The following is a 144179-nucleotide window of genomic DNA, read 5'->3' on the forward strand; positions in this document are numbered from 1 at the left end:
ATAATTCTTTTGGCCATAGTTGGTATGGACTCTGTATTATCTGCCAAACATTGCACATTTGACTGCCAAGTCTTCATCCATTTCTTTCCCACTACTTTTTACGCCCTCCCTCACGTCTTCGCTCAGGATTGGCTGCGTCCTCCATGGTTCAGCTCAGTTATCTTGCCCTTCATGGCACCTCCTCTGATCCCTGAGGCTGGAGGTCCTCTCTCTCTTTACTGAGCTCCGCTGAATTGAGTTTCTGTCACTTGTCACACATTGGTTCTATTGGCTGATTCTTGATGAAATGACCTGGCTTTGAGAAGAAGGGACGTTTGGACCATGGCTAGTTACAGTCAAAAGCAGAAATTCGGGCAAGCACGGAGCAGGCGGGCCAAGAGACAGCCACGTCCCAGCTCAGCCATTCTGTAGGACTTGACATTAAGGAATTAATCTTGCTTCTAAAAATTGCAATAAGTAAATTGCTGAAGAGGATGTGGATGGTTGGCTTTTTAAATATCTCAAGTTGCCTGTAAATAAACCTAAAGCAAATGTTAACCATTCGTCTGAAATGTCATGTGAAGAATTTGGCTTCTTTGTCTCCAGGGAGACCTTTCTTTATTAGATAACCAATCAAGACTGACAGACAGTTATTGATCACCTACTAAAATGCAAGGAACTGAGATAGATGTGCAGTTGATGGTTTTTTAAAAATAAGAAAGTAGTCTTGAGCAAGAGCAAAAGTAGCAGTTCACAGTACAAAAGTTGCAGATACTCTATGCCATAGCTTTGGGAAGGCGATGGGGGAATTATCTGCTTACAGCAGGCTCAGGCTGCAGGGTTTTCCAGAAGGTAAAGAAGGACTTTGCGGCACAGCACCAGTAGCACTGTGGTGGGAAATGGTTCCCTTACATTCTCCAGGGAGAACAACTCATGATAGGGAAGTTACAGTTACAAAGCAAAACCAAGCAAAGCCAGGAGATGCCACTTGATTTGATGCACATTTTAAATCTTCCAGTAAATGCCAGCTCCACGCAGACTTACACAGGAAGTGACCTTGTGCAGGAGTGGAGGGTCAAGATGGCTCATGGCTGGAAGGAAAAGGGAGTGATTTTTCCATTTGGAGTCCTGGTGTTTTTTTGTTCTTCACCCTAAACACCTCCTCCAGTGGACATTACGGATGCTCACCATTCAAAGTGTGCAACTCAGACCTACTGAAAACAGAACCTGCATTTAACAGGATTTCAGACAATTCATTTGCACGTTAAAGTGTGCAAGAAGCACTGTTATAATACACACCTAAGGGCCACATCTGGGCAAAAAATAGCCAGAACAGAAAGAAACAGGTGTTCGCCTCTTAGAGAGCAAGCCTAGAAGGAGGCAAACATCAATACAGATAAATCGTGATTGTAAGTGCGCTTAAAGGACTAGAAATTATTAGAGTTCTAGAATTTCATAGTTTTCAGTCTGCTTTTTACAAGAAGACACTTACTGGGCACAGAATGAGAAAGAAGGTAGGCATGGGCTGTTGAAGTAAATCCTGGCTCTTATGTGTACTGTGTGTTGTCTATTTTATGGGAATTTGAGCCCGAGGCAGGAAATTTTAAGGCAGGCACCAGGAAACTGCACTCAACTCTGTAAGTCTGGAGCATTCTCATCAAGGATGTTTTAGAAGAGGGTGAATTTGGTTCAGACATCTCCTTATGCACGTAAGGAGATCCAGCATGTTAATAAATGCAAAGATAATTTTTAAACAACTTTTAGCTCCAAACTGATACTTAGAAAAGCTCATTCATTTTAGAAATTTTCTACCTGCCCCCACCCCCAACTTTCTCATGTTCTTTTGACCCCAGTTAAGTGGGGTCAGGCTGGGACTGAGGTCTGGCAGGATGACAGGTCCTGGTGCTCCTGATAGCTCTGGAACCCCTGCTGCTCCCTTCCCCCAGAGAGAGGCCCTCCTGGGAGAGGCCCCACTGTCAGGCACTAAGGGTGCGGTTATATTGCTGGTATCCTGCCACATACCCCTTTCCCCATGAAGGGTCCCTGTTGGGCGAAGTACACATACAGGGAGCGACAGATCACCAGCCTGGTGAGTGGAGATTACTCACTGATATAGGTCTGTCTGCTGAAAGCTTAATGTATGAAGACAGCATTGGCCGGGAGACCAAAGAGAGACATTTCATTCTTTTCTGCCTTGAGTCAGAAGGGCTGGTCTGAGGAGCAGACCCATCCATCTGACCAGTCATCAGCAGATGGCCAGCCTGCTCCACCCGCCTTGTCACAGAGGGGTGGAGCTTCGGAATACTGCCCAGTCTCCCTAGGGTGACATTTGAGTTCAGCTTTGCACAATGTCAGATATTTCAGCAGATGCGAAAGGGGAAAGGAGGTCACAGGGAGGAAAGTGAGGGGATGTTGAGGAACGACTCATGTTGGTCGGGAGGCAAGTTACCAGGAGGGCACTGGTACGGCCAAGGCTCAGTGGGGTCATGGTGTGGAAGATGGGAATGCCTGTGCCAGGATGGTCATGAGTTTAAATGGGCTCATACATGTAAAGCACTTAGAATGGTGCCCGGCATGGTGTGTGTGTGTATGATCAATATACGTTAGCTTTTGTTGTTGTGGTTATTACTGATGGTTACCTTTGACAGACAATTTTAATTGGATGGTGGGAGAGGTGTCAGATTTTATAATTTTCTTATGGGCTTCTGCATCTCAGCCAGCAGTTCCTTAACATAATCTCCAAGTTGGCTGTTGGAAGAGAGTTTAGAAACATGCCTGCTGCTCTGTTTGCAGAAGTGAGGCAGCCTCAACCAGGTCTAGTTTCACTGGGGCCTTTTCGTGCTGGAATGGATTGTCTACACTGGCACTCCAGCATGGGTCACCTGTGGGACCCAGTGCACCGGAGATTGCACATTCACTAGGGGAGGGGAAGTGAGCCAGGAGACAGGGAGGGTGGAAGAAGGAGAGGAGAGGGGAACTGGCTTATTGCACACCTCCCAAAGCACTCTCTACATGACAGACATCCCTGAAACACAACAGTCAGAGGAAACCCCCACAAATTAAAAGGCCACAAGCAGCAGCCAGTGTCTGGAATCCTGGGCATCATCTCTGTGTGCTATGCTGGAGTCTGGCCACCAGGTGTCACTCTTAGTCCACGTTCATTTGGTACCAGGTTTTGGAAGAAGGTCCAGCATTTTGGTCTCCATCCTCTTCCCACTGGGTCCCTCCCTGTGCTGGTGTGCCTCCCCTGGAAGGCTTTGCTGACCACATAGGCAGTACACTGAGAGTGAAATCACCCCAGCAGTAGACTTCTGATCTGCACACAGGAAAGCAGCCTGTCTTGTCACGGAGGCAGAGTCCAGCATCAGTAACTAACTTGATAGCAGCAGTGGTAGCTTGAAACCGAGCTCTTAAAGCATGGAAATATTTCATTATTTTTATCATTCATCATTGTTATTTCCTTCTTTCTTTATTCTTTTTTATTTTGTTAATTAATGTTCTTATTTTTATTTAATTCTTTCATTCTATAAAATTGAACATTTAGATGAAATGGAAATTAAACCCAGAAAGGATTGGGAAAAAAACTTGAACACACAAAATCTTTAAAGAAATAGAATCGTGTTTAAAAAGAGCTATTATTTTTATTTACCCTCTTCAGAACTTGGTGTGCTTTTCAATCTGAAGATTCATGTCCTCAATTCTGGAATATTCTCAGTCATTTTCCTTGTGAATACTGACGCTCCTTCTGGAAATTCTAATAGATTATGTTGGGCAGCTCATTCTATTTTCTGTCTTCCTTGGTTAATACTTTCATAGTTTCCAACTTGTTTCTCCATGCTACATTCTGGGTAATTTCTGCAGATCTGTGTTCAGGTTCACTAATTTTCTCCTCTGCTGAATCTTTTGTTTAACCTACCCAGTGAGTCCTTCACTGAAGTGCCCTTGTTTTTTGTTTTTAGGAGTTGTATTTGGTTATTTATCGAATTTGTCTGTTCCTTTTTCTATAATGCCCTATTCTTTCATTATGGTTCCTAATTTTTAAAATCCTTTAAATTACTTATATTTGCTTATTCTAGTTCTCTTTCATTTCCTGTTCTTTTATTTCCTACTCTTGCAATGATAATTCACTGGCTGGTCGCATCTGCTGGTTTTCCCTCTCGGTAGTTAATTTCCTTGTATGATTTGTATCTCTTTAACTACGAACTACTCGGAACTACTCTTCAACACTAAAAAAAAAAGGGCTTCTCATGAACCCTACGGTGTGAAAGTATCCTCATAGAGTAGTTTTTGTGATCGTTTCTGTTGTCTTCCTAGAGAATTAACATCCAGGGACCAGCGTTTGTCACTCACTCCCGTGACTGGGATTCTTGCAGAGTGCGGGGTAAATTCAGACCCCGTATCTTCTCAAGGCGCAGCCTGGGTGTCTGATTTTCCATACAATGCCTCAGACAGACGCACAGCTTCTTCAGGGTGTCCTTGGAAGGTGGAAGGAAGTTTTCTAATTCCTTGTTGACGGAAGAGCAACGCTTCCAGACTTCAAGCTTTATGCAGGGAGCAAGTTTCCAGCTCCCTGCTTCACACCGGCCCAAGGCCACCTCTAGTAAGAGCGGTGAGCACTAGAAGGCCAGCCCAGCTCCGAGGACCAATGTTCCGGCTGAGAACCCCAGGGTTCCCATGGCATCTGCTCCACTTACACACAGGGCTCTGACTTCTGTGCTTACTTCTGAAACCTAGGAATTTCCCTTCTTTCTTTAAAGCTAAATATGTTTTAAAAATATTTATCTTTGTCACATTTTATCCTACTTTGACCTTGAGGGATTCAGTTTATCTTCTGGTTTTCTTATCAGAGGTTTTCAAATAGTCATCTGAGCTGTGGGGGAGACGGATAAGTGACAGGGCTACTGATATCTTCCTCATTCTAAACTCCGTCTTCTCTCCGGCTTTAGACGGGGAAGCCCTTCTTGAATCCTGTTCTACAACACCCTAGCTGTGTGACCCTGGCAAGTACTTCATCTTTTCATGCCTCAGTTTCTCCACCTGTAAAAAGGGAACCATAATAGTACTGCCTCACGGGACTGTTGTAAGGATTAAATGAGATAATATACACAAAGCGCTCAAGTCAGTGCCTGGTTCAAAACAAGCACTCAGTAAGTGATCTTTGTTGTTAATTATTGAGCTCCAAGTTACATTTCTTTTAAAAAATGTTTCTGAACTAAAAAAAAAAAAGTCTTTTTAGATCTAGATGGGGCTTTAAAAACTATTTGATACATTCTAGACTGGAGACTTTCTAAAAGAACTTCTAGTTTGAAAATTCTTTACTTCTACGTCAACTCCACAGTAAGAACGTTCGTTTTAGCCAAGCTTGGCTTATGCCTAGCAGGGTGGGCATAAAGATCTCTATTGTGTATGATCATTTTGTTCCAGTCCCGACATTCCTTCAACCCCACTTCCCATCCCTTAGCAATTCTATTCTTTTCTTAATGATTCACAATGAACTTCTTGCAACAGTTGTGCACACTTCCTTCTGACTGGAGTCAGCCTTGCTTCATGGCTTCTCAATGTCGTGTCACCTGTCCTAGATTTTTTGCTGAAATCACCCGACTATAAAGAAATTTTTTTAATGGTCCCTTTCTAATCTTTACATTTATGGTCACCTCTTCCACATTTCCCATGAAAGTGGGGACCACGTAGTCTCAAGGAAAGGATAGAGCTAAGGGAAAGACTTCACTAGGTTTCATGAGAGAAGGTGCTATTGGGAGGCCATTTTCATTACCACTTCATTACCACTGAGTACCTGAGTAGGTACTCAGCAATTGTTCAGCCCAGTTCTGCCCTGATGAGCTGGTGACAGCTCTTCTTACTTGGGAGCATGACTACATTATGACCCAATGAGATGATGAGTCAGGATTCAGCCAAGAGCAACGAGGGGTGAGGGTCTCCCACCACATCCCAGTGTGAAGTGCAGAAAGTGGCAGGTCTGAGGCCTTACACTGACTCCCTCCCACTCCCTCACCTTGGGCCTCAATTCAGGTGCAAGTACTCTACCATTTTCAGTGGGTCCAGGGAAGTGGTAGGAAATCAGAGCGGGCCTGCTTCTCTGCAGGTTACTCACATTGCTCACATTGATATAACATCTGCCTACCAGCTGACTGTATGTTCCTAGTCTCTTCTGAAGGCCCAAGATCAATAGGGCCTTTTTAATTGTGAATAAGGTTGTTCCAATCTTATCCATGAATTTGTAGCTATGGTCACAATTGAGTTGATGACTTGGATAACCGTTGATTGGTACAACTGGTATAAAAAATTCAGGGTGACATAGAGCATGTTGTTTTATGGCCAATGGACGTAGGAAGAATAGTGAGCCAGGCCCATCCAACCTCTTAACTCTACTGAGGTTTGAGGATATAATGTGGTTGAGAGGAGGACAGGGGTCCCTCATCAAGAGAAGGCTGTGACTATTTTACCTCAGCAAGGGAGGATGGTGACCATTTCAGCTTACCATGGAGTTTCTCAGCTCACCGCTCAGTCTCAGCAGCGAGTTTGACATTCTAATACTTGAGAGAGGGTGGTAAGAGCCAGTCCTCGGATGTTATAAATATCATGTCAAAGGCAGGGAAGCAGGGAAAGTCTGGGCCCTTTCTTCCTAGTCCTTTTAAGGGCCAAAGCCTGACACTTTCTTCAGAAGCCAATAGCTGCCTCATTGCCAAAATGAATCAGGGCCTCATTAGTCAAAAGCAATGCTATGTTTCCATCACTGTGAGTTAATTTATATATGTGGTGTGAGATAAGGATCCAACTTCATTCTTTTGCAGGAGGCCATACAATTGTCCCAGCACTATTTGTTGACAGACTATTTCCTCCATTGACTTGGCACCTTTGTGGAAAATTGATTTCCCATAGGTATATGGGTTTATTTCTGGACTCTCAATTCAATTACAATGATCTATCCTCATGGCAGTACCACACTGTCATTATTACCATTCCTTTATAGTAACTTTTGAAATTGAGAAGTGTGAGTTCCCCAACTTTGTCCTTTGTTTTCAAGACTGTTTTGGCTATTCTGGGTCCCTAAATTTCCATATGAATTTTAGTATCAGCTTGCCAATCTCTAAAAACGAAGCTGCTGGGATTTTGATAGAGATTGCACTGACTCTGCAGATTAACTTGGGGAGTATTGCCATCTTAACAGTGTTACGTCTTCCAAATCCACAAACATAAGATGTTTTTCCATTTTTTTACATCTTTAATTTCTTTCAGCAATGCACCTTTTGTAGTTTTCAGAGTATAAGTTTTGCACTTCTTTTGTTAAACATATTTCCAAGTATTTTATTATTTTTGATGCTATAGTAAATTGAATTGTTTTCTTATTTTCATTTTTGGATTGTTCATTGCTAGTACAAAGAAAATAATTGATTTTTGTATTTTCTTATATCCTGAAACCTTGCTAAAATGTTTATTAGTTCTAATATTTTCTTAAAATTGGATTACTTTTGATTTTCTATATATGAGATTATGTCATCTGAGACCAGAGATAGTTGTACTTCTTCCTTTCTAACCTGAATGCCTTTTTATTTCATTTTTTGCTCCGGTTGCCTTTAAATCTTCTGATCTTGCGACCTCACTCATCACCTGGAGGTGAAAAAGCAGTCTAGTGCCAGCTCTGTATCCTCAGGTGCTCTCTCCCTCTGCTGTCCCCTCTCAGCCTGGGCTGTAGCCGTTGGCCTTGAAGGCGACTGGACTAACAGGCGCAGGTGAGAGCAGGAAGGAGGCGGCGGCAGAGAGGACACGGGCGCCCCGGTCCTCTTACCCCTCGGACCCGAATCCCGGGCAGAAGCGGGGCTGGCAGCGCCTGCTCGCGCGCACCCCCGTCTATTCCAGCCCGGCGGCCCGGGCGCCCAGAGGGGGTGTGGACCACAGGGAGGCAGGGCGGGGGCAGCGCGCGGGGCGCCGGGCTCCGCTGGGCAGCGCGGCCCCGCCCGGCCTCCGCCAGCAGCGACCCGCCCCGGGACCCACCTCTCGGCCAGCGTCGGGAGCCAGAGGCCCCTGCCCGGGCCCCTGAGGCCGGTTCATGAATCCTGCTCCTCGTCTGGGGTCTCGGATTCCAAGGCGAGCAAAGCGAAACAGGAGAGCTCGCCATCCATGATGCGGGCTCGCGGGCGGCAGCGCGGGGGGCGCGGCCGCTCGCTGCTGCCACCTGCTGGACGCGCCGGCGCGTGTCCGGGCCCCGCCCCGCCCAGGCTTCTCCCTGGATACTGGGGTGTGAGGGGGGCGCTGGAGGGGACTCTTGTGTCCTGGGGCCGACAAGCGGGTGCTTGAGGGCCTATTTCCCCTCCCTCAGTACTGGAGTCTAAGGGCTAGACAGCGACAGGGAAATCAAATAATGTTGGAGGGGCTGTGAAGAAAGGATTGGCTTTGCTGGAAGACGGTGTTCACTTCGAACTCTGCTCCTAACAAGCTCCATGTCGTCTAGTCTTGAGCAGGTTGCTGCTGTCTCTGCCCCGTCTTCCTCATGTGTAGGAGGTGGCGGCTGGACAAGTGGATGAGACACTGGGGGCTCCTCGAGCCTGCTATCTTATGCCCCCGCAATTTCTACCACTTTACCCTATCGCCCTTCCACTCCCACCGCCAATTAATTTGTTGCTTATTTATTTCTCTCTTCCACGAGAAGTTAGCTCCGTGAAAGACTAGATGGGTGTCTGTCCACTTTACTACTGTACTCCTTTCCCCTCCAACCGGAATTAGTGCCTGCCCCATAGCTGGTGCTTAATCAACAGCTGTTGAAAGAACCCCCCAGGTCACCTTCAGTATTTCTTCTACTTTCCATACTCCAGGGCTCCATAAATGTAGGTTGCATTATTCTTTGCCAAAAGCAATAATTAGGGGATCGCCATGGTGCCCTGGTCAGGACCCCAGCTCTGGACTCAGCCTGCTGGCTTCTGAGTCCTGGCTCCTATCACTTGACAGCTGTGTGACCTTTGGAAATTTACTCAGCCTCCCAGAGTCTCAAATTCTTCATCAGCAGATGGAGATAATGATGTACCTACCTCACTGGGTGGTTGTATGTATTAAATGAGTAAATCCATTAACATACTTAGTGTAGTGCATCCATCTGAGGCCCTCAGTGTATGTTAACTATCATTATCGTTGTTACTTACACCTCTCCAAGTGACAAGCCCATCATTTCTCCTTCTCCACGTGCAAGCCTGCTGGACCTTTCCACAGTTCGTTCCTTTCTGTTAGCATTTCCCAGCCTGAAATGTATGGTGAGCTCTGTTGCCATGGGAATTTCAGGGTGTGGTCCTTCCTCTGGGCCAATTACAATGATGCTAAATGAGGCTGGACTGAAGCCCTGTTTTCATGCTCTTGCAAAGAAGTACTCTGGCAGGGACCAGGCAAAGGAGAACAGGCTTCTGGTTGCTTCCCTTATCAGTCTCCGGCCCCTCTCTTGCAAATACAATAAAAATTTAACCCTGTCTCTTTATTTCACAGGCCTGTGAGGATCTGAATGAAAGTGCTTTCAAAGCAGCATCAATTCGTACACAAGGGTGATATGGTCTTGAATCCTTTCCCTTTATTCCAGACTGAGATTAATTTCCGTCTCTATGACCAAACATTTTCCTCTTTGTGTGAACTCAGTTTAATGAAACACACACAGTGCTTCCCAGCGCCTCACCATTAACAAAATGCTTCCAGGGATCTTTCTAGTTTTCTCCGCACAGTCACTCTGTAAAGCCCACAAGGCAGGGGTTTCATTCCCATTTGATAGCTGAAAAGCCCTGCCCTTGGACAAGCTGCCCACCGCCTCAGCCTCACATGAGGCAGGGGCAACATCAGGCTTGAATGGGGGGCCCCTCACTTCTCTGTGTCTAGAGTCCTTTCACCTTCCCCAGCTGGATGATGACAAATTAGGCTCTTAGGAGAGACCATTGAACCTTGGACCATTTAAAAGCCCCAAATAGCTTCTATTGGGAAAACAATTGTCTTTTCCCTGCATAGTGATGAAGACACGAAGAAAGGGGTCAATAGAAATCAGCTGCTACACCCACGAGGATGTCCACAACATTGACGGCCACCAGGTAGGAGCAAGAGGAGGCCTGGGGTGGGATTCTCTGTGCGCCCGGGCTGGGCAAGTCGTCAGAAGACGAGGATCCTGGCTCATTCCTCTCAAGGGAATGGGATTGAGACCTGGGAGCAGAGGACCCCTTTGTTTAGAAGTTTGTTTTGGACTTTGTTTAGACTCCAGGAAGGGAGATTTACAACTCTCGCCTGGAAACGGGAAAATATTCCTAGATGTTGGAAAACCATGTGGCGAAACCATTGGGATGCTCTTGTTCTGCCTTTATCAGCGGGAAAGAGGAAACCTTTCTGGGCCAGCTTCCCCGTGGCCGTCGCCTCACCCTCCACAGGCTGCTGCCGGGCGCCCTCGCTGAGGCTCTCTTCTCCACAGGAGCTCCCATCTTCCCTGCTTGAAAGGTCCAGCCACAAGTCGAGTGGAACAGGTCATGTCAGAGTGTCATTCTCACAGTGTGGGGTAATTCCAGTGCAGAGAGTGAAGCAGTGAGCAAATTAATATATGTAATCTTATTACATATATTAGGTGATCTTATTTAGGTGAACTTATTTAGGAATATATATATAATGTGTGCATATATGTATATATAATCCTTCTTACAGAAATGAGATCACATACACGTGTGTCTGGAATGCAGACCCGAAGTTCTGGAAGGATACTCCAAATTGCCATTGGTTGCTTTCAGAGAGGGGACTGAGCTTTGGGTAGGCGCGAGGTGGTTTGAAAGGGGACTCGCATTTTTATTCAATATATAGTTTGAATTTTTCATGCAGATATTAATACTGCAGTGACACCATTTTAAACAGAATGCCTGGCTTTCCTGCAGGACAGTATGCCCCTCACCACGCTCTGCAAGGGCTCCTTCTGGCCCTGCACCATTATAAACGCCATCTCTGAAATTCTCCTCCGCACCCTCTACCTGGCGGCTCTCCTACTCCCTGAGTCCTCCTGAATCTGCTGGACTTTCTTCTTATGAGCTCGTGTCACAGTCTGTCCCTGCTCTCAGATGCCCTTCCACCCCCTTGGCCTCCTCATCCAGCCTGACTCTGCGGTCACCTGTTTCAGTGACTCTCTCACCAGCCCCCTGGATCCTGTCACCACAGTGTCCCCCTGCCACACCTGCTCTGCCAGCTCTGAACTGTCTGCTGTCCTTGTTCCGTTTTGAGGCTACTAGAAGAAAGCCGTAAACTCCCGTGACTGGGTCCCTGCAAACTCCTAGCAGCCAGCCTAGCCCGCCCCTCAGTGTGCCCAGCAATCCTCCTACTCCCTTCTAATTGGCTGCTTATGCTGCTGTCTGCCCTGGACCACTGTTTCCGCTTCTCTCTTTTATATTGTGAACTCTGAGGCCTTCACCCGTGAACTGCTCCAGATGCCCACCTCCCTCCTCCTTCCTCTCGACCCCTTCACGCATCACATTCTCCTGCTGGCCCATCTCGGAAGAACCCTGTCTCCAAGATGGGCTCTTCATTCACACCGTCAAGTCCATCCCAGTTTCCTCCCTCTGGACTCGTCTACATTAGTGTCCTTGTCTCTTGAATCTTTAGTCTGTTCCTCTCTAGTTCATATTGGTGTGGCACAGACTCTATCTTCAGCTTAGCTCAATTTAAGTTTCTTTTCCCTCAATGACTGAGGAAACAGAAGGCATGCGTGGTGAGTGTTGTGAAGTCTGCTTGGATTCCTACCCATCACGACTGGCCCACTCCTGCCCCAGTGGCTGGAAGCGTTCAAGGTTGACAGCTTTCAGTGGAGTCCCTCTCTGGGGCTTGCCTAGAACTGAAGAGCACCATTCCCAAGTCGTGGCCCCTTCTGAGGCAGCCTGCCCTCAATGACTGGTTTTTACAGGGATGTAACCAGTCAAATGATTGGTTGTTACCCTTGTCCCAGTTAGGGACAATTCTGAAGGGCCATGCCCACTCCCTGTAGGAACCAGCTGAGGGCTTATTGGGTCTGCATTGGAGCCCACTCCTCCCTCTGCTCAGTCCTCCTTCCCTCATCCCCCACCTATGAGAATCCTGTGAGCATGTGCCCGTAAGCTTCCTGCCTGCAGATCTTTGTCTCAGAGTCTGCTTCTTGGAAACTGACCTGCTACAGCACGGTTTTCAGATTTGGGGAGAAATCTTGAACATGGAGGGGAAAGATCGATAATCAGATTGATTTTATCTGCTTGGAACACAGAGCCCAGACTGAGAAGATAAATCTCCTTGGATGCAAACTCTTGGATTATGTAGCTTAAAGAAAAATTCAGTTGTACAAATACAAAATGTGAGCCATTTTGGCAGGCATTTGTTTGAAAAAGAGCTAAGGTGTTCCTTAAGATTTTAGTTCATTCATTCATTCATTTGTTCATATGGGAGTGCCTATTCTGTGCCAGGCACTGTGCTGCACAGTGGGGGTGGGGCAGCAGAAACATGAGGAGGGAGACAATAAGAAAACACCCAGACTTATAATTATAATCTGTGAAGTAAATAAACAGGGGGCAGAAATAGGGAATAAAAGGTACCTCTCAGAAGAGGTGACATTGAAAGTAAGACTGACAAGAGAGCTGCAGCACTTTCAGTGGGGACAGAGGCTTGGGCAGTCGGAGGGAAGGCACTCAGGCATCTGCAGGGTCACTGCTCCCCTCCCATGCTAACTGGAGGCCTCCAGACATGGAAGGAATGGGGGAGATGCCAATGGCCTCGCGGCTGAGTGTGGTCCAAGCAGCAGCGCGCAGGCACCACCAACAAGCTCCCATGAGAGCTTCTCATCCCTTCCTAGACCGGGGATTAGGACCGGCATTTTACCGGTTCCCAGGTGTATTTGTTTCCCGGGGCTGCTCTAACAAATTACAGACTTAACAGCCTAAAACAGACAAAATTTATCATCTTATAGTTCTGGATGTCGGAAATCTGCAGTGGGTCTTACCAGGCTAAAATCAAGGTGTTGGTGGGGCTGTGTTCCCTTTGGAAGTTCCAGGGGAGAATCCATTCCTTGCTTTGTCCAGTTTTAGAGGCTTCCCACATTCCTTGGCTCATGGTGCCTTCTTCCATCTAAAACCAGCATCATAGTAATATCTTCAAGTCTCTTCCTCTGATTCTGACCTCTGCTTCTACCTCTGTTGTCACATCTTCTTCTGACTCTGACCCTCCCACCTCCCACTTAAAAGGACCCTGATGATTACATCTGGATAATCCAAACACTCTCCCCTTCTCAAATTCCTCAACTTGGTCATATCAACACAGTCTCTTTAGTTATGTAAGGTAACATATTCACAGGTTCTGGGGATTAGGACATCCTTGGAGGTCCATTATTCTGCCTACCACACCAGATAATTCATATCCATATTAAAGTTTGAGAAGCCCTGGGCCACTGTATTTAAATGGTTTTTCTTTCCTACTTTCCCTGGCTGATCACGTATTATTGGGACTTTGTAAGTTAAGGGCATGGATGATAAACTTGTTTTGCTCGTTGGCTTGACCCCTATACATATGTGGTTCTGTGCAGGTTAAAATCATTCTGATCTTTATTATTAGATAAATGTTGCTTGAGGGAGGGTTTGGGGATTGGGGCTCTGTGTGTGTGTCTGGTTCACATCCTCCTGGATGCCTTAAGTGGTGAAAGCTACTGTATGTGCTGGTGCCGGCTGGAATGTTCGGGAAGATCCATCTCTGCCTATTACTACCAATAAGACCTTGGAGAAATCATCTGACTTCTCTCAGACAACACTTCATCACTTACAAAATGGCGGGTCCAACCCTATGTCATGGAAGTGGTGTGAGGATGTAGTGAGACGGAGGATTTCATGAACGAGGACCCCTGTACAATTACAAGTCGTTCTTTGGTTATGTGTGGATGCGGAACCTTGAAGAATGAAAGAGACCCTCGGATTCTTTGCACTGAGAGCAGGAATGTCCCTACATGTGCTGCCCCCTTGTGGCTAAGGCTTTTAATTAACTTTGGTGTGGGTCAGAAGATTAAGAAAGGAGAGCTGGGCATTTAGACCCCTGAAATCTACACCTGGGCCTGTCCCTCATCCCTGCGAAAGAACCCTGTGGGGCATTACTTGCAAAAATCTGGATGCACATTAGAATTACCTGGAATGGGTCTAAAAGAAGACCTCCAAGGACCCTGCCTCCAAAGAGAGAGACTTCTGAATTTTGATAAATCCCTCTAATTGAATAGAATGTGAGTTATCTCCTGACTTAGGAGGCTGATGTAAGCTTAGGATCCATTAATAGAAGTAGATCAAGTGGAACAAAGGAGGGGACAGTGCCTTGGAGCTGTGTACAGAATATGCAGCTGAATTGGACAATGGGATGGAGATATGGATACCCCACTTCCAGAGGAACTTGGACAAAGTCTTCACAGGAGCAAGACTCAAATGGTGTGGGGACGCTACATTACATAAGGAAAAGGGGAAAGCTGAAGGGGAATGGCTGACTTGCCCAAGGTCACCCAGTGAAATTTGCCAATGAAAACACCTAGAAAAGAAAAGAGAGAGACACACATACACACTTCCTTTTGCTTTTAACAGGTTTATCAGATCACAAAGCCAAATACCATAATGATGAAAATAGTTGAGTAAGAGATTTCATTTTTCTTTCTTAAGTAAACAGCTTACAAAACTCATGTCTGGGGCCGGCCCAGTGGCTTAGCGGTTAAGTGTGTGCGCTCCGATGCTGGCGGCCCGGGTTCAGATCCTGGGTGCGCACCGACGCACCACTTCTCCGGCCATGCTGAGGCCACGTCCCACATACAGCAACTAGAAGGATGCGCAGCTATGACATACAACTATCTACTGGGGCTTTGGGGGGAAAATAAATAAAATCTTTAAAAACAAAAACAAAAACAAAAAAACTCATGTCTGTTGAAAATGTTGGAGTTGAGGAATAAGGACAAAGATGCAGCTAGGGCAGCCGAGGCTGGGTGCCTTTGCCTGCCGTAACCAAAGGGAATCTTTCTGATTATCTCTGAGGATGGCGGATCTGCTTTTACTCGGATGCATTTCCCTGTAGGCTCTCTGGTTGGAACTGAGACTGTGTCTCCGTCACGGCTGATGGGCACATTCTGCTCCCCTAGGGTGCCCTTCCTCCTCAGAGTCCTGCAAGCTCCAGGTGCATGGAAAACACTCCTAAGACAAGTAGAACAGTGATTGCACACGCACACCTGCAAAATTTGCACAAGTAAAAAACAAACACCTATAAACACCTTTTTAAATCCTCACAACCATTTTGTGGGGTAGAACTTTTTTGTTATTGCTATTTAATTATTGTTATAATTATTGTTATTTACAAAGGAGGAAATATGCCAAAAAGCAGACAGCTTGAAAATGGCAGAGCCAGGATTTGAACTCAGGTCATCTGAGCACATGCCTAAATGCCTAAGGCCTAAATGGACCACCGAGAGGTGAAAACACATCAGAGGGTGGTAAGATTTCTGTTACCCTAGTGGCCAGGAGCTTGTCTTACCAGTTCTTCTGCCCAGAGAAGACAAGCCCAAGGACTGGGAGGTGCCAGGGTGGGGAAGGGTGTGTCCCTCCGTGTCGTCCATGTAAGTAACTGCAGTCTGCTCTCTGTTAGACTGTCTGAGCACCTTCAAGAAGAGAAGAAACTTCCTCTGCTGTTACCCGGGGCTCCCAGCAACAGTGGGGGCCCTCTAAACAGGTTGCTGGTCAGATGGAGGCACTTGATCAGTGGAGGACAGTATAAAGGCCCTGTCTGGAAGGCCACGTTCACAGAAGACAGTGCAGTTATTTTCATGGCATCAGCCCCAGGAGGTGATCCTGGTATTAAAAAGTTGCCAACTCTAGGAGCTGTGACCATCTACAGGCAGTGCTCTCTGAGGGCCATCAAGAAACTGTGGGGAGTTGTGGGACCTTCTATTACGGGAATATGTCTTCTTCCTTCTAAGGTGCTATGGACATCGTGTCTGGCACTCTCCAATTGGTATCGTCCTTCTGTGACGCTCGGTAGGAGAGACCACTCCTCAAGTCAGGTCCAGAGTGTGACAGCTCGACAAAGACCCCGGGCGCCCTCACATGAGCACCCTGACACACTGTGCTTACGTGGGCATTTCTCCTCCTCCTCCTCCTCTTCCACCGTCTCCTTTTTGCTTATATATTTTTGTATTTATTATGACATCACTATGAAACTTTCCAGCTGGAAATCTTCCAATAACACAGAAGTACGTGAAATAAAAAGACATCATGTCCCTTTTCCCCTTGCCCCCTCCCCCACTCCCTCCCCTCCCCGGCTACAGGAGGGCAGGGATGTTGTCTGCGCTGCTCTCTGCTGCTGCCCTCACCCAGCACAGCGCTGGGGGCAGGAGAGGGCACGCGATGCACATCTGTGGAGAGAATCAACGAATCGCCATCGTCAGGCTGATGTGATCCTGTTTCTGTACATTCAAAGTCACGTATAGAGTTTACTTTTGTACATACTGTGTGTACTGCATGCAAGTTTTGTTAGTTTTTGCTTCATAATATGGCTTGGAGATCTTTCCTTGACTGTATGTCTAGGCCTGCTTCGTTCTTTTTCACTGCTGACTGAATACACCATCACTACTGGACCACCTCCGTATTCACGGGTGTCTAAGTTCCTTCCATTTCTCACTATGTCCAGCCACGCTGCTGCACGGGCCTGGCGGAGCCCAGGTGAGAGTGTCTCCAGGAAAGACACCTGAGGGGACTCGCTGGATGGAGGGCTCCTCCTTCCTCTCCCATTCACTGCGTCGGATGAATTTCCTGCAAACCTGAATTTCCCTGAGAGACAAGCTGGGCTGAGGAGAAATTCCTTTCCCTGGGAGTGGTGGGAAGTGTCAGTCCTGGGCTTGTGTCCTGTGCTTGGCAAACACACACACACACAGACACACACACACAGACACACACACACAGACATACAGACACACACACACAGACATACAGACACACACACACACACACACACACACACCCCATCCTCTCCCAGCGTGCTCACTAGGGAACTTAATTGTAAAACATGACCCAATTAGTGGTAGGATGTTGTGTGGAAGCACTGAACTGAGAGTCTGCGGTTTGAGTTTAGTGCAGGATTTGTCACGAACATCCCAAGAAAATGTAGAGCAAGTGGCACAGCCTCCACGGTCTTCAGTTTCCTCACCCTAAGATGGGTTGGAGGAGAGCAACACGTAGAGGAGTGGACACACTACCGTTTAAGCAGCTTTCGCTGCTGACCTTCCAGGGCGAGGCTTCGGTTCTCTGCCCTTGGCCCCAGGTTGGCTGTGGGAGCCAAGAAACGAGGAGCTGACGTTTTGGAAAGAGCAGTCGGCTTTCCCAGGTGAGGACGGAGCCAGCAGCTTGGTGACCTCTGCCCCCGTCAGCGGGTCAGCAGCCCCGCCTCCCCCTCTGCCTCCTAGCACCTTTGCTAATGGCTTTTCCTCCATCTGGGATTCTCTCCTCACCTATTTCCGCCTGTCAAAATTCCGTCCTTCAAGGCCTCCAGTCGCATGCTACCTCCTCCATGAAGCTTTCTTTGCTTTTCCCATTGGGGTGTGCTAACTTCCTCCTCATCTCTCCAATATATCTCTATAGTGATGATTCCCAAGTTCATGTTTCCAGTAGAGGCCTTCCCCCTGAACTCCAGACTTGTGCATCCTTCTGCCTATTCAACGTCTTCAGATGGAGGGTGAATAGTCTTCTCATAATCAACATGTCCACCCTGTCCACTAGCCAAGCTTGCTCCCCTGCAGGCCCCCATCTCAGGTCACGGCTACCCCACTCCTTCCAGGTGCTCAGGCCCAAACACGGCGAGCCATCCTTCCTTCCTCCTTCTCTCACACCCTACATCTCATCCATCAGGCGATTCTGCCTCTACCTCCAAAATAAGCCAGACTCTCGCCACATCTCACCACCTCCACTGCTGCCACCCTGGCCCCAGCCCCACTCTCCTCTGGCTTGGATTACCACAATAGCCTCCTACGGCTATGATTCTTTCAAATCCTAAGTCATATCATATCATTCTTCTGCTCAAAACCCTGCAACAGCTGCCATTTTACTCAAAGTGAAAGTCAACTTCCTTAAAACATTCTGGCAAGCTCTGCATCCCAGGCCCCTGTTAGCTCTCTGACGTCGTCTCCTACTACTCTCCCCGGCAGGGTAATCTTCAGCTGTCCTTCGAAATCCACTCTCCACTCTTCTCTGCCCTGTTCTGTGCCCCCAGGAGGCTGGCCCTTCAGGCTTCCTCAACATTGCTCTCTGAGCCTTTGGCTTCCAGTTGTATTCAGTCGATGGGAGGATGGGAGGTGAAAGGATGGAGTGTTTATTCCTCTGGCCCCTTGCACCCCTGGCCTTGGCTAGGCCCTGGCTGTGTTCCTCTGTTAATGACACAGCTCCTGTCATCAGCCCCGCAGACAGCTCTTGCTAGGTTCCAATAATCACTCTCTCCTCTTGTCCCTTCATGCTTAGGGGTGTTCATGCTCGTTAGTATTCCTAGCCCTGGGGTGCCTCGCCCTCTCTGCTGGTTTTCTTTAACCCTGCCCACACCTTTGTGAATAGCTCCTTCTTTAAACTCACTTTACTCCTTTGAGGGCACCCTCTACTTCCCGTCCCTTTCTCACTCTGCTCAAGTTACTCTCTCCTCTGCTCTTCCTCTAGCATGCTGGGCATGCTGCTGCCTCAGGGCCTTTGCACTGGTGCTTCCCTTTTCCTGGCAGGCTCTTTTCCTGGATGCCCATGATCCCCTCTCATGTCCTTTCAGTCACTTAGTTGTCACCTTTTCAGTGACAACTTCTCTCCCTGCCTTTTGAAAACTGCAGCCCCTCTTCTCTAGGAGTCTCATTCTTTTTTTCCCATAATATTTTCCACTATTTAGCATATTACATAATTTACTGATTTATTCTTCCCTCACTAGAATGTAAGCTACACGAGGGAGAGATTTTTGTCTGTTTTGTTTACTGCTGTATCCTCACAACTTAGGTCAATCCCTAGATGTAGTAGACGTCTATAAATATTTGTTCACTGAATAATGTGCTTGAATGAGTGACATGTTGTTCTCATCTCTGATGGGGTCTGCATTAGTTTCCTGTGTCTGACCTTAAAAAGCATCACAAACTAGGTGGCTTAAAACAACAAAAATTTATTGTCTTCTAATTCTGGAGACTAGAAGTCCAAAGTCAAGGTGGCTGCCTGGCTATGCTCCCTCCAAAACCTACAGGAAGGATCCTTCCTTGCCTCTTCCCAGCTTCTGATGGCTTGCTGGCAATCCTTGGCTTCCCTTGGTTAGCAGCTGCATCTCTCCAGTCTCTCCCTTCATTGTCACGTGGGCTTCGCCTTGTGTGTCTATCTCTTCACACGGTGTTTTTTATAAGGACACCAGTCATATTGGATTAGGGGCCTACCCTACTCCAGTATGAACTCATCTTAAATAACGATGCCTACAACAACCCTATTTCCAAGTAAAGTCGCATTCTGAGGTACTGGGGGTTAAGTCTTCAATATATTATTTTTGGGGGCACAGTTCCACCCATAACATCATAAGTGGTTTTCAATTTTTCCCTTGAATTATAGTACCCATGAGCATATCTTATTATCCCAACTAGATTGTAAATCTTCCAAGAAAACAAATTCAACTTTACATCTGAAGGGGCAAACTGGCTTCTCTTGGGCTGGGTTTGGCCTGCAGGCGTGTGGCTCTGCCCTGAAGTACTGGCCCACACAGTGCTTAGGAAGATTATCTCGATTAGTTTGTGAACATTTAAAGGTTTGGAAACTTGAAAATCTGGATGTCTGGTTTCCATGACAAGTCAGAATGTCTGGTCACATACCAGAGGAACGTTGCACCATGTTCCTCATGGCCTGGAGCCTAGCGGGGACTTCTGCTTAGACTGGGCAGTGCCCTCCTCACACCAAAGATTTATATACATCCTATTAGTTCTGTTTCTCGGGAAAACCTTGGCTAATATACTCTTCATTCAATTATATGTCTAATACCTAAGCCATTCCCACCACCTCCATTGCTACCACTTTGGTTCAAGCCATCATCATCTCTCTCCTGGATGTTACATTTGCCACACACCTGGAATCCCAGCTGCAGCCTATTTTCCAAGGAGTAGCCAGGAGTGAACCACAAGTCAATCATGTGACTCCTCTATTTACTGTCTTCCATTGGCTCCCATCTCACTCAGAGTAAAAGTTGAAGTCCTAAGATGGCCTGCAAGGTCCTACACAATCTGGGCTCCTGCTGCTTTCTCTGAACTTGTCTCTATACCCTGCCCTGCCTCACTAGACTCCAACCACATATGCTTTCCCTTAACATGCCACACATGTTCCAGCCTCAGGGCCTTTGCACCTGCTGCTCTCTCTGTCTAGAAAGCTCTTCGTTCTGGCTAATTCATCTGAGCTAGAAGTTGAATAGCACTGGTTTTTTCCATCTCAAGAGAAGCAATGACTTTATCCAGAATGGACCATTCATTTCAGATTTGCCAAAATGTGTGTCTCAACCAGCTGCCTCGTCAGGGTATCATCTCTGACAGATGGCCTTCCATTAGTTGGCCTTTATCATTTACAATTTCTGATCTCTGTTGCTACACCTGTATAAGAATAATGTGCAGGCAAGTCAAGGGGACACAATACATCTGAGCATTTGTCCTCATGTGCAACTTAGACCATGGTTTCTCTTCACTGTCTGATTCTCACGTACCTCCCAACGTTCTGAGTGGCTGCTTTCTAAAGAAACCCTTGCCTTTTTTTCTTAGGCCCAAGAAAACATCCTAATTCATACTTAAAACACTGTGCTTTGGTGAGGGAAAAGACATGGGACACATTATGGGACATGGATACTTTAAACAGATGTGCACAGAGAAAACATCTTCCATAGTGGCACTGTGATCAGAGACACCCTGTGCCCCCTCAGTCCCTGCCCTGCCCCAGCCCTCCTCTCCTGGGTCTTCCATAAGATGTCAGCTGGTCCAGAGGGGTCAGTATCAGATCACCTGATCCTTCCTCACTGTAGTCGCGGAAAGAGCTCATACAACGGAAGAGTGAAGCTCCTGGGCTGTGGAATCAACTAGACCTGGCTAACGCCCTGAATCTGACATTCACAAGTGGTGGGGCCTTGGACATCACTCTTCATTAGTTTCCTCACTTCCAAAATGGAGATGATATTGCCCACGTATGGCGCTGTTATGGGGCTTCAATGAAATAATGTATAATGAATGCCCGGCCCGTAGTAAACATTCAGTAACTGGGAGTCAAGAGGAGTCAGCATTGAATCTGAAGCCAGACTTCAGAGACAAGGGCGAGACCCTGTCACCTGGGGCTGAGCTGGTGTGTGCAGTGGACACTCCTGACCACTCCAGTGAGACTGACCCCTAGGCTGTTCTTCCTAGAATAGAAACTTGACCAGGCCACCTCCCTCCTCAAAATGCTTATGACACTGCCCTCCAGTCCATCCTCCAAGCGGCCTGCAGGGCAGGTGGTCAGGACCCTGCCCTCTCTCGGCCCACACCTCCTCACTCTGTGGACACTCACCACTGAGCTTTGGCATCAGGAAACGTTAAGGAATTAGTGATCCTTGAGCTTGGTTGTCAGATCAGATGTGTCTCTATCTAACCTTGTTGGCATTCAGCCATATTTTCTCCATCTCTTTTGGGAGATTTTCTGAAATTCAGCCACACCGTGTCAATTGCATTCCCCTGCTCTGCTCCTTATCCAAAATGGAGGAGGAGTTGGTCTGGTGTGACCAGTTTTTGTGCATACTTGTAGCCTTAACATGCTTGGTCCTCTGTCCTTTCATCTGTAATATGCTGCACTCCATCAGATAACTTCCTGGATTCCTTCTGACCAAGACTATGGGAGCCAGTGGCTGGGGGCTTGCACGTTCACCAGCGAGGGGTGGGCTCGTTGATGCTCCTGGGGTTGAAGTGAGATGCTGCGCCCACAGCTCCAGCTTCACCCGGTTAGCCGAGGGAGGTGTCTGCAGAGAGGCCGGGCGGGGATCCCTTCCCAGTGGCAGTGTGCGCCAGTCAGTCAGGAGGGAGTGAGAACAGCAGCCTTGATTCCTGGGATGCTCGCTGCCCTCCTCCCCCGCCCTGACCGCCCCCACAGGAACCAAACTGTGTATCTGAATCCTAGAATGTGAGGAATGTACCACAGCCTGATAGGCATGAAGCAATCTGCAGAGAGGCAGGGAGGAGCTCTGCTCCCCAGTCAGAGGCCTGACAGTGCACAGGCTATGGGTCCTGAGGGCTGGGCTGCCCCTCCCACCCTCCCTGGGCCTCCTGCTGCAGCCAGGATATCAAAGGCTGCATTGTGCATTGAGCAGGGGCCTTGGTCCCTTGTGTGTCCGGGAGGAGCTGGGAGGAGGGACACAGTTGGAAGGCTGTACCCTCCCAGCGCTCTTCTGGCTGATATTCCCAGGGGTCTCGGCCTGAGGAGGATGGTGCACACATGGGTGGCTGCTTCTGCATCCCCGGGGAGCTTAGTCTGCCCTGGAGCCCAGGTGAGTTTTCTGGGGGACTCTAGCCTGTGGCTTGGCTGAGTTGGCTGTTTCAGTGAAGGCTCAAGGATCTGCTGGGGTGGGGAAGCTGCTCTTCCAAAGATGGGGAGATGGTTGTGAGTGCTGGCTCTCCCCTCCCTCCCTCATTCAGTATTTGTCACTCTGGCTTTGTGAAAAGGGAGTGAAGCCTGGGAAGCATCTACTTTTCCTGAAGAGAGAGGCTTTGAGCTGGCTCTGCGAGGAAGGAGTGCTGCTCTTGGCTGCCACTCCCAGGGTGTGACTAAGCCCTTCCTTCCTTCCTTGCTTCCCAGGATTCCCTAGGTCAGGAAGAGAGCTCAGGCAGTGAGTTCCTCTGGGACCACAGGCGGTCATAAACTTGGCCTCAGTCACTCAACCCTATTTTCATCAGGGTTGCTGTTACTGGAGAAAAACAGGCAGTTTCCTGCCTCCTACCTGTTACAGTGTGATTTTTTTTGGTATGTCCAGTTAAGGCCATGGAGAGTTGTTGCTCTGAGAAATTGTCAAGTCATCTGAGACTTGATGTAGGTGACTAACCATCTTGATTTGCCTGGGACCGAGGGCTTACCCAGGATGCAGTCAGTGCTAAAACTGGGGCAGTCCCATGCAAATCGGGATCGCTGGTCACCCTAATGCAAGCTCCTTGCTTCTTTTCAGAGCAGGGCCAAGGTGGGGCCCTGTGGTCTCGAGGATGGCATTTGTCAGGACGAGTGCTGGCTTTGGGGGAAGGAGATGGATTGGGAGAGGACTTGCTTGGGAGATGGAGAGTGTTAAGCCAAGGGATCATTCCTAACCCTTGTGAGGATTCCACATCTTCCTGGAGCATCACCACAGTTCCTTGGAAGGGAGCCCAGGAGATTCTCAGCCAAGGGCTGTCTACTCTCTGACAGATGACTTTTCCCTATAGTCTTGTGACCTGGGCTCACAATGTGAAAGGCACTAGAGATCCTTAAAACAAACCTGAAGCAGCCATGTTCTGCTTCCTCTGTTTGAAGTCCCAGCCTAGGGACCTTGGCACCTCCAGGAGGAGGAGGCTCCCAGACTAAGACCACCCCCGACCTAAAACTATACGCAAATAAAGTCCCACACAATGCCCTTGGCACAAAAGGCACAGCCTTCTGCTATGAAACATTTTGCTTCTCCAGATTTCTGGGATTTACAAACTTTTCAGATTCTCCTCCTAAATCCTGCTGTCATTGTGCCCCATGGGTGCAGACCTAGCACGAGGGTGGGGGAGCCTGAAGGATCACTGCTCTGCAAGCTGAGGACCAGATTCCAGATCTGACTCAGTCTCCCTCCACTGGGGCAGGCATCATTGTGGTTGATCACCTGGCCTTGAGGCCTGTCTGGATTTGATCTTGGTTCTTTGACTTGCCTTGAGCAATTTATTTAACCACTCTGGGTTTTAGTTTCCTCATCTGTAGATTTTATGATATAATTATGCCTTCCTCATAGGGTTGTGGCAGGGATTAAGTCTACGTGTGAAACACATAAAACAATCTGGCATGCAGTAAAGTAAGCACAATAAATGTTAGCCATATTAATTACATTTCTATGGCCATAGCATATCACACTCTCTCTCCAGGCCTCTATTTGCTCATCTATAAAGTGAACAGGTTGTAAACTCAGCCTGCGGAGGTGTCTTATGGAGCTCTGCCCCCACTCCCTGACCCCCAACTTCAGCTGGAGCAGCTCTGCTTCTGTTCGACATTCTGTCCTTCAGCTCAAGATTCCATGTAAAGGAGTTCTGCAGCTCAAAACAACCAACTAATATTGAAGTATCCTCAAAGTTCTTATGACACTATCATTCAATTATTTTATTCTTTCATCTGTTTTTTGCCATTGATAATTAGTTGGCATCCCGGATTCACTTTTTCACCAAGAGTCAGCTTGCTATTCTGTTGAGGCTTTTTGTGCTATCCCCCCTTACCGTTCTCCATACTTGTAGGGCCTTCCCCTAGGGAGGTTGATATGGGTGCTGTAGGTCTGAGGCCAGTTGATATAAACATTCCCTTCTAGGTTCCTCCATTTGTCCTAGAGAAATGGAATGAAGTATGAGACACATCCTGGAACAACTTAAAAGATGTGTGACTTTTGGCAAGTGTCTTATATTCTTTGAACCTCAGTTTTCCTGTCTGTAAACTGGATCTAATGGTAGTATCTATCATATGGAGCTTTTGTGACTGTTAAATCAGATATTTCATCTCATGGATTGAGCCCAGGGTCCAGCTTCTGAGAACTCCTCCGTAATTGTGGGCTGTTTTATTGTTAGCTAATAGGAACCACTCCCACATCCCTTCTTCCTAATTCTGACTCCAGTGGAGTAGGAGTCTGTGCTCATGTTTCTTTGGCTGCTTCTGCCATTGTGTCTCTTTAAGTGGGAGTAAACTGCGAGGACCGACAGTCCTCGGGTAAGGGAGGCAGGAAAAGAGAAGGCTCTTGATAGCACGGAGCCCCGGACAGCTGCCCAGCTGGTTTGCTGCGGTGTGACACAATGCTGAATGTTGGCTCTGATGACCCCCGGCATGCTGCGTTCTCTCACGTCTGCCTGCAGCATCCGTTCCCCTGTGATGTTGCTCGTCTGCTCACATAAATCTCCCGGTTGCACATGGTGAGAGGGTGGGTGTCCGGCCAACTGATATCATCTCTGACTTTCTGGACCCTTGGAGATTCTTGCCATTGTTTAATAACAAACTGTAGCTGCTCATTTAGGGGCACAGAGCATGTCATATCAAAGTTCGTTGGTCTAAAAGCTTCTAGCACCTCCCCCATATCTTCAACGCTTGCTTGAAGAGTTAGGCAGACTTACACTCTTAAACAGAGGATGTTGGAGAGAAACATTTGCCTCCATTGATCTCTGGTGCCTGTAACTTTACTTTCAACCTTTTTGGTAGATGCGAATCATCAGGATAATAATAGGAGATGGAACATGTATGCCGACAAGAGTAAATGATGCTTCACATTCGAACTTTAAAAAACTTGTCAGGCATTTTGAACTTACTGATAATAGAGAATATGAGAGCAATAAACCCACCATCTAGCTTTAGCAAATTTCTACTTTTTGCCATATGAGATTCAGAACTTCTTTATTCCTTTCTCTTACTTTTTGAAAAAATAAAACATAAGATACAATTAGGATCCCCTGGTAGTTCTTCCCAATCTCATCCCCTCTCTCCCTCCCCCAAATTAATCATTTTCATGAATTCAGTGGTTTTGTGCTTTTATTACATATTCATGTACTCATAATCACTGCAAAGAATTTATTTTGAAGATTTTTAAACTTAGACAAAATGATATCACTATGCAACTTGGTTTCTTTTTGCTCAACATTATGATCTGAGATATATCACGCAGATGGACGTAGCTGCAGTTCTAATTTGATGTTTGTTCCAGCCAGGACAGTGTGGGTTTACATCATAAAAACTGCTGGTGGTATGCTGTCGGGTTGAAGGAGGAAAAAGTACGTGGGTGGAGAAAAAAATCACGCAGGGAAAGGTTTACTGTTTAGTTTTCTTCCTAAAGTCGGAGGTGGTGGTGGGTGGGTAGGAGCAAGGAGAGACTGAGAGAGGAGAAATGGGCATGAAGTCTCATTTCCAGCAAGTTCTGTGAGTGATATGCTTCCTGGATTAGAGACTGAGGTCAGGTTAATGTAGTGGAAACAGCAAGGTCTGTACCCAGTGATCTGGATGGCCTTTGACTCTATCACTAACTTGCTGTGTGACCCTGGTAAAATCACCACTCGTCTCTGGGCCTTAGTTTCTCAATACCAAAATTAGGAGTGGAACTAAATGATCTCTTAAATCTCTTCTAACATTCATTTTCTATGATTATTGCCTCTTCCTCATTGTTATCCCTCACATTCAATATGTGGAGATGCCTTCTCTCTTCTGACTTTAAAATACGTCATTCAGTCTATTCTCTCACTTCTCGTTGATAAGATCACAGTCTGCATTCTCACACTTAGACCCCTAGAATGCCACAGCAGCTTTTCAGCTGGCCTGCCTGCCTCTCTTCCTCCTCTCTCCCTGTCCTTCCTGTGCCACCTCGGGTAGAATTTCCACTTTCATTATGCCACTCCCATGCTCAAGAATGTTTCATGACTCCCTATTGCTTGCTGCATCCGTTCTAAGTTCTTCTGCTTGCCTTATAATGCTCTCCCTGTCCTGAGTCTACTGTATTAATTTTAGCCCTATGATCACCTACCTCTCTGGTACATTCAGGCTGGCCTCTGCTGTCTCGTGTGCATGCAAAACTCATCCCTCCATCCTGCTGATCTCTTTCTGGTAATCATGCTTTTCCCCACCCATACAAATCTACCAAGAAAATAAAAGGCGAGCTGCCAACTAGGGATAATATTTGCAAACCACATATCTGATACTTGTATCCAGAACGTAAAGAAAAGAAACCTCTTATGACTCAGTAATGAGAAGGTAAATAACTCAATTAAAATGGGACAAAACGTTTGTACAGACACTTTCACTCAGAAAATATAAGGATGGCAAATAAGCACGTGAGAAAAAAGGCTCAACATCATTAGTTATTAGGGAAACGCAAATTGAAACAATGAGATAAAACTGTATACCTACTAGAATGGCTACTTAAAAAGACTGATATTGTCAAGTGTTGGTGAGAATGTAGAGCAACTGGAACTCTCTCACATTGCTGATGGCAATGCAAAATGGCACAGCCACTTTGGAATGTGTTTGGCAGTTTGGCAGTTTTTAAATAAATCTCATTGTTTTTTGAATTGAGTGTTAGTAACTTTTTCTGACCAATAATAATAGTAAAAATGAAACTAGCTGACACAAAAAGTAATTTATTGATTCATAAATGAAAAGTCTGGGAGCTGTTTGTTTGAAGTATGGCTGGATCAAGATATTCAAATGATTTTATCAGGAAGTTGTCTTTCCTAAGCTCTGTTTGAACTGGGTTGGCCTCAACCTCAGGCAGGCTTTCTTCCTGTGGTGGGCCCCACAGCTCCAGGCTGTCATATTCACAGTTTCAAGTGCTGTGGAAAGAAATCTTCTCTTCCCTAAGAGTGCTGATGAGGGTCCTAGGACCAGTTCTCATTGGCTTAACTTGGGTCACATGGCCATGGCACAGCATAGCCTGATTGGCCTATGCTTGAGTCATGTGCCCACTTTTGGAGGTAAGGGTAGAGTCAGCCCTATCTGAACCGCATAGACTGGGTTCATGTGGGTCACATGGCTAATGAAGAAGCCAGGGATTGAGTCCAGGACTGTCTGACTGCAGAGTCTTTGTTCCAAGCCACTTTTCTACCTGCCTCCAGTGTTAGAAAACAAATGCATGACCATTACAGAACATTTAGAAAGTAGAAAAAAGTCTAGAAAACGTGATTAAAAATGACTCAGCAGGGGCCGGCCCCATGGCTTGGTGGTTAAGTGCGCGTGCTCCACTGCTGGCAGCCTGGGTTCGGATCCCGGGCGTGCACTGGCGCACTGCTTGTCCAGCTATGCTGAGGCCGCGTCCCACATACAGCAACTAGAAGGATGTGCAGCTATGACATACAACTATCTACTGGGGCTTTGGGGGAAAAAATAAATAAATAAAATTATAAAAAAAAAAATGACTCAGCAATAGCCACCATGGATCATTTCGTTGATGTCCTTTCTGTCACTAAAAAAATTGTATATTTTTCCTAAAGTATTTAATTCTACATGATAGTTTTTTATTGCCTTGAATCATCTCTGGTTCTTTTTCAAGGCCCAGCTCAAGTCTTCGAATTCCTTCATGTTGAAATATAATTCCTTGTGTAAAAGAACTCTGTATACTGTAAATCCCTGTGCAACTATTAACTCTTCTTCCTATCAAAGAGCTCACTCTAATTTCTAGGTTCCTTGTTGCTTCTCAAGGAGCCACCCTCTGGCTCGTGGGTCCCAAGGCCTCTGGTGCATTGGCTCTTTCTACTCCAGAGATTCTCACACTCTAGACGGCATCAGAAATCCCCAAAGTGCTAATTAAAAATGCACATCTCCAGACTCTACCCTTAGATATTCTGAGGTAAGGTAGGTAGAGAAGGGTTCTAGGAATATTTTTAATTCATCTTTTATTAAAATTTACCATTCATACAGAATTGTGTATGAAATTATATGTGTACAGCTTGGTGAATTTATACAAGGTGAAGATATCCATTCATGCTGCTTCCTGTGGCTGTAATTCGTTTATTCTCATTGCTGTGTTGTATTTAATTGTACACACTATCCTTTACTTATCTATTCTAGTGTAGAGGAATATTTGAGTTGTTGCCAGGTTTTGGCTGCTCTGAATATTTTAGTAGATTTGTTTTGGTGAACGTATGCATGTATTCTTTTGAGTATATACCTAGGAGTAGAATTGTTGAATCTATGTTCAGCTTGAATTGATACTGTCAAAGAGTTTTCCAAAGTGAAAATTTTCACAATTTATTCTCACACTTGCAGTGTAAGACTTCCAGTTGCTGTGTATCCTAACACACGCTTGGCTTTATCTGTCTGCATTTTACCCAGTCTGTGGAGTGGTATTCCAGTGTGGTTTTAGTTTTCATTTCCCTGGTGAGCTTGAGAAAGTTTTCATAAATTTATTTGGCCATTTGGATATCGTCTTTGGTGAAATGCCTATTTAAGCCATTTGCTCATTTTTATGGCAGGTTGACTACCTATTTCTTAAAGGTTTTTAGCATTCTTTATATATTCTGGATTCAAGCTCTTCAATGAATATATATATTGTCTATAATTTTTCTATTCTGTCACTTACCTTTCACTTTCTTAATTGCATCTTTTGATTAACAGAAGTTCCTAATTTTAATGTATTCCAATTTACCCACTTTTTTGTGGGGGAGGGTAATGCTCTTTCCATCCTGTTTACGAAATCACTGGCTCCAAGTCATGCAGATATTCTTCTATATTTTTCTACAAGTATTTTTGTACAGGCATCTTTTACAAAACAAGTACCTAAGTAATTCTGATGCAGACTGTCCACAAATCACGTTCTGTGAAACTGCGATTTTCTGCTCTAAACCTCACACATCCTATGAGGGCTGTGTGCCCCGCCCTCTCCCCTCACCTCATGGGCCCTCATTGCCTTCAGGCCATTGTCTCTTCTCATGCAGTCTTACAGCAGGGACACACTCCCAAAGTTTGCCAGGGCCTGGTGTAAGTGAGTGACCTGACAGTGTGGGGACTGCGGTGGCCAGAGAACAAATGCCCTGTAAAGGCGTGGCAACCACTCAGCCCCAGCGGACTACTGCCACATGAGAACGAGGGCCTCAGGCTACAGATCTTCCAGTTTTCAAAGCAAAGCTGAGCATCTGAGTTATGTAAAATATCCCGCTTTCTAAATGATGTCAAGGAATTCAGACTTTAAAAATGCACTGTGTGGGCGAAAGAAAGAGAGAGAGAGAGAAAGAATGAAAGAAAGAAAGAAAGAAAGAGGGGGGTGGGGAAGGAGGGAGGAAGGAAGGAAGAAAGAAAGAGAGAGAGGAAGGAAGGAAGAAGAAAGAAAAGAGATGTTTGTAGGTTTGCTATGGCCTGTGGCCTCTGGTCTACCAGTTTCCAAACTTCGTCCTAGAGTAGAGAAGCAGGCACCACTCCAAGTGTGATCCTGGGACCAGGAGAAGCATCACCTGGGATCATATTAGAAACGCAGAACCTCAAGCTTTCAACCACTGAGGCGGAATCTGCATTTTATCAATATCCCAGGTGATTCATACCCACATTAAAGGTTTAGAAGCACCAATCTAGACATGTGGTTTTCAACACTGGCTCAAATTAGAATCATTCGGGGAACTTAATAAAAATAGCTACGGCTGGGCTGCACTACAAACCACATAAATCAGCTTTGCTGGAGATGAGGCCTAGGCGCCGGTATTTTTACAAAGCAACTCGGGCGATTCAAAGAGACAGCCAGGGTTGAGAAGCACTAACTGGGATCAATGCCTCATTTATGAGTGGGAAAAGTGAAATCTCAAAAAACGGACAGATGAAACGTCTTGCCCAAGACCACTTAACTAACGTGAGGGAGAATCTGATTTGTGCTCAACCTCCCATCTCATGATTCCCAAGCCAGTGCCTTTTGGCTACAGTTACTTTTGGTTCCTGGAGGCAGAACCACAAAATGATCTTGTTCAACGATAGCTCATCACTGCCAGCTTTCCAGCTAAGCTGCTTAGATTTCAGCACTGACCCCTAACAAGATTCACTGGATGAAGAGCTGTGAGCTGATGGGGCCCTCCTTCTGCCTATTCAAGCCAAAATCTATTTCATTCTCCCTGTACATCACCCAAAAAAGTGTTAACTGCTTCTGCTTTGAAGCACTGGAAGGTCCTCCCCTTGGGTCTCAAAATCTGGCTGCATAGGCACAGAGGGGGACTCCTGGCAGCAGCACGAGGATTTGGGTTCAGCACTAACCAGCAGTGACTGGAGGGAGCATGGCTGCTCTGTCCCCTGTTCCTCTCGGGCTGCATCAACAGAAGCACAGGTCCGGAATGCAAACGCGATAGGCCTGGTTGACTTGGACCCACCATCATTTTGCAATTGAAGAAACTGGGGGAATTAAATGGTTGACTCAGAAGTAGTGGTTGAGCCACAATTCCTAACCCCTCTTTCTAGGACCAAGTAACGCTTTTAATATTCTGACTCCATGGTATGATCCTTGAGCAGTTTCATGCTCAAAAGAACAGAGTAACCAAAAGTAATGTGTTCGGGACTTGAGTTCTCTAGTTGTATTTTGGGGATACCGTGAAGGAGGCCCACATTCCATAGCAAGACTTGTGAAATTCCTTCCTATTCTCTTACATCTTCTGCCTCATGCTTTATAGCTGCACTCTTTTCTCTAACTCTCTGCCATCAAAATAGCCTCCTCCCTCACTCTAGCCTGTGCCATCATCTTCTTTCTTCTCCTTTTCTCGCCAATTCTACAGCTGCAAAGACAGGAACATTTTGAAGAGTCGGGGAGGAGAGAAGTCCCATACAGGACTCTATTTAGTGGCACACAGAAGGACAGTCTGGGGACAATCATACATGTCAGGGCCATTAAAACCACACCCCAGTCAGCTCCCCAATGATGCCACTCTCCCTTGCTCTGGTCAAGCACTTCCATTATCCAGCCATTGGCGTTACACCTTGCTATAGTCAGATCTATAATGACTTTGTAGGCTCAACATATACTGAGCACCTTCAGTGTACTAAGCCATGAGACTCAGTCTGACCTGTGGCCGGGAATCTGTTTTTATTTTCGTGTGTGTGAGGAGATCAGCCCGGTGCTAACATCTGCCAATTCTCCTCTTTTTTTGCCGAGGAAGACTGGCCCTGGGCTAACATCTGTGCCCATCTTTCTCCACTTTATATGGGATGCCGCCACAGCATGGCTTGCCAAGCCGTGCGTCGGTGCGCACCCGGGATCCGAACCGGCGAACCCTGGGCTGCCACAGTGGAGCGCGCACACTTAATTGCTTGCGCCACCTGGCCGTCCCCCCTTTTTTTTTTTTTTTTATTAAAATGGGGACACCCAGGCTGCTGAAGGATTGAGATAGCATGTATGAAATTTCTTTGATAACAATTGAGTACTAAATAATTATAAGGCAATGGTGATAACAACTAGAATTCTTCCATGCCACCAGCCCTGGAGAAAAATCGTTGCTTGACAAAAACTTGAAGTCCTTGCTTATAGCTTGCTTACCCTCTTACAAATGATCTTTCCTCTGATCGTCTCCAGGTAAAGAAACTCCTTCTAAGGATCCAACCACATCGAGTGAGTTTATATCTTCATCTGAAGACAAGGAAAAATGTTTCCTGCCACAGAACATGACTCCAGGTATCTAGACCTGCAAAACAAGTCCTATTTAAAACATATATATTTTCCATGTAGAATATTGCAATAACCTCCTTATCTCTCCCATCTACATGATCCCTCCTTCTTATCCTTCTGGGCACCACCAAATGTATCTTCGTAGGCATGACCTTGACTATGATATTCACTTGCTCACAAATCTTCCAATGCTCTCCATTGCCTACAAGATTAAGTTAAACCTTCTCAGGCTGACACTCAAAGCTTTTCACAATCTGGCACATATTAGGAGCTCCATACATATTTTCTGTATTAAAGAAAGTATATTATTGGTTAGATTTTAAGATGCTGAAGGGCAGGGGTGAATTTTTTTGAATAATTATGTATTCTAAATATATATAAAAGGATTATTTGTACATAGTTGGTGCTCAGAAAATGTTTGGTAAATAAACGATGAATAGTTGAGTAAATATGTAGAGGTCATGTCTGTATTCCACATAGTACCTAACATGGTACCTTATACATAGTAGGTTCTCAATAAATATTTGTTAAATAAATGGACAAGTGAATAAAGGGTTGAATATGTGTGGTGAGATTGACTGAATAGAAGGGCATCTGTATGAATCATTCAGAAGCAGAAAAAGATTTTGAAATTAGTGTGAGAAAAATCTTATTCTCAGTACACGTCTCTCACAAGGTTCCCCTTCAGAGACCTCATGAAGCTGGCAAAGAGAGAGTTGTCATTAGAGAGAGCTACACTGGGCTGAACCTTGTACCAGAAACTCTGAGGATGACCCTGTAGATGACTCAGTGTCTGCTGTACAGTAACAGGGACCATTTCTGAGGGAAAACTATGTGCCAAGCATGTGCTAAATGATCCCCACATAGTCTTCTCATCCTCATGTGCTCACCTCTAGGAGGTGGCACCAAACTCACCATTTTGAAGGTGGCAAACAGAGGCTCAGAGAGAGAGGTGGCCTCCCCACTGACACACAGTTAATACTGATGAGAAAGGGACTCAATCCCTGGTCCTTGTTTGTAACCACGATGTTCTATTGCCCTCCAAAAATATACTTCTCTCTGACATACAGAATATAGATTTGTGAAAAAGATTAACATTATGAACGTTTTAAAGGACATAATTCATGTAAATAGATATTGTATAAATGTCATACCAGATGCTTTCATTTCCTCATTTCAAATTCGGTCAAACTTCTTGGTTGACAATGAGGAAAACCTTGTCCTTTGTTCTTGCTATTGTGTCAATCTGCTTATCTGTCTGTCAGCTTGGGCCACTCCTGCAAAAAGCTGAATCACCATCTGTTGTTCCATGAACGCAGTGGAGTCAGCATTTAACTAATCAACGCATGAAGGCCAATGAACAAAAGTTCCTGTAGGTGAAACTTAACTGACTGAGGCTGAACTTGTCCATCATTCAGCATTTTCAGCCATGTTGCTGTTTCCAGGAAGGTCACAGAGTGACAAGGGGAGACTTGGCTCCAGCAGTCAACCTCTCCTTTCTGTGGAAGAGTCAAAGACAGAATCAATCAGACACATTATCATGATTAAACGACCGGTTTTCAGAAGGATTAAAAAAATGACAAAATGCATTTCACACTAAAACTAGAGCGAACTTGAAATTTATTCCCCGTCTTGTGCAGCTGGTGATGTGGAGGGCGCTGTAGGGTCCGGCAGTAGGCCCAGAGGACTGCTCTGAGTATCAGCTCTTACTAGTTGGATCTCAAAAGCAGTTTACTTATCTGAATCCTGGTCTTTTGAGTTGCATATCCAAGGATTCACGTGGGTGGCAGAGAGCCACAGTGAAGGGACTGTTATTCATCAGGGGCTATTCTGAGTGAGATTCTAGAGGGGAGTTGGGATCAGGCTTTGGAAGGACAAGAGAGGCAGGTTTGGTGAAAAGGAATCACAGAATCAGTTTGAGTCAATGTTCGTTACAGGTGTGACAAGACGAGGGAAGCGAGAGCAGTAATTGCTGGAGGACTGGGGTGAGGGTGGGGGGTTTGCAAAGGGCAACTGCTAATGCTTAGTGTGTTTATTGAACATTTAATATGTACCAGGCACTGAACAAAAAGCTTTATATGCATAATCTCATTTAGTAAGCCTCTTAAAACCCCTGTGGGATAGGTACTCTACAAGCCATTCTGCTAACGAGAAAAGTCAAGCGTAGAGAGGTAATGAACTGTTCAGGGTGGCGCACTTAGCAAGGGCACAGCCAAGTCTTGAGCCCTGGGCCATGTGACTCCTCCTCCCCGGGTCACCTCCTCCTAGAGATCAGTGTACAGTGAGGCCACCAGACGGAGGGCTGGACCCGGACTTCTGAAGACGGAGGACTTGGATGAGATTAGGACACAGGCCAGGGAGGAACCGAGTGGAACAAACATCCAGCAATGTCAGGTCAGTTGGGCATGTTTTATTGGAGCTGGTCTGCAGCCACAGCATTGTCAGGACTTTTGGGTTAAAGACAGGCCTTTTAAAGGTAGGAGTCCAGGGCTGCCTTGTGGACCCAGGCCAGCATGACAGGGGCCGTCTCTAATGTGCTCAGGAATTTGCAAAGGCCCTGGCAAGTTAAGGCTAGAAGAGAGACCTCCATGACTATCCAGCCCGATGCCTTCTCGGTTCATTGTGTTTGATAATTATTAACAGGATTGCTACTTATTGTCTAAGGAAGACATGGCAAAGTGCAATTATAGGATGAACCTCCTCAGTGTGGCCTTTCTGGACAGCACTCTCCGAAGGCACACCCCACCCTCCAAGTGCTCCATCACCTTATCTCTATATTTTTACATTTTCTTCATAGCACTTTTCTCCATCTGAAATTATTGTGCTCATGGAACTGAGTACTTGCTGAGAATACAAGCTCCCTGAGAACAGGGAGCACGTTTATTTTGTTTCCTGCTGTTTCTCAGCACCTAAAACAGCTTCTGCTCACAGTATTGGTTGAATGAATGTGCATTTTGAAGAAATTAAAGATGGACATTACATTAGCCAATTACCCTGACAAACATTAATAAACGCATTAACAGAAAGAAACAGATTAGAAAATGTATATGTGTATGTACAATGCATAAAGTGTATAGTATCTATTACATAGCATAAATTTGACATACTAATACATTTCCATAAATATAGATAAGTTAGTGTTTGTCTGGAACTTGCACAAATCATCCACAGGAGGAAATATATATCCTAGCTGTTTCTATGTCAGCACCATCACCTCAGTGCCAGGCAGCATAGGAATAAACCCTGTACAAAGCAGAAATAACCAACTCGAGTGCAGGAACTAACTCCTGAGATTCCAGAACATTTCAGACTTCAGCATTTTTTTTTTCTGAGGGGAAATGTTAAAGAAGGTACTTGGAGAATCATTAAGATCACCTGTAATCTCTAACTAAGGAGGACACCAATTTAGGGTTTGGGTGTGGGAAACATTGGGGCATATCTAATTCTTTCTCCCCTTTTATTGCATTTCTAGCCTGATGTTTCTCTCTCTTTTTGCTTTAAGATCTGACGCTCTCCTTCAGTGTGAAGAGCCGCTCCAGGAGGTGTGTAAACGGCCCCTTACAGGAAGCGGCCAGGAGGCGACTTTGGGCGCTGGAGAATGAGGACCAGGAGGTGCGTGCACTGTTTAAGGTGAGCTTGGGCGGAGCGGTGCAAACTCTGAGCCTGCCTTGTGTCCGTCCGCTCCAGGCTCCTCAGCACCTAGGACAGCGCCAGGAACAAAGTAGGCCTTCAAGAAAACATCTGACTGACTGTGTGAATGAATGAAAATGTACACATTCCCTGCTCAACAAGAATGGGCAGGAACTCAGAATGGGGCAACCACTGGATTTGGACTCAGAAAATTTCGTTTCAAATCTACCACTGTTAGTTGTATGACCTTCCACGTTACTTGACCTCTGTAGAATGGGAATCATTACAACATCCACCCTCACTAAGTATACTTTTTTTTAATGTGGCAGATTTGAATTTTATTGTAATAAAATATACATAACATAAAATTTTCAATTTTAATCATTTTTAAACATACAATTCAGTGAAATTAAGTGCATTCACGTTGCTGTGTGACCATCATCACTATCCATTCCAGAACTTTTTCATCACCCCAGACTGAAACTCTGTACCCACTAAACAATAACTCTCCTCTATCCCCTTGCCTCAGCTGCTGGTAACCACTAAGTGTCCTTTTTTTTTTAAGTACCAAAATTGCCAGTCAGAAGTTAATAACTACAAATATTAGAATTAGAGGAGGAAAAGACAATAAAGTAAATAAACCAATTCCTCATCTTTCATAGTGAGTAGATAGTGTCTTCAATTGTTAAACCAAGAAAGAAGGGTATGATCAAATTATTTACAGTTCAGGAGGTACTACTAGGAGAACTAAGTCAGAAATGGTTAAAAGTTGTTGTAGTTAGAGGTGGGGGAAGGAGAATATTGCTTTACATAATAAACTAATATGTTCTGGTTATTTTTAGAGTCTCTGTATTAATTTGATAGAAATTAAAGAAAGAAATTTGCTCTATCAATCTGTCTTGTAACAAAAGAGATAGCGTCTGGTTTTTTGGGAGGAGTATGTGAGACAGTATGTTTAGGGAGCTTGGCATTGTGCTTGGTTGGTGCTATCTCCTCCAGAAAGAGTAGGTAAAGGGTGTTTTTGTTTTTGTTTTTAAATCTCTGGAATTCAGGAACTTGGAGGCACTAGCTGCTAATTGGCACCTAGAGTTTCTGTTAATTTGAGTCACTTTTGTCATGGGTAGGGGTTGGGTTTGGTTGACTGAGCTGGCCTGCTGGGCCGAGGCTTGCAGACCAAAGCTGAGGCCCGGAGGCGGCTGGATCTGAGATCCAATCAGGGTGCCACAGCATACTCACAGGTGACCTTGGGCAAATTCCTTAACTGTCTGTGCCCCAGCCTCCTTCACTGTAAAACAGGGATAATGCCATTTGGCTATAAAATGCACCATCATTTTATATACCTCCATAAAAGAAAATAAATGCTGCCAATTAAGTATGATGCCGTGCTTCCTTATCTTTTATTTCAGAAATGGTTAAATGTGGTAAAAGTGTATATTGGAATGGAGTAAGTAATGTAATTGTACTCTCTTTATAGGGTTATTGTGAGAGTTAAATGAGGCTCATAAAGCTCTTGCTGAAGTGCCTGGCAATTAGCAAATTCTCTGTAAATCAAATTTTACCTAGAGCTCCTTCCCTGATTACCAGAATCCACATCCCTCAAGGATCTGGGTCCTTTGGGGTCTGGTGTGGCAGATCGCCAGAATTCTGTCTTTGCTGGCCTAGGGCTCTTCCTTTGGATTCTTCTGTCCTCTTCTTCTTCCCCCAAGGTTCTCTCAGGACAGAGTTCCAGGGGTTGATGTTTGATGGCAGGACCTGGCCTGAGGGGAGAGGGACTTTCTGAGCATCACTTGTTATAGTCAACTCTAGAAGCGTGGGCAAGCAACAGAGAAAGATTTTAGGGGAAAACCAGGTCTGGGCAGTGATTCAGGCCTGTTTTTTCAGGTATTAAAAAAAGGGGAAGGGCTTGCAGGCCTCCTCTTGCTCCGCTTGTGAGCATGTAAGCCGGCATAGCCTTTCTAGAGCGCAGTTTGGCTCTTGCATTTTAGGCTTGAAAATGTGCATATCCTTGCAGTCCCAATTACACTTCTTAGAATTACTTGTGTCAGAACAATCAAGGATGTGTACAAAGATTTAGGTATAGGATGTTTATAACAGTACTGTTTAGGATGTTAAAATAAACTAAAACGACTCAAAAATGTCTAATCATAAGGAAACGTTAAGAATTAATTATGTTAATGCAACAATGGCATATGTAATCATTAAAAATAGTGTAGATTATATAATGACATAGGAGATGGGTCACAACATTTTTTTTTTTTTTGTGAGGAAGATCAGCCCTGAGCTAACATCCATGCTAATCCTCCTCTTTTTTGCTGAGGAAGACTGGATCTGAGCTAACATCTATTGCCAATCCTCCTCCTTTTTTTTCCCCAAAGCCCCAGTAGATAGTTGTATGTCCTAGTTGCACATCCTTCTAGTTGCTGTGTGTGGGACGCGGCCTCAGCATGGCCGGAGAAGGGGTGCGTTGGTGCGCGCCCAGGATCCGAACCCGGGCCGCCAGTAGCAGAGCGCACACACTTAACCGCTAAGCCACGGGGCCGGCCCCACAAAATATTGTTTAGTGATAAAAGAAGATTAAAAAACAATTTATGTAATGTGATTCTATTTATATAAGAATAGTTGCATAGAAACTCATGTATAGGAAAAAAAAATTCAAAGTTAATACACAGAAGTGTTAACATGGGTGATCTCTAGGAGCAGGGATTGTGGATGATCTTTATTTTCGGGTGCTTTGGTTTTTATGTTTTCCAGCTTTATAAAAATAATTATTAGTCACATATTCACAATCAAATTTGCTTCCACGGTGCCTTCTATGAGTTCTCTTCCACCCTCCCCCACACACTTTTTGTTTTACACAAAAGGTAGCATTTTCTGCCCACAGTGCCACACTCTGGTTTCTTTTTGTTGTTGCTTTTGTTCCATTGAGCAGTGTGTATTTGGAGGCTGTATCAATACACAAAGAGCTTCTTCATTCTTTTTTATGGCTGCATAAGATCATAACATTCCATTGTATGGATGAACTGTAATTCATTTTAACCAGGCTCCTACTGATGAACGTTAGGTTGTTTCCTTTTTTTTTGGTGATGTAAAAATCAGTGCCAAAACGGGTGCAGGGGGTCAAAAGGTAAAACTTCTAGTTATAGGATAAATAAGTCTTGGGGATGCAATGTACAGCATAGTGACTATAGTTAACAATATTGTATATTTGAAAGTTGCTAAAAGAATAGATGTGAAAAGTTCTCATCACACAAAAGAAGTTTGTAATTACGTGAGGTGGTGGATGTTAACCAAACTTATTGTGGTGATCATTTCACAGTATATTTGTATATCAAATCATTACATTGTACGCTTAAATCTAATACAATGTTATATGTCAATTGTACCTCAATTAAACAAAAAGAAGTTCGTATGAGGCATTTTGTACATACGTGAGCTTGTTAGCAGGATGCTGTCATCCCAGGCTGACTCATCGTTCTGTTTATTCAGGACCTCTCAGCAAGGCTGGTGGGTATCCAGTCTCAGAAGGCCCAGTTCCTCATCACTTTCAAGACCATGGAGGAAATCTGGAAGTTCTCCACCTACCTGAACTTAGGTATGAGGCTGAGTGGGCAGGCGGAGGAGCACCTGCTTCACAGCTTGGCAAGTTTGTAGGGCTTGACCTGAGGAATTGATCTGGCTCTGATAATTAGGAGAGGCAGAGCCTTCACATGGATGGTTAAAATTTGAAATATTGCTAACTGCCTGGAACAGAATCTAAAGCAAATTAACTATTATTGTAAAATGCCATGTGCAACACTTTGTGTTCAGGGAGAGACTATGAGATAATCGATCAGACTGGCACACAGTTATTGATCATCTACTAAATTCAAAGTACTGAGATAGATTCGAAGTTGATGGTTTGGGAAAAAAAGAAGGAACCGGTCCTGAATAAGATCAAAGTAGCTTCTCAAAAGAGTAAAGTTTTCCAGATACTTTATCCCATGTTTTTGGAAAAGAGTCAAAGAAAGAGATGGGGGAGTTATCTGCTAAAGGGGTCTCAGGTTGCAGATTTTTCCAGAAGGTAAAGGAGGATATTGGGGCATAGCAGCAGCACCGGTGTGGTGGGAAATGGTTTACCTACTCACTCCGTGGAGAATAACTCATGGTAGGGAAGTTATTATTGCAAAGCAAAACCAAGCAAAGCAAGAGGACGCCACTTGAATTCACGTGCGTTTTACATCTCCCAGAAAACGCTGGGCACCACGCAGACTTACACAGGAAGTGACTATGTGTGAGGGTGGCAGGTCAAGATGGCTCACGGCTAGAAGGTGTAACTTCTCCTCTATTAAGTCATGGTGATTTTCTGCTCTCCACACCGCACACCTCCTTCTGTGACCGTTAGAGATCCTTCCTCACTATTCAAAGTGTGCTCCATGGACTATAGCAGCATCAGCATCACGTGGGGCTTGTTAGAAAAGCGGAATCCCAGGCCTCACCCCAGACCAGTGAACCAGCATTTGTATTTTAATAAGGTCCCCAGGTGATCTGCATGCACATTAAAGTATGAGAAACACAATTATAGAAGATACAGAAGGCCCAACTCACTACAATGGAGAGTCAGAATGGAAAGAGACAGGTTTTTGCATCTTAAGAAAGAGAGAAAATCTCAAAAGAAGAAAAATTTTAATGCAAATAATGCACATTTATAGGCATTTTTAGAATACTATACATAACTGTTAGACTTTTGCAATTTGCATAGTTTTTAGTCTGTTTTAACAAGGGAGAGCTTACTGGGCCTGGGTGAGGTGGAGGGTCAGAGCGGGGAGGTTGAGTACATCATGACTCCTTTGTGGGTCTTGGAAAACCCCCAGCCATTGCATCATCAGGGGTACAGAAATTTCAACCTCAAGTCAGGAGAACTTTAAAGGGGGACCAGGAACCCCCAGAGTCAGCATTGTAATCTTGGAGATTCCTCCAGGGAAGTGTTAGAAAAAGGTAATTGGGTTTGGTCATCTCATATTATGAGACTCAAAATATGTTGAAAATGGTAAATATCATTTAAAAATGACTTGTATTTCCCAACAGATGCTGAGAAGAATCAATTCATTCTAGAAATTTTCTAGCTACCCGTCTTATGCTCTTCTAATTCCAGTTAAATGGAGTCAGGTTGGGAATCAAGGTCTGGGAGGGAACTTCAGGAGTGAGCTTGCTCACCCTCGTCTGTGCTCAGCTAATGGCAGAAATCATGTTGTTTGGCATTCTCATTGGCTTGACTTCTTAGGCTACGTATCTGCATGTTTGGAGCATCTCCTCTTTGACCACAAGTATTGGCTCAACTGCAGATTGGTGGAGGATACAGAGATCCAGGTGTCAGCAGATGATAAACACCTGGAATCAATATACCTGGGACTCCTGATACAGGAAGGTGAGCATGGGGTAGTGGTGGGGATGCGGGTCTTATCTGGATATTTATTATTAGAGTCCCTGAAATAATTAGGATAGAAAGGGAAGCAATTGGGTTTTGTCATCTCATTATGCATTTATGGAGACTCATATGTTGAAAATGGTAAATATTTAAAAATGACTTGTATTTCCCAACAGATGCTGTTGAAACCATTCAAACATAAAAATATTCACAAATAAATCCACCTGTTATAATATTACTCCAAACCTCTCTCTCAGTTTAACATTGACATCACATGAACAGCTATGTTGGCCATTCTCACTGATGATCTGATGTTAGAACCACTTGGGGAGTTTTAAGAAGATGCCCATGCCAGGGCTCCACCTAGGCCAAGTAAATCTACAGAGATGGGGACCCAGGCTTTGGTATTTTCTGAAATTTGTCCAGATAATTGTAATGTGTATCTAAGATTGAGAATCACTTTTCTAAATATATGATATAATTAGATTGTAAAATAAAATTGAAAATCTTGCAAAACCTGCAGGATTTCATGAGATAGAGGAAAGTGGTGTGGGGGAACTGCTTGAAGCATCCACCATTCTGTTTACAAAGAAGAATGTGATCAGGGCTATAGCCAACCAGTTAACAACCGATGACATCATAGACACATTGAAAGAGCCAGATTTGCATAGAATATTTTGCAAAACGATTTTCCTCTTGATTGAATCGCACAAATCATATACGAAGGAAAGAATTTCATACTGTGCCACTATAAAATTTGGTTGGAGAGGTTATATTCACCCAAATCAATGTAATTTGTTCTTTGTTGGTCCTAAGATAAAGTGTGAGGTTGCAATTATAATTGAAGTTCTGTTAAATATATTTTTATAAGTTTTTGTTTCATTTTTTTCAAGGTGAAGTCTCATTTAAACCTTATTCTCACAAATTACTCAGAAATTTTGGTGTTTATTTTAAGTGAATTTCCTCTCAGTGGCTTTTTTTTTCCTGGTGCCAGTTTTCCTGGGATCACAAGGACCGCCTGTAGCATCCCCTCTTGGCTGTGTGCTTTACTCCCAGGAAGGAAAGTATTTGGGCTCTGGATAGAAACGTTACATTGGGTGATAATCTCTTTTCACTTCCTGCTACTCCTCGGAAGGGCTTTTCTCATTATCTACAGGCCACTTCTTCTGCAGAGCCATGTGCTCTGTGGCTCAGCCAGCTGAGAAGGAAGGGGAGTATTTGACACTTTGCAAGAATGAGTTAATCTCAGTGAAGATAGCTGAAGGCGGATCCGAGTGGGACGGCGTGTCCTTGGTGACGGGTCAGCGGGGCCTGGTGCCCGTGTCAGCCCTGGAACCCCTGCCACTCCCTTTCCACCAGTGAGTAGCCACCCACCTCCTGGGAGAGGGTCCCAGAGCAGACTGAGGTCTGCCCAGAACAGAGTAGGCGTGCTTGCAGATATGGCCATCCATGGCGCCAGGGAAGAAACAAATTCTGGGTGGCGTTTTATTTTTTGTTACTTTTTTTAACAGTCAGGTTTGCGCAATTTGATGAAATTGGAGACAACTCTAAATTGCACATGGACATTGTTCCTAGGAAGAAATATACTGCGTGGTCTCCAATGTAGTGTTTCTCAATGTAGGGACTGGGGACCATTTGTATCAGAATCTCTTGGGGATTTTACTACAAGTTCAGACCCCGTGGTCCTCCTCAGACTCTCTTGGGGTTGGATCCAGGAATCTGCATTTTATACAAGCTGTCCTTAAACATGAGGGGATATTTCTCACATTAAAGTTTGAGAATCCCTGTTGGAAGATATTGTAAACTCAAACATACAGAGTGACAATAAACACTACCCCGCTGTGGGCCTTGTGTGTGGCTCTGGTGGAGAATCTGACAGTGAGAATGGAAAGGGATCCTTTGTTAGTTGTTTAACTGACAAACTAATTGCAGAGCTAGAAAACATCCCAGGCCTGCTGAACTTTTCTCCTTTTCACAGTGCCTAATACAAAGTAAGTTCTCAATAAATGTCTGCCATCATTATAAGGAGAGTGATAACAAGAATACTTACCATTATCACCATCATTGTTACTTTAATGGACTATTCTGTTCACTGTTTTAATTTTATGAAATCCATGTTTGCAAACCTCGTGTTTCCATTGGCAGATGGTTCCTAAAGAATTACCCAGGAAGCTGTGGCCTTTCCAGGAAGAGGGAATGGACAGGCTCCTATCAGATCGGTATGGTTGAGTTGAAGACAGTATTGTTAGGGAGATAATATTGCCCTGCCTCCTAATTTTATCTGCAGGTTTGGAGTCAGTTGATGTGAATTCCTGTCTTGCCTCTGCTACTGACTGGATTTGGGGAAGCCAGTTACCATCTATAATCATGCTTCCTTGCCTGTGAAATGAGAGGTCTCAATCCTGGGCTGAGACACAAATGCCTACAGTGGTAGGCAGAATGCGCAGATGCATGAGGGCCTGGGTGGAAGATGTTAGGGAGTGGTGGGGACCATAGGGATTTAAAGATATATGGGTGAAAAAAAAGCCAGACATGGGCCACATGTGGCCTGCAGGCTGCATGTTTTCAATCTCTACTCAAAACTCAGAGTTTTATGAAATTAATCTTGAATTTAGGAAGAGTAAGAAGGCCTGGCACATAGTGGGTACTCAGTAATTATTTGTTGAATAAATGAGTGGAATATGTATATGTATAAATACATGCATACATTTTAGGTAATCTCTATTTGTGTGGGTATGTATGTGTATACACATATAAGTAAGTATGTATGTATCTACTGGATAATGAACTTTAATGTTCTCTAGGTATCTACAATATACACTCCTTTCAGCTTCATCCTTAGAGGCCCCCCCACACCTAGTGCAAAACGCAATTTTGTAAGTTCTATGCGCAAATAACACTTTAAAAAAAGGAAATAGAGGGAATTATGGAATGCAGAATCAGATCTAATCAATAATTGACCTTAAGCAAGATTTTTAGCTATCTGAGGAAGGAAGGCCTTGTAGTTAGGAACATGGGGCTGTAAAGTCTGTTCTGGGTTCAAATTCTAGCTCCACAACTGAAACCCAGTGTGACTTTGGCCAATTCGTGTGCCCTCACTCTGCCACAAGTTCCTCATTAGTAAAATGACAGCATAAGACCAACTTCAAGTGTCGTCATGAGAACTAAACTAAACAACGTCCATAAATCACTTAGTACCGTTTTCTCACAGTGTGGCTGTCTAATACATGGTAGATCCTGTTAGCCCACAGAGCAGCGGGAAATTCTGATCTTGAAAATACAACCAATAGGCACTTGACCAAAAATGTCAGAAAAAAAATAATCCAGTAGCTTTAGCAGAGGAGCTAAAGCAAATATGGAAACCGAGGCACATAAAAGCCATTATCTCAACCAGAGCAGGATTAGAGGAAAGAAGCGTTAACCAGCAGTGGAGAGACTGAAGTTCTAGACTCAGCTTTGTCATGCATAATCTCCTTGGACAAATCATGTGTCTCTCTGCGCCTCCACCTTCTAATCTGTAAAAAGGGGATTCTGATAGTTGCTCTACCTACCCCTTGGAGCTCCTGGGAATATCTGAGAAAATGGACATAAGTGTACTTTGTAAACTGGACGGCACAACGCTCATAAATATGTCATGACTAGATCCTACCTAGGCAACTTATCCAGCTGGGCAGTGACCATGGTTAGAAGGGGAGTATTCCAGATCCCTCTGGGTCATCAGCAGTTTTCTATTCCCCAGTGATATGAGGCTAACGTTATTGAGGGTTGACTAGTACCAGGCATTGTGCACTTTATTTCTTTGACTCTTCCCAATATTTATAAGAAAAAGGTATTCTCATTATCCCCATTTTACAGCTGAGGCGACTGAGGGTCAGAGTGGCTAAAGGAGCAGGAAGGAAATGGAGAGATCCTCTGGTCCAATGGTTCTCACCCTGGTCTGTGGATTTGTGCCAACCACAACGAGCGTTTATGTGACAGTGGCTAAATCAGACAAAGCAGGACAGTATAGTGAGCTTTCCAGTTTTCCATAAGCTAACTTTCCTCAGTTTTAAGGTATATCTAGTATTCTGAGATTATCTTTCTTACATTTGTTAAAACATCTTTTCTTTTCTAAAATGATGGTGAAAGTGGATGATAGTTACTTTTGTTGAATGTCCTACTTTGGCAAAAAGAAAAACTAATTATCCTGTGTTATTCCTGCCAATTTGTATTTTTTATGGGTGGAGTTGGGGAAATTTACTCGTCCTTGAAATTCTAAAGTGTGGAAACCCCTCATTTCATATTACATTGGAAGCCAGTGGAAGGCTCAGCTGTTTCTGCCTTATTTACTTGACCTCTGTGCTGTTTCCCCACAGGCAGAGGAAAATGTAAGGCCTGGAAGGAATATGAGAGGGAAGAAAAGGATGAGCTGAATTTCCACCAGGGAGAAAGCATCGAGATCATCGGCTTTGTCATACCTGGGCTTCAGTGGTTCATTGGGAAGTCAATGCGCTCAGGAGAAGTGGGCTTTGTCCCCACCAGGAACATAGATCCTGATTCCTATTCCCCAATGTGAGTATGACGGAGAGGCCCTCTGGGGTGTCCTGGAGCTGGGCTGCCTCCCCAGCAGTCCTCCCCCCATTCTGAGCAGATTTGCAGATGAGCTTCAGGGTTCCATGGTGACATGGAGCCAGAGGAGCACATTCTGACAACTGAGGCCGACAAAGGAGTGAGAGGAAGGAGGGGATGAGTGGTCAGTTCAGTTCATTTCAACAGATGGTCATTGAGGCCTTTCTCTGTGCCAGGACAGAAGCACAACCCAAAACAAAGGGCCTGCTGTCAGCACCCAGAGTGCATTTCGGTCCTTGTGTTCTGTTACTCACCCCATCAGAGGCAGGGGCCCCATCAGGGAAGGGCATACACAGGGCTCTACAGGTTACAGCTTATTGAGTGGAGCGTTCCTCTGTCTGCTGAAAGCTTACTGTGTGGAGTCAGTATTGGCCAGGATGGTAGAGTGAGTCTTTTCCTCTCTTCTGCCTTGAGTCATCCACGTGGCCAACCTGCTGCAGATGGCTGGCCTGCCCCACCTGCCCTGTCATGGAGGGACAGAGCTCAGGAGTGCTGACCAGTCTCTGTGGGTGAGCTTCCTGCACGGGCCTGGACCCAGGAAGTATGAGAGGGAACGCAGAGTTGGCTGCTAACACAGAGACACCATAGCCCTTCACTCCAGGAAAATGTGGCCCCGGGGCTGTCTAAGGCTCTGAACTCAGACTGGAATCCCTTCTCTTGTGGGAAAGAGTCCCTGACGAGAGTGGGCCAAGGGCAGAAGCTCCCTCTAAGCCCTGCCCTTTATAGGGAAGGAGACAGAAGGTCATTTTCCCCACAAAGAAATGTGGGAACCCAAGTAACTCTACACAAGGAAGATTGCTCACTGAGCCCCTGGAGGGATACGGAGTGCTATGGGAGTTTATAAGGAGAAAAAGGGTATGAAGAGAACTTTCATGAAAAAGGTGACATTTGAGTTCAGCTTTGCACAATGTAAGCTATTTCAGCAGATGTAAAAGGGGAAAGGAGGTCACAGGGAGGAAAGTCAGGGGATGTCGAGTAATGACTCGTGTCTGTCGGGAGGCAGGGCAGTGGTTACCAGGAGGGCACTGGCGTGGCCAAGGCTCAGTGGAGTTATGACATGGAAGACGGGAATGCCTGTGCCAGGGGCCTGACCTCCACCTGGCAGAGAATGGGGAGCCACTGAGTGTCTCTGAGCAAGGGTGACAAATGGTGTGACTGGAACTTCTCTCTAGGAAGCTAACTCTGGCTTTGGGTGAGGCGCGTGTGGGCAGGGGAGAGCCTGGAGGCAGGAGACCAGTGAGAAACTAAGGCCAGCACTTAGGAAGGGGCAGGGGGAATGGAGAGGAGAGGGTACCGCTGAGGACCCATCAGCAGGAATTTAAAGATTGCCGGAGCTTTCCAAATATGGATACCCGTGTTCTGCACCACCTCTTCCCTCCCCCCGAGGTTCTATCTCATTGGTCTCGCGGGGCCTGGGCAGCGATGGTTATGAAGGCTCCCAGGTGGGGCTAGTGTGCAGCCAAGGTGAGACCACTGCTCTAAAGCCCCTCATTTTACTGCAGGGGGAAGTGAGGGCCCAGCAGTGAAAGGGCTGAACACAAGGCCTTGGGTCTGGAACCCCAGAATCCTGATGTTAAATCCAATGAGTGCTGCAACCGAGGTCCTGGAGAGAGGAGGAAAGAATAAAGAGAATGGAAATTGAGTTGGTGGGGCAGAACCTTGGAGGGTGCCTCCATTTGCAGAGTAAAGAAAGAAAGAACATAACAAGGGAGACAGAGGAACTGGCTGAGAGGAAGGAAACAGCCAGGGGGGAGGTGAGGGGTGGTTAACACACCGTTGCAAGCCTCAGAGGTTTAAGCAGGGCGGACTGAGGAAAGGTCTTTGAGCCTGGCCATTGGGAGGTCACTGGGCAGTGTAGCTTAATGGTTGACAGAGTTCCAGAGTTCCAGAGCACCAGGCTGCCCAAAAGGCATTTGGGGGTCATGTGAGAACATCATGTGTCTCCATTAGCTTACCACCTGTGTGGCTTTGGATATGTTAATCTGCCTCTCTATGCCTCTATTTTCTCATCTGTAAAGTGTGTATAGTATTAGGCCCTGCCTGATAGGATGCTCATGAGTTTAAATGGGCTGATACGTGTAAAGTACTTAGAATGGTGCCTGGCACAGTGTCTTTGTGTATGATCAATATGCATTAACTCTTATTATTGCTGTTATTGTTGTGGGTGGTAATCTTTGAGAGGCAGTTTTAATAGGATATCGGGGGCAGGTGTCTGGTTTCATAAATTATATTTGGACTTCTGCACCTCGTACTTTGCCCCAAATGACAATAACTCAGTATCACTAAATTACTTTGATCATCACATTTTAGCTGGCTTAGTTGTAGGGGGGACCTGCTCACCCTGAAGAACATCATCTCCTGTATTGCAGTGGCGGTGTAAGACCTTCTCCTTATTTCCACAGTGTCCCCTGTTGGCCGACACCTGGTCACCTGTGGGACCCAGTGCACCAGAGATTGCACATTCACTAGGGGAGGGGAAAGTGAACCAGGAGACAGGGAGGGCGGAAGAAGGGGAGGAGAGGGGAACTGGCTCATTGCACACCCCCTAAAGAACTCTCTACATGACAGACATCCCCGAAACACAATAGTCAGAGGAAAACCCTGCAAACAACCTGGCCACAGACAGCAGCCAGCGTGTGGAGTCCTGGGCATCATCCCTGTGTGCTATGCTTGTGTCTGGCCACTAGGTGTCTCTCTTTGTCCATGTTCGTTTGGTATCAGGTTTCTGAAGAAGGTCCCCCATTTGCTGGTCTCCATCCCTCCCACAGGTTCCCTCCCTGTGCAGGTATGTTACTCCCTAAAGTGTATTCATTCATTCATTCATCCATCCATCCATCCATCCATCCATCCATCCATCCATCCATCCATCCATGCATTTTATCTATCTATTTATTTAACCAAATCAGCAGTATATTGAGAGTGAAATTTCTCAGAAGCCGTTTTCTGAGTCAGATTTAGTCTGTGCCTCTGACACATGGGAAAGAGATGCTGGTTTTCCACGGAAGCAAATTTGTGGGTTTCCTTTTTTACTCAGCACAGATTTCAATGCCAGCTACCTAGTTTCATAATAACAGCAGCTGGAAAACCAGTTCTTAAAACTTGGGGCAGGCGTTCTGTCTGAATAGACAGTATTTGCATTTGGCCAGAGTGATATTGGGGATCTCAGAGCTTTTGAGGGTCACAGAACACCATGCCCTTCCTTTTTTTTAAATGTTTTATGTTTTTAAAAAAATATTTGATGTGTATGTGTTTGTGTATGTGTGTGTGTTTTAAGGGAAAAAAGTCTTGTGATATAACTGAAGTGTCCTTTTTACTCCTTCCTACTTTTATCCTCTGATCCTGATTCCCACCCCAGAGGCAAACTCTATTTGAAGTGGATGTGTATCTTTCCAGTCCTCTTTTTGATACATTTTAAAAATAGATATTTGTTCATAAACAGAAAATACTATGGTTTTGTATATTTAAAAATATATATATTTTTCTGCAACTGGCCTTTTTTTTCAGTTGACATTGTAAATTTAGGATTTATTCACATTGTAATAGATATAGTTCATTTTAATAAAGTGTTACTTAAAGGAAATTTATATACTTAAATGCCTAAATTAAAAAATAAACAAGATTGAAAAATTAATGCACTCAAAACCGGAAAAAAGAACATAGCAGAAAAGCTAGTATTTGTAGTATTAAACATTAAAAAAATTTCTGTTTCTTAGATCCCCTCTTTTATTTTTCACACTGTTTATCTGTGTCTTCTTTATAATTCCATTTCTTGTGATATTTATTTATTTATTTATTTTGTGAGGAAGATCAGCCCTGAGCTAACATCCGATCCCAATCGTCCTCTTTTTTGCCGAGGAAGACTGGCCCTGGGCTAACATCCACGCCCATCTTCCTCTACTTTATATGGGACGCCTGCCACAGCATGGCTTGACAAGTGGTGCGGAGGTGTGCACCTGCTATCTGAAGCTGTGAAACCTGGGCCACCAAAGCGGAGCACACGCACTTAACTGCTTGCGCCACCGGGCCGGCCCCTGTGATATTTATTTTTGCTGATGAGAAGTTTGCTGTTCATCTCACAGCCATTTCTTTGTAGTTAGGCAGCTTTTTTTCTCACTGGTTGTTTTCTTTTTTTAGGTTTTTGTTACTGATGTTTTGCAATTGGACGATGATACGTCTAGATGTGATATATTCTAGTACATATTTATAGCAAGCTGTCCACCTCCTCCATCATAGTGTATATCTTTTAGTAGTTATTTCAGTGGACATCCGTGAGTTGTAAATACTCTCAGTCTTCAGTCCTTATTTGTCTTAAATATACTTAAAATATTCTCATGGGTGATTATTTAGCTGGGTATAGAATAACATCTTCAAAGTGTGCAGAGAAAAACAACTATTAATATAAGATGTCGAATCCATTTTGCCAGGGTTTTGTCCATTTTATTAGTCTTTTGAGAGAACCAATTTTTTTGTTGGCCATCTTTATTGTTTCTTTGTTTTCTATTTCATTAATTTCATATTGATCTTTATTATTTTCTTCTACTTTCTTTGTTTTTATTTCATTAATTTATATTTTTATCCTATTTAACTCTTTCGTCTCATAAGTTGAACACTTAAGTGATAGATAATTGAACCCAGAAAGAAGGATTAGGAGAAAAAGAAAACCTGAAAGGACCTATAACCTTAAAGAAATGGAAATCATGTTAAAAATTGTCTTATATTCATTTATTTTGTTCAGGACTTGGTGTACTTCTTCAATTTGAAGACATGCTTTTCTTCAATTCTGGAAAATTCTTATTCTCCCTTTGAATATTGCCTTTCTCTCATTCTTTTTAGTCTCTCTTCTGGAATTCCTTTTAGAGGTATGTTGGACTTGTCATTCTGTCCTCAATCTTGCTTAATCAATTTTTTTATATTTTTCACCTTTTTGTTACTCAAGGCTGCATTCTGGGTGATTTCCTCAGAACGATCTTCAGTTTCACTAATTCTCTCCTCTACTGTGACTAAACCTGCTGTTTAACTCACTCATGTAGTCCTAAATGTCCATGCTTTTATTTTCATTTCCAGAATTTGTATTTTGCTATTTTCACATATGCTTGTTTCTGCTCACAATGTTCCATATTTTCATGTAGCTTCTATTCATTCTTTTTATTTTTCATTTTAAACATGCTTATAATTAATCTTCAGATTATTGTTATTTCTAGCTCTTGTAGTGTTAATTTACCTATTTGTGCATGTGCTGGCTCTCTGTCAGTAGTTCATTTACTTGTGTGGTTTGTATTTTTTGTTACGTGAACGAATTTTCAAGATTTTATAAGATTGTCTTTGCATGACTCTTGGACTGAAGAAATCATCCCAGCAGAGGAGTTTTAGCATTTGCTTCCCCTGGGAACTGAGGAACTCAATGATCAGATCCAGGGCTGAGTTTTTCTCTTTTTTGGTGGGGAAGATTGGCCCTTAGCTAACATCTGTTGCCAATTTTCCTCTTTTTGCTGAGGAAGATTGGCCCTGAGGTAACATCTGTGCCCATCTTCCTCTATTCTGTATATGGAATGCTGCCTCAACATGGCTCGATGAGCAGTGTGTAGGTCCATACCTGGGATCTGAACCTGCGAACCCTGGGCAGCCAGAGCGAAGCATGCAAACTTAATCACTACGCCACCGGGCTGGCCCCCCAGGGCTGGTTTTTTAATGTTAAGTTTTCTGATTGTTGTACCTGCACTGTGCAGTGTAAATTTAGTTCCCACACCTTCTAATGGTGTAAGCCCAGGTGTTTGATTCTTTTCCAGCGACTCAGATAGATGGAAAGTATGTTCTTGGCAGGCAAGTTTTCCAATACCCTCTTTATGGAAGTTGCAGCCCTTCCAGACTTCAGGTTATATAGGGAACTCAAAGCTTGTAGGGAGCTCAGTGTATCTTCCCTGCTTCATACAGGTCCAAAGTCACATTTCCTGTCCCTACGGGGAATTACAAGGTGAGCCCCAGCTCTGAGGGCCAATGTCTCAGCTGAGAACCCCCAGGGTCTCTGGGCCATCTGCTCTTGCTTACCAACTTGCCTTTTGTTTCTTCTTTTGTTTCTGGCTCCCATTTCCCTTTCTTTCTTTTAAAGTTAAAGTAGCTATTAAAATATTTATCTTTGTCACATTTTATCCACGATTTGTCTGTGTATATGGGGAGAGTAGCCCTGTGTGGAGCACTTCAGCCTGCCATATTTCCAGAAGTCCTCCATACTCCTTTAACCCCATTTCCATGCTAGGAAAGCCCTAATGTAATTTATCAAGCTTCTTGGACTCTCTCTAAACACCTGGGACTCAGGGCGTTAGCCAATCGGCTGTGAGGCAACGGACACAGCGGCAGAAGACCTCGACTTTGGTCTCAGCTTTACCACTTTCTAGCTGTGTCATTCTGAGCATGTCACTGAATCTTTCTGAATCTTCATCTACAAATATGGATAAAAGTACTTACATTACAGAGTTGTTATGAAGAATAAATGAAGTAATAAATTCAGAAATGCTTTGTAAAATTTAAGAGTTCTGCAGAGATTTGGGATCATACAATTCTTTTTACCTTAAATGAGTTTAGTTGTAGATTTCAATTACACACTCTTTTGAGGATGGACACTCTCGTGGTGCTGGGGAGAATCGGGAGGTCAGGCCAGAGAGATGAGGGTTCAGTAAGTACCATGGAAAGAGCCCTGGGCCAGATGCCAGGACACAGCTTTAGTGACAGTTCTGCCATGAGTTAGTGGTGTGACCTTGAGGAATTCGTATTAACTGATAGTTTTCTCATCACTGGCTTTCAAACTGCCCTTATCTGAGTATAGGTACATCACTGGCTTTCAAACTGCCCTTATCTGAGTATAGGAACTGAGTGTAAGTGGCAGAACGTGCCAACTCCATCCCAGCCCCTCCCTCAACTCTGCTTTACCTAGAGAAGCTCTTCTTCTATCCTGCGCTACCACTTCCTAACCACCGACTTCATTTTCCTGTGCCTCGGTTTCTTCCTCTGTAAGAGGGGGATAAGAATGCTACCTGCCTCATAGGGCAATTGTGTATATCAAATGAGATAATAGTGTCTGATTCATAATAAGCCCCCTAAAAGTATTAGCTGCTATTAACTCTTGGGCTTCCAAGATATTTTTGTTTTAAAAATGGATTCTGAGTTAAAAAAAGATCTTTATTTAGAACTGAAAGGGATCTTAACTATTGTTCAGATAGATACTGGATTCAATAACTTTCTAAGGCACTTCTAGTTTTCAAATTTTTGGGTTCTATGACAAATTTCTAATAAGCAAATTCGTTTCAACAATTAATTTATACAATAGAGCGAGTATAAAGATCTCTATTATTTATAACTACTTCTTCCAGCCGCCTGGCCATCCTTCTACCTGCTTCCCATCTGTTAGTATTCTATTCCTCCCTTAATGCTACATAATGCTGTGGTTCTGTGTCATGGAATCCAGTGTCAACATTGCGAAAGGCTTCTTCTGACCATAGTCAAACATTCTTCATGGTTCCTCTGGATCGTATTACTTGTCCCTAGTGTTTCCTTGAAATAACCTGATAAAGAAACTTCTTTTAATGGTCGCTTTCCAACCCTTACATTTAGGGCAGCCAACTTATATTTCTTTCATTAAAAATAGGCACCACATAGTCTCAAATAAAGGGTAAGGGTCAAGAGAAGAGTCTTTGTTTTTCTTGGGAGATAGAGTTTCAACAGGAGGAATGTTTTCATCCTCCTTCGACCTATTCAGCTCAGATCTCCATGGATGAGGTGCTAGTAGCTCTTCTCCTTGGCAGCATACATACATTACACAACAGGAAGATGAGGAGTCTGATTTCAGCTATGGCAAATGGGTTGATGGCTTCTCTATGTCCTGCACTGCATTCTAGGGTAGAGAGAGAAGGGGTCATGTCTGGATCCTTGCACTGATCTGTGTCCGTGTCTTTTGCTTCAATGCAGGAGCAAGAACTCCACTTTTTTCAGTGACGAGGAAAGATGCTCTCTGTGGGTCCTGGGAAGTGACAGGAAAGCTGAGTGTGCCAGCTTCCTCCACACGCTTGCTCACACTGACATAACGTCTGTCTACCGGCTTAGTGAGTGTTTGCTCCTCAGACCCCTTTGAAAGCCCAGGCTCCTCAAGATGAAGAGGGTGTTCCTAACCAGGAATAGAATATCTCTAAATTCTAACCCATGAATCTGGGGCTATGACCACTATTCTATTGATGACCTAATCATATTTGATTAGCAGCACTTTCACTTTAGGTTTCAGACAATTCTGGGGTTGTGTGGGACATGTTGCCTAGAAACTATGCAATATGGTGACACCAGCTCAGCTACAGCATAGGAGGCCAGCCATATTGAGCTTTCCATTCTAATCTGGGAGAAGAAAAACTTCCTGAGTAGTAGCTGAGGTCCCTTCTTCTATGGCTGAAGTAGGTCCAGGTCCCCAACGATAAAAGTGGGGCCGTAGAATGTTACACCTGGAAGGACTCTAAGAGGTGATTTCTCCTCTCCTTTCACTGATTGGGAAACTGAGGCCCAAGTGAATTAGTACCTGAGCCTTGCCCGTTTTCTAGTCAGGATAATCTCTACTTCACCACACTGCCCCTGACACAAAATGACATTGGACTGTTGGGTGTGTTAGCCTTGGGTGGGTGAAGGGCCTCAGTGCCTAGCAGTTTTCAGCAGTATCTGAATGATTGATTGAGTGAATGAATGACACTTCTTTCCCTTACTTTGAGAAGGGCCCACAGCTCTGTGTCTGGAAGTACACTCACCCATTGACGGTGGTTCTATCCTATTTTCTATCCTAGTTTCTCCTATCTCTTCAGTGATAGTGATGTTGTGCCCACTCCTGTGTGGCCAGATTAAATGGAGCACATTTCACGGGCACAGCCAGAAATCCTGCAGAAGGGGTCCTCAGGTCAACTCCTGGGAGCAGAGGTGGGAGTTGGAGTCTTTCTCCATGCACAAGAAGCATTTGTGAGGAGCACCCAGCTCAGGCACCAGCACTAGCCCTGGCAGAGCTTTCTTGCCACAAGCAGATCACACTGCCCCACCAGGCTGAGCCAGGAAGCTGAAGCTGTGGGTGCTACCTGGTAGCGGGGAGCTGAGGTATGAAAATCAAGGCCTATTTGGGGTGCATCTTGGAGGCAGGGTCGACGGCAGACTTGGATCTAAGGATCTGCCAACTGTTGATCCAATGGTTGGGGGAGATCCAGGAACAGGTCCCAGCCAGCCTGTTGCCTCTTCTCTGAAGACCAGGAGTGCAACTCTGCTGGGTGCTGGGCTGTGTCTTATGGCTGTGCAGTCTACCCCTGGAACCAAGGCAACCAGCAGAGGGGACATCTCATTGGTAAATTCTAGCACCCCCAAGGCCTATGCCCTGGGGGAGTGCCTCTGTGCAATTCTTTCTCCCAGAGGGAGCATCTTTTGGTAACTCATGCACCATTTGTGCTCTCAGTGGTCCTGGCCCGGAGAGAAACGGCTGCAGTAAGACTAGCATATGTCCTCAACGTCGGTGAGGGCCAGGTACATGAATGGCTCTCCAGAGCACAGAGCTCTAGCTCTTCCGTGTTTGGCTCCAGAGTCTTCTACCCTTTGTGGCTGCAGATCTCAAGGGTCTGCAATGACACTCACAGAAGAAGCCTTCCCCAGAGAACAGCAGGCAGACGCTTGACTTGGTGAGGGGCCTGCTGTCCTCAATGTTCGCTGGAGAGTCCAGAGTGGGCGCACAGGCCGCTGTTGCTTCTCTGCCAGGAAGAGGTAGAATCTGCTCCTTAGCAGTGTCCTGTGGAGTGTGAACCTGGCCTTCTCCTCCACAGCTCCACCGTGGCTGCTTTAGCCAACAGCATTCACTTCTTTGCTGCCAAACGCAAGGAATCTGCTTGATTCTTACCTCATTGTTTCACTTTTTTGACGTTAGGTGGCTGCACCATCAGGCACCTTGGCCTCTGTGTCTCCCCTTTTCTCTCTGATGGTACCTTTTCAGCCTCCTTCACTGGCTCCCCTCTGCCAGTAAATGCTGATGATCCTCGCCTCATTCACAAATCGCCCCTCCCCCCGCCTCCCCCACTTACTTTGCTTCTCCTGGGACTTTGACCCAATCTCTGTGACCTGCTGTGGGTCACAAATCTATATTTGCAAGTCTAAACTTTTCTCTTTGGCTACAGATTTATTTCGTTCTCTGCCTCGAGCTCCTGCAAGTACCGCAAACTCAAAATGTCTAAAACTGGGCTCAAGGCTGTCCCTTCTTCCACCTCGTCCCACGAAGTTACTTCAGGAAACAAAATTAGGACCCTCAGATCTATCTTCTCTTTCCTTTCTTCATTATTCACATTTGGTCACCTCATTCTGTCAAATTTACAAAGCACACTGTACGCGGTAAATCAGTGTCTGATGAGTGGATGGATGATGAACGAATGGAAGAAGGAAGAAGGGAAGATCTGGTACTCACAGAAATGGGAGGCAATGCCGTGTGCCACAAAGCACACTGCCCTTGGTGTTCTGTTCCCAGCTCTGTCGTAAACCCACTGAGAGATTTGGGCCTTCAGATTCCATCATCCTGTCATACCCACACTTCTCGGCGTAGAGCTTGTGTTTCTGGCTTTTCTTCTCTGACTCTGGGTCTCATTTCTACCTCAGTTTCCAGTTGTAAAGTGAATGGGTTAAACAAGATGATCTTCAGGCCCCTGCAGCTCTGAAATGATGGTGAAGGGGAGAATTCTTCCCAGTTCCTTAAAGATAGCTGATGGTCTGAAACTTAAACACAAAATCTCCTAAGAGGCCACTCGTCTGGGGTACGCCTGAAGGCATACACACAGTGGCCCATTATGACCTAACATCAAATCTGTCCTTCATCTCTATCCAGGTGGGTTTGAATCCATCCAGAATCTTCCAAATGATCTGAGCGGTGAGTAGAGATCATGCTGAACCTGACCTCCAGTCCTTCAGGACAGCATCCTGTCCTCTTGCCAAGAGCTGGCCACCATAGTTGCAGGTTCTTAGGGTTGCTCAACTCTGCCTGTCCCTTACAGCGTCCCAGCCCGAAGGCTTCAAGGAGGCCCAGCCTGGTGGAGCCTGGGAGGAGCACCAGGCTGTGGGCTCCAGACAGTCCAGCAGCTCCGAGGACTCCAGCCTGGAGGAGGAGCTCCTTTCAGCCGCCTCAGACAGCTATCACCTGCTGGAGCCCGATGACCTCGATGACCCGGAGCTTCTCATGGACCTAAACACTGGTCAAGAGGAGGAGGAGTCCGAGAACTTTGCCCCTATATTGGCTTTTCTGGATCACAAGGGTTACGCTGACCATTTTAAGAGCCTCTATGATTTCTCCTTCTCTTTCCTCACGTCTTCCTTTTATAGCTTCTCTGAGGAGGATGAGCTTGTGGCCTACCTGGAGGCCTCGAGGAAGTGGGCCAAGCGGAGCCACATGACCTGGGCCCATGCCCGGCTCTGCTTCCTCCTGGGCCGGCTGAGCGTCAGGAAGGTCAAGCTCTCTCAGGCCAGGGTGTACTTTGAGGAGGCCATCCACATTCTCAATGGGGCATTTGAGGACCTATCCTTGGTGGCTGCTCTGTACATCAATTTGGCTGCCATCTACCTGAGGCAGAGGCTGAGGCATAAAGGCTCGACCCTGCTGGAAAAGGCAGGTGCCCTGTTGGCTTGCCTGCCTGACCGTGAGTCTAGTGCCAAGAATGAGCTTGACGTGGTGGCCTATGTGCTGCGCCAGGGCATTGTGGTGGGCAGCTGCCCCCTGGAGGCCAGGGCCTGCTTCCTGGCCATTCGACTGCTCCTCAGCCTTGGCCAGCACGAGGAGGTCCTGCCCTTCGCCGAGCGCCTGCAGCTTCTCTCTGGACACCCTCCTGCCTCAGATGCTGTGGACACCATCTTGAGTTTTCTGTATGATAAGAAATATCTCCCACACCTTGCAGTGGCCTCTGTCCGGCAACGTGGTACCCAGAGTGCCCAAGGGATGTCCCTACCTATTTGGCAGGTCCACCTAGTTCTCCAGAACACCACCAAGCTCCTTGGAGTTCCCTCTGCAAGCTGGGGTGAAGTTTCCACCCTGGCCTGCCCGACACTCAGGCAGGCACTGGCTGCCTGTGAGGAGCAGGCAGATCGGAGCACCCAGAGGGCCCTGTGTCTCATCTTGTCCAAAGTGTATCTCCAGCACAGATCTCCTGATGGTGCCATCCACTATCTGAGCCAAGCCTTGGGACTAGGGCAGCTGCTGAGTGAGCAGGAAGCCTTTGAGTCTTCCCTCTGCCTGGCATGGGCCTATCTCTTAGCCAGCCAGGCAAAGAAGGCTTTGAACATCCTTGAGCCACTCTTATACTCCCTGAAGGAGACAGAGAGTGTTACCCAAAAGGGGGTGGTCCATAACCTCCTGGGACTTGCACTTCAAGGTGAAGGCCGGGTGAACAGGGCAGCCAAGAGCTATTTCCGGGCCTTGAACAGAGCCCGGGAGATGGGGGATGTGCGTAACCAGGCGGTGACTTTGGCCAATCTTGGCCACCTGACCCTTAAGTCCTGGGCTCAGGGGCCGGCCAGAGACTATCTCCTGCAGGCCGTCCGACTCTATTCTGAACTCCAGGCCAGCATGGAGACAGACATGGAATTAGTGCAGGTGCTTCTCTGGTTGGCCCAAGTCCTGGTGGACGGACGCCAGCTGGCCAGTGGCCGCCTCTGTTATGAAACGGCATTGCTGTTTGGCTTAAGGCATCGACACCTAAAAAGTGAGTATGTCCGGGGCTGCTGGGAAGCTTTAGAGAAATGTGTTAGAGCGCGTTTTGCCTTTGTCCTATCTCAAGTCATCTCATTCATGTCCCTGCTTCACGTTCAGGTCAGCTTCAGGTCACCAAATCCCTCTGCCATTTCTACAGCTCTGTGTCCCCAAACCCTGAGGCATGTATCACCTACCACGAGCACTGGCTAACCCTGGCTCAGCAACTCAGGGACCGGGAGATGGAGGGGAGGCTGCTGGAGTCCCTCGGGCAGCTCTATCGGAACCTGAACACAGCCAGGTGAGTCCAAGCTGAGGGACAGTCCTAGAAACATCTTTTCTTCCTTAAGGAGAAACAGTCTTCTTTCTCCCGGGAAGTCAAGTCCAAATGCACATGGTATGTTTATGGCATCGTGGAAAAGAAGGTGGGCTCTGCAGCCACCACATAGTGCAAACCCAGTGCCATCCCTCACTTATTAACTGTGTGACTTTGGGAAAGTTATTTAATTTCTCCATGCCACAGTTTCCTCATCAGTTAATGCATGTGGAACACTTGGAACAGTGCCTGATATGTAGAAAGGGCTCAGTCATGTTGGCTTTGTTACAAGTACTTGTGTGTTTCCATAACAATCCATCACGTGACCATGGCTGAGGGTGCATAATTCAGAGAGGTGGCAGTTACACGGAGGACTGTGGAACCCTCAGGAGGTCTTCCTTACCTGAGGACAATTGGTGTTAGAGAAAAGACGCTTAAAATAAATAAATCCACTGAAAGCAGGTGTATAAAATTTCACGGTAAAAAAAGTTTAATTGGGGCCTTACCTTTACAATGAAACTGGAAATTATAAAACTAAGTTTATTTTCACCTTTTAGTTAAGAAACTTATGTTATAGTTGCAACTATGCACTAAGTGGTGGAATAAACAAACAGCAAAAGAAGTGTCTATTTTTTAGCTTGTATTGACAAGATTTTGTAACGCATAATGAAACAGCCTATGTTTTGTGATTGGCTTTCAGCACTCTCTTAGAAAGGCTCATTTTTGCAAAAATATACCAAAACTTAACTGTTTTACCCAAAGGCTTCTTTTAACTTTTTGATATTTAAATCATTCTCATATGAAATATCTTGCCATCTCCTGCTGATTTTCTCTTCTTCATCTCTTTGTTGGTCTCATCTGCTTGATCCTCATTTGCCAGTGGTGTGGCCTGCAGTTCTGCTCTCTAACAAGCCTTTAACTGATTCCATTAAATTCTGCATGGTTTGCAAGATATTCAGTTTCATTTTACAACAAATTAGCTGTAGCATTGTATTCATAATTACAAATGACTTCTAAAATAGACAAGGGATAATTGCTAGTGTTGAGCAGAGAGAGGTGATTGAGGAGAAGCTAATTAAATGACAGTTTTTGCTTTTCTAGGCAATATGATAACCTTGGGCACCTGGGCAATCAAATCAGATAGCGAATTCTCTCTCTCTCTCTCCCCCCTCCACTCTGTCTCCCTCTCCCTCACCCTTTCCCTTTCTTACAAGAATCTGGTGTCCTCCACATCTCCCATTGTCTTTGCCTTCAGTCCCAGGAAGGGAGTTCTGGGTCCTTGCAGCATGTGAGGGGACAGGAGGCCTGGCCCCAGCCCCTCCCTGCTTCCGTTCCAGGACACACTAGGAGTTTGGATGGTTCTGGAGCAGACCCAGGAGGCAGGCTTAAATTAATCTCAGAGATGAAATAGTTCATATGTTCATGGTCAGACGTTGGAGGCATGGGCTTTGGGAAAGCTGGATTTTAAGAGACTGCAGCAAGGATGGCGAATACTTGTCAGGTTTATTGCCACTCCTCCCCGTGTGCAAGTTCAGTCTCAGATTAATTGCTGCTCCCAGCCATTGCCTACCCCACAGCCATCCTTTGCTCACCAGTCTTCCTCCCATCTCTGGTTGTTAAAAACTGCTGAAATCCTAAGGGGGAAGCCAGAGAGAAAGCCCTGGTCACTGTCAACACAGACTGCAGAGGCCTCACTTAAGCCGGTGTGGAGGATCACTGTACCTCCTAGGTGATGGGGGTGATAGAGAGGAGGTAACAAGTGGGGTTGCAGTTGCTCCAAGAAGTGATGGAGGCAGTGGGAAGCTACAGAGCTGGAAGAGGAGCAACCGAATCTGGATTCGCGGTCAGGAAACCTGATCCTCCACGAGCTACTAACGTGTCCTTCAACAAGTGATTTCTCCTCTCGGTTGCCCCATTTCTAAAGTTAAATTGAATGAGGTGCCTTCCAGTTCTAAAATGTTGAGTCTAGGACCAGCCAGCTATGCTATTCTAACACTGGCAGTAGCCGTATTAGTACCAGAATTCCTGCTCCAAATTTCTCCAAAGAGTCTTGAATTTTGGGGGCAGATTCTTAAAGTTGTGGTTCTTCTAGAGGGCTTTTTGGATCAGAGACCTAAGCTTTTGTGTTTTTGAAGGGCTCTGCAGTAGGTTCGGAAGGTCTTGATGTAGTGACCATAAACTCCGTGCAGGCAGACATTATGTTTAGCATAGAACTTGGCACAGAGGAGACATACAATACATGTTTGTGGGGGCAGCCACATAGTTAGTTAGTCCATTAGCTCACAGCCCTTGAGCTACAGCTACATGCTGACTTGGCTGCTGGAGAGGAGATTAAGATGGAGAATGAGGGAGTCCCTGGTTTCTTGCTCAGGGCTCAGGTAAGGAAAAAAGGTGCTTGCAACTTGGAGGCAGGCTCTCTGGTCTTCTGTGACAATTACAATTGTCAGAGTGCTGTCAGTGGAACCTCAGATGCCCCTTCCAGCAACCTGTTGAGAACCTGGCCTACGTAGTACTAGCTACAGAACACAGTGGGTCTTTTCTTAGGGAGCTTCCACTGATAAGGAATCAAATAACAGTGAATTAGAATATCAGAGATTTCCACCCAAATCAGGAATATGGTTTTTTCTAACGTTAAAGGTGTTTAAAATTATAATATTTGCTTACGATAAAAAAAAATGTTAAACCAGTATTGAAGGTTATAATTTGAAAAATAAAGATCCCCACCCAACTTCCCTTTCCCTAAGACTCTTCAGAAGAAACTGCTTACAGATTTTTAAATATCCGTCAAATATTCCATACATATGAAAGATTATGTATGATACATATTCTCTATATTAAATATATGTTACATATATAATATGCACATTTTTTAGTTACTTAAATGGGATCATGATAAAAGTTCTGTTACATAATATACTCTTCTGTTATTTGTTTTTTTCATTTAAAAATATCACTACAAAATGTTGATGCAGCATTTTATCGCACTATGAGAACCCTTCTAATGTATTAGGTACTATGGTAGGTGGTGGGGAATTCAATGCTTAGGAAAAAAATTTCCAAAAGAACTCTCCAAAATGGAGTAGTCCACCCTGTGTGGGAGTGAGTGGGTCATCATTACAAGTATTCAAGCAGAGGCTGGCTAGTCACGGATCTTATGGAAGAATTTCCTGAATTGAGATTTTTAGTAACAGCTTATTGAGATGTAATCACATAAAATTCAGTCTGTAAAGTATAAAATTCAGTGATTTTAGTGTATTCACAGAGTTGTGTAACTATCACCACTATCTAATTTCAGAATATTTTCATGGCCCCTAAAAGAAACCTTATACCCATTAGCAGTCACTCCCTGTTAACCCACCCCCACCCAGCCAGACAATCACTAATCTACTTTCTGTCTCTATGGATTTGCCTATTCTGGACATTTCATATAAATGGAATCATACAAGATATGGCCTTTTGTGACTGGCTTCTTTCCTTAGGGTAATGCTTTCAAGGTTTATCCACAGAGTCACGTGTGTCAGTATTTCATTCCTTTTTATTGCCGAGTAATATTCCATTGTATGAATATATCACATTTGTTTATCCAGTCATAAGTTGATAGACATTTGCATTGTTTCCACTTTGTGGCTATGATGATTAATGCTGCTATGAACATTTGTGAACAGGTGTTTGTGTGAATATACTTTTCCAGTTCCCTTGGGTATGGGATTCTCTTGGGAGTGGAATTGCAGGGTCATATGGTAACTCTATATGTAAACTTTTGGGGAACTGCCAAAGTAGCTACACCATTTTACCTTTGTGTGGCAATGTTTGAGGGTTCCAATGTCTTCACATTCTCACCAGTACTTGTTATCATCTGTCTTTTTTATTTCAGCCATCCTAGTAGGTGTGAAGTGGTGTCTCATTGTGGGTTTGATTTACTTTTCCCTAATAGCTGAAGACGTTGAGTTTCGTTTCATGTGCTTACTGGTCATTTGTGTATCTTTGTTGGAGAAATGTCTGTTCAAATCCTTTGCCCGGTTTTTAATTGCATTGTTTGTCTTTTAATTGTTCAGTTGTAAGAGTTCTTTATATATTCTGGATAAAATTCTCTTATCAGATATATGATTTGTAAATATTTTCTCCCAACCCGTGGGTTTCTTTTCACTTTCTTGATGGCATCCTTTGAAGCACATACATTTTTAAATTTGATGAGGTTCAATTTATCTATTTTTTTCTTAATCCTTCCCTAATCCAAGGTCACAAAAATTTACCTCTATGTTTCCTTCTAAGAGTTTTGTATTTTCAGCTCTTACATTTAGGTCCATCAGCCACTTTGAGTTAATTTTTGTATATGGTATAAGGTAGGGGTCCAGTTTTATTCTTTTGCATGAATCTCCTGTTGTCCAAGTACCGCTTGTTGAAAAAGTTATTTTTCCCTATTGAATGTCTTTGGCACCCTTGTTTAAAATCAGTTGTCCATAAATGTAAGGGTTTATTTCTGAGGTCTAAATTCTATTCTATTGATCTATACGTCTAGCCTATGCCACATTACACTGTCTTGTTTATTACAGCTTTGTGGTAAGTTTTAAATTGGGAAGTGTGAGTCCTCTAAACTTGTTATTCTTTTTCAAGATTGTTTTGGTGATTTCGAGTCCTTTGCCATTCCATATGCAAGTTAGCATCAGCTTTTCAATTTCTGCAAAGAAGCCAGCTGGGGTTTTGATAGAGATGATGTTGAATCTGTAGATCAATTTGGGTAAGCATTGCTGTCCTAACAATATCATGCCTTCCAATTCATGAACGTGGGATGTCTTTACATTTCCTTAGGTCTGCTTTAATCCTTTTCAACAGTGTGTTGCAGTTTTTAGGGTATAAATTTTGCACTTCTTTTGTTAAATGTATTCTGAAGTAGTTTTTGATGCTATTGTAAATGGAGTTGTCTTCTTAATTTTATTTTCAGATTGTTTATTGACAGTGTATGGAAATATAGTTGATTTTTGTATGTTAGTCTTGCATCCTGCAACTCTGTTTATTAGTTCTAGTAGTTTGTGTGTGTGTGTGTGCATGTGTGTGCGTGTGTGTGTGTGTGTTCCTTAGGATTTTCTGTGTGTAAGATCATGTCACATACAAATACAGTTTTACTTCTTTCTTATCTAGATGTCTTTTATTTCATTTTCTTGTCTAATCACCCTAGATGGAACCTCCAGTACAATGTTGAATAGAAGTGGTGAGAGTAAACCTCCTTGTCTTGTTGCTGATATTAGGGGGAAAGCTTTCAGTCTTTCACCATTAAGTATGAAATTAGCTCTGAGTGTGTCATAAATAAATAAACTTTATTAAGTTGAGGAATTTCCTTTATATTCTTAGTTTCTTGTGTATTTTATCATTAAAGGGTGTTGAATTTTTTTCAAATTCTTTTTACGCACTTATTGAGATGATCATGTGGAGTTTTCTTCTATTCTATTAATAAGGTATATTGAATTGATTGATTTTAGTATGTTAAACTGACCTTGCATTCTTGGGATAAATCTCACTTGGTCATGGTTTTTATATGCTGCTGGATTCAGTTTGCAAGTATTTGGTTCAATATTTTTACATCTATATTCATAAGGGATATTGGTCTATAGTTTTCTGTTCTTGTGATGATGTCTTTGTCTGGTTTTGCTATCAGGGTAATACTGGCCTCGTGCTGAGTTGGCAAATGTTCCCCTTTCTATTTTGTGAAGGTTTGTGAAAGTTTGGTATTAATTCATCCTTAAATAGTTGGTAGAATTTACCAGTGAAGCCATCTAGGCCTGGGCTTTTCTTTGTAAGAAGTTTTTTTGATGACTAATTGAATATTTTTAGTTGTTAAGGGTCTATTTAGATTTTCTATTTCTTCTTGAGCAATTTTGGTATTTTTATCTTTCCAGGAATTTGTCCATTTCGTCTAGATTATCTAATCTGTTAGTATACAATTATTCATAGTATTCCCTTATAATCTTTTTTATTTCTGTAGTTATTTTTGTAGTAGTAATGTCCCCACTTTAATTCCTAGTCTCTTCTCTTATTTTTCTTTTTTTGAGGGGGGGAAAGAAAGAAACAAAACTGTCTTCATTCACAGATGACAGGATCCCATATACAGAAACTTCCTAGGAATCCACCAAAAAACCACCAGAACTAATAAATGAGTTAAGGAAGGTTGTAGGACGTAATATCAACATACAAAATCCAAGTATATTTCCATACAGTTGCAGTGAACAATCTGAAAATTAAAGTAAGAAAAATTCCATTTACAATAGCATCAGAAAGAATAAAATATTTATTTTAAATTATTTTAGTAAGGTGTTTTACCAAATAGAAAGTATTTAAAGTAAAAGATTAAATTCCACAAAAACAGTGTAAAACCTATACTCCGAAAACCATAAAACACTATTGAAAGAAGTTAAGGAAGATCTAAATAAATGAAAAAACATCCTATAGTAATGGACTGGAAGTTTATTAAGATGGCAATACACCCCAAATAATCTATATATTCAATGCACTCTCCGTCAGAATCCAAGCTGGCTTCTTTGTAGAAATTGATAAGCTGATTCTAATATTCAAATGTAATTGCAAGGGACCCAGAATAGTCAAAGAATCCTGAAAAAGAATAACAGAGTTGAAGAACTAACGCTTCTCAATTTTAAAACACACCACAAAATAACATTAATCAAAGCAGTCCAGTACTGGCATAATGATGGACATATAGATAAATGAGCTATAACTGAGTCAAGAAGTAAATGCGTGTGTCTATGATAAACTGATTTTTGACAAAGAAGCCAAGATCATCCAATGGAGGAAAAAGTAGTCTTTTCAACAGACAGTAATGGGACAACTGTGTATACACATACAAAGAAATAAAATTGTACTTCTGCCTCACACCATCTCTTATTTTTCTCGATCAGACTAATCAAAGATTTGCTTTTTCAAAAATCTTTTAATAGAATCAACTTTTGATTTTGTTTTTCCATTCTCTATATCATTTATATCTGATTTAATGTTTATTATGCTATTTCTTCTGCTTTCTTTGGGTTTACTTTGCTTTTCTTTTTCAAGTGTCTTAAGGTGGAATGTTAGGTTATTGATTTGAGATCTTTGTTCTTTTTTAATATAAATATTTACAGCTATAAATTTCTCTCTGAGCACTGCCTTCACTCTATTCACTCAGTGAATTTTAGTATGTTGTATTTTTGTTTTCATTCATCTCAAAGTATTTTCTAATATCTCTTGTGATTTCTTCTTTGACCCCTTCCTTATTTAGGAGAGTGTTGGTTAATTTTCACATATTTGTGAATTTCCCAAATGTCCTTATGTTACTGATTTCTGATTTTATTCCATTGTGATGAGAGAACATACTTTGTATGATTTCATTCCTTTTAAATTTATTTATAAGGCCTAAGTTTATTGAGAAAGGCCTAACATATAGTCTATTCTGGAGGATGTTCCATGTGTACTTGAGGAGAGTGTGTATTCTGCCATTCAGTGTAGTGTTCTCTAGATGTCTGTTAGGTCTAATTGATTTATAGTTAAAGTCTTCTACTTTTGTTCTTATGTTTAGTTATTCTATCCATTATTGAAAATGTGGCGTTGAAATCTCCAGTTACTGTTGTTGAGTTGTCTATTTCTCTCTTCAATTCTGTCAGCCTTTACTTCACGTGTTTTTGGGGCTATGTTTTTAGGTGCATTACATTTCTAATTGCAATGTCTTCCTGATGGAATGACTCTTTTATTGTTATAAAATGTTCTTCATTATCTTTAGTGACAATTTTGGTATTTTAATCTGATATTAGTATAACCATTCCAGCTCTTATTGAAAGGTATATCTTTTTCCATACTTTTACTTTTAATCTATTTGTGTCTTTGAATCTAAAGTGTATCTCTTGTAGACAGCATATAGTTGGATCCTTACTTTCTCTTTCTTTTTTTAAATCCATTCTGCCAATCTCTGTCTTTTGACTGGAGTGTTCAATTCACTTACATTTAGTGTAATTACTGTAATTACTATGTCTGCCATTTTGCCTTTGTTTTCTATATATCTTACATCTTTTTAAAATTCCTCCTTTGCTGTATTATTTTATGTTAAGTAGATGTTTTCTAGTCTACCATTTAAATTTCCTTGTCATTTCTTTTACTGTATTTCTTTTAGTTATTTTCTTAGTGGTTACCCTAAGGATTATAATTAACATCTTAATTTATAACAATCTCAGGTGTTTCCCAGGCATGCATACAGTTTTGCACATGAGTGTGGCCTTCTAGATTCCTGGGAATATGTTGGAGCTTTTCAAATCTTCCTATGGACATCTCATTCCCCAATTTTTCCTTTTATTTATTTATTTTTTCTATCTGCTCCAAATGTTTTCACCACCTCAGACAGCCACAATGTTAAACAATTGCTGCTGATCTTTTTGGACAAACACCTCAGGGGAAAGAGTGTTCTACACTGAGTGAGCTCTGAGTCAGGTTAAACAAAAAAACCCCATGCATGCAGGCTTTCAGGGAACTTCCAGACGGGTCAAATAGTGATAATTCTCTGGGGATAGAATGCTGGGGAACTCCAAACTCATCAAGCCCCTTCCAGTGGCTGCTAGACTGCTGGTTTTCCAAGCTACCATGATGGCGAAGCTTTTGGTTTTTAAGGCTGACACAGAGCTGGGGAAGGACATGCTTTTGGAGCAAGTTAAACAGCAACAAAACTCACTATTCTTAACAAGATTCAGCTTTTTTTCTTGAATAAATATTCCTTGAATTATTACAAGCCTTTGCTTAATTTCCAGAGTTCTGAAAAAGTTGATTGTGACGAATTTTTCCAGTGTTCTCATTCCTTTTAAGGGGGAGTGGAATTTTGGAGGTCCTTACTCCGTCATTCTGGAAGTTGATCTAGATTAGGAGCTTTTAATTCTAGCATTCTATAATTATAAGCTTTGAGACTCTTATTTGTATAATTGGGATGAAATAAACATCCACTTCTCCTGCTTTACCACCATTAAGCAATACTAAGAGGAAGATAGGGAGTGCCTTAGGTGTCAGAGGATACCTCGGCAAACATAAGGTTATCATCCCTTTGCAGAATGCTCGGTTGATCAAGGAGGACATGCTATAAGGTTATATTTATTTAGCATGTATAAATCATCTAGTCCTACAGAGCGCTCGAGAAAAAAAAAGGAACAAAGACCAGCTAACAGACATAGATAAACAGGTGTTTCCATGGACCTGAAGGTGGTTACTGTAATTTAGCTTTAAGCTTCCTGGTAGCTGAGGTAAAAAGAGGAAGCCGTATGAGGTTCTCACTGTCTGATAAAAGAACATGAACAAATATATCTGTTGGAGCAAATTTTTTCCTGGCACTGATTTCTAGGAGGAATTTATTGAGTGAGTTTTGATGTAATGGACAAAATTTTTCAACTAAACTCGCTCCAAGGGATTTCCATTCTCACAAAGCGCAAAGCCATAGCAAGCAAAGGCAGGAAGTGTTCGTGGGAGAGATGGCAGGCATCTGCAGGGGCAGGTTTGGAGGGAAAGAAAACAGCACTTTCAGCTAAGGGTTGGGAGGCTGTGTCAGGGAAGACTTCATGAAAGGCTAGCATTTGAGGATGCCTTTGAGGGATAAGTAAGATTTGGCGAAGTGGAGAGGAGTAGAGAATAGGATTTGGGGCAGAGGGAATAGCAGTAACAATGGAAAGGTAGGGACACATTTGAAAGGCATTCTGTAGGTTCAACAGACAGGGTTTGATGTTCATCTGGATATGGGTACTAAAAGAGAGAGAGGACTCCAGCCTGTGCCCTAGGAGGGGGTGTGGAGGTTGGGTGGGGGTGGGGGGTTGTGCAAGTCACTCTGGACCTACATAGTGAGCATCCATGGTCACAATAGAACAGCAGGCATCCAGTGAGCATGCACTGTTTACCAAGAAATGTGTAATCTCAGGATAACCATAGGCGGTAGAAAGAATTATAGAAATTGAGAGCTAAAGAAGCCAAGCAACTTGCATGAAGCCACGCAGCAGGGATTGGTACCCAGTCAGAGTCTAGAACAGGAGTCAGCAAACTTTTTAATAAGAGATCAGATAGTAAGTGTTTTAGGCTTCGTGGGCCATGTGGTCTATGTCACAACTACTCCGCTCTACAGATGTAGCATGAAAACAGCCACAGACATACATAAATGAATGAGTGTGGCTGTATTCCAATAAGACTTGATTTATAAAAGCAGGCGGAAGACTGCATTTGACTCACGGGCCATAGTTTGCCAACCCCTGGTCTAGAGTGCATATTCTTAACCACTCTGCATATATTCTGCATGTTCAGTCAATAATTTTCACCCTAAATAATAGGTGTGGATTATCATATAGTGAAACTTCTTGGAATTGTATGGATGAGAATGGCCTCATTTTTCATCTGATCTGACCCTTGCCTGCTATAGAGAGTCCAGACTGCTGGCATCAGTTGGTTTCACTGGTATTAGCTAAAATCCTAACTCCTCAATTTAAGGTGGTTTTCACTACCCATGCTGCCTTTCTACTCATTTTAATTCCTCCTATTCGAAAGATTTTCTCCAGGGTTTAGAGGTGGAGGATGGTAGGGGAGGGCAAGTAGATAATGAAAACTTTGTCCCGGTCTTCGGGTTTTTGCCTTGGAATGCTCCGTTTGTCCAATACCTTCAGAGTCTTTCTCTTTCTGCCTCCAGGTGACAACTATAGAATCCAGCTTGATAAAGTTTTTCAATCTCTCAACGGGAGGGGTCCTTGGCCTTGTCTCCTGTCTCCAGGTGACACAATATAGACTGTACCTTGCTCTAGAGCTGAACCAGGTGGTGTTTATGAGAACTTTGTGGCTGTATTGAATCCATTCAACATATACTGAACGTCTCCTATGGCTCAGGCACTGTGCTAAAAGCTGGACAAAGGAAATATAGTCCCTGAGCTCACAATGCTTATGGACTAGTTCAGGAAATAGACATTATGTACATAATCACTAAAGGTATCATATAAATTATGCTAAGTGCCACGAAGATGTGCATATTATTTTTAGAAAGAAGAAATGCCTTGCATGCAATAGGTCTTCACAAAATAATGACTCTTTGCATGTAAATACAACAGTAGCCTAGAAGTCATCCTCCTGGCTTTTATTCTTATTCTTATGCCTCTTATTCCGTGGAACTGAAAAAAAATGCTTCAATGTTTGGTTTTCAACATAATTCATACGACTAATCCCTAACATGTCTGTAATCCTAAACGAGGAAAGAATTGCTTTTGCTGACATGTTCTCATTAGATCACAAGGCTCTGATGTACATGACCACCCCACTTTTGCAGATGAGGAAACTTTCTTCAGGTTTGAGGTAGCTTATGTCCTTCAAAACTTCCAGGTTGTTAAAGTGCTGAAAGAAGCAAAAGCCTCCCCATGTGCTGATTTCTGAGCCAGAGACTGAGTGCTGCTCAAGGGTGTGTGGCGCCTCTGGAGTCAGATTCTCAGGATTAGATCCTGGTCCAAACAGGGGTTATTACCTGGTCCATGTCACTTACTTTTTCTGAGCCTTATTTTTCCCATGTATAAAATGGATATAATAATAGTACTGCCTTCTGAGTGCTATTGTGATGATTAAACGAGATTATGTATGTAAAGCCCCTAGCACATGCTAAGTGCTCAGTAAATGCCGGTGACAATTACTGTCGTTGTTATTATTACAACGACAAAACAGCAGAGATCTCAAAATAAATCTTCAGAAACGAGCAGTGCAAACTTGGACAAGTTTCAAAAAAACCCACTGCATTTCTTTATTTGCAAGATGGGCTAAGAACTCTCATGGCTTAGGGTTTCTATGGGGATTAAATGAGAAAATGTATACTCAAAATTTGTGTCCCAACACCTGGCACAGGGTCAACCCTTGGTGAGTGGCAGTTCTTATTATGGAAGCAGGACAGGACCAATCAGTGGAGGCAGGGCTCTGGCCAGAGGTCAGACATTCATCCAGACAGGGTGGGGATCTGGAAAGCCCCAGCGGGGGCTGGAAGGAGGAAGTCTGGGAATGCAGGTGTGTCGGGGTGACCTGGCCACAGGCTCGTGGCTGATGTCCAGGCAGGAAGGAAGAAACAAGGACCCAGCTGCAGAGACTGAACTTTGGGGGCAGGAAAAACGAGAAAAAGAGAAGACTAGAGGTTGGAGAGGAGATAGCCCAGCAGGGCCCAGGCATAGGTGGCCCAGGCATGCACGAGACTTGGGATCAAGGCTGAGCTGATGCTGTTCCACCAGTCGGGCTCCTTACTTCTTTTGATTTGGGAGCTGAGCCACACCTAGAGCCTGCAGGTGGTGGCTGGAGGAATTGGGATGCTGGAACATTCCAGGCCAAGCCAGTGGCTCATCTGGTGGGGGATACAGCATAGCTACTGGCAGATACAGACAGATGGGGTGGTGAGTTGTGATAGAAAAGAACCGAGGAAGCTGGAGACCACCTCACAGTTTTTGACTATAAGGCACTTGTTTTTACTGGAGGTTATGGATCAGGTCTAAGTCTTGGCGGGAGGCAGTGGTCTCTGGAAAACCCTACATGCACAAGGAGTCTTGATAGTGTTGTGTGAGTAGCTGGGTCTCCGTACGTCCTGCCTGCCCCCATGGGTTTTTTCCTGGAGAGAAATACTGATCTCCGCTTGTCCACAGTCATAGTGAGCTCAGAGAGAAAAGGTCCAAGAAGCAAATACCTGCTCTGTGTGTTGGCCTCTCTGTAATAATCCAAATCTTGCTCCCTGGGTGTCAGTAGAAAACAACCAGAGCCTAAGAGTCTCCCAGGACAGAGTATGGTCATAAATAAAAACAGAACAGGAAATAGGATCAGGATGAGATGTATGGGTCTCGTCTTCATCAACTGTTCCGGTGGGGTGGGGAGAGTGGTGGAGGCCAGGCCTGCAGAACCTGTTAACCTTACTTGAGGTTTGGGGGTACGGAGTGGGCAAGAAAAGGACAGGGCTTCCTATAGTAAAAGAGGCCTGTGGTTATCCTAGCTCAGCAGGGAGTTTGGTGATACCACACACGCCATTGTGTTTGGCTCCTCAGCTCACAGCACAGTTTCAGCAGCAATCTGACATTCTAATACTTGAGAGAGGGTGGTCAGAGCCCGTTGTGCAAGCCAATAAATCTCATGTCAAGAACAGGGAAGTGGGGAAAACCTGAGTTCTTTCTTCTCGGTACTTACAAGGGCCAAATGCCTGGCACTTTCTCCAGAAGGCCAGCAGCTGCCTTGTTGCCAAGATGAGTCAGGGCCTTATTAGTCAAAGGCAACACTTGTTTCCATCACTGTGCTCAAGGGGGCCTGGGGCTGGGTTGCCCATGATGAGATGATAACCACATTTGATGAGGACCTCCTAAGGGTTCACAGACTTGGTTGATGACGATCAGTGTTCCTAGAAGGGTCTGCATGGTTAACCTGGGTGCATCTTAGAAATTCAGGGTCCTGGGGCTGGCCCCGTGGCATAGCGGTTAAGCACGCACGCTCTGCTACTGGCGGCCCGGGTTCGGATCCCGGGTGCGCACCGATGCACCACTTGTCCGGCCATGCTGAGGCCGCGTCCCACATACAGCAACTGGAAGGATGTGCAACTATGACATACAACTATCTACTGGGGCTCTGGGGAGAAAAAGGAGGAGGATTGGCAATAGATGTTAGCTCAGGGCCAGTCTTCCTCAGCAAGAAAGAGGAGGATCGGCATGAATGTTAGCTCAGGGCTGATCTTCCTCACAAAAAAAAAAAAAGAAAAGAAATTCAGGTTCCTGCCTTGCAACCGTGATGATCCTGATTGAGTCAGTCTGCGGTAGCTCTGGGAGTCTGTGTTTTTAATAAGCTCCTCAGGTAATGCTGATGCAGGTGGGCTATGAACCAAGCTTTGAGGAATGTGGGTGTTATGGGACGAGTCCTGGGCTGGGACTCAGGAGAAGGGAGTTCTGGCCTTGAGTCTTCCCCTGATGTGCTGTATAACCTTGTGCAAGTCACTTCCCATCTCTGCGCCTGTTTCCTCTATAAAATAAGGGAGTTGGACTAGGTCAGCGAGTCTCAATCCAAGCTGCACCACAGAGGCACTAGGGGGGAGCTTTGACAACATGCTGGTGCCTGAGCCATGCTCCCAGAGTGTCTCAGGCTAGCATGGCATGTCAACACATTAGGGTGAGTTTGCCTGTGTATATATGTTTAAAAAACTTCCGAGTGATTCCAGTTGCTGCTGGAGTTGAGAACTACTATCTAGATAATGACCAGTGCTCTTTCTTGTTCTAGAATTCTGAATTGTGCACCACTACGTTACCTATGGCCCATTTCTTCATTAATCCTGTGGTGAGGGAAGAGTTTTCTATATAAGACAATTTTCCAGATAATTACAGAGTACTTTATTAAGCACCAACCTTTTAAAACTTTCACCCTTCTTTGATTTTTCTTCTTAAACAAACGTCAAAATCTTTTTGATGATTTAAGTCACTACTATGGTCATTCACTTGTGCATTTATTCAACAAATAGGCATTTGGCATCTACTGTGTGTTAGGTGCTTATGAAAAAAAATGTTATAGTGTAGTTGAAAGATGGATGGACTGTGGGCCAGTAATAATAACAATGATAACTAACATTCAAACATTCACCAAGGGCTTACTCTGTGGTAGGCACTGTTCTAAGCACTCTAGTTCTATTATCTCATTTAATCCTCACAACAACCCTCCAAGGCAGATACAATTATATCCTCATTTTACAGATAGGGAAACCAAGGCACAGAGAGGTTCTGTACTTTCTCAACACAGCTGGTTGAGACTGAGCCAGGATTCAAATCAGGCCCCGACCTCCCTGTGTCATCTGAAACAACGATGTTCCCTCCCAGAACCTCGGTTTCCTCCCGTGCTGAGTGACTCTGAGGCCCCTTTGAACCCTCACACCTTATGAGTGCATCTCCACCCCTAGGTCCCTCAGGAGGTCCCTCACCTGCATCAAGGAGAGCCTGCGTATCTTCATCGACCTGGGGCAGAGAGACAAGGCGGCCGAGGCCTGGCTCGGGGCTGGGCGACTTCACTACCTCATGCAGGAAGATGAGCTGGTGGAGCTGTACCTGCAGGTAGGCCTCCCGCAAGCTCATCTGCTGACTTGGGCCATTTGGAGAGGCAGATGTACCCTTCAAATTGACCAGCTGGAACTAGAGAGAGGTGATGTCCTCGCCAAGCCCTTGGAAGAAGGGTCAACAGGGGCTGCTCCGTGGATGCAAGATGGAAACCAGGATGTGTGGCAAGCTGTATACCGGTGGCAAAGGGCCAGTCCCTGAGACCCATATACTGTACACCTGTGAGCTCTCAAAGACCATGGTGGGAGACTCCGTCACCTGTCTCGTCAAGTATATCCATCTTCCCAAAGCTTGACACACACCTTGACTTCAGGGTTTTGCTGCAATTTGAGGCAAGGTTGAGGTGTGCAGGGTGTTGACATTATTGTTCCTCTATGGTTTTTTTTATTTGCATACCTTTAATGTCTGAGATATGGCATAGCGTAGTGATTAAAGGCCCGGGCTTTGGAGAGAGACAGGCCTGGAATCAAATCACAGGGCCATCGAGAATGAACTGTGTGACCTTGGGCTTGCTTTATGAACTCTCTGGGCCTCAGTTTCTTCATGGATGAACCCTATCTCTTAGGGTAAGGATTAGATATATCACTTGCATGGTAAACACATATGCATAGAAAGCATTTACTAAGTGCTTGGGACTTAGTAAATGCTTAATACATGGTATTTCATCATCATCATCATTATTATTATTACTATTATCTGCACATACTGACATTATGATGGCATATAAGATTTATTCCATCAAAAATGTGCCCATTATCTTTTCTTCCTTCCCATTTCTTATTTTCTCCCTTTTTACACTCCCTTATTCTATTACTTAAATTCGCACAAACTCATCTCTGGAGAGACTTAATAATGTTTGTGTCAGATTGATTGCATGCTTACTATGCACAGGAGACTTTGTGAAAACATCACATGCATGATGTAGTGTAATCCTCATTACAAATGCAGCAGGAGTGTCTATTAAAATCCTCATTTTCCAGATGAGGCTCAGTGAGGCTTAGTGACTTGTCCAAGGTGATACAGCCAGTAAGTGGTGAAAATTGCACACTGGCAGTGTGACTTAAAGCTTTCACTCTCAGCCTCCACACTATTCTGACGCAGGACTTTAGAGCTGGAAGGGTTTTCAGAGACCAGACAGTTCAGACATGACTGTCACTCTCCGGAGACAGAGGCCCAGAGGGAGATGTTCGGGTTGTTCACTGCTTGGCAGCAGAGCCTCCTGACTCCAGGATTCCATCTCACTGCCCCTCTCTCTGTGTAGCTGCCTATGCAATAACAATGGTAGGGTCTTGCCCCAGTGATTCGCTGGCCAGAACTGGTCCCAGGCCCGCCCAACCCCAGACTGCCACCTAACTTGATGTTCCGCAGAGTGTCGTTGCCACTGAAGAGAATCATCTTCACCTAAGGCCTCTACCTGAGGTCCTGTAGCTGTGCTGCAGACGCTGCGGGACATTCTTCCCTCCTCAACTTCCTCATCACGTTTTGGTTAGATGCAATATGAAATAGCTTGCTAGAGATAAGGGGTCATGGGGGCCAGGAGAAGGGTATTGGGCTAGGAAACTAACTACTGATGTGAACTCGGAGACGTTCCTTATCCTTTCTGAGCCACGGTTTCTGCATCTGGAAAGTGCGGGTGTTGCACGACATCACTGTTTTCCAAACTTCGTTCATTTACGCATCAAGTTTGTGGTTTTGCCATATCTATGTACCTTCTATACCATTATTTGCTTATTTTTCTTTGACTCAACTTCAAATCAACTTAGCTTTTTACACTAAACAGTGCTACCTGAAATCACAGGTTTTGATATATTATTAATCTTTTTTTCTGAAACATGTTAAGATAAATACTTAACTATTAAAACATAAATGTTCGTCTGTGTACTGCTAAAAATCATTTCTAGGGCCACCAAAGTAATGTCTCATACCATGATGGGGAAATGCTGGACTAAAGAATCTCGAAGGCTTCTTACCAGCCCTTCAAGTGTGGAGGACAATTCAGGGTTCCGGGGACTTAAGCAGAGGGTTGAACTAGGTGGTCAGATCTCATTCCTGCCTGTCCTGTGGATGTTCAGAAGTCTTTCTCTCCACCTTTGACGGCCATCTCTGTCCCACTCAGGCCGCCATCCAGAAAGCCCTGAGGTCAGAGGAGCCCTCCCTGGCTCTCAAGCTCTACGAAGAGGCAGGTGACGTGTTCTTCAACGGGACCCGCCACAGGCATCGCGCGGTGGAGTATTACCGAGTAAGTCCCGGGCTGTGCAGCGTGCCCAGCCAGGCCCTGGCACAAACGTGGGCAGGACCACATGGCCGGGGGCTCCTTTCCTCTCTCTTGCTGGTATTTCTTTTTCTTCCATTCCTCATCCGGTGCCTACTTGCTCTCCTTCTGTTCAATCTAGCAGGCCCTTAAAGAAGGAGCTAATAAACTCTGTCATTCTCTCCCTCCTGGGAGAACACACCATAATAATTACATCTCTTGGGTACCTAGTACTTTACCGTTTGTAGCACACTTCTACACGTACCAGAATGTTCCCATGTACCACTGGTGGCGTGGTGGGAGATGACTGGTCCACAGATGAACACTTTTGTTCTACTATATTTTTATTTAGTACACATTAAAATATATTTTGAAAAATTAAAAATGTATAACACCAGCTTGTCAAACCCACGATTTCACAGATATTATTGCAAAGATGAGGCAAGATAATAAAAGAGGGTTGATTTAAGAAATAATACTAATTAAATAAATGTCCAGATGTTAAGCAGATTATGTCAAAAAACATAATTGTCATTCATCACTGACTGAAGTTGGAGAAACCTCCATATCTCATTTGATCCTAAAATCTCCCTTATTGAGATATTCATTCATTTGCTTGTTCAGTTGTTTATTCAGTTCTCAACATCTATCAAGGCCCCAATATGTGCCGGGCACTGAGCTAGGGGTGGGGAGAACAAGAAGCACATCGCTGACTATCGAGGTGCTCATTTTCATACGCATTTTATAGATGAGAAAACTAAGGCTCAGAGAAATGATGAGAACTGCCTAAAATTCTATCATAATAAAGAAAATAGAAATAACCATTTATTGAGCACTCTCAGACACGATGTCCATACTCTATATACGTACTTTATAGATTAGCACTATAGGTGCTGGGGGAGCACATAGCAAGGAGGTGTAACTTCCCAGGTGACCTTAAGAAAAGTCATCTTCCCTTTCCCGCTCTCAGTTTCCCCAGTTTTAGGAGGCCGGATGACCTCTAGTGCTTCCACCTCTAAGATCTGGGCAAAGCAACCAAGAGCAAGGACCAGGAGAGCGAGTTGAGCAGAACCATGCATGGAGACAGGGCCAACCCCCTTGGTTTTAATCACTGCCATCCCCCCAAGCCCTGCCGGTGGAACCGAAGCCTCCTTGGAGTATGGTGTGTAGAGATGATTCTTAGCTAGACTAAGGTTCCTTGTGCCTCTGTTCTCAGGCTGGGGCTGTTCCTTTAGCAAGGAGGATGAAGGCGGTGAGAACCGAGCTCCGGATTTTCAACAAGCTGACGGAGCTGCAGATCAGCCTGGAAGGCTATGAGAAGGCTTTAGAATTTGCCACCCTGGCGGCCAGACTCAGCACAGTCGCAGGTAGGGGGTCCTAATTGTCTGGTGCATTGAATGGGGGCAGGTAAACACTCCCCATGGAGGGACAACAAAGCAGTAACAGCATAGGCTCTGCAGTTAGACTGCTTGGGTTCAAGTCCCGGGTCCAGCCATCAGGGAGACCTTGATTAAGCAAGATGCTTACCTTCTATAAGTCTTAAGTTTGCTACTGGCAAATCAGCACCCACCTCATGCAGTTGTTCGAAGACTAATGATTATCCAGGTAAACCCACAGCACAGCGCTTGATAAGCATTATCTGTGCCACACTAATTATTAGATTACAGTTGGTATTATTTCCGAGTACAGGGCAAGTGGTATTTTATCCTATGAATAGGCAATGCCCCCCCGCCCCCCCCTTACAAAAGCACTGTGCCTTAAATTTTTAATTAGTTGGTTATTAGTCAAAAGCACATTTTCTCCATGGAATTGAAATGTAAATGAAGGTCACATTCTTATTAACTCACTACATAGCTGAAATAGCTTGCATTTGCCACAAAAGCTAGTGGGAAACTATATGTCGTTAAAACAGAAAAAAGGCAGAATAAAAAATGATAAAAACCAAACATCATCTTGAGTGATGGTGCACGAAGAAAAGCAGGTTTGATTAGAGGAGGCTTAATTAGATGTACGGGCAAATGGAGTCTTCTGTGATGATCTAGAAGGGACTTCTGGTCATTCTCAATGGCATGAGAAGTAGATGGTACTGAACTTTATTGTGTCTAATTGCACTTCAGAGCTGTCTCGCTCCTTTTCCTACATTTTTTTTCACCACAGAAAACCTTATCTGAGCGACTGTCTCCTAATCTCAGGAGAGGCCTTGAGGGCCCCAGACAGAGCCCTCTCGGAGCACTCTTTATCCTTCCATGGACAAAAGCTGAAAGGAGGCTATATCCACCCTTTCACGTATTTCCTCATGACTGGATTTTTCCATATCAGAGAATTTTCTCTCCCTTGGATTTTCTTTTTTAATTTTGGCTTTTGGCTCTTGAAGCTTAAAAGTGATGTTTTTAGATTGCATCAAACAGCCACCTTGTGAATATTCCAAAACCAAAATTGGAAGCCTTTGTTCTCTTTAAAAGGCCACTTTCTATTAAGGGAGTTAGTTATTGAAACAACACACCCACCAAAAACCAAAACAACAAGTCATAGACCCGTTAGAAACCAAGTTTCTAAAATATGGGTTAAAACTCGACGAGTCTCTGTAATTTTCTGAGACCACGAGCTGAGAAAGGAGCAGAGGGTTCCTGTTGCTGACAGCAGTCCCAGAGAACTCTCTGAGGAGAGAGACTTTTATGCAGAGAAGACATTTGTTATACAGAGTTTTTCATTGTAAGGAATTCTTAGCTACCCTATCAAGCTAGTCTTGTCGCCGTGTCCCATCACAGAGATTTGGAAATAGTGATTTCCCAGAATCCTGAGTTGCAGCGACCTCTGCCATAACGAGAAAGCTCTCTTTGGGAGTCATCCCAGAACACCTTGACCAGCACACATCCTCCAATTAGTCACTCTCCTAGAGCCCTGCATTTTCTTTTGTGGCACTTATCACAACTGTGTCAACCTTAAAAATAAAACAGCTGGTTATTTTACGGGCAAAATGAGTTTATTTAGGAATAGCCGAAGAATCGCAATCCGGGGTGTGCATGCTATGGTGAACCACAGGCAAATCCAACAAACAAGGGAGAGGAATGTAATTTTATAGAGAAAAAGGAGGAAATTAGGAGGGGTTGTTTTGAACAAAAGTCCTTTGGAGAAAAGCAAGAGTTCAGAGCGGGGATGATTTCTCATTGGCTGAGTTGCTGGGGTAGTGGATTTCTGTTGGAATGCAATGTACATTTCTTCCTGTAATAATGATTCTTTCCTTTTGAGACTTTTGTGGGGGTCTGTAATTGACTATCTTTCCCATAATTGACCTCAAGTGGTACTGCGTGGGAGCTCCCCCTTCTGGCCTCTTGACTCCATTTTAAATGAGGCTTCCCCTTATTAATTTTCACAGGTGTAATTTTACCTTTGTTTGTGAGATTATTTAAGGAATATCTGTGTCCTTTGAGACAATAAGCCTCATGAGGGCAGGATCTTTTCTGCTTTGTTCCCTATGTCCCAAGCTTAGTCCCTGACACCTAGCAGACCTTCAAAAAATTGTACAGAATGAATAAGTGAGTGAATGATGCGAAGTGTTGGCTGCAGGATATCTCTCTCAGTCTTCCAATTCCTAGGAGATCAGAGGCAGGAGCTGGTGGCCTTTCACCGTCTGGCTACCGTGTACTATTCCCTGCACATGTATGAGATGGCTGAGGACTGCTACCTGAAGACTCTGTCCCTCTGTCCACCCTGTCTGCAGAGTCCCCAGGAGGCCTTATACTACGCCAAGGTGTATTATCGACTGGGCCAACTCACCTTCTACCAGCTGAAGGTAAGAACCAGGCTTCTAAGGTCGTGTGAGAGCTACCATCCAACCATATTATTCCCTGACCCTGAGCCTTCAGGGTAGAGTTGAGAGGGCCCAGATGGGGAGTCTCCTCTCGTAGGGTGGAGAGTGGCTCCACTGGGGACACAATGGCTCTTTCCACTTAGTCCCATTGGAGACCTCAAAGGGGCTCCTCCTCTGCAGAGGAGACAGACCGTAGCTCCTCTTTGTCTTTGCCCTGCTATGATTTCTGTAGCCACTTTATCTATTGGGTACTATGGGCACATTGCCTAGTGCCTGTGAGCTCCTCAAGGGCCTCTGAAAATATACGAGACTCAAAATAATACATATATAAGACCCCAAAACAGAAGAACTATAAGCTCCAAAATTAAACTCAAACTTAATGCTTAACTCGGTCTACAAAATGTTGTAAATTAAGCAGTAAATTGCAACTCATTTCTTATAAAGTTATATACAACTATATTTGGGAGAAATCTGAGAATATGTCTGAAATAACGAGGTCTTGGGGTCTTCGAATGTAAGCATGCATTGGTCCTAAGAAGGCTTTAGCCCTGATTCTTCTGGTGGCGCTGCTGGAGTTGACTCCAGAACTTCTTATTTTTCCAGCCACTTCTAGAACTCTGCTGGTTTTCTGAAATTCTGTAACAATTCTGGCCCTTGAACCATGTCCCTGGGCATTGACTTCTCCTTCCCAGAGGCCCTGTCTGCTCCACACAACCCTTAATCTCTTAATGCAGTGGCTTCTGAGTCACGCTTGTGTTTGGCCCCCAGGGGACCCTCAGGGCAGCTCTGCTGTCCCCTTCTTATTTGCCAGACGTTTTTTCTGGCCTGAATTAATTATTGACTTAGGAGGGTTAACGGGAACCAGACATCCCTTTTTGAGTCTCACCCAAAAAAGCATCTGTTCCTCACCCCTACACGTAGTGAAGGACTCCCCAGCCATCTTGCCTCTGTCCCACTGCTCCTAGGAAGTGGCTCAGGGACAAGGTGTGTGTGATCTGATTGCATCAACCATGGGCTGTCGGGATTGCAAGGGGAAGAGCTCAACTCGAATTAGCTTAAGCAAAGAAGGCAATTTATTGGCTCAAGTAACTGGGAAGTTCAGGTGTAAATTGAGTTTCAGGTAGTTCTGGATGCTGGTACTCAGATGTTATCATGGATTTCCCCCCTTTCTCTGTATCTCTTGGCTCTGTATGTTTCTACTTCTCTCTGTTTCTTGGCCTCCTTCCCCTCCAGCTATTGGCAGGCTCAAACCCACGTCTACAAGGGTGAGGGACCGTTTTCTCTGCTAGGTCACGCTAAAGGTCCTGGGCAGTGAGTGGGATAGGTTAGCTTGAGTCACTTATACATCCCTGAAGCAGTGTGCCCAGGGCGATGCTGCTTCATGATTATCTGAGCCTGAGTAAGGTGCCACCCTGTGCCTGGGGCGGAGGGCCACTGGGGTTTGCAGCTTCACGGGAGTACAGCGGAATGTGGGAGGAGCTTCCCCAAGGAAGTGGGAGGAGGGAGTGGGAAAGTATGGGCAGACAAAGCTGGAGTTCTCAGAGTTCTGGCACTGCCTCCCAGCCTCTTTTGGAAATGTTTGCTAATGCTGTCTCTTCTTTGCCCCCATGCCATGGGGTTAGGATGCCCACGATGCCACTGAGTACTTCGGGCTGGCCCTGGCAGCAGCGGTCCTGCTGGGTGACGAGGAGCTGCAGGACACCATTAGAAGCAGGCTGGACAGCACCTACCGGAGCCCCCTGTGGCACAGCAGCCCCTCCGGGCGCTCCTCAGAGCGGGCGCGGTGGCTGAGTGGCGGGGGGCTGGCCCTCTGAGGAGAGCTGTCCGGTCTCTGACAATGCCATGACCAGAAGCCGCCTCCCTGCCCTGGGCTCCTAGACACTAACCTGGAGGGTCCGAGGCACCACCTGGCCCAGCCCTCTCATCTTACAGTGGGAGAGCACAGTCCAGAGGGAGCAGGGCTCACTTGGGCCACACAGGGCGTGGATGATGGAGCAGGGATTAGAAGTCCTGGCTTCACGTCTAAAGCCTTTCCTGTGGCCCTTCCACACATACAGACTCTGAAACACACTTTCTCAACACGCAATTCTAGAGAAAATGAGACACCTTGCCCCCGGAAAACCTGTCTCCTTTCCCCGGGGAGGAAATCAGGCATGCCCTGGAGAGAAGGCACGCAGACTGGACTTCCTTCCCTTCACTGACTTTGCTCAGGGAAAGACCCCTCCCCTTGCCAGCAGAGAAACTGGTAGTTTCTTTCTTCTCTCTCTTCAGCCAGGACCAAAGCAGGTGCCACTCCTCCTGCTCCTGGGGGCTGGCAGGCGGGAATTCACCATGCTCTTAGCTCGAAACACATGGCCTCAGAATGGCCAGCTGGAACGCACAGGGTGTGAGGTCTGACATGGATTCAGGATTCACCGTCTCCATCCTGCCCTGAGGTTCTGCTCCCCCATAACCTTCCAGAAACCCTGGGTAACCTTTCCAAGGGCCAAGGCATAAAAATTGGGCACTAAGAAAATTATGACGTAAATTACGTGTGAATAGTGTATATTATTAAATATTGCCCAATTACATTTATACACTCATTTGTTTCCTTTATAATAGGGAGAGATGAGATGGGAGACTTGAAACATGGGTTAAATACCGAGGTGTCCTATTGATTTCAGGGTAGCTCCTTGACAAAGCATCTCTATTATCTGTCACTGCAGAACACACGTAGTGGTTTGAAACATTTATTATCTCACAGTTTTCTAGGAAGGCAGGAATCCAGGTGTGACTTAGCCAGGTCCTCTGGTTCAGGGTGGTTCACAAGTCTATGGTCAAGGCATCAGCTGTGACTGTGGTCTTCTCCGGCTCAGCTAGGGAAGGATCCACTTCCAAGCTCATTCACATCGTTGTTGGTGGGAATCAGTTCCTTGCTGTTGGCCAGAGGCTGCCTAGAGGTCCTTGCCATGTGGACCTCTCCATAGGGCAGCTCACGACGTGGCAGCCTGCTTCATCAGGGCGAGCAAGCGAGAGGAACAAGAGTGAGTGAGAGACAGAGGTCGCTATCTTCTCATCTCACCCAACCCAAGGGACATCCTATTAGTTTTGCCAATTCAATTCATTATAAGTGAGTCACTAGCTCCAGCCCACACAAAAGGGGAGGGAATTACCAAGGGTGTGAATATCAAGAGTCAGGGAATCATTGGGGACTATTTCAGAAGCTGCCTACCACAGTACCTGAGTTCTTGGAAAATGGAATCAGGAATTCTCAAAGGCAGTGAGCTCAAAGTAGGGTCCACTGACTGGACCAGCAGCATCAGTGTCATCTGTTGGACTGTTTGAAATGCAAATTCTGGTGCATTTCAGAGAACTAAGACCTCTGAATCAGAGTCCCTGGAGCCCGGGAGCCCTAACTTTACCCTGCTCTCCAGGTGATTTAATGCACATTAAAGCATGGTTCTCAAAAAAATCACCCGGAGAACTTACTGAAATGAAATTTCTTGTTCCTACCCCAATAATTCTTATTCAGTAGGTCTGGGAGACATCCCAGGAATGTGGATTTTTAACAAGCAACTCCAGTGATCCTGATGTAGGTGTTAACCCTTGCTCTGAAATATGGGAACATACAAGAAGATCTAGCCGTAGGGCTAGCCGCATGATGCCCAGCAGCTTAGAGTTTACTGTCATACTCTCTGCCCTTGATTTCTAGCTTCTTGGACCAAGCAGATGGTTGGTGGGGTGGTGCGGTGGGAAGTGGGTGGTGAGTTGAGTCAACATTGCATCTTCTAGTCACCAAGCTTGTCTATACATCAGTACATCTTATTTCCTCTTAGGTGCTTTGTTGTTTGTCAAAACACTCTCTACTCTAGAGAGTATTCTTTTCCAGGAAGAAAATGAAGTAACCTAATCCACCACCACGTAAAATAAGTGTGGTTTTGCTCCCATCACAAACCATAAAATCCGTGAGGGGGAGGGATGCTGTGGATGAGCTAACCTCCGATGCAAGTCCTTTCAACAACATTCCTGGGAGACAGACAGGGGCACATGCGTTCCAGAACACTTATGCATCTTGTATTTGAAGAAGGCTTGCTTGGCCCTGGAACCTATGCCATGACCTGGTCCCCAAATGACTCAGGTTATAGACCCTCTCCCTTTTCCCGCCGACCTATTACTTTCCTCTGGCCAGAGGCCAATTTCTGTTCTCTGACAGTGTGGTTCCCATAATTGCACCAGGCTTTTGGTGTTGGCTGGGGGGTGGAGAGTACAGAGGAATGCTACCGTACTAAATGTAATTTAATATTGTATTTTAATGTTGCATTATGATTTTTTCTTCTTCCTAGCAGCCACTTCTTGCTATTGGCTCACATTGAGCTCATGATCAGTTGAAACATCTTCTCACCTGAGCTTCTGGTTGGTCAGATCTTTCTCAATTGCTACAAATATACATATAAAGAAAGAAAGAAATATATACATATATATTTAAATAAATATATATATTTAAGTGAAGGGCATTATATCTACTCATTTTACATTTCATTGGGAATTTTGGTTAAAATTTTCTGATTCTGTACATTTTGGTTCACCTATAAATCTGGTAAATTTGCCTCTAACCAGGTTAGTTATAAAAATGATCAGCACATTTCCAAAGATAAGGATAGGACTATTTTTTGCTTCTTCTTTTTTTTTTTTTTGTGAGGAAGATCAGCCCTGAGCTAACATCCATGCCAATCCTCCTCTTTTTTTTGCTGAGGAAGACCGGCCCTGAGCTAACATCTATTGCCAATCTTCCTCCTTTTTCCCCTTTTTCTCCCCAAAGCCCCAGTAGATAGTTGTATGTCATAGTTGCACATCCTTCTAGTTGCTGTATGTGGGACGTGGCCTCAGCATGGGCAGAGAAGCGGTGCATCGGTGTGCGCCTGGGATCTGAACCGGGGCTGCCAGTAGCAGAGCACGTGCACTTAACCGCTAAGCCACGGGGCAGGCCCCAGGACTATTTTTTTCTAATGAGAAAAACATTGTGCTCTGTCATTGTAATGACTACAATCTGTATGCAAATTGCCCTGCTAAAATAGTCTTTAAAAGTGTTTAAAAATCCCATTTTAAAAATGTGGTTAACTATTCCCTTTGGAATCGTGTTGATGCTACTTTTTCATGATCCACAGAGAGTGAAGTGGGGATTGGGTCTGTTCTCTATTTAAGCAGGTTTTATTATACGTATATGGTGGCCAAAGAGGTATTAGTTACCCTCTTTATCCTAATCCTCCCCCCAAACTTGCGTGACCTGCCTGACTCCGGCTCCTGGTGTCTGATCTAAATAAAGAACAGGGAGGAAATTACAACATTGTGGAAAACCCTGTAACATGTTTTCTCAGCTTTTAGTTACTTACTTCCCTCTCCAATATTGTTAATACTCTGAAATCCAATATCGCCTTTATCCTTTTCTTATTTGCTCTTCTGTTATTTTAAGATGTCTTTGTATTGTGTCTCTGTGTGCATGTGTGTGTGTGTGTGTGTGTGTATTTGCTTGTGCTTTGTAAGTAAGTAAAATGTAACTCTATTGACAGAAATTTCTGGGGAAGGGAGTATGTAGGGATGGAGGGTTTCAGAATGGAGAGGTAGGGGGGAGAAACCAGATCACCAGGGAGCGGGGAAACCTGGATTTTGATCTTGAATTTGACATTAAATTGCAACGTGATCTTGTGCAAGTTGCTTAACCTCTATACACCTCAGATCTCTGATCTCTAATATAAAAGTGTGATCACCTCTGAGTTCCTTTCCAGCAATGTTATTTCCATACTGTATGAGCAGGAAGAGAGATTTGTATCTGGGAGATGAAATCATATATTTTTATGGTCCAGTTTTATTTTCTTCTTTTTACAGGTAAGTAAACTGAGAAACAGAAGAGTAATTTTCTCCCAGTCACGTGGATAGTTGGTGGCCAAGACAGCAGTGCCCTGTGTCTTGTGACCCAAGGACTTAGCTGCACTAATGACATGGTTTCTCTCATTCAGGGTGACCGTCAGAGTTGCATGCATGTGTATATGCATGCATCTATCACCACACGCACCACCTGAACAGCCACTTACCAAACTTTTTCTAAATTGATTTACTTCCTTTACTCATATAAATTAATTTTATAGAGGATGACTGGTCTATGTAAAACAAAACTTGTATTGCTTTCCATAAATAGGATTTCATAAACAAAAAGAAATACAATGAAAACAAAACAATGCGCTAAATTCAAGCTAGATTCTGTTGCCTTCTGCAAGTGCCTAGCGTAGGCTTCATCTGGCATTATTTGAAAACAGAAAGATTAACAAGTGGCAGGGAGTGTTGAAGACAGACTGACACCTTTGTCATTGAGAAACAGAGAAAGCAACACAGAGGACTGATCTCCCCACAATGAGAGTCAGTGCTAGTTAATGCCATGTCTGGGTGTGCACATCCCACTTCAGGGAAGTGGGGACTTGGTTGTAGGAGAGGGAAAGGGCAAATGATATAATATGAATATGATTCAGGATGAGAAGCACTGTGATGGGAGCTAATTATAGGGTGTTAGGGGAACTCAGAGGAGGGGACTTAACCCAGGCGTGGGAGCAAGGGCATCAGGGAGGGCTTCCTGGAGGAAGTGACATCTAAGCTGAGTCCTGAGAAAGGGATTTACTTAATTCTAACTGCAGGCCAGGGGGTGCGGAGTTGACAGGGCTTGTGTCAAGCAAAGCTCTAGAGGGTAGAGAAGGCCTGGTGTTTTCTGAGAACAGCAGCGAGTTCAGCAAAGCTAGAGCAGAGTCAAGGAGTTAGGGAGGAGAGGTGAGAGAAGAGGCTGGAGAGGGGAGCTGGAGACAGACCCTAAGGGCTTTGGTCTTCACCTTGAGGGTGGGGGGGAGCCATGGAAAGGTTATAAGAAGGAGAGAGAGACGTGGTCAGATTTGTGCTTTGGAAGGATGATTCTGGAAGCAGCATGAGAATAGATTATAGGGCAGCAGGAAGGAAGGTGGGAGACCATTGGGACCTGGTTATTGCAACAACACACTGCAGCCTTTACTTGATCTCGCCACTTTCCCCACTAGAGTCCTTTTTGTGATCCAGGATTCAGCCAGGGCACCACACTGCATTTAGTTGTCACATTTCCCTAGACATCTCTGGTCTGTGGTAGTTTCTTAATCTTCTCTTGTTTTTCATGACCTTGAGCATTTTGATCTCCCTCCCTTTTGATAATTGCTCTCATTAGAGCAATTGGAAGGGGAAGGGAGGAAGGAGAAATTGAAGGGGATGGGCGCTGCATTCACTCAGGCGGCAGTTCTGAGTTGGGGCAACGGAGTCAGGCATACCTGGGTTAGAATCTGTCTCTTACTAGCTGTGTGACCTTCAGCAAATTAATTAACTTCTCTGAGTCCATTGCCACCAGAATAACATCTGACAGAACATGTAAAAGTACCAAGCACACACAGTGCCTGGCACATAGTGGAAACTCTAGATTATCTGATAAAGATGTGTTTACTTTCTTCATTTCGTAGATGAGGAAATGACTGAAGCATATCTATCTTTGGGGACAGGCCTTTACCCAAAGAAGAAAGAAGCCTAATTCAGACTCAAAACAAGTGAGGCTATTTTTAAAGGGAGTTAATCAAATGGTTTATGTTCTAGAAAATGCCTACTATGACCCCACCCATCAGTTTATTTATTTTAAAGTTAAGATTTAAACTCTTTTTCATACTGGGTTTTGTCTGCCACTTTGCAATTCAATCACATTTTGTTTCTTTCTTGATGTAAACCTTGAAGTTCAGAAGGGCAGCCAAACCTGGAGCGGTGGCTGGGAACGCTGGTCAGTCCTGCATTAGGGTCACTTGGGTCTGAAGCTGGCCTCCGCCTCTTCCCCGCTGAGTGACCTGGAAAGTTACTGTGCCCTCTTGAGCCGCAATTTTTCCTCTGCTTGGAGTTTTACTTGGGGTCTCACGTGTGGATGACTTGGTATGAGCACTCAATTCCTGCAGGATTCAAGGATTCAAGCAGGATTAAGTAGATTCTTAGCAAGCATATGGTATCTGGCTCTGGGTCCCACATCTTAAGAAGGGAGTGTGTTAGGGGTGCTGTCTTCTCCTGGCCTTTACCTCTTGGTGGCAGGCCTACCTTTTGGGTGGGACAGCACATCTTTCCCGGTGTGTACCTCTCTGCTCCCCCTACCCTAGTCAGTTATTTCAGAACTCGGGCGATTAGAGGATGGAAGCTGCTGGCAGTCCTGGCTCTGAGAACAGCAGTTTGTTAACATTCCTTTAAGAAGTGTAGCCTCCCCAGAGAAGCAGAGACAGGTGGCTCCTTAGGGACTGGGAGGCTCTGCCCAGCTGCAATGTGTGATGGGGTGGAGGTGGGACCAAGGATAACGTGTGTGGCTGAGACTCAAATCATGGGGCTGCTCAGCTTAGTTTCCCAGGAGAGACTGTGGGAGGAGGTGAGAGGGAAGGACACGGTGCTTTCAAAATTATTTTAAAGGTGAGAACTCCAGCTCCCACTTCTAGTGCTGCCTTGACTCATTGCCCAGGGCTTCAGGATAGCTCAAGGGGTGAGTCGCCTCTAGGTGAGCTTCCAGACAGTGTACGAGGATGATGGCTGAGGTCACATGGGCGATGAGAAGCAAGGCCTTCGCTAATCTACCTTGATCCTGCCCTGTGAGAAATCCAGAGTTCCAGTAGGGGGCAGTAACGTCTCTCCTAAATAGTGTATCATAAGCAAAGAATGTATTTAACAGCTCTGGGTCAGCCTAGAGCAGTGGCCTTCAAATCGTTCTTTACTGTGACACACAGTAAGAGATGGGGCATCTTACATTATATCCCAGTATGCATATGTACAAACATACATATAACATATATTTGATAAAGCAGCATTTAGTCCTTACAATAGGAAATGCACTTTGATAACATTCTGTTCTATGCATTTTTAAAAACATTCTATTCTAATTTAAAAACATCTGGCTTGTGACCTGCTAAACTGATTTCTAGATTCATGCAGTTTGTAAAGCACCGACCTGGAGGGAGATCTCTCAAAAAGCCCAGGAGGACTCCAGCTTTAGTCTTTTATGTGTGTCATTTGATGGGCAGCTTTATTGAGACCAGAGATGTGTACATATCAAAATAAAAATAATGGTTGACATTTTTGAATGAATGTTATGTACGAGGCCCTATTCAAAACCTTTCTGAGAACTCTCCCACGTAATCCAACAACATTATGAGGAAGATACTATTGTTTTTATCTCCGTTGAGGTTTAGAGAACGGAAATGGCTTAAGTCCACAGTTAGTATGTGGTCTGGGTGAGATTTGAACTCACGTCTCCCCGGTGCTGGAACTAGAGCCCAAGTGATTACATTACATCATGGGTCTATGGCCGGTGACACATCTCTGGGACAGATACCATCACTAACGTGATCATAAATAGAAGCAAGATTAAAACTTATTTCAGCAGTCTGGAATATTGGGCTGAAATGAACAGGGTGATTCCTCTGGGTCAAGAAATTAATTAGTCCAGAACAGCATTGGAGAGACCTGATTTTCCAGGAGGGCTGAGAAAAATATGGGGGTTATCATTGGCCACAGTCAGGTAACTTTGGTCTAGAAGAAATGATAGACCATCTTTCCCAAATGGAAAATGAAAGGAGAAACAGCAAGGTTATGATGGCATAGTGGCCATAGGTCAGAATAAATTATAGATTAGATTTTGAAGAAGATTCCAGGTGAGGAGCGGAGTGAGTGAAGGGAATTTTCAAGAGACCCCAGAGCCAAGAATAGAGGACTATGGACACCTGAGCAAGTGAGACAGCCAGGTGGAGCCTTGTGGGTCTCATTCATCATGATACCTGTGGCTTGAATGGCAGTGGCAGAAAGGAGGTCACAGACATGAGAGCTACTTTTGATATCATGGGAAAGCTAGTAGGGACACCATCATCCTCCAAATGTGTCTTGTGAAACAAATAGCCTGGGAGAAGCCCGTGCTCACATCAAGTTGCTTTAATTCTTGTACGTAAATAGTGTTAGAAACAGTTTTTCACTCACTCATAGTCTTCAGGAATGCTTATCCTTTTAACCTTCCATTTATTTTTATTTGGGAGTGCACATTTTCACCTAAGCAAATTCTTTACCTGTGCAAATTTTTACCTATTGCAAATTCTTTATCTATGGAAAGAATTTTTAAAATAGGTGATCTCTTTTCTCTTGATTCTAACATTTCAGATCTAAAGTATGATATTTAAACATGATGTATACAACTTGCAACTACTTTGCCCTACTTGCATGTGCCAAATATTTTGTGTGAAGGTGACATTTTTGTTTTTGAACTTTCTTGTAAATTGAGATCTTTTGACGTTTGTTCATCGGGATGTATTGACGTCTGCTTCATAGAGATGCTCATAGGAACGCCCTGGCTTCCCTGCACATTGCACCAGACAGCAGTGACACCACTACATCTGCTTTCCTCCCTGGGGAGCTGCAGCAGGCCAGGCTGAAATAACAGTTGCATGGTAATCCCGGTGACCAAAGAGCTACTTATTCATGAAACAAAACAAAATGGGCTTTTGTCTGTTCCAGAACATGTAGCTTTGGGACTCTAGTGGGTGGAGGGAAGGATAGCCAAACAGAGATGACTTGGAGAATTTGCATTTTCGGTTGTTTTAAAGTCCCAAGGGATTATATGCACTGATATTCTGAACCTCTTCCAAGTCCAGTGGCATTCCTTTCTTTTCTTTCCAGTTATATAGAGTCTGTCTGTCTGTCTGTCTTTCTTCTCGTGTTCTTAGATTAGCTCCCCCTTTTTGCATGTGTTCATAGATCCCTGTACCTTTTCTTCAGGGCACTTATCACAGTTTATAACTGTACTATCCGTGTGGCTTTTTAAAAAAGATAATCTCTGTGCACCACCTAGATTGGAAGCTCCACGAGAGCAAGGACCTTGTCTGGGTCACTTACCTCTGTGTTTCCAGAGTTGAGCCCAGTGTCTGACACATGGTAGAATCTCAGTAAAGATCTGGTGAATTTAGGTTAATAAAAAAAACGAATGAATGAAACTTTGGATTCAGGTTGTGACCGCTTCTTATCACTTATGAGGAGGAGAAAGTATGAAAACCATAATCTACCTGCATTTTGCTCATGAACAACTCAGGGGATTGGTTGATAGGGCTACTCACACTTAGCAGGTGCTCGGTAAAGGTTTATTGAGAATAATAAGGATAATTTTCATTTGTTTAGGGTGAGTTGCTATAGATATGCTGGTCTCTTCCTAGTTTTCAAAAAGGTAGCAGTTATGACTAGGGATAATCGTGGTCATTTTTTTTGAGCATCGGCCCTATACTAGGCATTATGCTAGGTAATTCACCTACAGGACATGACTTGATCCTCCAAATGACCCCACAAAGAAGGTGTTATTATCCCCACTTTTCCAGATAAAGGAATCAAGGCTCAAAGTAGTTAAGACACTTGCAGAGGTTCAAAACCAGGTCTACCTGACCTGAAAATCAGTGCTTTTAATAACTATGTAATTCTGGTTTCACATTTTCTCTTTTAGAACTTAGGATCTTGAAGAGAAATATTTCCCTTGTGTACATTTTATGGTTCCCCTTTGTCTTAAGGATGGGGAATGACCAGAAAACCTAGGGGCAGGAACCTTGGTTTATTCAAGCGTTATTCCACCAAGCATCACAAGAAATTCCTTCAGTACTGAAGGTTCTGTGGAATAAAGGGCACAGGGGACAGGTTATAATTTTAGGATATTTTGAGGGTTAAGTGGGAAGAGTATTGTTTCAGAAACCCAAGAGTACTGGGGGTGTGGTAAGATGCAGGACAAAAGACCTGCTCCCTGCCTTTGAGTATCTGCTGATCTGCTTGGAGGAGCCTGGATACACATGTGAGAAGCTCTAGGAGGGAGAGTCTGAGTCATGGGATAGCTCCTGTGGGACAGAGGAAGCGGAGGGACATCCACCCCTCTATCCACCCATGAATCCATCCATCCACCCCTCCTTCCATCCATCCATCTTTCCATTCATCCATCCAACCAACCAACCAACCAGCCAATGTTCAACACCTCTTATGTACTAGGCTCACACTCTGGTGAGCAAGGTAATCATGGTTCATGACCTCATAGAGCCTATGGGCTCCTGGGTGGGCCAGGGTCCTCTAATGAACTTCTCCATCATTCTCACCACCGTAGCTGAGATTTGAGCACCTATACTCAAGACACTGTGCTAAATGTGTGCTCCCATTATATCACTGACTCCTCTTAACAGTCTTTCCCTGCCCAGGAAGTAATTGCATAGTATAATTGTTTCTATAGCACATATGAGGAAACAAATTCAGAGAGGTTAAGTAAGAGATCAACTCTTACCCAAAGTGCCACAGGTAGAAAGTGGCAGTGTCAGGATACCAATCTAAGCCTCGTCCATATTGCAAGTATTGCATAAAACTGAAGCTAGATTTTTTCTAAATTTCATAGAACTTCAGCTAGATTGATCTTGTTCACCCAAACGTCCTGCCCAGGATGAATGGTGGTACCATTGAACAATTCTACTGCTCATCAAATGTGTGACCTCAGAAAAGCTTTTAAGGTCTTAGTGCCTCACTTTCATCATTGGTAAAGTGAGGGTGATAATTGTACTTATCTCATGAGGTTGTTGTGAGGGTTAAATGAGTTAATATACATTAAACGCTTAGAGTAGTGCCTGGCACATGTTATATAAGTGGTGGCTATGATTGGTGTTGTATTGACAGACATTTCAGAAGAGTACTTGTTTGGGTGAAGAAGGTAATGAATTGAGGTTGGGACATGTGGAGCAAGCACTTATAGTTTGCATCCAGATGGATGTGAAACCAATTTAATGTTCATATTGTCCACCTGACCTTATATGCCATGAGGTCAGAGATAGTCTGGGTCACCACTGTACCCCCTTCATGGAACATTGCCTGAACCATGGAAGGTGCTCAAAATTGATTTATTGGAGAAATGAATGAACAAATAAATGGACTGTGGGCATTATTTAGAGTATAAATTATACATAGATACAATAATGAAATAAATAAATATGCCCCCTGTAGGACACCAGCATGGCTTGAGATAGAGAGGTATGTGAGGGAATGTGGGCTTCCTGCAGAGTCTTCGCAGGACGTGCGGCCTCCGGGAAGAAGTGGTGTCATTCTCTTTCCAGTTTTAACATGAGCTGTCATTCCAGGGTTCTGGGGTGTCCCGGGCCAGGCCTTCACAGCATCCCGAAGTTCTCCCCGAGCCAAACTACGTGGCCAATCCCTATGAAAGAAAAGGACGTTTCTTCCTGTCCTTTGACTGCAAACTGGGGTCAAAAGCCTTAAGCCAGTGTGAAAATAAATAAAGGTCCTGAGCAGACAAAGGGCATTCTGAAGCCAGCCCTCACTGTAAACACTGGCCTTCCTTTCCTCTGGCCTGAAGCTTCCAGGCACTTCCCTGAGCCCACCATGACCTCATTTGGCCTAAAGTTCTGGTGGCTGCAGCAGGTCCTGGTAGTCTTATGGGAAGAGATGGGGGGCTTCCGAGGGAAGTCAGAGCTAAGTGTCTAACAACTGGTTCTCTGAAAAAGAAATGTATATGCATACTCAAGTTGACCAGAAATTCTACTTTTAAAAAGGAGGTACAGCACACAATTTACAAATAACAATAAAATATACATACTTTTATTGTAAATTTCATATAGCCAATTGATTCCTAGACAATGCATTCATTGATTTATGTGGAACTCTTGTATCTAGAGCCAGCCCTGGTGGTCTAGTGGTTAAGATTGTATGCTCTCAAGGCTGCAGCAGGGTTTGTTTCCTGGTTAGGGAACCACACCACCCATCTGTCCATTGTCATACTGTGGTGTCTGCATGCTGCTGTGATGCTGAAAGCTATGCCACTGGTATTTCAAATACCAGCAGGGTCACCCACGGTGGACAGGTTTCAGCAGAGCTTCTAGACTAAGACAGACTAAGAAGAAGGAACTGGCCACCCATTCTGAAAAAACTAACCATGTAAACTCTATGAATAGCAGCAGAGCATTGTCTGATATAGCTCTTTAAGGTGAGAGGATGGAGCAAAATACCTCTGCTGTACATAGGGTTGCTAGGAGTCAGAATCAACTCGACAGCACTAACAACAACTTGTATCTAGAGTCAGTTATGGTTGCAACTGGGTAACAAGTGTAGTTTTGACACGAATGTTTGTTGATATTTTCATTAATAAGTAAGATGAAAGTGAAGCAACAAAGAGGTTGGAAAATCACTCATTTGTCAATGGTATGAGGACTTTTTTGCCGAATCCGGAGGAACGTTCCCTCAGTTTTACGTGCTCATCACAATGTAACAGATACAGACTTGACACAGTGTAGAGTATAATCTGCATTATTAACATCACTTTCTTAAATCCATACAATCAACAAAGCCATAAATTAAGCCCTGATTTGTAGTATTAGCAAATGTCTGTGTTATAAATGCTTCCACCTGGGCTGATTTCGAGCTGCTAATGTGATGTCACCGAATATGGGGCTGGGAAGGATGTGCACACCACTCTCCAGTACTTTCCCCATACAGATGAGTTAGGTGTGAACAACCTCAGGAGCATAGATAACAGCAAAATCGATTAAACTAATTAGGAAGTGATGAGTTTTGATTATTTATTAATGCTTTTTAATGTGATATATTTAAACATAGGTTTATATTCTTTATGTTGTTTAACTTTTAACAATGGTTGGGCTTAACAACCAGCTCACAAAATTCCTGAAAGGCAACAATTGGCTCTCAGGAGGAGGTATGAGCCAGCTCTAGCACACCACTGACCCCAGCATCGTCAAAGAAGATGAGGAGATGAGTTTGAGAGAGTGATGGGCATGAGGCCCAGAGATCTGGTGGATGAGCCAGTGCCTCACACTGGAGATGACATAGAGCAAGGAACTCCAGGGACTGCCAGAAATGGAAGGCAGAGAGGAAAGAGACCCCTTTTGTTCAAGAAGTAAAGGAGATTCTCTGGGAACTCTCCTGCAGGTTTGGGAAATTCTTCATTCACCCCACCCCTAACATTTACTCCTGGTGTTTCGCTTCTTCGTTGACCTTATAGGGTTAAAGCAGGCCTAGAAGCCTGTAGTCTGTGCTCACTGCCTGGCTGTTCAAGTGATCTTTGCAAAGGCAGTGATTATTTCAGTTTGGCTGCCTCGTCAGAGCATCACCTGCGAGTGATACATTCTCCCTTACCAAGCACAGCTACAGGAAGTTACGTCCTCCCGATGCTGACACTTTCCTTTTGACCCTTCTGTTTAATGTGGCAGACATTTTGACCTCTGTGATTTGGCACTGAAGATGCTTTGATTCCATGCTTATAGCTACAAACATTTATAGCACCAACATGGCCGAGTTTTTGTCAAGAAAGTATTTTTCTTAATTAACTCTCATTAAGCCATTTTAATTTCAAGATCAATGTTCAATATAGTGCAGTGAAACCATTTCTCATTTTTGCCATTTCCCTTTTTATTTTATCAAAATCACTTTTAGAGATTAATTCTTTTGCATGTGAGTTTTTACAAGGAAGGCTTAGTTTATTGATTGTGATTTATCCTTATCAAATTTAATTGTATCAACTTTTAGCTTCTGCCATTGGGATTTTTCTGTTGTGGCTTTATTTCTACTAAGTCCAGTTCTCCCAGTTCACATTTGGTTGATCTGAACTTTGTCAGGACAATTTGATTCCTCTGTCAATGTTTAGTCATTAACATACGTTGTTTTGTGTCGTTTAGCTGTTGTCAGTTTTATTTTGGACTGATCATCTCAACCCAAACAATGAGATACAAAGGCCCGACCACCTTAAGCATCTATGGAGGCCAGGAGTGGCGCCAGGCAAAGGCAGACTGGACCAGATCTGGGTGAAACGCCATGAGCTAAGTTTTCATCCACAGTGGAGAAGCAGACAGACTGATCAGTGGCAATTATCAATGATAAGAACTTTAGAGAAATGGTGAGATGCAGAGGCCCAAGGTTAAACTCAAAGATATACATGAAACATGATGATTTTCTAAACCATACTCAAAGCCTATGAGCTGTGCGTGTAATCCCCACTAAGGCATCTTGAGCCTAGCAGGCCCTTGGTGCATGTTGGAGGGAACTGAATCGGATTGTTGTGATGCAGCCAAAGAGCCCTGGGCTCCAGGTTAGGTGGTCTGGAGTCTGAACCCACTTTTGTCAATCCTTGCTGTGTGTACTTGGGCAAGTCCATTTCCCTCCCTAGGTCTCTTTTTTACTGTCAAAAGATGGATTGGCTATTAAAGGTTCGTAGACCTCTTTGAAAATCTGAAGAAACCTATGAACTCTGCCCTCAGAATTATGTACACACACCCACATTTTGCGCATAACTTCAGAGAGTTCATGGACCCTTTAACACGTGCCCAAGGATGATGAGTTCAGAACAACCAACCTAGGTGATCTGTCAGGATCTGCCCAGGGTTGACATGCTAGGACTTAGGTGGGTGATATATATACATCTGCCAGGTGATGCCTGAGAGCTGACACATACACGGTTTATGGACAAAAATGGAGAAATCCAGAAGAGAAAGATCTGGAAGCCTTAATATGCATGGCTGGTTCATTAGTATTTTCACTAATATTATTAATGGTTAAGAGCACAGACTTTGGGGTTATGTTGCCTGGGTTAAAATCTCAGTTTTGTGCATGATCCTGGGAAAGACACCTAACCATTTCTGCATCTGTAATATGAGAATATTAATAGTACCAACTTCATAGGGCTGTTGTATGAAACAGCTAGACATTCAATTAAATTACCTCTTACTACCTCTTAAATGAACAAATGCTAAGGGAATTTTATATCATACAAGTGATAACTGTTATAGCGACGGGCTTTGGAGACCATCTAGTCCGACTCTTTCATTTTACAAAGAGACAATCAGAAAAGGGAAGAGCTTCTTCTGAGGTCACCCAACTCACCTGTGTCAGGGCTGCTCTCTGACACTCGCCTTAGACACTGGGAAAACTTGTCAACTAACATGACGTCACCAGCATACCACTTTCCAATGCAAGAGGAGACCCGTCTCCTTGGATGAGGGCCCATGTGATTATTTGCTGTACTCATAGAGTTCTCTGACACCAGCTGTTTCTGCTTATGAGTATAGAGTGATTCGGTAGGTTGGACACCAGTGGGTATGATTTCCACAAAAGGAATTTGCAAGAGCCTCTGATTCTACCTGGAAATTAGTCACCCCAATTCTGATTACAAGGCTTCTGTGACCCCAGCTTCTATGACGGGCCACCCCTCCCGGAGCAGGCATTTCAACCACCCAACCGCAACATCCGGGAACTGCTTAATGTCACCACCACTGAAAGAACCGGAGCCTCTGGGAAACCCTTCTGACATAATCACCTTATTATCTGGCTCAAGGCAAAAACAAAGGTGGAAGCCTATTCGAGAAACTTCTGAATTCTACTGAGTACTGGGAAATACAGGATAATCCCATAAAGACTGCGGTTAGCTTTGCTGTTAAAGCAAACTGTGGATTATAGAACTGGTAGAATGGCTTGTGTTGCTACTCTCCAAAAAGAAGTGGACTCCTTCCTCAGAGCCCAGCAAGGGGTGCACATTACCCGGCTGTAATCACTTCATTGCCCTGCTGGTTTCAGCAGCAGGTGGTGGTTGTGGGAAGAGCACTGGGCCCACCACCAGCCCCGTGGGGACCTGAGCAAGGCACTCAGCCTCTCTGAGTCTTGGTATCCTTGTTTCTATGGTATAACTGTCTTGAGAATTGAATATTAATACTAAGTATAGATAATATTTTGAACACTTAATAATTGCAATATTATTAATAAGAGTATTCATGAAGAGCTTCCTAGATGTCTTGTGCTGTGTCATGCGATTCACAGGAATGACCTCATTTAATCTTCAGAACCACACTTTGAGGAAAGCTGGGTCTCTACCCCTGGTATAGATGAGGAAACTGAGGCTCAGAGAGGCTAAAGTCTTGCCCACAGCTAATGAAGGACAGACATGGCGCTTGACGCCAGGGCAGTCTGACTCCAAACTCTGTCCGTCGTGCTCTCCTGCTGCCTCACATGTTCTCTGCTGTGTTCACTCCGAGTCAGGCCTTACAAGTACCGTGTAAGCACTTATAATACATTCGTCCTCAGACCAGACACGGTGGTGTGTATAAAAGCTTGTGGAGAAGAAAACGTCCTCTACATGTGTTCTTTTTTACCCCAAGTGGAGTCATTGGGCTTTACTAATATAAATAAGCAATATGAAAATGTCAACACTTTGCAAACACCCAAACTCAGATGTAAGTCTTTCCCTTAGGTGGTCCCCTAGGATACATAGTTCTGTTGGCCAAACTATGGTTCCTGCCCAATGATTCAATAAGTGAAGTGCAATTTCTGGATGTGTGAGAATTCAGAGACGTTCCCAGCTATATTTCTGCTGTTTGAGAGGTGGACCTAGGTTCTGATCTCAGCTCAGGGTACTTAGTATCTGTCAGGCATTAACAAATCACGTCACTGTTCTGAGCCATGGTTCTTCCAACTGTAAATTGGGGGTATATCACAAGGATGCAAAATTAATGAGTTCATGTGTCTAAAGCACTTAGCATGGTGCCTGGAATATAGGAGATACTGCATTATGACCTTTAAAGTTTAAGATAACTTATCTGGGAAAAAACTCTCATAAAGGGAATTCAATGACTACAAAAGGAACCCAGAGAAACATAAAGAAAATAACAGCAAATTCTTCCACGACCCAAGACATTGTTTTGTGTGTTGTGTGTGTTTCTATGAGCGTGTGGTTGGGGTTGGTTTTATTTTTCTCATGTGTGGGAGCAGTAGGGCACAATTGGATCGGATAAATCAGCATCCCAAATCCAAAGAAGAAAGCAAAGTGACAACCTTTGAAAATTAGAGTTATGGGGATTATGTTTTTTGAACCATAAAAGGGAACACTTGACCTGACTTAGGATTTCTGTGCTCTTCTTTGGTGTAAGAGGCAACTTGCAAGAAGCAGATTGGATGCAGAATTGTAACTTCCAAAAAACCCCTGTGATTTATGGAAACAATTATTTGAAATTGGGATAATTTTGAAAAACATGATTATAAGAGCTATAGACCTATAGTCACAGACATGTTATTTGGAGCCAAGTATATAAAACTAGTTTTATAATATATTTTAAAAAACTCAACTTTTGTTTCACATCCAAAGCAAATCTTTCCAAATTCAATTGGAAATACATCCTAACTTCAAAATTTAATTTAATTTTGAAGTATTTAAAACAAAACCAGCTATTTGTAAGTCTCTGCTAAGACAGGGCAAAGTCTTGCATAGGTGAGTGTAAATAATTTGTGAGAGCAGCTCAAGGTCATGGAAACTTGTAAGGTAATTTGAAGCAGTGTTCCAGTTATTTATTGTTGAATAACAAACTACTCCCAAACTTTGTGACTTAAAAAATCACCTTATTATCTCTCTTGGTCTGGTGAGTTGAATGGGCTCATTTGGGCAGTTCTTTCTTGGGGTGTCTCATGTGGTTGCAGTCAGATGGTGGCTGGGGCTGGGGTAATCCAAAGACTCAGCTGGGCTGGGCATCCAAGATGGCTCCCGCGCAGGGCTGGCAGTCGATGCTGGCTGTTAGCTGGGAGCTCAGCTGGGGCTGTGGTCAACTGGAGTCCTGAGATATGGCCTTTCGATGTGGCTTGGGCTTCTCACACCATGGCAGCTGGGATCCAGGAGAGAGCATTCCAGGAACTAGTGTTCCAGGAGACTAAAGTGGGATCTGAAAGACTTCTTATGACCTGGCTTCAGAAGTCACACAGTGTCACTTCTGCTGCATCTTATTAGTTACACAGGTCCAGCCTAGATTTGGTGTGAAAGCAGACTACTCAGTGGCATGAATACTGGGTTATATGGTTCATTGGGGTCCATCTTTGAAGACTAGATACCAAAGGGGCTTTATAAGACCAGATAGCACTCCCAGCTAGGATATGATTTTTGAAAATTATTTTAGTTTCCATGGAAAAGGGAGAAAGATGCTTCATTGCCTGTTTTTCATAAAATCCAGCTGGTTTTCTGGACTCTTCCACCATGTATCTCCTAGAATGCACGCACACACAGGTTTGAGGCTGAAGGAAATCGGCCTTATCTCTAAGAGATGCAGGAAGGATATTAGGCAAGTCACCTTCTCTGTCTCCCAAATAGGCAGGCATGATTCTGCTCCTGGCCAGAGGCTGGTGCAACAGCATTCTCAGGCCTTTCTTGTGGGCGTCCGGAGAAGTGGCAGAAGTGGAGATGGGCTCACCTTTGGGTGCACTCAGTAAAAAAACTTACTCCGGGCCAAATAGTGGAGACCTTTAAATGCAAAAACTCATGATCTAAAGAACCCCCTTGGTGTTTGGATAAGGTCTAGAGTGAGGACGTGACTTGGCAAGCTTCACACACTAGCTAAATGGAGTGGGAGTGACCAGAACTTTGTTCTTCTAAGTCTTAATCTGATGATCCTCACCGAATCACTCTGCCTCCCTTGTTTTAAGGTTTCCTTTTGTTTCTGTAGTGATGCCTGGCACTTTAGTTATTTCAGAGGCTCTCAGAAAAGTACCATAAGTAAGCTGGAGTGGGAAACCCAGCCAAATACATGGAGTTCACATGGAATCTGCCTGAGACCATGGATGTAAAGATCACACAGGTCTGCTCAGGGCCAGGGCTGGGAGCTGGAGGTCCAGTCTGATCTCTCCCTGAACAAGTCATGGGAGGATTTCAACTTGGATAAATAACCCCAAGTTTATTTATGCACTAGCAAATAGTTATTAAATTCCTTCTCTGATCCTAGGACTGCCCCAGGCTCTAGAAATACACCAATGAACAAAGCTCACAGAGTCTTTATCCTCCTGGAGCATACACTCCAGTGAGAATATTCCTGAACATTCCCAATGGTGGTAAATGGAACCATCTTTGTTCAGAGCAAAGATGGTTGGCAATTATGTATTTTTGCCTCCACACGGATGAATTACAATGGTTAAAGTTCAATTTAAATTAAATTTAGAAGCATTTGCTTCTCAGACTTCTAAAAAGTGAGACTAATAAGATGATTATGGAATGGATCTAAAATAAAGAATTTCAAATTGGAGAATTAAGTACAATGAATTCCCATGAAAGAGATTAGTTACTGAGCTAATTCTTCATTTTCCAAAAATCATTTCATAAACAATAGCTCCCTGGTGTGGAACTGGAGTCTTTGAAAACGCTGCCTCTCCTCAGAATTCTTGATATGACCTCATCGTATTACATTGTTAAATAATCTCAACCATTTTGGGTGTAACTGATTTAACAAGTTAACACTTGATGCTGTTTAGACAACGTGTCCCTTAGAGGAGCAAGACGGAGCAGGACTAGGCGATTATGGTATGGAAATGGGATTTAGTCCCCTTGTGTCTGGTTGCCTGAGCAATTCTCATGTTTTGATTTGGTCTGTGACAACCACAAGTCACCCAAACAAATGGCTTAAAAATTTGTCAAAGAAGATATCTGTCATTTAGTCAAACCTGTTGTGAACATGAAGGATTTGATTCAAGTCCATTTTTCTAATCATCATTCAACACACGTTTATTGAGGACCTATTATGTGCCAGGCAATATAGCTAATGGAGGTCCCTACCCTGGCAGAGCTTAACTTCCAGTGGGGCAGGGAGACAGTAAAACAAATGAGGGAAGGTGGGAATTAGTGCTACAAGGAAAGTGAGACAGGGACATGTGAGAGGGACATTAGGGGTTACTTTAAGTTGAGTGGTTATTCCATTATGGTGGGGACTGGCCTAAAAGTTGGTTGTGTCTGATCGCTGTTCAAACCAGCCTTTAGAAGAAGGTAGTGCAGGGCTGGCCCTGTGGCATAGTGGTTAAGTGCACGCGCTCCGCTGTTGGGGGCCTGGGTTCGGATCCCGGGCGCGCACCGATGCACCGCTTGTCAAGCCATGCTGTGGCAGCATCCCATATAAAGTGGAGGAAGATGGGCACAGATGTTAGCCCAGGGCCAATCTTCCTCAGCAAAAAGAGGAGGATTGGCATGGATGTTAGCTCGGGGTTGATATTTCTCACCAAAAAAAAAAAAAAAAAGGTAGTGCAGGATCACGAGAGCCCTGGGCACAGGGTGAGAAGTTCTGAATTCTCTAACTAGCTTTGCAACTAGTAACTTTGTATGATCTTGGACTTTCAGGGCCTCTGTTTCCTCACTAAGACTGTCATTAAGGGCTAGGAGTTGGTGGAAGATCTTGACGGTTCTTTTAGTTCTAACATTTAATAATCACAGGATCTGTACTATTGGGTTTTAAGAACACCTGGGCTTGGTAAGGTTGCCCATAGAAAGCTAAACTCACCAGCAATGTCTGTATTCTTGTTAATGCTTAATGTTTAATTGCCTTCTGATTCCAGTGCTCTTTCTCATACATTTTTCTCTTGATTTTCACAAAAACCCTGTAGAGATAAAGAAACTGAGGTTTAAAGCAGCTAAGTAACACATCCAATTTCACATGAGCAGTAAACATGGGATTTATTGAACAGAGCCTTAATGAGTGACAGTTGATTATATCGGGTCAAAATAGCCCTACTCAAACGCCGAGATTTCCTTCTTCTTTAAGGCTGAATAATGTTCCATGGCATGTTTATACATATGTGATCTCACACGTTCTTTACCCATTCATTTGTTGACAGGCGCTTAGGTCGTTTCCACCTCTTGGCTATTGTGAATAATGCTGCAGTGAGCACGAAGAAAATCCTGCCATTGCGACAACATGGATGAACCTGGAGGGTATTGTGCTCAGTGAAATAAGCCAGACATAGAAAGACAAATACTGCGTGCTGTCACTTATATGTGGAGTCTAAAAAAGTCAAACTCTTAGAAGCAGAGAGAATGGTGATTAGCAGGGGCTGGAGGTGGGGGAAACGGGAAAATGTTGGTCAAAGGGTACAAAGTTTCAGATATCTGAGATGAATGAGTTCTGGAGATCTAATGTACAGCATGGTGACTACAGGTAACAATGCTGTATTGTATACTTGATATTTGCTAAGACAGTAGATCTTAATTGTTCCCACACACACAAACACACACACAAAGATAACTATGTGAGGTGATGGATTTGTTAATTAGCTTGATTGTGATAAATATTTCACAATGTATACATATATCAAATAATCACATTGTACAAAAGTTGTATATACAATTTTTATTTGTCAATTATACCTCAATAAAGCTGGAAAAAAATAAAAAACAAACAAAACACCCCAGCCCTATTCAAAGATGTTGAAGCAGTGACCTTTAATTTCCTTTCAAATACCAAGTTTCTGCATTTGTGTCTTTTTCCAAAACCACTCTAGAGCTGAGACTCTCTGAGCCTCATGCCACAAAAATGATTGAGTGATGTATATAGGTTACTTTGCCCTTACCACAGACATGAAGTCCCTTAAGCCTTGACGGAGATGTGGTGATGTAGCTAAACCTACATAAAATGGCATTCCACCTGTTTACAAATGAAAGTGGCTACATTGCTGCTGGGCATGTAAAATGAAACAGCCATTTTGGAAAACACTTTGACAATTTCTTGTAAATTAAATGCATACTTACCAAATGACCCAGCAATCCCACTGCTAGGTATTTATACCAGAGAAATGAGAACTTTGATACACAAAAACCAGTAAAAAAAAACGTTTCTAGTGGCTTTATTCATAGTTGCCCAAAACAGGAACACCCAAATGTCCTTCAACCAGTGCATGGATAAACAAACTATGGTATACTCATACAATGGAATACTACTCAACAATAAAAAGAAACAGATTCTAGGTACACGCAACAAGTTGGATGAATCTCAAATGTGTTATGCTAATTGAAGTAAGTCAGACTCAAAAGGCTACATACTGTATGCTTCCATTGATATGACACTTTGGAAAACTTTAAGTTCAGAAAACAGGCTGCAGGTGCTGAGAGTGGGGGGAGGGATTTTTTTTTTTTTAATTATTTTCATGGAGCAGTTTTCTTTTTTTTGAGGAAGATTGGCCCTGCTCTAACATCTGTTGCCAATCTTCCTCCTTTTTTCCATTCTCCCCAAAGCCCCAGTAGATAGTTGTATGTCACAGTTGTACATCCTTCTAGTTGCTCTGTGTGGGACGCCACCTCAGCATGGCTTGATGAGCGGTGCATAGGTCCGTGCCCAGGATCCCAACCGGTGAACCCCTGGCCGCCGAAGTGGAATGTGCGAACTTAACCAATGCACCACCGGGCCTACCCCCGGGAGGGACTGATTATCAAGGGACACGAGGGATTTGTTTGAAGTGATGGGACTGTTCTACATCTTGCTTAGGGTAGTAGTAACGCAACTGAAAGCATTTGTCCAAACTCATAGAACCATGTAACTAAAAACGACGAATTTTACTGTGTGTAAATTACGCCTTCATAACCTGACTGCTTCAAAAAACTGGTAATGTATATTTGTGTGTGTTTTGATTTTAAAATGTTTTCAGTGAATAGCTTTCTGTCAGAAAAGTAACCCATTCTTCTGCAGTGTCTATTTTCTGAGGATGTCAAATGGGGTCAAAATTAATAAAAATTTCATCAAGAAGAATTTCGGTTAACCAGATCAGCTTGTCCAAGTTGGGGGAACCGCGAAAACCAGTTTAGAAATAATCAATGAGTAACATTTCGTTGCTTCAATCTCTGGGATTTACTTCTTATCTTCTGTTTTGTAAATTTAAAAATGCTACTTGTATAACCCATTAGATTTTTAGCATCATCATTCATCTTGACCATATACAGATTCAAACTCTTTGAAGTCAGAGAAGTGAGTGGAGCACAAAGCACACAAGGTCACACAAGAAGCAGATTTTTCCTTCAGAGTGTAAGTTCTTAGAGGACAGATACTAGAAAGAAATTTACTTACGGCACCAACACAGTTCTTTGAGGGCAGGAACACCCACTAAACCTCTAAGCAAATGAGGACATTTACCCACGCTGACAAATTCTTTCCCATATGCCAGCCTGAAAGACCAAGCCTTGGAAAAGTACGAAACACTGCCCTGTCCATAGAGGGGCAGAGGGTTGAGTCAAAGATTTCATCTTAGTCAGAGAGATGCACCATTTTACACATCTTCTTTTTTTACTCTTTCCTGGCAGACCTTCCTCGTGAGTCAGGAGCCCAGAGGAGGCCTCCAGGGTTCTTCTCACTATAGTTCTTCAGGCAGTCACTACCAGTCCACTGGAGCTGGCATCTGTATGCAGGTCCTTTCGACGGCAAGAAACAGAAGGTGAAACCTAAACTGGCTTGAGTCGTTAAAACCAAACAAAAAAGAAATGTGCTGGTTCATGTGACTTAAAAACCAAGCTGGTTCTAGGAGCAGGTTGATAGTCCCTCAAAGATGTTGCCATCTCTTGTCTCTGCTTCCCTCCATTCTAAGCTTCATGCAGTTTCAGCGTGGTGAGCAGCAGCGCTACATCTTACATCTCCCATCCCCAGGTTTGATTGTAACAGCAAAGAGAACATCTTATTCCCCAGTGCTTGCACAAAAGGCCTGGGCCTGATGATCCTTGTGACAGAGTAGAATTCCACTGTTGGGCCAGCCTGGGACACCTGGTCCCAGGGATGGAGCACATGGACTGGGGACAGTGGGATGGGCAGGAAACCCCCCAAATAGGAAACTCTATTGTTGTTACTGTAAGGGAAATGTTAATTTCAGTGAGATGAGACCAGTGTGTATTACCTCATCTAAAATCTGATTACTCAGAGCAATTCAGCTCCCAGGTATGTGGAAGTGGGAGGAAGGGAGCTGCATTTGGTCTCTTGGAACATCCAGCTGGGTAAACTGAGCCCGGGTGTTCAGCATGCATCTGAGAGGCTACTCCTACTCTGATGAATTTGTTTCTTGTTGTCTTGCACTCAGGACCAGGCCTCTCCTCTCCTCTGCCATATCGCAAACCGTAGTCATCTTCATGGCCCAGGTGACCTTCCTTAGCAGAGACATGATGGGAACTTCTTAAAAAGTACTCTTACTAAAAAAGGTAAGTGGCAATTAACAACAACAAAAAAAGGGAAACTAATGAAACAAAGTAAAACAAAATACAGTACTCAAAATGCCCTAACAGGACATATTTTATAGAGCATGTGGTTTAATTCAAATTAAGTAAAGCCTAGTCAAAAATTAGATCCCAGAATTTCAAAGCATCAAGGGACCTTTAAAAAGTCCTCAGTTCACCTTCATTATCCTATAGACAGGGACATTGAGGACCTAGGAAGGGAGCAACTTCTTCAGCAACATCAGCATCAATGTCAATGTCACTGTCAGATCTGGCCTAGCACCAGCGTCTTTTTCTGGCCCAGTTCTGTTTCTAGATATGATGCTTCTGCTGCTCCAACCTCCTAAATTGATCTTTCGTGGGGCCCACACATGTTGAAACAACTCATTTTTATTTTACAAATATGATTTTAGCAAGCTATATGAACAGATAATGCATTCTCAAGGTTTCCAAATTAAAAGTCAAACAGGGCATGACATAAAAAGTCTCCCTTTTCCCCTTCTCCTATTTCCCCTATCCATAGGCAACATTTTTATGCGTTCCTTGAATATTCTCCGAGGAATATTTTGTGCATATGCAAACAACTCAATGACATACTCACTCCCCATTTTTTAAACACAAATTATAGCATACTATGTATTCTGCTTTGCATGTTGATCTTTTCATTCCAGTATTTATCTTGTAAAACTTTCCATATGAGTATGAAGAGCATCCTCATTCATCTTTACAGCTGCAAAGTTTTCCACCGTGTGACGGAGATCATAGTTTGTTAGCTGGTCCTCTAATGGTGGCAGTTTTGATGGTTTCAAACATTTTGCTATTATAAACAATGCTGCAACAAATAACTTTTTACATACGTCATTTCATGTGTTTGTGATTGTATCTGTAAGATAAATTCCACAAAATGAAATAGCAACAGCCTCTGGGTCTGTGCGTTTGTTGTTTTGAGAGATGCTGCTGAATTGCCCTCCACAATAGTCATGTCAGTGGAGGTGCCTGTAATATTTGAGTGCTCCTTTCTTCAGGTCCTCTCCAACACAGCCTGTTACCAAATTTTATGTCTTTGCATATTTGATAGTAGTGAGATGGTATCTCAATGTTTTTCAGTTCAAACTATAGAAATATAAACATTAAGAACTGAATCTCCCTTCTTCATTTCTTTGCAATCCCATTTCAAGGATTATTTCTATTCTCTCTCTGATGATCATGATCTTGTCAGGTACACTTCCATCTTTTTTTCACTCAAAAAACACCACTGATATTATTTAAAACACACAGATCTGCCTCATTCGTTCAGACAACAGATATTTCCTGGACATTTATCAGATTTTAGGCCCTGGAGATAAAGCCCTAAACAAGACCGACACATTCTCTGCCTTGTGGGGCTTATACTCAAGTTGGAAGACATTTAAAAATGGATGAGCAAATAGATTATCATTTAAGAGCATATTAAGTGCCCTCAAGAATAACACAGGGTGATGTGGGAGAGGGGGCCGAGGTAGAGACAGAACGGCCTCCCCCCCGCCCCCCCAAGATGGTTAGGAGCAAACAGGATGGCGTCTTGTAAAGAGAGCAAAGTGTGCTCACAAACTTACTATTAATAGGAGTGATTTTTTATTTATTGGTTTTGGCCTGAGCTGACCTGTTGCTTTGGTGTTATGTAAACAGAACTTAAAGATCACCATTAAGACTCCAGAGGCGCTGAGCTAGGGACAGGAAAAGCCATTCCAGTCCCCTAATGGGCCGGTGCTAAAAACACAAATGTCAGTCTAATCCCCGAGAACTCGAGCCAGAACTCAGTTAGGAGAAAATTATCTCCTCCCTTTCACCAAGCACTCAATAAACAACTCATTGTCTAGAGAATCCCATTTGGATTTGGAATCCAGCCCAGTTTGCATCACATGGATTAGGTAGTGGAAAGAGCATTGCTCAGAGGATCAGGTAAAGAGAGCTGTGTTTCTGATCCCCACCTCTCGCCGTGTGTGATTTTGGACGAGCTTTAGTGGGAGACCTAAAGACTTCCGGACAGGTAGCTTGATTCAAAGCATAGAGTCAGCTTGCCGCAGTTCTGACTCTGACCTTAGCTGTGGATCCTGGTTCCCCAACCAGATCCCCATCCTGGACTTCAGTTCTGGTATGAGTCTTATCTCTGTATTTCAGTCCTAGTGTCTCCCAGACGGAGACCTTGTTTAGCTTCCTCCTGTCTCTGCCTGAGGCCTTGGCCCTGTTACCTGCTCTCAGACCTGCCGGAAAATTCTCTGGCCACTAACAGCTACCAGGCATGCAGTTCCATGTCCCCAAGACCTGGGGAGTGCCTATCTCCACCCCTTCTTGCTGCACATGTGTCAGGCTGCTCTCTCTCTGACGAGCACCCATCAGTGCGCTTTCTCAGACACCACCTTGCCAAACGCCCTTCCACCAACTCCAGCTGCCCTCAACTTGGAGATGTGCCTAGTTTCTACCTTCATCACTCTGGCCCATACCATGGCCAGAGTGAGGCTGGACGAGGGTAGTGGCTTCCAACCAACATGTCCTTAGCAGTGGAACTTATTTTTCACATGAACTTTTAAGTGGAAACTCTGAAAAGAAGACAGAGCGAAAAAGCTTACTTAGGCTAATTAATCTTCCTTAAGAGAAACACATCATTGTTTGCTGAACCCAGGAAACACCACAGAACCCTAGAATTCCTCAAAATTTAGTTCAAAACTCTGAACTAGGTGATCTGGTCTATCCACTTCTATTTTCTAGGCAGCCAAGAAAATTAAAGAGCTTGCTGAGGTCACACAGTGAGACTGGTAGAATCTAGTGTCTAGAATGTGTTGTTCCCAAATAGAATGTGAATTCTACCCTCGAGAGGGTAGAGACCTTTGCCACCATGTGTCACTCCTATATCCTCAGTGTACAGTGTAAGCCAGGGCCGTTGTAGGTGCTTAATCAATAGTGGTGAATGAATGAATGAGTCTTATTGAGGACCTCTTATGTGCCAGGCTCCCTGTCCTTAGCTCTGGGAATAGAGCCATGAATAAGGCTGACCAAGGTGGTTTTCTTACGGAGCTTAGAGATAAATGAGGACTTGGACATGAAATAGATGATCACAGCAGGTTAATGAAAGAATTACAACTATCTGGCCCTTTACAGATGGGAGGACAGGAGCCAGGCAGATCTCCGAGCTGCCCGCCGGAGTGAGGGGGTAAGGGGATGGAGGTGGGGCCTGACCCCTAGGCCTACCTGTCCCCTCCTAAAGCCTTCCTTGTCTTACCTCCTCAGAGAGCTGGGCTCCATCATCTTGGCTCAGGGTGTGGCAGAGGCCTGCCTGAGGGAAGGCAGTGACCTCAGCTGCTCAGCTGCAGGAGCCCTGCCAGGCTCTGTCACACCTATAGCGAAGCTGTCTCTGCCTGGAGCCCTGGGCTGGGCAGGTACTGAGTCTCTACTCGCCAGCTGTACGCTCTGTTCCCTAAGCCCTCCCACACTGTCAGCCTCTGCCCAAGCTGTTCTTTCTGCCTGGGTGGCTGCTACTGCCTTTCGTTGCCTGTCAAAATCCTTTCCACCCTTCAAGGTGAAGTTTATATACCACCTCCTTCAAGGAACCTGCCCTGATTACCACCCCCATTTCTTCATTCAGGAGGAAGTAATGACTCCCTCTTCTGGCCTCATATAGTGCTCAATGTTTCCCTTGTTTGTTGCAGCAACAGAAGCAAATTAAGAGTTCCTTGGGGGTGTGTTATATCATTCACCCATTCATTCCACAGCTGTTTATTGAGCATCTAGTGTGGACCAAAGGTTATAGACAAGGTCCTGGATTTTCATAAAGTTTGCTTTCTGATATGAAAATCAGAAAAAAAAGCAAATAAACGAAATATTTTCAGGTTGATAAGGGTTAAGAAGGAAAAAGCATGATAGAGAGCTTTGGGGTGGGGTGCATGTACATCAGTTTAGACAGGTCAGTCAGGGATGGCCTCGCTGAGGAGGTGAAATCTGAGCTGAGGCATGAATGATGAGAAGTAGCCAGCTAGGGAAATAACTGGAGGAAGGGCATTCCAGGTCGAGGGGAGAGTAGGTGCCAAGACCCTGAGGCAGGAAAAACTTGGGGGGTATGAGAAACAGGAAAAAGGCTGATGCTGTGAAGAGGAGTGGGAGGGGGAGAAGTAAGAAGGGGTCAGGGAGGCGGGTAGGACCAGGTCAGGTCGGGCCTGGTGGGCCATGGTGAGCCTCATGGGGTTTCGTAAATACAGGAAGCCAGTGACAGGGTTAAGTAGGGCAGAGGTGAGAACTGACTCATGTCCATTCATTCATTCAGTGATGACACATGCCTCCTTTGGGACAGACACAGAACTAGGTGCTGAGAACATAAGGAGGAGTGGAGATGCTGCCTGCCCTCTAGATGTGTGCGTGGAGCCAAGGTTCTGAATAAAGTCATCCCAAGTGCAAGGCCTGGTTTTCCGCTTTGCTGATTCAGACGTTGATCTGTCAGGTTCCTCTAGCCCCTTGTTGTTGAGAATGCGGTCCATGAGTTCCTGCCGCATTACTGGGGAGCGTGTTAGAAATGCAGACTCCGGGGGCCCACCCAGACCGACTGAGCCAGAGTCTGTATCACCGGTTGATTTGTATTCACATTAAAGTTTGAGAAGGACTGGCCTAGAAGTAATCAAGGTATGGAGTAATAGACTCCTACTAACCAAACTGAGAGGACAAGAATGAGTCAGACGCCAGCTCAACAATTCATAGCGGAGGCTAATAACCTCTTGCATCAGCATTTCTCAAAACTTTAAAGTGCATGCACATTACCTGGGAATCCTGTTGAAATGTGGATTCTGATTCAATAGGTTTGGAATGGGACCCCGAGTTCTGCACTCCTAACAAGCTTTAAGGTGATGTTGATGCTGCTGGCCCAAGGGACAGAGAGCCTCGCATGACACTCACCCACCGTAGCCCACTTGATTTTCATGGTTACCCTATTACGAGATGTTTATTTACATTATATGGATCAACAAACAGACCTATAGAGCTTAACATGGAGCCGTGTGACCTAGGCCTGTTTTCCTCATCTGTGAAATGAGGCTGATGGTACCACTGCCCACATTCGAGGATTTCTTGGAAGAGTTAATGAAACAAAGCCTGCCGTGCGCTTTGCACAGTGCCTGGCTCACCGCAAGGGCTCAATATTTGGCAGCTTTTTTGTTTTCTGGGATGTGATCTAGATTTTCTGACTCCAAAGTTGAGGTTCTCTCCACCAGGTTAGTAGAAACCAGGAGTTAGCTTGGCTAGAAGATGAGACTAGGGACTAAAATATTTAGCAATAATTGAATATGGGTGGAGTCGGCTGGTGGAGTTCCCAGGGAAGCGTGACAAGTTCACTTCTCCACTCTGAGGGTGTCTGTGTATGTGGGGCTGGTTACCCATCAGAACCTCCTCTTCCTCAGCCTGTGCTGGAGACACACGGACACATCTTTTGGTCTCTTCTTTTTCCTGCTCTAGACCACATGCTCGCAGCCTGTCTGTTCTGACAACAACCATGACCTCAGACCCGTCACAGTTCAATTGCAAAGATCTGTCCTATTCCAGGCACGGTTTCTCGAGGAGGCACCCTGATCCCTGGTTGGACTCAAGCAAGTCTCTGTGGCCACCTCCCTTTAAACAAAGAGGCCATTTGCTCCATTTGACTCCATTTGCTAGCCTCTCAGCTTCCATTTTAGATACTGACATTTCTGAAAATGCTCCATATCCTGGGGATATGCTCTGTCAGTAGTTCGTTAATAAAAAAAATCTGTACAGCACTGAATAATTTACAAAGCACTTAATTTTATTTCATTGCTTTGAAAAGGGCATAGAACAGATATTATCCAATTTGCAAATGAGAAAAATTAAAGAGATTAAGTAATTCACCCACTATCACTTGTGTGGTAACTGCCTTCCAACTCCGAGTTCATTTGTTCAGCCAATATTTACTGAGCAGCCGGTATGGACAGGTCCTGGACTGGGCCCCGAGAATACAATATTGAGAAAAATCGACACGTTCTTGCCCTCACAGAGCTCACGTTCTAGTGAGGAAGACCCATGTCAAACAATCATGACGGCAAATGCAGCACCGCCACTGTGATAAGAGCTGTGAAGGACAGGTTCACGTCGCTGTGAGCACCTGATAGAGGGAGTCTGACATCAAATGGAAGGTTTCCCTGAAGACGTGGCCACTGAGCTGGGATGTGAAGGAAGACCAGACAGGGCCCTGACAAGGACTTTTGACTCTATTCTGACAATACTGTCCAGTCTCTGAAGGATCTGAGGAGGAGTGATGGGTCAGATGTATGTTTTTCATAGAAACTCCCTTAGCATGAATCTCGTCCCAGCTTTTTAACCTTGCCTTCTCTCCTACTTCCCTGGGGCATCCTTGAAGATTGATCAGGTCTTCAGTGGAGTGAGACCCAACGGGATTGCATTTGCACTGGGCAACTCAGTCAAGACCATGGCCATGCGTGTCGTCCTCAGTGAGTGTCTGCAGAACGGAGACAGCAGGAGATTGAAGGCAAAATACCCACAATCTAAACAGGCAGGATGGTGAGCTATACTTCGGGTACCCGAGCCTATGCTTGAAAATGGAGACAGCAAAGAATCTGGAACACTCCGTCTTGGCCACCCTTTCATGTACGGTCAGGAAGCCTTCTCCAGTCCCAAGGAATGGAAGGCAGTGAGGCATGGGCTCGTCAGACTGCCTGGGTTCAAATCCCAGCTCTGCCACTTAGCAGTTTCTAGGCAAATCACTTCTCTTTTTATCTCCATTTCATCATTGCCAAGTGGGGAAGATAAGGTGTCTCCTAAAGTTGTTGTGAGGATTAAACAAGATGGTGGCTGTGAAGTGCTTCCCCCAGGGCCTGGCACACGATGAGTATTTAGAAGTGCTAGTGATAGCATGAATAAGGGCGCTGGCATAGAGTCGAGCGATTTCATAGAGTGAACCTTGATTCTCCGACTTGGCTAGGTGAGAGATGTCTTGTGAAATATGATTAGCTGCCTCCTTCAGGTTTAGTTGATGAGTGACCTCATCACTGCCCTATAGGAAAAAAAAACAAAAAAATACCTCCTGATTATCCAAAGATTATCACCACGGGGCCCCTGCCTGCTTTTTCAGCCTCCATATGCCTCCCTTCCCCCTGTACTTCCACTGCCTCCCCACTGCTCCCCTCATGCTTCATGTCTTTGTTTGGGAAATTCTCACTGTGTAACTGTTCACTTGGCAACCTCCCAAAGTCACATCCTTCTGAAGCCTTTCCTGATTCCCCATGTAGAATAGTCATTCATCCACTCATCAAGTATTTACTGTCAGCACATCTAATCTGTGCCCAGAATGTTCTAGACATTGAGGGTGTAGTGATAAACACAAGGTTCAAAGTTCCTGCCCTTGCAGACACTACATTTTATTCGGGGGAGACAGACAGTATGCAATATACAAATAAACAAACAAGGTAATGTCAGATAGTGAAAAATGCATCTGGGGGAATAAGGTAATGTGATAGAGGTGGTTCAGGTATATGTGAGGAGGCTACAGGGGATGATAAGATGGTTGTGGAAGACTTCTTTGAGGAGGTGTATAAGCCGAGGCTGACTGACGATAAGGAGCTGGCCAAGTGAAGAAGTGGGGAAAGATGATTCCAGGCAGAGGGAAGAGAAGGGCAACCAGGAGCAGAACGAAGGGCAGGGAGGCCAACGCAGACTGAAGGGGTAAGAGTGTTGTGAGCTGAGCTGGAGAGGCAAGCAGGGGCTGGACCATGCTGCCTGTCTCTGTGACTCCCACAGTGCTTTGATAATAACTCTATGGAGTCCTTTCCACGTTGAAGTGCAGTCGGGGCATCAGGGGCCAGGCTTTTTCATGCCTGTAGCCCCAGCACAGTGCCTGGTTCATAGTCAGGGCTCACTAAATGTTGATTGAATGGGAGCAAATTTGAGACAGGAGTGGAGAGTCTGGGAATGGAGTCTGGGTAATGCAGCATGTTGGAGGCAGTCTTTGCTGAATCAGCACCCTCAGTACACTTTTCTCCAACTAATTCTGATAGCAACTGGCCATATGCCCCAAATTTAAAAACAGTTCCAGATGAAGCCCTGCCTCTGGTTAAGATCAACAGAAATCACCCTCTCTCCCAGATGGAGGCAGACCTGGACATAAGGTATTCTGGAAACGAACATGAGTCGTGGATCAAGACCTCATCAATTTCAAAATAGAAACTGGAACTGGGTGTAAATAACATAAGAGGAAGGACAGAGGCTTGGCTTCCCCAGGAAATCAAATAGGCTGGCAAGACAATGAGCGTCGGCAAAGAGGGAGTCTGATGGCTGAGCATAACTGGAAAAATGTCAGATCCAACCAGGGTGAGAGAGCGCCCAGGAGAGAGGGTCTGAGTCACCGCTCATGAAACACCCGGCCACACTCAGCTCTTCCTGCCTGCCTGGTGAAAACCATTTGCTCCAGTCTTGTTCTATTTCAGGAAACGCCAGCTGCACCATAGGAAGTCCTGCTCTTTCCACATTAGGAGCAACAGTCACTTCTCTTTGCTTTTGGGTGCTCACATGGCACCAGCTCTAGATGGCACAGGGTCACCATGCTGCTCCCATAAGATAGATAGGTACAATCTGCCCTGGGGGCTTAGGCAAGCTTCCTTCCCTCAGACAGGGAAAAGCTGAACTTGACAGTTGTCACCATAAAACATGGATTTCAATCCCTCTGAGGAGCCTTAAAATGTTCCTTGTGCCAGCTTCAAAGGAAAGAGAAAAAAGCAGCTAGATTTCCTGAACTGTCACATCCTCCTGAGATGAGCTTTGCAAGCCTGGCCTCACCTTTCCAGAGAAGCAGCATGAGCAAAGATGCTGGAATGCACCTCCTTCATTGACTGATGTCTTCTGTGTGCTCTGACATGCGATTATTTCCCTGGGACCATTGTGGAAAGCTGCTCTTTGGGATGGGTTGGGGGCAGGCAATTTGCAGTGACCTTCTCAGTGAATGAGAGAGGATTTCTCCCTGCTCTATCTCCTCGGCCTGATTTAAAGTGTTACAGTCAATATGTGGTGAGGGTCATTGAGTACAGGATGTGCACACTGAGAGTTTTATAGGATAAAGAGTCCTTACGTGATGGGGCTGGGTATTTTTCCCCCACTGAAGTTCCTTTTCACAGTAGGTTATCTAAGGATCTTATTTAAACTTTGGGACGTTCAGAAGTCTCTACAAACTTTCTGGGTTTTATTTGGGGTCTTAGTGGATATTTCTATTACAAGAACTTCTATAACATATGGAAAATGAGTGGCTGGAGAAAACAGAAAAAAATGAAAAGTTTCCATCTTTGCTAATAAGAGGTAGTGTCATGGTTGGCGGTTTGAGATGGATTTTGGTTTCTTTACATCCAAAAGTAAGGCGGATCAAGACTGGTCTTCAATCACGGTGAAGAGCAAATACGAGAATTTATTTAGATGTTAGTTTGGTGGTCTGTAGCCCACTGTGGCAGAACATACTTCTCTGGCTAGGAACACAGGGACTCGGGGCTTGGTATCGGCTCTGCCGTTCAGTTGCTGTTTGCCCTTAGTCAAGTCACTACCTGTCTCTGGGCCCCAACTTCCTCTGGAAAATGAGAGGACTAGATTAGATCGTGATTTGCTAAATCCTGTGACTAATTATCACAACACTAAAACAACTAAATCACATAGTAGAACATTTTGTACAATTTAATACTCCTTTAATCCTCCTGATTAAGGAAAGGAGAACTTCTCAGAGTAGTGTTAACATATCTTTAACACTTTTATTTTTATTTTTATTGTTTTTTGCTGAGGAAGATTGGCCCTGAGCTAACATCCATGCCCATCTTCCTCTACTTTACGTGGGACACCTGCTGCAGCATGGCTTGATGAGCGACGTCTGGGTCCACGCCGGGGTTCCAAACGTGCGAACCCTGGGCCGCCGAAGCAGAGCATGCGAACTTAACCGCTAAGCCACTGGGCTGGCCTCTCTTTAACACTTTTAAACACCTCCTAATGTTACTTTTTCACAAAGTGAGAGCCGACTTCAGGCTCAGAGTCTTCCTTGAACTGCATGTTTCTATTTGGAAAAGAATTTAATCACATCGTTTTTCTTTCATTCATTTATTTTTGTGGTTACCTTTTTTTATGACAAGTGATCCTGGTTTTCCATTTATGGCAGTCATGTAGAGTTTTCTCTTAAAATAAAAGTGTTTATGTAGATGAGAACATTTAAAAAAATCTATGAAGGTGGTCTTGGTATATGGCAAAAACAGTGGGGTTGGTACACGAATGGCTGCACTTTGGAAACCCCTGGTCTAGACGACCTCTAAGCGCCTTCCCAGCTCTGAGGCCCGTGGAGGCGAGGGCTCCAGTCTCAGCACAGAGCACACGTTGCTGGTCTCCAACTCTCTTAAGTATAAGCTTTGTGTGTGCAGCGACTGTGTGTGGCTTTTTGGCCACTCTGTCCCAAATATCTGATTCAGTGGGTGGCACATAGTTGGATTTCAATAAATGATTCTGAAGGAATGAATGCATGACTTAGGTAGAAAATACTGCATTGTGACATATCTTTATGTTTGAGAGTGAAAGAGAAAGAAATCCCTGCATTTCAGACCCTGTAGAGTAGTGAACAGGCACAGGTGGGCTCACTCACACACACACACACATACACACACTCACACTCACACACACACTCACACTCACACACACACTCACAATCACACACACTCACACACTCACACTCACACACACACTCTTTATGTTTTGAATGTTAACCCAAGTTGCATTTTTGGAGCAGTCATTGAAATTTGCAGAATTTCATTGAAATTTGCAGAACACATTTAATACTGTTTTTTAAAAGAATAATCTGGCTTTTGACATCTGAGGTCCTCTCTGGAAAAAGGCAAAGTTTAAATAATGAATGAATGAATAAATAAATAAATGTATTTCCTTTTTATTTTCAGTTTTCTTTGTTCCCAAATCTCATTGGCTCTCTGCTTGAAGGATTTTTAAATTGACTGGCTCTTTGGTTCAAATTGTGTTTTTTAAAAGTTTTGGCATAGGCTACAGACCTGATGCGGGGGTTGGAGTCTGGGCGTGCCACCACACTGCCTTGGCTGAGTGATGGTTTAAACACAGCCAAACAGCTGGTCCTGCTGGGAGAGTCATTGGTGGGAAGATTCTGCAGAAACAATGTTCTGGTCTGAGCGTCACTGTCCTCACAGGAGAATCTGAGGGGCTGGTGGTCTCCTCAGGTCCAAGGGAGACCGATGGATTCAGGAGAGCCATCGCTGACCCCCATCCATCTCTGTTTTCTCTTCCATTCTCCACCCAGAGCTGTAGTTGGCTCTGATCTCCAGTAGTTGTTGGGAATTGCTGCCTCTAGAACTTGAGTTGGTGGAACAGAGAGACAGAGACTGGACTTTCTTCTCAGCATCACCTCATATTTCAGGTGAAGGCTTATCCCTATATGGGGGAAGGAAAGAGGGTTTGAGTCCAGCTTTCAGATAGAGCCACCTCTGCTCCCTCAGCCCAACGCCAGCCATTTGGTTTTATTTGTGAGCCCTTTCTGAGGGCAAAGAAACATCAAGGGCAAGATAAATGGAAGCAGAATTATTGCAAAGTACTGAAAACTTTCTAGTTGCTCAAGCAGCACAGATAGTTATTATGAAAAGAATAAAGTGATATACTCCACAGGGCTGTTGTGATGAATTGAGACAATGTGGATAAACATCGCAGCTGTGTCCTGCCCATCAGAGGCAGTCCATAAATAATAGCTATGATTGTTATTTAACTCCTCACACAGTAAGTGGCTCTTAGTGGGTCTCTGTCTACATTTGTTGAATGAACAAATGATGGAACTGGTTGCCTTAGAGGGAGGAAGCTAGAAGTACCCAAGCTGAAGATGTGTGTTATTGAGTTATGGTGTTGATACTCCCATCCAATAACAAAATAGAAATGGAAGTGAGCTCAGAGCTGGTGCTTTAGATCTGCCACCCATCAGCCCAGCTGATGTCCTTCAGGGCAGGATGGCTTTGACTGGCCAGACAACTGCAGAACAACTTTCCATTTACCCTCTTAACCTTTCTGCATAGTTGATTATGAAGTTAGAATGCCTCCAGTTAAGCCAACATGGCTTCAGGCACCAGGGGTTTGCAGCGGCCCTTTAATAGAGCAGTTGTGGGGAGCAGTGAAGCAGGTGGGTGTCCCCCGTCTGGCACACGCTCTTAGAGCTTTTGAGCTTTGGCATTAGGGGTCCAAGAAGCCTGCTCCTGACGTTTAGTGGAATATTAAGGAGGAGATAAGGTCTCTGAGGCTGTGTGTTCTTGCAAGGGTTTCTATATCTGCATTCCTGACCAAAGGGTGTAGTGAAGCTAAGCTGCCAGCACCAAAACCTTTACTCAGAATGATTGGATTAGAGGAGGCAGCACACAGAGCATTATCAGAATAATGAAGAGAATAAAATCCACGAGGAGGTCTCTTTCTGAGCACGGTCTGTCCCATCCCAGATATTGGTGGACTCTGAGTGGCATGGGCTGTGCTTGTGGTCAGTAAAATCTCCTACATTTCCCCAGCCAAATGGTCTGTACATTCAAGGTACCTTAGAACCACGATTCCTAAGGCGGAGGGGTCTCAGTTAGAGGTCATTGCTTCGACAGGCATGCTGTAAAGTGGATATTGCTCCACACAGGAGCACGAGTTATAATGACAGACTCACTGTGATGGAGGGCTTCCTCGGTGCCAGGCAACATCCTTAGCCCTTACATGGATTGTCTCTCTCGGTCCCCTGAGCAGCCCTATGGCAGGCGCGTGGTTGTAGATGTTTGTCGTTTATGGTCGCAGACAGCATTCCCACTTCCCCAGAGCCCAGATTTCCTTTGGGGGTTATCTCACTTTTGGTGTTTATGGTCTTGTTGGAATGGTAAATCAGACATCTGTCCCTCTCACTAGGGTGCCTGAAGGTTTCCTCAAATGACACTGGTGAGGCAAGGGAAAGTCCAGTTGGAATTTCTCTCTTCCAGGACTTGGAATCTTGAGCTTATCATTAGAGAGCAGAAGAAATCCTTAGGACTTCTTGATTACGGCTCCAGTTCTCGGGCCAGATAGCCAGGTAACTTCTGTTCTCTGCTCCAAGTTTGTCCTAAATTATCTCTTCTCTTCCCTCCTGTGAGTTGCCCCACACCCTCCAGTAAATTTCCTTGTAGCCAGACTCTTTGAGTGTCCAGGGTTCAGATCTGTCTGCCTCAAGAGCCCATGAACCTCACTATTAGGCAATATCGGAGCCTCTTTGTTTCCTCCTGGACTCGACATTCTAAGAGGCTCTGCTTGTGAAAGTCTGAGAACCTACGATTCTAAAATGATGTGATTAATGCCTTTTCTATTCTTTCAGAGCTGATCAGTGTTCACACCTGCAAATCCCCCTCCCAAATTAGCTGTCGCTTGAGCTGTCGGCTGAGTCAGCAGCAGGGCGTGCGAGGCCTGTCAGGCTTGAGCTCGGCCCACAGAACACATCCCTTTACTCATGCAGGCCTCTCCCTGCAGGCTCCGCATCTACCGCCCTGCCAGCCCCGTCCCCTTGCTTGTCCGTAAGACCTGGGGTTTACGGTCCCCTGGGAGAAATCTGAACTTGAGTGACAAGGTGAAGAAAGCAGGAGCTGGGATGCCTCTTGCAGAGTTTTTGCCCTTTAGACAGTCCCCTGGGGTGGCCCCGGGGATGGTTTATCCACTAAGCAGTGACGAATAGGGCCTCGTGGCAGCTTCGAGAAATGCTCCACCATCTAGTTGTAGAATGAGAGATTAGAAATGTTCCCCCGTGTCGCCACTTGTCAAATATAAACAGACATTCATATTTAAGCAGCTAAAAAGTAGGAATCATCTCCTCGATGTTATTGAACAAAGTAGGTCATTTGAATTATGTGAACAGACACCATTTTCCCGTAGGAGACTCAATAAAACTATTTTTATTTTGAACAAAAATTTAGCACAATTTTTCCTGAATTGCCCTTTGCCAGAAAATATTGCTACCTTAAGCTATCGTCTAGGCTTCTTCAGTGTAGGAGCTTGCCTGCTTCCATCTGTTCTAGGCACAGCGGCTAGCACAGTTTTCAAATTTTTTTTTTTAACAATGGAATCATTTTTTAGATGACGGTTTTATGAGGGGCTAAAATATACGAAATAGGCAAGATGGAGCTGCTTTGCTGAAGTCACCCCCACCTGTGGCCTCCCCCGTGACCTCCTGCCTGGGTCCCTGAGGCAACTCTGAAGAATCACAGGTGTTGAGGAAGCATTGGAAAACTGCCGTCCCAGGATCTCATCTGAACTGAATTGGATTCCATGGAAGCGAGGCTGACCAACATCTGAACTAGGAAGTTTGCATTGTTTTTTTCTTTGCTCTGTCTTGTCCTCCTCTCCCCACCCCAAGATATGGCTGAGGGAAACAAGAGGGGGGTTTACAGAGAGATGAGAAAAGGCAGGTCAGTGTAGGCCTAAAAGCCGAGGCTCCAGGCAAACAGCAGGGCAGAAGGCAGGAGGATGGAGAGCTGAGCTGGGCAGGAGGGGACTCAGGACACAGCAGATTTACAGGAACTGGGGGGAAGGACAAAGAAGTCAGTGAACAGGTGAGGACAGCAGCTAAAAGACAGCCAAGGACAGGGTGTCACACGCTGAGCTGTCTGCAGCCCGGGGCATTTAGGTGGTGCCCGGGCTTCCTCAGAGCAGTGTGGACATAGCTTACGGGCCTTTGTAACAGCAGGAAATCTGATTGAGTCCTTCTGCTTTGCGTCCGTCCTGCTGCTCGGGTTTTTGACCTGTCTCTGAAGAATATACTCATTCTCAGAGCCTTTAAGGTAGTGTTTGGGGCTGTGGAAGCCAGAATCCGATCAGGTCGATGTATATGCGGTTTTATGGTTCGCAAAATACCTTTCTACACACGACCTCATTGCTCCTCGGAGGTATGTCAGGAAGGCCTGTATAAGGAATGTTACACAGCACCTGATGGCCCAGAACACTGCTGATGCCACCACCGTGTATAGAGAGCAGAGCATGAACGAGGCAGGAAGAGAAATACGGTACAGACAAGCTAATTGCCATCCTCTCTGTGCTCGGTGTGCGGCCTCCCACATACGCCCGGCCACCGGGCAGGACAGTAGCCGTTATGCATTCCATTCGCAATAGGTCAGACTGGCTTTGTGCTAAGTTTCCTGGCTCATGTCATTCAGATGTGTCATGTGTACTTGGTTGTCATAGCATGTTGCTCAAGAAGGATGATCTTCTAGGCCAGAGGTCACAAACTGGTTGCCCCCAAAGTGTGCTGGTCCCCAGATGGGTTTTGTCTGACCCGGCATCAGGTTTAAAATTTTGAGTTGGTTGCCAACATTTAAAAATTAGAAGATATAGATATCTGCGTTTCTGGTTTTCTTGAAAAAATGGAGGACCTGACAACATTGGTTTTTACAACTGCCCGCTTTCCGTGAGTCATGTGTTCTCCGAATTGCCACAGACCCCACCCAGCCTGCTTCACTTCTTTCCGTTATATGTAGATCCTTGTGCTTTTCAGTTTGAGACCCTTGGTTTCAGTTGTTGTTTTATGTAATTTGCCAGGTAGAGCAGGGGTTGGCAAACTATGGCCTGTGGGCCAAATCTGGCCCTCTGTCTGTTTGTATAAATAAAGTTTTATTGGAACACGGCCACACTCATTTCTTGACATTTTGTCCTTGGCTGCTTTCACACTACTCAGAATGCAGTAGTTGTGAGAAAGGCCATATTGTTTGCAAATCCTAAAATATTTACAATCTGGTCCTCTACAGAAAAAGTTAGCCATCCCTGATCCTGACCATGGCCAGAGGACTGACTTTTCACTACAAAATGACCCATCAAAATGTTTTCTAAACAAAAGTCGTCTCCTCTCAGAGGAATTCTACCATTGTTCTTAAACTACCTTCGTTTTCTTTCCCTCCAGGCTTTATTTATAACCTGCCAAACTGAGAGGAGAAGTTGGTGACCAATTGTTCCCCGGTCTGGGTTGTTGTGAGGTCGCACACTGTCAGTTTTAGTGGTCAGGGCCACGAGGCAGTTGGCTTCCTTTCATTTTTCCCTTGCCTGCTGTGTCCTTGGGGAAAGAACAGGACTGCCTAGAATTATTGGCATCCTGCTTTTCTGTAGACTCTACCTCTAACCCACAGAGATCAGCATTGCTGGTGTCATTATTTATGAGAACAATGTCTTTCACACATGTAGATACGTTTCACAGTATTCCTGCACCTTTTCTCACATTTCCTTCTCAAGACTATCCTACGAGCCGGTTGATTGCCCACTCAATAGCTCTTCTTCCTCCCATCTTCTTGCTGTGGAACCCAGGTCTAGGTAGTGACTGAAAATGCCAGAATCTTTTCTAGCCTTCTACAGTGACTAGGGTGGTCACATGATCTTGTTCTGGCTAATGACAGATAGGGAAAGTTTTCTGGGAGGCTTCTAGGAAATATTTTCCTCCCTTACAAGAAAGCAATATGTGCCAGAGAGATTCCCATGTCCTTTCCTTTCTGTTTCTGGGTGTGGCTTTGTGAAGATGTGATGCTTGGAGCTGCTGCAGCCATCTTGAGACATGAGGGGAGGCATCAATGATATGCAGAGGATATTGGAAAGATGGATGAGAAAATCCTGAGTTCCTGGAGACATCCTTGAGCCTGGAACCATCGCCCTTCAAATGATTCTCATTATGGAAGATACTAATAAAACCTTCTTGTTAAAGCTACTTTTTGTCAGGTATTCTGTTATTTTATGACTAAAAGTGTCTTAATTCAAACAACTAGGTACTGTTAACTTTAGTTTATATATTTTAAAAAAACTAGCAAAAATGTATATAGTTCTTGCTGTGTGTTACCTGCTATTCTGAGTACTTTCCAAATAGTAATTCATTTAGTCCTCATAAAGACACTATAAAATAGGTATTATTCCAACTTTACAGAAGAGGAAAGGGACACTCAGTAAACGTTAATGCTGCATGAGGTCACACACCTGGTAAGAGGCAGAGCTAGGATCTAACCCTGGGCAGTCTGACTCCAGAGGACCTGGGCTTAATCATTATACTTGCTCCCTCTCTAGGAGAGAAGAGATGGTTTGCTTCATGCCACATGACACAAGTTATCTCACAGCATCTGGTGCCACCCGTGTCTGGGACAGGCACTGGAACAATCTGTACACGCGTCCGTCCGTCTCACCAGGCAGTGAGCTGCCCATCACTATCCATCTTCATCGCCCTCGAGCTTGTCACAGTCCTGGATCTTCGTGGGTGCTCAATCCTAGGACTGGCTTTCAGGTCTCTTTGCTGCTCACCTGCTCCTCTTTCTTCCTTCTTTTCAGCTGCAGTCATCAAACTCTTGCCAGCTTGGGTGAGCTCAGGAGGAGAGTGTAGCAAGGCCAGTACCCTTGGCCCTGTATCCTACTGAGGGACATTGTATGGTGGCCATGGGTACTGGGTTTAAAGTCAGGTGGAGTTAAGTTCAGTTATGGCTCTGCTACTTCTAGCTGTGTTTCCATGGGAAAGTCCCTTCCCCTCTGAGCCTCAGTGTCCTCTTCTGTAAAGTGGAGTAATAATGACCTACCCAATGAGGTTGTTTTGAGGATTAAAATGATAGACATATAAAATGCTTAACAAAGTACCTGGCACCAAGTAATCACCCAGTAAATGGTAGGTACTGTTATTAGTGAGGTTGCTTTTTTTATTCTTACTGTCTCTATGTTTGAGGCTGTTTGTGGACTAAAATGTCTGGAGAACCTGCTGTTCTTGTGTGAGGTGGTCCTGAAATCTTGGGAGTGAAGGATGGGGCTTACTGTGAGAGATGGTGATGTAGGAGTCAGAAGAGCAGGATGCTAGCCCAGCTTTGTGATCTCAGTGGCTCCCTCTTCTCTCTGGGTTTCTGCTTCCCCACCTGTCCAATGTGTGTGTTCGTTGAGATGACCCCTAGGGCCTTTTCCAGCTGGGACGGGCCACACTGCGAGATACACCAAACACACAGGCCTGCATTCTCTCTGGGACTCTGCACAGCTCAGGAACAGTTACCATCCCTGAGGGCCTGATTTAGTTTTCTCCAAAATCAGCCAAGGTTGCCCACGGGTTTCCATCCCGTTAGCCACCAGCATGACCAGTGCCCAGTGCCTGGCACGAGGTACGTGGTCAATAATTCCGAGTTGGATGAATGAATGAACTCCATTGACTGAGTGAGTGGCAACTGTGACCCCTGGAGGTTGGGTAGGTTTGGTTTCTTACTGTATAAATATTTAGAATATGACCATGATTATAGTTTTTGGCAACGGTGAATCACTTACTCATGGTCATGGACTTGAGCTTAACCAAACTGTGAGCCAGCACCAGAATAAACCGCACTGAACCGCTGGCCTCAGAGCCAAAGGGAAACTGACTTTCCACTGACCTGTGAGCCAGGTCTGGTTTTGTAAAAAAAATTTTACAAACAATCCAATATCTAGCAAACCTGGTCAAACCAGATGCTTGCTTGCGTTTTCTTCTAAAACCCTGAACTGGAACAAAATTAGACCCCAAATAATCCTTGCTCACAAGATTGCACAATATATGCAAATAATAATAATGTTGCAGGGCAATCACTTTGTGCTAAGTGCATTATCTCATTTATTCCTCAAACAAACCTATGAAGTAGGTGCAATTTTTATTCCTATTTTACAAGTGAGGAAAGTTTGACAGCTAAGTAACTTTTTCCAAGGTCACACGGCCGTTAGAAGCCAGAGTGGACGTTTGAACCCAGGTCCGCTGGATTCCTCAGCATCAATGACAGTTACGAGTTAACGAGCGTGCCTCATGAGACAGTCAGCAGGCTGAGCATTTTGCATGCATAAGCTCAGTTAATCCCTCCACTAGTGCTGTCGGGAGGGTACCATTATTAGCTCCATTTTAGAGATGAGGTAACAGCTTTTAAGGGATTATGTAAGCGGCCTGCAGGTTGTTGATGCTGGAGCCATCCCCATAGAATGGCAGAGCTCAAGAAACTCTCAGGGGCCACAAAAGAGGCGGGACGTTACCAAGGTCACACAGTAACTCAGTGATTGAACTGGGACAGGGCTTCGTGGAAGACTTTTCCCATTCACTGCTGGGAGGGTAGTGTCGCAGCAACAGTGGGAGGGGGGCCCGCCATATGGCTGATCCATCATGACCCTTGCCCTAGAGACAGGAAAGAGAGCTCAGTGGATCAGAATGTATGCTTTGGAATCAAACAGATCTGTGGTCAAATCACAGCTCTAAAACTAACTTGCTGGGTGACTTTGGGAAAGACCCTTCCTCTCCCTGAGACTCTATTTCCTCTTCTGCAAAATGGGACAATAACCATGCTTGCCTCCTGGGGTTACTGGAGGAGTAAATGTGAAAACACAAGTAAAGTGTCTGGCACAATGACTGCCACAGAGTGAACATGGAGTAGCTGATGTTATCGTTATTGAAATGGTCCGTGAGCCAAAAGAGGTTTGAGAACCACTGTTCTGTGTAGAGAAGCCCTGAAATCTGCTTCACGATGACGACGTATGCTGGAAAGGAGGCCCAGAGGCTGAAGAGTGTCTGACTCTATAAGAGACATACATGCATTTGGGGGACGCACACACATACACACACGCACACACATGCACCTGCACACCTGGACACACATACACTTGTATGCATATGTGTACACATGTATGCGCACACAATATACACAGCACATATATGCTCACACACACATGTGCACGCATGCATACGCACACACATGCCCATGGCTATAAATGCTCACATCCACATATATGTGCACACACGCACTTTGCACGTGCACACACTCCCTCCCCTTCATTGCCTAGTTAACACCTACTCGTCCTTCAGCTCTCAACCCAAAGGTCACTGCCTCAGGGCAGCAGCCCTGACTCCCAGGTGAAGCTGGCCCCTCAGGCTGTGCTATCTTGGCACCTTGCACTTTTCCTCCTCAATTTGCATTTCAATTGTCATTGAATAGTTGTGTAATAAGTTGCTTAATTCTGTAGAATGTTAGCTCTGCAGAGGGCAGGGACAAAGCCTGACTATTCTTCACTGATGGAAAGCACCTAACCCAGCCCGGCACACAGCAAGCCTTCGACAGAGATGTGCCATTGATTGAGCGGAACCACCAGGATCCCTTTTGCATGCAGGCTGGGGAAGAGCTGACTCATGGTGGGGCTCCCTCGTGCAGGGTTTTGGCCTTGCAGTATGATGGTTTGTAGGCTCAGTCAGAGATCCAAGCCTCAGAATGCTGTGGAAATTGGTAAGAAGGAAAACCCGACTTTCAAATGCATTCCTAGTCGCCAGGAAAACAAGCATTGGTGGTGGAGAGAATGTCTAATAAGTCTGAAATGCAGAAACCTCCTTACTTCTTCTCACTCCACTTTCCCTGGGGAGGCTAGGGGACACCAGCAGCTGGCACAAGTGAAAAGGTTGAGGAGTCACTGCCTGGGCTGGGCCAGAACCGCTTTCTTTCTCTCAGGTCAGATTATAGCAGTAAGCAGGCCCCTGTTAGACAAAAAGAGGGCGAAGAATGAGGGGTGGAGGGAAATGAGAAGTGCAATGCAGGGCAGTGAAAAGCACGTGCTGGGGTTAGAGTGACTTATTTTTCTTCATTTATTTATTTAAGGAATGGTTCTGGGCACCTTCTAAGGGCCGGGCACTGTGCTAGCTGCTGGGGATCCAAGAGAAAATGAGATAGACATAGTCCTTGACCTCCGGGTGCTCAAGTCTGCTGGAGAGATGGACAAGGAAACAGGCAATCAAAATGCAGTGTGATCAGTGCTCCAGTGGGGAAGTTCAGAAGGGGGCCTCCTGGGGAGGATGTGGCTTCTGGAGAGGAGGATGTCTAAGCTAAGACATGGAGAGTGAACCGCAGTTGACCAGGCCAGGAGAATGGGGAATGGGTGGTCTGAGGGGAGAGAAGAGTTTGTGGGCTGGCCCCACAGGGAGAGAGGGCACAGCATGCCAAGACACATGGCAGGAATTCCATATGGCAGCTGCTGGTGGGTCCTGGGTGGGATGGCATGGAGGTCAGGGTCCAGTGGGATGCGTAGCTTGTCCATGTAGACCCTGAAGCCCCTGGCTCCCAGGGTGATGGCAGATGGATCCTAGGACTGAAGTACTCATAGGAAGAGAGAACGGTTCTGAAGAGAGGTGGAGGTCCTCAAAGGAAGGGCTTTTGACTGAGGATGGGGGAGCCAGACCGGAGCATCTCTGAAGAGCAGTGAGCTCCTCTAGACCTGGCTATACAGGATGTGGGAGAAGGAGATTTGCTGTTCACTGCCACACAATCCTCCACTCTCTGGGCCTGTTTACTCCCTGTTGAGTGGACAGGGAGGCCTAGGTGACCTTTCAAGTATCTTGCAGCAGCTGTTGTCTGAGCTCTTATCAGGCTGGATGAGTTGTGTGCCTCCCTTTCTCCCACAGGCCATTCCCAGCCTCCGCCTCCCTTCTGTCCCCATGGCTCTTCTATCCTGCCCTGGGACCCCAGCCTCATTTTCTTTATCACTGCTCAGAAGCTGTGTCGCTATGAGCAACTCATGTCACTTCTCACATGAATGGGAAACTGATGCGGTGATGATACCACCGACTCCTTCAGCCTCACCTTGTGCCCCTCTCCACCCTGTGCCACCTGGCCTTCTCTCTCCACCTCAGGCTCACAGAACTCTTTCTTGCCTAGAATTTTTTGCCTCTTTCTTCCCTCTCACCCCCTGCCCACTTTTGCCTTGCTAATTCTTCCCTGTCTTTCAAATCCAAGCTTAAGCATGATCTCGTCAGAGAAGCCTAACTGGAGAGGGTCCATCACTGGTTATATTTTATATTAACACTCTGTATATTTCCTTCCTAACGCTCGTCCCAGCGATATTTCACTCAGTTTTGTGTGATTACTGAATGCCCCACCTCCCTCTAAGATATAAGCAGGGAGAGGGGTATATCTGACATGCTCATTGCTATATTCTTTCGCCAGGCACTGTCCTGGGCATATATTAGGCACTGGGTGATTAGTTGTTGAATGGATAAATGACTACCTTCATGGATTTAGTACATTTCACACATATGTAAGTTATTATTATACTCAAGCTAGGCCTGTAAACTTAAGCTCGGTTTTTCAACATGACAAACTATTGTGACATATCCTGGCCACTAGAGGGCAATATGAAACCATAAAGCTGGGCGGCCTGAGGGACCCCAGCCCCTTTTTGAGAAGTGGAAGAATAATGTCACTTTCTATCCTAGACTTATCAAATAGAATTTAAAAATATAGAGATTGTTATGAGTTGGAAGGCTTGCCAGAGCCTGTTTGGTCCAATCCTGGACACTGAGGCCTGAGGGAAAGTGAGTTCCCTGTGCCTTCACTGGCCCCATGGCACAGACTAGCTCCTAGCCGTGGACAAATCCCTCTCTTTTTCAATGTTCCTATTTCCTATTGTGTAGGAGAGACCATTGGAACTTCTGTCTGTCCATCCATCCAATAAATATTTATTGATTTTCTACTATGTGCTGGGCACTATGTTAGGTACCAGACATTTGGGTGTACAAAACAGGTGCCTGTCTCTTGGAGTCTGCTGTCTAGTTGGGAAGACAAACATCGAGAAATAATATATAGTTACCGACTGTGATGCGTGCAAAGGAGAAAGGCTGATCTTGGAGACAGAATATAACAGAGGCACCTGATTCTTTCTCGAGCTCACTCTTGGAAGGAGGGCCATTTAGCAGAGACCAGGGGGCTGAGCAGCCACTGGCAGAGGGATCAGAAGACTAGGCCTTCTGGTGCCCATAGGGGCTGCCAGGTGCTGTTGGGCAAGTCCTTTCCCCTCTTTGTCTTCTATTCCCCCATCAGTATCACTGTACAAGCATTTCATGCCTGAGCTTTTGAATAGGAGGGGCTTGTAGCTTAGATATCTGGGTGCTCAATGCAGGGTTCACAGTCACAGGAGCCTGGGGTCCAGTTAGATGAAAAGCGGCATCTGCCTTGATGGTGTCACTGAGCAGTGGGCCAGGGGCTGAATCTCCAAGCTTCGCAAGCTCTGAGGCAGCTTTGTTCAGCATAAGAGGACTTGCACAGGGCCTCCCTGTGTGGCTCAGACTGCCTGCTTCCGATCACCTGGGGAGCTGGTTAAGTATACAGATTCCTGGGCCCCACCTTGAGAGATAATGATAAGGTAGGTCTGGAGGAGGACCCGGGAATCTGCATGTTCATGAGCTCTCCGATGATTCTGATGCACATTAAGTTCTGGGAATCGTTACTCTTGGATCTTTCTATAGAAAGGCTGTATGACACTTAGGCTTCAAATTGTCCTTGATTTATGCTCTATTATGTGTGTTCCCGAAAAGCTGTGGCTAAACTGAATTTTTGTAATTCAGATTATACCCTCAATACAAATAGGAATCTCACTTTAAAGAGTCAACCATTCGTAATGTGAATTTTCACTCCGATGGAGCTCTTTCTTAATTTTCCTAAATGAGGGTCATGCCTATTTATATTTGGTGACTAATTAATTAAATAATTAATTCAAAACACCTAGAATTCAGCTTTGTGGAGGATGGGCAGTCTTAATTTCCAGCGAGTGGAGAGATGGGCAAGATTTGTGGCAGGAGGCACAAAGAATTAAATTTCAAAGCCCAGAGTTAAGCTCCTCCAGGTTAAAGCATTTATTTATTGTCGGATTTATAATCACTGCCCACCTGGGACAGGTGAGCCCTGACCCAGTGTCCCCTGAATGCAGCCAAAAACCTGATGCCCTTGAATTTGCTATTGTTGAGGAGGCTACCGTTCCATGGCTCCTGCCCAGGACAACCATCTGGGGGGTTAGGGGATGCTCCGATCCCCCTCATTCTGGGCTGAAAAAGGGCTCAAGCAGAGATGTCTTGCATCATGCAAATGTCTTGCCTATTGACAAGGAATATTTCAATCAGAACACTTATCTCCTTGGCCTGTAGCTCCAGCCCCTGGCTTGTCCATCATTTTCCCATTCCTGGGGCAGTGGCAGCAGGTGGCTAGGCTGGCCTGAAGCAGCATCGAGGGCAGTGGTCCTCAGAGCTGTGGCCACCCTCATGTGGCTGCCTCATCGGAGAGATTGTGAGCAGAGAGGACTAACAAGAGACTCTGAGCCATTCAGCCTCTGCCTGTCCCAGGATGGCCTGAGATCTCTGGGGAAGAGACAGGGAGGTGATGAGGACCAAAGACAATGTAAACAAGCACAAAGGTGACTGGTCTGTTTATGCTGGTGGCTACTTCAGGTCATGGCAAATCAGCAGCCCGGGCTATTGGATCAGAGAGGACAATCAGTTGGATTTAGGACCCAAAGACTCCTATAATTTGCATTGATGGAAAAGGGGGGAATTATCATCTGGAGGGGCTGGAAGATGAAATGGAAACAGCGGGAACGGGAGATCCGCATTAATGCACTCATGGAAGGGAAGAAGGGAACAGAGGTTGTTTCAAATGCTAGAGAGAGACATCGCTTTTAATCATACTTCTTCATTTGTGCACGTGGGTTTGTGGACATGCACATTTCATGCCTACTTTATATGTGTAGACGAGTATTGTCCATTGTCTCTTCTTGGGTTCCCCACCAGAGCTATGAGGCAAGCTGGTCATTTCCATATTACCAGTGAGGAGACTGAGGCCCAGAGACAGCTACTTAGCGGCATGGCCAGGAGAAAGCCTGGGTCTGCAAACTCTACGCCTAATGCCATCCCGTTAGTAAGTTTTCCAAGGTTAGCATTACCCAGGTGACACTTTGTGTAGGGAGCAATTGTGTAACAAAGATGAAATTGACCCACCATCTCGGATGCTCTCTCCTTTTTTCCCGGTAACTTTATTGAGATCATAATGGTTTATAACATTGTGTAATTTTGGGTGTACATTATTGTTTATCATTTTCTGAGTAGACTTCATCATGGTCACCCCAGGTAGTCTAATTATTATCCATCATAGTACATATGTGTCCCTTTACCCCTTTTACCCACCCCCACCCCCTTCCCTTTTGGTAACCACCAATCTGTTCTCTTTATCTGTGTATTTGTTATATTCCACATATGAGTGAAATCATGCAGTGTTTTCTTTCTCTCTCTGGCTTATTTCACCTAACATCATACCCTCAAGGTCCATCGATGTTGTTGCAAATGGGACGATTTTGTCTTTTTTTATGGCTGAGTAGTATTCCGTTGTATATATACACCACATCTTCTTTATCAGATGCTCTCTTCTTGAGGCCCCACTGTGGAACTCCATTTAGAAGCCACCAGGTTCACTGGTGCTTTGTGGCATGGACCACCCGGAGCCACTGTTGCTCCTTGGCAGGGAGAGGGGTGCTGATTTCTGCAACAGATGAAGGCTGTGCTCAGAGTACTTTAATCTAGTGATGTGCACAGGATGGTAAAGATAGGAAGGGGGAGACTCAAAAGGAAGTTGACAGTTGCGAAAGAGATAAGGCAAGCGGTGCACGTATCTGATCAGGAATCACATTCAGTTGGTCATGAACGAGCCACAGAGCCTGTGGTGGGGAGTGGGTGGTCAGCTCCAGGCCTGGAGGAGCAGTGACCATGGTGCCAGGTCAGGAACCCCTTGCCATTGGGGATGAGAGCATGGGCCCTGGCGTCAGACAGACTCCAGTTCGAGTCCCTGCTGTTCCACTTTCTGGTTGTGTCCTTGGACAAGACACATAATCTCCCTGATCCTCAATTTCTTCATCTGTACAATGGGAATAATAACGGTTGCGAGGATTAAATGCCATCATGCTTAACAAGCACTGGATACAATATAACCACTCAGTAAACACCAGGTGTGGTCATCATCATTATATTGAATAACGTCAATGGAGTGAATTATATTGAAGAACGTGAATTATACTGAGTGACATAAACGTGCTGCCGTCCCCTGCAGTTGACGAACTCTCCCCTTGTCATCTTAAGTCTCTTCTGCCTTTCTCACCTGAATTACTTTTAACATTTCTTTTCAGAGTCCATTCACTGAAGAAAAATTAACCTCATTGTGTGGATAAAGAATCTTGGAGATGTGAAGTAAACTGTTAGGTAAGGTGACCAAGCTCATACATGCTGCAGTGCCGGCACTGTCACTTGAACCTGGGGTCGCCCGGCACTACAGCCAATGAGCTCAGCCACTGCCCTTTAGCAGGGAAGACAGACTTCCCTGTGATGACACAAAAGCACAGTAAACGCCGGACAGGGATGTGCAGAGAGAACCAGCCTCATGGAGGGGATCAGGAAGGCTCCCCTGAGCATTTAGCAATCCTGCAAGGGACCAAGGATTTTCATGGGCAGAATGATGGAGCTGGAGGCCAGCGTTTCCCAAGACACTAGGAGGAATGCTTTTAGGGGTCTGGCATGAGAGAATCTTTTAAAATCTTAATAATCATGTATCCATTATAAATTATTAATGCAAGAGTCTCTCTTTTTACATTTACGAGGTGATAGAGAATTTCCTTTTTAAAGATATAAATACACATAAGAGAACAGTGTGAGGTAAATGGTAGCAGCTGTGTGCATATGTACCAGAAAAATCGTGACCCCAGTAAGCTAATGCGTGAAGTTTGGGAAACTGGTTTTGTACCACTTGGTTTTTTTACAGAAGAGAAAGCTGAGACTCAGAGTTACTAAATGACTTGCTCAGTGTCACAAAGTGAGTTGGTGACCAAGTTTAGTCATGTGAAAATACATTTCATTTCCCCCCAATCCTAAGATATGACTTTTAACAGGAAGAGTGATACATCAAGTGTGAGTTCCAGGACACGTTTGACAAACGATGCTCCGTTCTGCTGGCAGCCCGATTCTCTGATTAGAATCTTGCTGATGCTTTCCCTGTTATTTCCAGTTAGTTTCTCTTTCCAGCCTTCATCTGTCTCCCAGATCCTGCACCTCGGCTTTAGAGGGAGGATTTGTGACTGAATCACTTTGATCTCCTGGCACTTGAATCTTTAGGTTAAGTTCTGACTGTCAGCTGACCTTACCTGGTGATGGGAGGGACAGACACTGGATTTCATGTCCAGATGGGACTGGAGCCCAGCTCGGCCTCTACCTCGTGTGTAGAGTCACACATGTAGATGTGTGTGACAGTTACAGGCTGTATTCTTCATTAGGAGCCGGACTTCTAGAAGAATTCAGGCAGTTTGCACTCTTTGCCTCTAATACAGACCGCCCCCCCCAGCTTTTATCTGCTCATCTGATTATAGTCATTATTATATATATCTCTGGTAGTCAGGCTTCCCAGAGAAAGAACCAAGAGAATGTGTGGATAATAAATGTATATATATGTATATGTATATTGTAATGTATATATAACATAATATAGATATATGTGCATATATAATATGTAATATAAAATATGCATACATAATATGTAATATATGTAATATACATGTGTTATGTAATATATAATAATATATATGCAATATGTGTGCATACATATATGATGTGTGTAGTACATATGTATATAGAGGATGTGTATATATATTTAGAGAGAGGAAATGTATGGAGAGAGACAGAAAGAGAGACATTTATTTTAAGGAATTGGCTCATGTGATTGGGTAGATTGCTAAGTCCAAAATTTGCCGAGTAGGCCAAAAGGATGAAGACCCAGGGAAGAGTTGATGTTGCAGCTTGAGTCCGAAGGCAGTCTGGAGACAGAATTCTCTCTTCCTTTGGGGAGGTCAGTCTTTTTCTATTAAGGCCTTCAACGGATTGGATGAGGCCCACCCACATTATGGATGGTAATCTGCTTTATTCAAAGTCTATTGATTTAAATGTTAATCTAATCTAGAAAATACCTTCACGGCAATATCCAGATGTGTTTGACCAAATATCTGGGTACTATGACCTTGTCAAGTTGACATATAAAATTAACCATCACAATATATAAACATATAATATGTAGAATAACATAGACTAATATTTACTGATCATTTATTATGGGCCAGGCAACATTATCTCACTGAATAATTCCTAATAATGATTATAGCACAATAGCTGACATGTAGATAGAACTAAATGGTGGTTTCAAATGCAGAAGGCAGTTCAGAGCAGAGGTAAAGAAGGGGAATTTGGCATCAGGCAGAGACCTGAGTTCAAGTTCTAGTGCTGCCAATATCTAACTTGGGCAAATTACTTAATCTTTCCAAGTGTCTTTTTCCTCATCTGTGAAACAGAATTAAAAATAGTACTTACCTCATCAGCATAGCAGGAGCTTGATAAATATTTATGGACAAAATGAATGTTGAAGGAACCTCAGGGGTGTTACGAGAATTAAGGGAGATAATTTACCTAAAGCCTCTCACACAGTTCCCAGCACGTGATGAGAGCACAGTGAATTTAGCTGCCTTGTATTAGGATTATTTTTCCTCTTGACATCTGCACACACAGAGTTGTGGCTGGCAGCTGTTGGGATCCACCTAACAGGACTCGGTGAGGTGTGGCTTCCAGGAAGGTCTTGCCTCTAAAGGCCAGGAGAGAAGAGACATCTCCCTCGCCCGACTCAGAGGCTGGTTTCTCTTACTTCCTTGGCATCGTCCTCGGGGCAACCAGTTCTCCGCTGCTCCCAGAACTCCTTTCTGGGAGCTCTGGCCGTGACTGGGCTTGGCACGGAGCGTTCTCTGAAGAACCAGGTAATGTGGTCTGGAGCGGGTGAGCTTCCCACATCTCTGCCAGCAGACTCTGCTCCTCGTTTGCAGCCTGCCATCAACTCTGCCACACAAAGCTCGATTTACTGCTGCTCAAGGGAAAATAGCTGCCTTCTCCTCCTAAGGGCTCCAACCTCCCTACAGACACTCTATTGATTAGGCTAATCATTTCCATTTATTCTAAAATATTTGGCACTATTTATACTTGGTGTAAAAGGGTATCAGGAATACCACAAACCAGCACTGTGTTAATTAATTAATTCATCATTTAATAAAATATTGTAGCATATTGAAGGATGGAGTCCCAGCTCTGATACTTACCAGGCTTGTGACCTTGGTCAAGTTTCTTAATCTCTCTTATGCCTCAGTTTCTTCATCTGTAAAATGAGGACAACATTAATGCCCACTCAAAAAGGTTATTAAGACGTTTGAATGAGTTAACATATGTAAAGCATATAAAAACACGCCCGGCACATAGTAAGTGCTGAATAAATAGTAGGTATTACTATTATTGTTATTACTACCCCTACTTCTACTTCCACTTTGTGCAGGAGCTCTATGAAGTGTTGGGGAAACAGCAGTGAACACAACACATTCTGTCCCTGCCTTTGTGACGTGTACATACTTGTGAGCAGAGGAGAAAAATAATAAACAGGTAAAATGTAAAAAACCCACAGATGTGATTGCAAATTGGGACGAGTGTTCTGCAGAAGACAAGCAGGATGCTTTCACACATGGTGGGCTGGGGAAATTACTTAGAGGGGTAGGTCATGGAAGGTGTCCCTGAGCTGCTAATATTCAGGCTGAACTCTGAAGCACGAGGAGAGGGAAGAAAGGCATAGTAAGAATAAGGAGCAGCATATATGAAAACCTTGAGGCAGAAAGAACTTGGCACGTTCATGAGAATGGGAAAGGCCAACGTGGCCAGAGTGGAAAGAAGAGAAAACAGTGGCAGCTACACTCACAAAGCTCTCATCCTGTGCCAGACGCTCTTCTAGGCGCTTTATGTGTGTTTACTCATCCAGTCCCCACGCCCACGCTAGGAGGAGGCACGGCCCAGCCGGATGGGGCCTGGTCCAGACTATCCACACATCTTTCTTAGCTTCACGCGGCCTGCAGCATCATTAAAGCTCCAACTCTTAGCTTGGCATTTCAGATGCTGCAAAATATAGTTTCAACATAACTTTCCAGTTTTATTTCCCTTTTTCATTTTGCTGTTCACCTTAAAATTAATTTTTGCTTATGTGAGTAGTACCTGAATATATTTTCCTTGTGAAAACTTAAAACAATACAGGTCAATTTAAAGTTCTTTTTCGCCACTGTGCCCCCTTCCCCATCTCTGTCTCAGGTGCCCCCCCAGAGGTAATACTGCAGTCAATTTGCTGTGAATTCTTCCAGACATTTCTAAAATCTATAGATTTATGGATACATCTAAGGAGTGTATAAAACTAGAGAAAATATATAGAATAATTCTGTGTTTTTTTTTTTGTGAGGAAGATTAGCACTGAGCTAACATCCGTTGCCAATCCTTCTCTTTTTGCCGAGGAAGATTAGCCCTGGGCTACCATCCACGCCCATCCTCCTCCACTTTACATGGGACGCCGCCCTAGCACGGCCTGACAAGCTGTGCATCCGTCTGCACCTGGGATCTGAACCTGCGAACCCCGGGCCGCCACAGCAGAGAGCAGGATCTTAACTGCTACGCCACTGGGCTGGCCCCCATTTTGTGTTTTTTTTTAATAAACACACATCACTTCCTCCATGATCCATTGGCCAGAACCATCACAAGTCTCCACCCAACTCGAGGAATTTTCCATGGGGGGGGGTGGGGGTGGGAAATGCTGGGATTGTAATCTTCCCATGTGCCTGGAAAGAGAAGAGGCCTGAAAAGGGTGAGCACTAGAAGTTTCTACCACAGATGGTGATAAAAAGTTTCATTTAAAAAATAAATTTCTTGGAGGAAAAAGTGGAGTCATTTAAAGAAAAAACTAGTGTAAAGACTGGTATGGAAGGCATATACTTATGGCAAAAACTGAGAAGGTGGTATGAGAATGAACACTGCAGCCTGAAAGGTCTGTCATCCTGTGCTTCTACTGAACTGTCATTTAGTGACAAATGCTATAGGCATCTTCTAGCAGAGATCTCCAAGCCCGCTGCGGCTGCCACGTCCCTGCATGGCAGCTTTCCAGGAGGGCCAGCCTGGAGGGATGCTGGCCTCAGGTCCCCTCCCCTCTCTGCTCAGAAACCTCAGCTTCCCATCCCCCTCCCTGCCGTCCCCATCCAGTTGTCCGTCTTAAGCCTCCTCCTCTCCCTCAAAATGCCTGGAGAACTTGGCCCCAGGTAATAGCCTCTTATTAGTCATCAGAAGCCTCCACACCTAGTCCCCTAGTCCCCTTCAGCTTCCGAAAATATGATATGGGACCACGCTTTGGACTGAAGAGGCTTGTGTGTTGTTTTGGCAGGGTTCTGTGTCCATGTAAATTGGTGCAGCCACTATGGAAAACAGTATGGATATTCCTCAAAAAATTAAAAATAGAACTACCATATGATCCAGCTATTCCACTTCTGGGTATTTATCCAAAGAACATGAAAACACTAATTTGAAAAGATACATGCACCCCTACCTTCATTGCAGCATTTCACAATAGCCAAGAGTTGGAAACAATCTAAGTGCCTATCAACGGATGAATGGATAAAGAAGATGTAGTATACATACACAATGGAATACCACTCAGCCATAAAAAAGATGAAATCTTGCTATTTGCAACAACCTGGATGGAACATGAAGGTATTATGCTAAGCAAAATGTCAAACGGAGAAAGCCAAATACCATATGATTTCGCTCATACGTGAAAGATAAAAACGACGACAAACACATAGATACAGAGAACAGATCCGTGGTTACCAGAGGGGAAGAGGGGGGTGGGGGGAGGGTGAAAGGGGTAAAGGGGCACATATATATGGTGATGGATGGCAACTGGGCTTTTGCTGGTGAATAGGGTGCAGTCTATACAGAAGTTGAAATATAATGATGTACACCTGAAATTTATATGTTTTAAACCAGCGTTACCTCAATAAAAAAACAAGAAAAGTTTTGGAATGCAGCCAAAATGTGGAGCAGCTGCGGGGGGAGGGGAGACAGAAAGAGGAGGGGATAAAATCTCTGCCTTTCGCTCTCAGTTCTTCCTCTTTCTTCCCATTCCTCGTGCTTTAAAATACATGGTCAATTTGGACCAATGTCTCTCAAGCAGGACAAATAAGGCCGCTTTGTAGGGACTAAAGGTGGGAGGATCAACGCACAGCTGTTTCATTCTACTGTTGGCTCCAGACCCACTGACCCACCCATCAGCCTAAGGAGGAGAGCCTGGAGGGGTCTCTGTTTGCTAGGGGCGGAGGGCAATGGGTAGGGATAGGCATGAGCTGAGACTCTGGCCCTGGGCTAGTTCCCTGTTAGGTTCCAGGGACAAGTAACTTCTTGTCACTTGTTTCTGTGCTCCTTCCCATGCCTTAGAAAGAACTGTTTATTAGTCCAGAGCACAAACTCAGAGGGTGTCAGAGGTGGAAAAGAAAGAAATCAGCTTTAAGCCCAACCCCTCCACTTTACAAACAGGTGCACGGCGTATTAGTTTTCTATCGCTGCTATAACACGTTACCATAAACTTAGTGTCTTGGAACAATACAAATTTATTATTTTACAGCTCTGTAGGTTAGAAGCCCAACACGAGTCTCATGGGACTAAAATCAAGATGCCAGCAGGGCCACCTGCTTTCTGGCTGGCTGCCTACATTCCTTGGCTCGTGGACCCCTTTTCCATCTTCCAAGTCAGCAACACGGGTTGAGTCCTTCTCACATCACATCTCTCTGACCTCGTCTGCCTCTGTCTTCCACTTTTAAGGACGCTTATGATTACATTGGGTTCAGCTGGATAATCCAGTCACTCTCCCTGTTTTAAGGTCAGCTGATGAGCAACCTTAGTTCCACCTGCAGCCTTAATTTCTCTTTGTCATGAATCACAACATTTTTATAAGTTCCAGGAATTAGGATGCGAACATCTTTGGGAGCCATTATTCTATCTCCCAGAGAGGGTAGATGACTCACCTGAGGCAGAGCTAGGAATACATCTAGTACTTGGTATTTTTCCACTCTCTCACCCTGTTTTCAGCATATAAGGCATACAGCAGAGTGGTGAAAAGCATGGGCTTTGGGATCAGATAGATCTGGGCTCAAAGTCTAGCTCTGCTTTTACTAGCTATGAGAACCTGGGAAAATTACTTAAACTCTCTGTGCCTCAGTTTCCTCATCTGTTAAATGGGGACAATACTATCAACAACCTCATAGGGTGACAGATTAAGTGTGGAAGTCCATGAACTGTGCTTAGCATCATTTTTAGCACATAGCACCCAATAAATGATATCCCTTAGTATGATTTATAATAAAACATCACACTTGATCTTCATAAGACCCCTTGTGAGGAGAGTATATCAGATATCATCATAGCCATGTTATGGATATGGAAACTGAAGCTGACAGAGTTAAAATGACTGGGGTGAGGTCATTTAGCAAGTCCGTGATGGTCACTAGGGTCAGAAATAAGGTCTATGGACTTCCGATCCTACGCTTTTTAAGCTGACGCCCTACACTTTTTTTAACTTCTAGTAAATGATCCAAGAAAGACGCTCATCTGATTTTTTTTTTTAACCTACATCATAGGAAAAGATCCCTTAATCTTTTCAGAAATGTCCTTGGGGCCGGCCCAGCGGCTTAGCGGTTAAGTGCATGTGCTCAGCTACTGGCGGCCTGGGTTCGGATCCTGGGCACGCGCACCGTCACACCGCTTCTCCAGCCACGCTGAGGCCGCGTCCCACATACAGCAACTAGAAGAATGTGCAACTATGACATACAACTATCTACTGGGGCTTTGGGGGGAAAAAAAAAGGAGGAGGATTGGCAATAGTGTTAGCTCAGAGCTGGTCTTCCTCAGCAAAAAGAGGAGGATTAGCATAGATGTTAGCTCAGGGCTGATCTTCCTCACACACAAAAAAAAAAAAAGAAAGAAAAAAAGAAATGTCCTGTTGTCCTCACACTCAAAATATTCAGCTCACTTCCTAATGCAAAATACTCCAAGATTAAGTTCTCTGGCTTCTCCCTTGTGTAAACACGCTCGGGCTCACCACTAAGGCAATAAGATGTAGTTTGAAGCAGTAACTAAATTGAGGCTTCTGTCCATCATCCCTAGCGAGTGTGGTTGGAGCCCTCCACTCAGTTTTACAGCCATAATTCCTCTTGGTGGGATTGTATCTTTTTGATAGAGCAACATACATTTGTTTGGCTATGTATTTCTTGCACGGTAGTTACTGATATTCTTCGAGTGACATTTTAAGCTGTTGGATTGTGAGTGTTGGGGTATTTTAGAGGCCTTGGAAAATAACATCCTTCTTCCCTGCCCAGGTTCAGAACTTACTGAGAGTCAGATAGAGGATGATCAACGTCAGCATTATTACTGATTAAAGCTGGATTGGGGCACGCTGCTTAGCTGTGGAGCTAAATGGACTTGCAGATGCTTCTCACCAGTCCCTGGCAGGGCAGGTCCACCAAAGGCTTCCTGGCAGGCACAGAATTGACCCATCAAGCTTCCTGCATGGTCTCGAGCACAGACCAGACAGTGGTCCCCCTTCTGTTGGAGCCCATCCCGAGAGAAGAGAGGGTGAGCACAGAACCTTGAGTCTCTTCTATACTGACCAATCAGATAAATTCCCTCTTCCTCCTACAAGGAGGGCTGTCAGGAGTGTTTTCAAGATGAAATTCTTCCGTATGGAAACATGGGGAATGAGGAAGATTTCACCCCTAACAGTGAGAAAGGAGTGAAAGAATATATACCTAGTTTTAGCCAGTTCTCTGGGAATTGTTCACAACTCATGGACGAGGTAACCTATATATATGAAGATGTTAAATCTGGGTAAACACATCTGGAATGTCTGTGTTGCAAAGGAAAAATGATTGAATGCAGCTGGTGACAGAAGAGCCCAGCTTCCAGTTTGGCATCCAAGGCTAGAGCAGGCTGGGTCCACGGGAAGCAGATGTGGGGATGGAGTTTGGGGTGTTAGGAGTTTATAGAGGATCAACCCCTGTGGAAGGAAAGGGGAGGACAGAGGATTGGGCAAAGGAAGAAGTCAAGCTGGCCTGACAAAATGTCAGACTACCCGGTGGGGGGCTCAGGAGTGAGTATCGCCCTTCAGTGTCACCCCACAGTGGGCCCAAATGACCAGGCTTCAGCATCCCGCCTCCCTCCGTTGCTGGAGGGGACTCAGACCGGGTGGCTCTGCAGGCTCTGAGGCAGACCCTGAAGGAGCTGATGGCTGGACAGCAGGATCTGGGCAGCTCCTCTTCACGTCTGCCACAAAGGTCCTTCCCCAGCCTCTGACTGTGCCTGTCTCATCCTTTGCCACTTCTTACCTTTTTCTGGACATTTTAGTCATGCCCAATTTCTTTAGTTGCCAGCAGATTGCATGCCTTTTCATGTCTCCAGTCATTGTCTGGAACATCCTTTCTGCTAACTCATGCTCATTTCTCATGACTCAGCTTGGGCATCATCTCCTTTAAGAAGGTTTCGTCGACCCCCAGGCTGGGCTGGATACCACCCTCTGTGTACACACAGAATTCTCTTAGCACTTATGAAATGATACTACATTTTCTGTGGACAGACCTTATCCACCAGGTCTGAGTTTGGCTATAGTATTGTATCTTGTTCACCTTTGTACCTAGAGTACCTAATAAGGTCCTGGTACACGACAGGTGTTCAACAAATGTTTGTCCTCTCATTTCCCCAATTAGAGCCACGTCATTCAACAGACATTCGTTAGCACTTCTGTGCAGATATTACAGGGCACTCCCAGAGGAGTGGGCCTTCTTCATTGTAGCCACCATAACGCCCATCATAGAATCTTGTACATTACAGTTTTTTGGGAAATACTGTTTTTTAAAATCAGGCCCTATCTTCTCTTGCCAAAATTCCTTCAAGGCAGGATCTGGAAGCAGTGAGGGACTTGAGCAGGCATTGCCAGGCACAGGGCAAGCAAGGTCTTGGAGGGTATTTGAAGTAATTTCTTAGGACAGGAAATGGCTAAAGTAGACGCCCTTCTTGATTTGCCTTTATCTATCCCATGGAGGAATGATTCGGGGCTCTATAAAGATAAATGAATCTACACTATTAGATCTGCAAGGAATTTCAGGGCGATGAGACGGAGATGGGCATGGAGTTTGTACACAGTGTCCAAGAGCACACGTTCCCTGAGAAAGAAGAAGAAGGGAGCTGGAGAAAGTCTGGTGTTGTCACTCCCCTTAAATCTAGTTCTGTGGGGATGGAAACTAGTCCCATGAAGTGCTCAGGAAGAACGGGAGAGGCAACAAGGTGCCAACTCGCTCACCCCAGATTGGCATGGAAATCTGAAAACAAGTGCCCCTTGGTCCACTGGCTGAGCCCCAAAACCTTCACAGAGGAGAGATCTGACGTGCAAAAGCAAATCAGGGGCTTCAAACCAGCCAAATGGGAAAAGGAAGGCCCCTTCAATTGTTTAAGGGAGAAGAGGAAGACCAAAGGCAATATTATCTTTCATCAGCCACTCCCTGTGGAGGAGTGAGCTTTCCAAAGAGTACAGCCTTCTCTCAGCAGGGCGGTGGGGGGAGCCGCCTCTCTCTTCACTACAAGAGCCTAATTCTGATCAGATATCAAATCAGCAAGAATGGAAACTTCCTGGGGTCGGTGACTTGCCTTGATTGTCTCCTTGGTCCTGCCTGTGTGGGGACTGCTTAGATTTACGCTGCAGAGGTTCACCAGGTTTGTAAGGAGTCCTGGCTGCTGTGCTGTGGGCTGGGGACATAGACAAGATTCTAAGTCAGTTCCTGTCCCCAAGGGGCCAGAGGCCATTTGGAGAGACAGATATGTAGTGATGACGGCATCAGCGATAATTGCTACATTACTGAGGGCTTACTATGGACCTGTTGTTATCTCATTTATTCCTTATAACAACACTACAGGACCTTATTCCTCATGACAACACCCCGTTTCACACACGAGGAAACAGGCTCAGAGAGCTTAGTTCCCTATTCAAAGTCACCATGGCAAGTAAATGGTGGAGGGGAGACCCAAATCTGTGGGACCCATACTCTAAGCCAGGGGTTCTCAACTGGGAGTAATTTTGGCCTCCTCCACCCACTCCCCAGGGAACATTGGCGATGTCTTGGAGGCATTTTTGGTTGTCACAATATGGGAGGGGGGTTGGCTACTGGAATCTAGTGGGTAGAGGCCAAGGACGCTGTTTAAACATCCTGCAATGCACAAGACAGCCCCCAGTCCCACCTCAACGAGGACGAATTGGGCCCAAAACGTCAATGGTGCTGAGCTTGAGAAAAGCTGCTCTAGGTCATCTCTGTCCCCTGTGTTAAAATAGGTTCTACCCACACCCCCATCATTGTTTAGCTCAGTTCCTCAGTATTTCATTTATAGTACAATAGTTCCCCCATCCACGGTTTCACTTTCCACGGTTTCCATTACCCTTGGTCAACTGAGGTCCTAAAATATTAAATGGAAAATTCCAGAAATAAACTATTCCTAGGTTTCGAATTGCTGCCGTTCTGAGTAGTGTGATGAAATCTCGCATCATCCTGCTCCATCATGCCCTAGATGTTGACCAAGGGTAATGGAAATTAAACCATCTATGCAGGGTTGCAAGAACAAAGTGGCAAAGCTAACACTGATCCTAGGTCTGTCTGAATCCTAATCCCATGCTCCTAACCCCCACAGCACAGGATTGAGACCTTCAATGTAATGGGATGGAGGCTTGTCCTCCAGGAGCTCTGAGTCCAGAATAGGAGAGAGAGATAGTCAGTGGATATCAGGGTATGACGCTAAATTCAAACTGGGAGAGAAATGAGGAACAGAAGAAGAAATTGGAAATAACCTAAGGGCTCAGCCAAGAGACCTGGCACTTGCAGCTTGAGGGAGGATTTAGTGGAGAGTTTCCCAGATCTTAAAAGAATGGCTTAAAATGACCAGAATCAATTTTTCTCGTCTTTTAGCAAAGATGGGCAATATAAGGTTTGTCCTCTCCCAGTCGTCAGAGACTTTGAGTCTCTTATAGTTCCCCAAAATAATGGCTGGTGTTTCCAAAAATGCATGTTCAAGTCCTAGGAGTACCCTAAAGTCAAGTACCAGGCTGGCTCCATCTGGCAAATCCTGGCCCTGGCAGAGTTGCCTCCTGCCCCCAGCATGTGTTCCCCTCTGCAGCCTGCCAGCCTGCCAGCCAGAGCCTTTTGGGAGCCAATGCAGGAGCAGAC

General features: G+C 44.6%; 1 protein-coding gene across 4 annotated transcripts; it reads left to right on the plus strand.

Moving 5' to 3' along the window:
* The first annotated feature begins 22342 nt into the window (after positions 1 to 22342).
* SH3TC2 (SH3 domain and tetratricopeptide repeats 2) lies at positions 22343 to 84631 on the plus strand. 4 transcript variants are annotated; one of them, XM_087429588.1, is made up of 17 exons: positions 22343 to 22503; positions 32230 to 32328; positions 35825 to 35952; positions 39439 to 39544; positions 41213 to 41356; positions 42492 to 42714; positions 43502 to 43575; positions 45712 to 45907; positions 53924 to 54057; positions 56835 to 56876; positions 57001 to 58698; positions 58806 to 58986; positions 73928 to 74078; positions 76198 to 76320; positions 77549 to 77699; positions 79929 to 80125; positions 81766 to 84631. In XM_087429588.1, exons 1-17 carry the CDS (start codon positions 22452 to 22454, stop codon positions 81955 to 81957), a joined length of 3891 nt encoding a protein of 1296 aa, XP_087285714.1. In that variant the 5' UTR covers positions 22343 to 22451; the 3' UTR covers positions 81958 to 84631. The 4 variants fall into 4 exon arrangements, with proteins under 4 accessions (XP_087285714.1, XP_087285715.1, XP_087285716.1 ...); XM_087429589.1 differs by having other exon boundaries at positions 35825 to 35934; XM_087429590.1 differs by having other exon boundaries at positions 80054 to 80125; positions 81766 to 81872.
* The last annotated feature ends 59548 nt before the right edge of the window (positions 84632 to 144179 follow it).

This window comes from Ceratotherium simum, chromosome 4, assembly GCF_057802395.1.
Source record: "Ceratotherium simum simum isolate JZ-2026a chromosome 4, ASM5780239v1, whole genome shotgun sequence".
NCBI classification, from domain to species: Eukaryota; Metazoa; Chordata; class Mammalia; order Perissodactyla; family Rhinocerotidae; genus Ceratotherium; species Ceratotherium simum.

Coding starts and splice junctions, on each gene's coding strand:
- SH3TC2 (XM_087429588.1), top strand. CDS start 22,452: ATGGGTGGCTGCTTCTGCATCCCCGGGGAGCTTAGTCTGCCCTGGAGC. Junction 32,329..35,824: donor GCCACAGAACATGACTCCAG/GTATCTAGACCT, acceptor TTTTGCTTTAAG/ATCTGACGCTCTCCTTCAGT. Junction 54,058..56,834: donor AACGTCTGTCTACCGGCTTA/GTGAGTGTTTGC, acceptor ATCTCTATCCAG/GTGGGTTTGAATCCATCCAG.